At 44.8% G+C, this 144,179-nt stretch overlaps 5 protein-coding genes and 1 pseudogene across 6 annotated transcripts; 2 read left to right on the top strand and 4 right to left on the bottom strand.

Annotated features, from left to right (window-relative positions):
- Positions 1–34,031: 34,031 nt before the first annotated feature.
- Positions 34,032–35,306, bottom strand: LOC136452578 (protein trichome birefringence-like 19; annotated as a pseudogene).
- Positions 35,307–42,167: 6,861 nt separating this feature from the next.
- On the top strand, positions 42,168–44,127 carry LOC136452577 (uncharacterized). The gene has a single exon (XM_066453185.1). The coding sequence runs from the start codon at positions 42,548–42,550 to the stop codon at positions 44,048–44,050; it is 1,503 nt and encodes a 500-aa protein (XP_066309282.1). The 5' UTR covers positions 42,168–42,547; the 3' UTR covers positions 44,051–44,127.
- Positions 44,128–46,361: 2,234 nt separating this feature from the next.
- LOC136450216 (uncharacterized) lies at positions 46,362–69,042 on the bottom strand. Of its 2 annotated transcripts, XM_066450581.1 has the most exons (21): positions 68,690–69,042; positions 68,489–68,570; positions 67,786–67,825; positions 67,445–67,693; positions 66,982–67,081; positions 66,827–66,901; positions 66,522–66,620; positions 66,262–66,378; positions 66,059–66,174; positions 65,853–65,952; positions 64,696–65,054; positions 63,422–63,752; positions 57,615–57,811; positions 57,200–57,418; positions 56,629–56,815; positions 49,319–49,566; positions 49,040–49,132; positions 48,863–48,964; positions 48,280–48,658; positions 47,479–47,616; positions 46,362–47,261 (listed from the first exon to the last, which is right to left on the bottom strand). In XM_066450581.1, the coding sequence occupies exons 1-21, from the start codon at positions 68,819–68,821 to the stop codon at positions 46,515–46,517; spliced, it is 4,110 nt and encodes a 1,369-aa protein (XP_066306678.1). In that variant the 5' UTR covers positions 68,822–69,042; the 3' UTR covers positions 46,362–46,514. The 2 variants fall into 2 exon arrangements, with proteins under 2 accessions (XP_066306678.1, XP_066306679.1); XM_066450582.1 differs by lacking the exon at positions 68,690–69,042 and having other exon boundaries at positions 67,445–67,683; positions 68,489–68,572.
- A 12,867-nt stretch (positions 69,043–81,909) lies between these two features.
- LOC136454912 (uncharacterized) lies at positions 81,910–83,900 on the bottom strand. Its single transcript, XM_066455154.1, has 5 exons — positions 83,729–83,900; positions 83,468–83,653; positions 83,236–83,371; positions 82,459–82,969; positions 81,910–82,383 (listed from the first exon to the last, which is right to left on the bottom strand). Exons 1-5 carry the CDS (start codon positions 83,898–83,900, stop codon positions 81,910–81,912), a joined length of 1,479 nt encoding a protein of 492 aa, XP_066311251.1.
- A 24,698-nt stretch (positions 83,901–108,598) lies between these two features.
- Positions 108,599–111,244, top strand: LOC136454911 (protein FAR1-RELATED SEQUENCE 5-like). Its single transcript, XM_066455153.1, has 3 exons — positions 108,599–108,844; positions 108,934–110,654; positions 110,735–111,244. The coding sequence occupies exons 1-3, from the start codon at positions 108,599–108,601 to the stop codon at positions 111,174–111,176; spliced, it is 2,409 nt and encodes an 802-aa protein (XP_066311250.1). The 3' UTR covers positions 111,177–111,244.
- Positions 111,245–121,452: 10,208 nt separating this feature from the next.
- On the bottom strand, positions 121,453–122,166 carry LOC136455634 (uncharacterized; the record flags this gene model as incomplete). The annotated part of the gene is made up of 1 exon (XM_066455568.1): positions 121,453–122,166. A coding segment is annotated over exon 1 (714 nt), but the record flags the coding sequence as incomplete, so codon positions are not given.
- Positions 122,167–144,179: the final 22,013 nt, after the last annotated feature.

The raw sequence follows: 144,179 nt of genomic DNA, 5'->3' as shown, positions 1-144,179 counted from the left end.
AGCGATGCGTGGGGTGCCTCGGCTCCACGCGGCACACGGGCTCTGAAGCCGATCGGCCATCGCGAACGGCGATTCAGTTCGTCAGTGAACACTATGCCGAGCCTAACGACGTGTTTTGACAGCGTAATTCCTCACGATACAAAGCAATTCACCGAATGACTCTAAAACAAAAATTGTAGCCCTAAGTACCATCTCCAATTCTTGTTTAGAACTCAAGCCCTAATTCTCAACCAATCTCAATTTATGTCTTCCCAAAGTCGGGCTTGTCCGACTATCAGTTAACTGACTTGGCAAAAATGTGCAAGTGTTGAAAATAGTTATTTGATGATTTTTGTGAGCCTAATTCAAGCATGTTAGGAGCTAAACCAGTCAATGACCCAAAAATAAAAGTTGTTCCTCTTGCCAAACACTACAACTTTGCTTTAGTGACCACCTCCATGCAAGGTCTCTAGCATATAGTTCAAACTTGGTCAAACATGCTACATTCAAAAGATGGTATACATTCAAACTAGGACTTAGTGTCCAAATTGCCCTTAACCATGAATACCAAAGTTGTTCATAATGATACTCTAAACATGTTTAAGCTATTGGCAAGGTCACACAATCATTTCATGTATTAGTCACACATAGGGCTATCTAGGTCAACACATGTAACATTACTTAAGTGCTTGATCATGAAAGGTGACATTCATGAACAATGTTCCATTTGCTAACCTAAGTGTTGCTAACATGTTTTTGTGACTCATATCAACCATCTACATGTATTCACTCATGATCATATGCATATACACATGAAAACATGAAATAATAAGAAATGTTGCATATGTTTCAATCAAATGTTTCAAGTGTAAATGCTTATATATGAATGTTTGATGATCATGCTCATGCTATGCAAGTCAAGTTGTGCAAGGCTAACACCTAGGGTGTTACAGTCCCTCCCCCTTATAAAAATCTCATCCCAAGATTTGCAAGACCTACCATTCTTGGAAAAAGGCGAGATAAACCTCTCATAAATAATCCTCTCATTCCCACGTAGCATCTTGTTCACTGTGATTGTTCCACGCCACCTTATAGAACTTAATGATCTTACTCTGTGTTACTCTTTCCATCTCTTCTAACACTCGGATTGGCTTTTCTTCATAGGTCAAATCCGATTGAAGCTGTACGTTGGTGGGTGCAATAGCTTCTTTAGGTACACGAAGACATTTCTTCAACTGAGAAACATGGAAGACATCAAATATTGCACTCATCTCAGGTGGAAGTTGTAACTTATAAGCAACATTCCCCTTTTGTTCCAGAATCTTGTATGGCCCTACATATCTAGGTGAAAGCTTCTTTTTCATTCCAAATCTCTTCACCCCTTTCATGGGTGATACCTTCAAGTATACATAGTCACCCACTTCAAAAGTCAGTGGTCTTCTTCTTTTATCAGTATAACTTTTTTGTCTTGATTGAGCTGCCTTCATATGCTGTTGGATAACACGCACTTGCTCTTCAGCTTCATTGACAAAGTCAATACCAAAGTATCTCCTTTCACCGGGCTCAATCCAATTCAACGGAGTTCTACATTTTCTGTCGTACAAAGCTTCAAATGGAGCCATCTTGATACTTTCTTGATAACTGTTGTTGTAGGAGAACTTAGCTAAAGGTAACCATTTCTCCCATGAACCTTTGGAAGATATAACACAAGCTCTTAGCAAATCTTCCAAGATTTGGTTCACTCGCTCTGTCTGTGTAGAAGTCTGTGGATGGTATGCTGAACTTCTAATTAGCTTAGTTCCCAAAGCCTAGTGTAAGTGCTCCCAGAAATGAGCTATGAACTATGGTCCTCGATCTGAGATTATAGTCCTAGGTACTCCATGTAGTCTCATGATCTGAGAAAAATATAGCTCAGTGTACTTTCCCACATGATACCTTGTGTTCACTGGTATAAAATGGGCTGACTTGGTGAGACAATCTACAATAACCCATATTGAATCGTGACCTTGCGGTGTCATCGGAAGGCCTATGATAAAGTCCATACTGATTTCTTCCCATTTCCAACCTGGAATAGGCAATGGCTGGAGTAATCTAGTAGATTTCATATGCATGGCTTTTACTCTACTGCAGTTGTCGCATCTAGCGACATAGGTTGTGATTTCTTTCTTCATCTTAGTCCACCAAAAACAGGTTTTCAAATCTTGGTACATCTTGCTACTACCTGGATGGATAGACAATTTGGACGAATAAGCTTCATCTAAAATTTGATTTTTAAGCTCACGGTCTTTTGGTACCACGAGTCGGTCCTCAAACCATAACACACCTTTTTTGTCCAATCTAAAATGCTTGGTTTCTTGCTCTTGCATTTTTCTCTTGATGTGACTTATACCTATATCTGTCTACGTCAGCTCTATGATTTTGCTCTCAAGTGAGCAACTGATCGTGATGTTGTGCAGTACAACAGGATGTAACAAATTGAAGCCATCTTCTAACAATGCTTCCACAGTATTACAATGAGATTTTCAACTGAGTGCATCGGCTACTACATTGGCTTTCCCTGGATGGTACTGCACTTCTAAATTGTAGTCCTTAATCAATTCTAACCATCTTCGCTACCTCATGTTTAGCTCTGGTTGGGTAAAGATATATTTGAGACTTTTGTGGTCAGTATATATATGACATACATTGCCCAACAAATATTGTCTCCATATCTTTAATGCGTGAACAACTGTTGCAAGTTCTAAATCATGCATAGGGTAGTTGACTTCATGCTTTCTCAATTGCTGAGAAGCATATGCAATAACTCTTCCTTCTTGCATAAGCACATACCCCAAACCTATACCTGATGCATCACAAAATACATCGAAAGGCTTCTCAATGTTGGGTTGTGCTAAGACAGGCGTTGTAGTTAACAGAGTTCTGAGGGTGTGAAAAGCTGCTTTACATTCTGGTGTCCATTTGTACTTCTCATCTTTCTGAAGTAGTCTGGTCATGGGCTTAGCTATCTTTGAGAAATCTAGAATAAAATGACGATAATATCCTGCTAACCCTAGAAAACTCCAAACTTCATGAACCAAAGTTGGGGCTTTCCAATCCATGACCTCTTGTACTTAGATGGGTCTATGGAGATTCCATCTCTTGATAAGATATGACCTAAGAAAGGTACTTTGCTCAACCAAAATTCACACTTGCTAAATTTTGCATAAAGCTTATGCTCCCTCAATCTGGATAAAACAATCCTCAGATGCTCTTCATGATTTGACTCATTTTATGAATAAATCAATATATCATTGATAAACACAACCACGAACTTATCGAGCTTGGGCATGAATACCAAATTCATTAGGTACATAAAGTAGGCAGGAGCATTTGTTAGTCTAAAAGACATAACCAAATACTCATATAAGTCATACCTAGTAGAGAAAGTAGTTTTGGGTATGTCCTCTGGCCTAATTTTTATCTAATGATAGCCTAATCTCAAGTTAATTTTGGAGAATACCTTTGCCTTTGCCAACTGATCAAATAAGATATCGATGCAAGGCAACAGGTATTTGTTCTTGATGGTTATAGCATTGAGTGGTCTGTAATCTACACATATTCTCAGTGACTTGTCCTTCTTTTTCACAAACAAGGCTGGACATCCCCACGGAGATGAGCTAGGTTGGATAAGACCCTTGTCCAACAGATCTTGTAACTGAATCTTAAGTTCTGCTAACTCATTTGGTGGCATTCTATACGGCCTTCTTGAGATAGATGTCATACCTAGCACTAACTCAATCTTAAATTCCACATCCCTATCAGGTGGTAAGCCTGGTAATTCCTCTAGGAATACATCTAGAAACTCACAAACCATGGGGATATCACAAAGGGTGGTGGTTTAGATAGCACAAGCTAAATGTTGGGGTTCAAAGTTACGGGAGAGTGATACTAGAAAAGCCTTCCCTCCCCTGGGTTCTCTCAACATAATAGTACGAGTGCTAGTATTAATGAGAACACCATGATCCTTCATCCAATTCATGCCTAAGATTACACTTATCGATAACCCGGGCAATATTATCAAATCCGTTGTATACTCCCTCCCTTGTATAGAGATGAGCATATTTTTTACTATCTTATTTGTAGAAATAGTAGCCCCTACTGAACTTATATTATAACCCCCCTTGCTTACTTCAATTATTTCCTAATCATGTCTAGATGCAAATGCTTGACTCATAAATGAATGAGAAGCTCCCGAATCAAATAAAACAACAGCGGGATGCTTGTTGACAAGAAACATACCAGCCATGACAACTTCTCCAGCGGGCACTTCCTCAACAGCTATATAATGCACATATCCCAGGCATGCCCTTGTATTCTCCTGCCTCTGATTGTTCTAATTCTGGTTGCCATTCTTCTTTGGGTGGGGGCATTCCTTGGACCAATGCCCCACTTGATTGTAGTTGAAACAGGGTTGATTACTCCTAAGTCCGGTGGAGCTCCCCTGACTGCCATTTCCTTTTGGTAAGGCAATAGTGAATGCCTTACAAAATGATTTCTGAGGCCTGCTGTTCTAAGCTTTAGGTGGTGGAGGCCTAAACTTGGGTGCAGGTGGACGGAATTATGGCCTAGCTATGATAGGCGCTCTGGACTATGAAGATCCGGAGGCACCTACCTCGAATGCCCTCTTGCAACCCTTAGTGGTCGTATGCATGTTATTATGGTTTTCTTGGGTCAGAGCATCACTGATAAACTCATTGTAAGTAGTGCACTTGGAATTGGCCAGGGTCTTCATCAGTTTGGTACCCAGACCTCGCTTGAAGCTCTCTATCTTCTTCTCTTCGGTATCCACAAAACCTAGAGCATACCTAGATAGGTTGTTGAATGCGTGCATATATTCTGTGAGGGTCTTTGTCCCTTGAGTGAGCCTCATAAATTCAGCCGCTTTCATGCGCATTAGGCCTAGGGGAATATGATGTCCCCCAAAAGCCAACTTGAACTGCTCCCATGTTACTCACGCATTAGCAGGTAGAGAGGACAAGAAATGTGTCCACCAGATCCTTGCTGGTCCTTGCAGCTGGTGAGAAGCATACTCAGCCTTTAGATGCTCGGTGACCCTTAGCAGACAAAACTTCTGCTCAATGGTGTTGAGCCACTCGTCAGCCTATAGTGGTTCCTTAGCCACCTTGAAGATAGGAGGCTTTGTATCCAGAAATTCCTTGAATGTACTATGCTGATTTGGCTCGGCCCCTTGTTGCTGTGGGTGGCCACGAGCGGTGTTCTGCGCGATGAGGCGTAGAGCTTCTTCCATTGTCCTTTGGCTCCCCAAGAATTGGGCAAAGAACTCATGAGCGGACGGCGGTGGTGGCAGTGGTAAGTCATCACCATTGCCATCCTGGCTGCTACTAGCTCCTATACGGGTGCGTGTCATCTATGAAGTTGCAACAATAAGCGATTATTGGTTGAGGCCACAGGATTGCAGATGAATTTATAATTATGCCAAACTAAAATTACTAGAGACTATCTCAAATTTATAATAAAAGCAGAGGCATAACAATTCATTCTCGCAACATGACACCACCAATTTGATCGCTTATCTGACTCATAGCACATTAATATTCAAATCATGATCTCCGATAATTCAACTAGAATTCACATTAGCATTTAACCAAATGTGCGATAGTCATGCAAATAACAATATTACATGATAGTTCAATTCATCAACACCAAATTCAAACTACAGGTCCATTACATAACCAATGATGATACATTAAGCACTTCTACTAAGTACTAAGCGATCTAATCCTCATCATGATCACTATCGAGGTCAGAGATAGGATCATCTCCTTCCTCAGGCTCCACCTCTTCTTCTTCCTCGTCCTCGTCATCATCTTCTTCCATATTTGGACCATCTTCTTCCCCATCTAGGACTGGGTTTAACTGGTTGTTCAAATAGTGCACTTCATGCTAAAGGTTCATCACTTGAAGTTGAGCATGTGCAAGCTACTGACGTAAGCCCCTTTCAGCATGGTTCTGGGTGTTACTCATGTCGCGGAGCCTATCTCGCTCTATCCTTATCGTAGCAACATGGTTTTCTACTACATCATGCTGATGTCTAGCTATGGACACCTCCGCACGGGCGGTCTCCAGCTGCTCTCGTAGTCCTGCAAGCACTGCTTGATCATTAGCTCTAGCTTCTTGAGCTACTACCCTCTACTGATCCACTTGCTCCATTTGGGCATGAAGAGTGCCCAAAGCTACATAGGCTTGGTCAGATTCCCATCGGGCTTTACTTGCAGCTTTCTTTTGCTTGCGCACACACTTCTTGAGCTTATGTTGCGTGGCTTCAGCTCTCATGAGTTTGTCTATGTAGGTGGTGTATGATTCCTGCCAGAAATCCCTGGTGTCCTGGCGTGCACAAAACATCTTCATCACCATAAACATTGCACTCATGGAGGGACTAGAGCTATTTGCTCGCTCATCCTGATCTCTAATCAATGCATTTTGATTACGTTGTTCCCAATTGGTGGTGGATGGATCCACCCAAGGAAACATACTCGCTGCACTGCTAGTGAGTGCATCTCCATGCTGTTGGCAGATTTGCCTCAAAACCTCAAAGGCCACAACTTGGGCAGCCTCCCAAGGGGTCTTCCCTTCTGATTCTGCCTTCCACTCCTGCTAGAAGGGAGGTTGTGTGCGGGCTGGTATAGTTAGTCGCACCTCGTACCATGGTTGTCCCTCCAAGCACTCTTCAATCCAATGATAAAGGGGTGGTTCATGGTACCCCGCAAAGTGCATAACTCTCCATAATAGTGTAGGCGTTCCGAAAACCATTAGGAAATTCTCACATCCAACTGGTGCTACCATCTGTACCATTAACATGTGCACTTTGTGAGACAAGGCCATAATGGATAAGAGTTACATAACCGAGTAAGAAATTTATAAGGGGAGAAACAATGTAATTATTTGAATGGTAATTATCATGATGCATGCTCGTTCCGTACGTCCTCACAAACTTAGGAAAAATTGTTTCTAACGGTAGACACAGTGGCATACATATGTCCTCTCATATATAGCGTAACTAGTCGAGCTACATGTTTCGTTGTTAGTGTACCTGCATAAAAGTTTCATTTCAGCCCAAACCCATAATGAAATATGCAGAATGTAAATTTAAATACTTCCATATATGTATACCCATACATATACTTCCATATCAAAGCTACCCGATAACAGTTTATACCCACAATTAAATACGCACCACATACACATGCAAGCATACATACATAGTCGTACCAAAACTAACTCTCCCCAACCGCACGCTCACATCTTGCGGTCATGCCACTCATCAGCTTACCTTGGCGTAGAGGCATTTGATCCATACATTACCATTCAAGTGAATGGCATCCATATAATAGCACGCCGTATGGACGACGAAGTAAAAACCCCCCATCTTAGTACTTAAATAGCCACCTAATAGTCCTTAACTTGGGCATAAGGAAATTGATCATCGGCACACTTTAGATTTCAAATACCTATTTATATAGCTATTAGTTGTTAGAAAAGGTTTTGGAAAACAAAAACTTTTTTTTTAAATACACATGTGACAATTAACGTTGAATCTTGCTCTGATGCCAGCTGTTGCAGAACCGACCAATTTATAAGAGTACAAGTACAATGGTAGCCCACAAGCGATCGCACTGTCATACTTGAACCCATATAAACCCGGTAGTCCATCGAGTACCACGACGGGTCTCGATAAACGATTTACAACAACCAAGATCGAACATGATTCAACATACATGTCACATATTACATAAAGTTCATAGATACATTTCCATCATCAGAGTATGAAACAAAGTTATTATAAACCGAGTTTGATAGATAAAAGAAGCAAATTAAGTTTGAAAGTAAAGTTTCCAACATAGTTTAGTACAGTGCCGAAATAGGATCACGATCCACAAAAGCATGTAGAGGGATTAATAAAGAAGCCTGCCCAAGCCTTACTCCTCATCCACAGCAGGATAGAAGCAACTCTTGCAATAACCATGATACACAGTGCCATCTGCAATAATGGGAAATAAAACCCTGAGTACGAGAAGGTACTCAGCTAGACTTACCCATCATAAACCAGAAATAAAATGACTCCAAGGATCATGCAAGGCTGTCTAAGTGGAGATAGCTTGACAACATTTTGCAGAAAAGCGATTAACTCAGTTATACAATTATGATTCAGTTATCAAGTTAATTATAATTATCCATCTTGAGATTAGCAACTAACCTATGCCAAACATGTGGTATATCATTTTAAAAGCATACAATAGTAACCATAGCCAGTATTGTAATTCCATATTCATTCGAACCATCATGTTCCATAACACAGTTACTACGATGTTGGGGCTAGCCAAGTTTCTCACTATCTGGGAGAGACAGTGATTCGAATTGATTTCAACCAGCTGGGAATTTATTCCTAACACAAACCCTGGCAGACTAGATTATTAGTCGCCTTAGGTCACATTTGGTACAACTCAGGTACACATTTCGTGGGTTCATACCGTACCGCATAATCGGGGACACCAAATGCCAGGACGTTCAGGACTACCCTGCCCTTGGGCTCTGTTTGGCTACCTGCAAGGAGCGCACAACAGAATGGGGCCCGACCTAAGTTGAGCTACTTGGCTTCATGGTCGGAACGAGTTATCCGGCTAGCTAAGTGATAGGCATGCATTCAATCTTGTCAGAAGTGCCAACAACGGTACGGTCCTAAACTGGCACAGGCGGAATCACATGAGTCAACCTACACATAGACTCTGTCTGGCCTCGATTTACATCACCCCATGGTTCTGTTCTAGGATAACAAATATAGCCAACCGTGCTTCGGTATCCACCTATATCTCGTAGGTGATAGGAAATCACCCGACTTCTACCGGTCTAAGCAGGGCTAAGCATATATTCGATCCTGGACCTACATAGCGTTAATGGTGTATATATCTGGACAAGGAATTTATATGCATCAAGTGGTTCCAATCAACTCTTATAACCTAATGCAGCAATCATAAGAATTTAAGTAATCATTTGTAAAATATTAGGAGACTTATAATGCTCCGGGGCTTGCCTTTTAGAAAGGACGTGGGGCGGTGATCAGGGCACTCCGGAAGCTCTTCAGGGTTCTGCTCCTCACCTTCAGGAGCCACGGCTTGAGGATTCTCCTGCTAGTCCCCTTCCTCTGCTTCATCGAACTCCAGCAACGTTATTTCTTCCTCCGGCCCTAGATGCATGAATATGGCATAAGGTATTGCGAATGCGTATACGTTGACAAGTATAGTTGCATGATCAGTGATAAATGCATTCTTGTAAGTATTCTTAACAACATGTTGTTTAAGGAATAACAAGTGTATCACATTTTACTGAGTATGTGCATATCTCTTCTTGATTATTTAATTAACTACTTCAACAATGCATCTACTATATCACTAAACAGCAGCTACTCATTCTACTCACAACTGAAGTTCTACTTATCCAAATGCTGTGATCTTGGGCTTTCTGGAAAGCTTATAAAATTGTCTACAACTCTTATTTAATCACCAAAAGCTAATTCACAACTTAACTTAACCAAAACAGACAAGCAACCCAGTGCTGTCAAGAAATTCCAGAGAGTAAGCAATTCGGAAATACTAACTTTGAACAGACATAACTCCTAAACCCTTTGGCCTATTGCTCTGAAATTTTAACACAAGATACATGAAGAAGCTTTCTACAACTTTGTTATTAACCATTTTTACAGCAAACACCATGTTTTTCATGTAACATACCAAACTACCAAATCTGTCCGAAAACTCTTCCAATTCGCATTATAAAGCAACCATACTTTTACTTCATGTAAGCATTCAAAGTTTGACAACACAAAGTCTACCAACAGTTTACACATACCAAATACACCCAAGGAAACCTAATGGTGAAGCCCAAACTATTTATTTAAATGCCCTTATTATTTTATTTTGATACTTAGGTTAAATAATAAACATCTACTAAATGTGCATCATAAATTCTCAAACATTTACAGTGCCTTACTAATGCTACCAAAAAACTACTGTAAATGTTTCATGCCATTTTACCAAGTAAAACATTCTATACAAAAATGACAAGGCAGAAAGGCTTATAATAGCAAAAATAGAAAACCCTAGTGAAAAGTATCAAGCAACAGATTTTATATTTTTCCAAACATCCATATGGTACTAGGATAGCCTCCAACAAATTTCATAAATATTGGATTCATAAATAATTTATAAAAATTCATACAAGGATTACCTAATTATAAAAGAAAAAACTATAACTACAAATCTATACATGCACTGACCCTCAAACTTTTACCAGAGCTCATACATGATAAGAATAGCTTACCACAAAAAATTCATAATTTTTGGAGCACAGAAACTCTAGATATAAAATAAACAAGTTTACATACCTTCAAAAACACATTCCAAGTTTCAATTTAAATCCTCCAAAACTTCTACTACAAGTGTCAAGATTATATTTTTCCTAAATACTACACTTCCTAAGTAACACTACCAAATTTATTTCATAATTTTTGAATCTACATAGCCCAACTTATCAAATTTCAAAAATTGTACCAAATCTGTAAACAAATGACCTATCTTCTGAAACTGTGCCGCTGACAGCAGGGTCCCACGTGCCAGTTGGACCCACATGTCAGCGACGCGAGAATAGAGGAGGCGTCCGGGACGGCTCTACCTCATCGACGGTGACCTCATCGGCGACGAAACCTAGACTACCATGACCTCCTTGACCTAGCGCACATGTGGAGCTATCTAGGTGGGTGGATGACCGACGCGAACGACGGCGGCGACGGCCATGGCTGCTCAGCAGAGCTGGACGGCGGCGTTATGCCGGCGGTGACCACGATGGCTTCAACTAAGGCTCGAACGAGCATCAATGAACTATGGTGCACCTATTGCACGCTCTATCATGGCACGCGGTGGTCAGAGTTGGCCGGACCACGGTGACGGAGGGTAGCAACGGAGCAATAGTGATGGCCGTGCGTGGCAAGGAAGCTTACCGTGCGGTTACAGCAAGCAATGCAGGTGCGGTGGGACGGTGTGAGCATGACGGGGTGGCTGTGGTGATGGAGGAGCGGCGAGGGCGAGCTGGCGTCGGCAAGGGTGACGGCGGTGAGCGCTCGGTGCTGCGGCTGCTGCTACGACAAAGAAGGAGGCTGAGAAAATGAAAATGGCAAGCGTGGGACAGTGCGGGCGGGCACAAGGAGTGTTAAGGTCGGCTTTGGCCTGGCTTGGCCACATGGGGTAGGGCGCTGGCAACGCGTGGCGTGCCTCGGCTCCATGCGGCACACGGGCTCTGAAGCCAGTCGGCCATCGCGAACGGCGATTCAGTTCGTCAGTGAACACTATGCCGAGCCTGACGACGTGTTTTGACAGCGTAATTCCTCACGATACAAAGCAATTCACCGAATGACTCTAAAACAAAAATTGTAGCCCTAAGTACCATCTCCAATTCTTGTTTAGAACTCAAGCCCTAATTCTCAACCAATCTCGATTTATGTCTTCCCAAAGTTGGGCTTGTCCGACTGTCAGTTAACTGACTTGGCAAAAATGTGCTAAGTGTTGAAAATAGTTATTTGATGATTTTTGTGAGCCTAATTCAAGCATGTTAGGAGCTAAACCAGTCAATGACTCAAAAATAAAAGTTGTTCCTCTTGCCAAACACTACAACTTTGCTTTAGTGACCACCTCCATGCAAGGCCTCTAGCACATAGTTCAAACTTGGTCAAACATGCTACATTCAAAAGATGGTATACATTCAAACTAGGACTTAGTGTCCAAATTGCCCTTAACCATGAATACCAAAGTTGTTCATAATGATACTATAAACATGTTTAAGCTATTGGCAAGGTCACCCAATCATTTCATGTATTAGTCACACATAGGGCTATCCAGGTCAACACATGTAACATTAAGTGCTTGATCATGAAAGGTGACATTCATGAACAATGTTCCATTTGCTAACCTAAGTGTTGCTAACATGTTTTTGTGACTCATATCAACCATCTACATGTATTCACTCATGATCATATGCATATACACATGGAAACATGAAATAATAAGAAATGTTGCATATGTTTCAATCAAATGTTTCAAGTGTAAATGCTTATATATGAATGCTTGATGATCATTCTCATGCTATGCAAGTCAAGTTGTGCAAGGCTAACACCTAGGGTGTTACAAGTATAAACCTCGTGTCCTCTAAGCACACCATCCGAGCCAAATGTGTAATATTAGAAATTTACTTGTTGGTGGCAACTTGAAACACCGATAGTTATCTCTAATTCTGTTTAATATAGTGGTTGACATGCTGGCTATCCTTATTTTATGAGCTAAAGAGGTTGATCAAATCCAAGGGGTTCTTCTACATTTGGTAGATGAGAGACTTTCAATCCTTTAGTATGCAGATGACACTATGAAAGGTCCTAATGACTAGAGGGGGAGTGAATAGCCTATTAAAACTTTCTACAACAATATTTAGCCAACCGGTTAGACAAATATGAGGCGAAGCGAGTGTTGCGCTAGACTATTAAAATGCAAGCCACCTACCACAATTCTAGTTTTAATAATCTCTATCTACATAATGGCTATGTCAATACTGAAAGGATCAAGATGCTCAAGATGGGGGGTGAATTGGGCTAATTCTAAAATTCTTTGCAATAATTAAACCCTACACTTAGCCCACTTCGCCCCTTGTGCCTAGAATGTGTTCCTATTGATCTACCGCACAAAAGTTTTGCACCCTAGGTTCCAATCCTACTCTAGCATGGCAATTCTAAGAATGTAAAGACAAGAAATGAATTGCTCAAATGTAAATGCTTAAAGTAAAGAGAGGAGAAGGAACATGGTGATATTTTGCCAAGGTATCAAAGAGTCGCCACTCCCCACTAGTCCTCATTGGAGCACCCGAGCAAGGGTGTAGCTCCCCCTTGATCTGCGCAAGGATCAAGTGCTCTCTATGGGTTGATTCTTTGACACTCCATCATGGTGAATCGCCCACAACTGCTCATAACTTGAGTTGGGTCATCCATAAGCTCCGCCGGAGGATCACCAAACTCTCGATCACCACCAAGCCGTCTAGGTGATGGCGATCACCAAGAGTAACAAGCATGAACTCTCACTTGACCACAACAAGCCTAATGAGAAGGGTGGATGCACACTTGCTACTCTCTTTGCGCTAATGAGGCCTTAATCTTGGATTCTCATATCTCAATCACCTCAATAGACTCTTGCTCTCCTTAGCACTCTCAAGGGTGTTTCTTAGCTGAACAAATGGGTAAGAGACCTCCCTTGGATGAATAGAGGAAGTATTTATGCCCCCTCATTCAAAATGAACCGTTAGGAGGTTGAGTCAGCACTCTGTGTGGTGACCGAACGCTCCAGTCAAGGTGACCGAATGCTTCAGTCAGTTATCCCTGCCATAGAGCCATAAGTTGTGACCAGACTCTGACCTGCATCTGGTCAGCACTGACCGGATGTGTCCGATCACAAAAACTACTCTCTGGAACCTTACTGATGTTGACCAGACACTGACATCCAGAGTCCAGTCATTTCACTATTTAGCATCCGATCAGCAACCGGATCCTGACCAGCGTCTAATCAGCACTGACTGAATGTGTCTGATCAGGAAACTTCCTCTCTAGAACCTCTTTGGAGTTGACTAGATGCATGAACCCAATGTCTGGTCACATTTCACTCAACATCCGGTTGAAACCAGGTGGCTCTAGTTGATCAAATGAACTAATCGGACTCACCCTTCAGCGTCCGGTCACAACCAGACCTGCGTCCGGTCAGTCATTTGACCCTCCATTTACTTCCAACTCGAAATCATATGTGAATGAAGCAGCCACCTTCTCATTCTCACTATCATCATTGGATGAGCAACTTAATGAATCAATATCCATGAGCCAATCACTGACGATGTATGCCTTGCCATTTTTCTTCTTCTTATGGAAATCCTTCTTCTTGCCATCCTTCTTCTTGTATGGCTTGTTTTTCTTCTTCTCATCATCATCATCTTCATTGCTTGAGTCACCATTCTTGCCCTTATACTTCTTGTATTTGTCTTTCTTTGGCTTGGGGCATTGATGTGAGAGATAATCAAGTTCTCCACAATTATAGCAATCTATCTTTGAGATTGGCTTCATTCTATTGCTAGTGAAGAACTTCTTCTTTTTGTCGTCAAACTTGACACCGTTCTTGTTGAGCTTCTTAAGCATCTTGGCGGTTCTTCTCACCATGAGAGCAAGACTTGCATCATCAATTTCATCATCACTTGAGCTCTTATATTCAATTCTTGCTTTGCCCTTCTCTTGGCTAGCCTTGAATGCCAAGTCTTTCTTCTTGGTGGAAGAAGAGCCATCTTATGGTGTGATGTGCATATACATCTCATGTGCAATGATCTTTCCCAATTTTGAGTTGGGGTAGCGGTGAAAAGATCACCTTGATAAAGCACAGTCACAATGTGCCCATATTTGTCAATGGGGAGGATACTCAAGATCTTTCTTACAACATTGGATGGTTGCACTTGTGTAAGTCCAATCCCATTGACTTCCTCTACAAGAACATCTAAGCGTGAGTACATCTCATTAGCACTTTCTTTAGAAAGCATCTCAAAAGAATTAAGCTTTTTCATGACAAGATGATAGCATTCCTCACGCTCACTCTTTGTTCCCTCATGGAGCGCACAAATGTCCGACCATAGTGCATGAACGTCCTTGTGGTTCCACAAACGATTAAACATATCTTTGCAAAGGCCTCTAAAGATGGTGTTTCTAGCCTTTGCATTCTATTTCTCATAATTGACTTCATTGCCATGAAGGTGTGTGGGATCCTTAGGTTTTGGGAAACCTTGAGAGGCAGCTCTAAGAATTCCAACATCTAGAGCTTCTAAGTAAGCCTCCATGTGATTTTCTAATAAGGAAAATCATCTCTCTCAAAGATAGGAGGAGGTCCATCCCCTAGGACATCTTTCTCTAGGCGGTAAAGCCTAAATTCATGAGCACGAGGCTTTGATACTAATTGAAAGGATCAAGATGCCCAAGAGGGGGTGAATTGGGCTAATTCTAAAATTCTTTGCAATAATTAAACCCTACACTTAGCCCACTTCACCCCTTATGCCTAGAATGGGTTCCTATTGATCTACCACAGAAAAGTTTTGCACCTAAGGTTCCAATCCTACTCTAGCATGGCAATTCTAAGAATGTAAAGACAAGAAATGAATTGCTCAAATGCAAATGCTTAAAGTAAAGAGAGGAGAAGGAACGCGGCGATGTTTTGTCAAGGTATCAGAGAGTCGCCACTCCCCACTAGTCCTCGTTGGAGCATCCGCACAAGGGTGTAGCTCCCCCTTAATCCATGCAAGGATCAAGTGCTCTCTATGGACTGATTCTTTGACACTCCGTCACGGTGAATCACCCATAACTATTCACAACTTGAGTTGGGTCATCCACAAGCTCCACCGGATGATCACCAAACTCTCGATCACCACCAAGCCATCTAGGTGATGGCGATCACTAAGAGTAACAAGCACAAACTCTCACTTGACCACAACAAGCCTAATGAGAAGGGTGGATGCACACTTGCTACTCTCCTTGCACTAATGAGGCCTTAATCTTGGATTCTCAAATCTCAATCTCCCCACTAGGCTCTTGCTCTCCTTAGCACTCTTAAGGGTGTTTTTCAGCTGAACAAATGGGCAAGAGACCTCCCTTGGATGAATAGAGGAAGTATTTATACCCCCTCATTCAAAATAAACTATTAGGAGGTTGAGTCAGCACTCTACGGGGTGTCTAGATGCTCCGATCAGTTATCCCTGCCACAGAGCCATTAAGTTGTGACTGGACTCTGACCTACATCCGGTCAGCACTGACCGGACGTGTCTGTTCATGAAAACTGCTCTCTAGAACCTTACTCATGTTGACCGGACGCTGGCACCCAGAGTCCGGTCACTTCACTATTCAGCATCCGATCAGTAACCAGATCCTAATCAGCGTCCGATCAGCACTGACCGGACACATCTGATCAGGAAACTCCCTCTCTGGAACCTCTCTAGAGTTGACCAAACGCAGGAACCCAGCGTCCGGTCACATTTCACTCAGCATCCAATTACAACTAGATGGCTCTAGTTGATCAAATGAACTAACTGGACTCACCCTTCAACGTTCGGTCACAACCAAACCAGTGTCCAGTCAGTCATTTGACCCTCCATTCACTACCAACTCGAAATCATATGTGAATGAAGTTTGCTCCAATTGATCTTAGGGCTACTCCAGAGCAACCTAGTGCTAGATTTGACAAGTGTGTACCATACCTAACCCACTAGACTCACTTAGGTCAAGCTAATAGTCTATACCCCCCTTAATAGTACAGCCAAAGGAAAAACAAAGTCCTAAACTACTCTAAGTGTCTCTTCAATACCAAACAACACTTAGAACTAGTCCATCCTTAACCTTGTCGTCCATCCTTTGAAAACCAAAACAATTTCTATTGTAGGGGCATGACAACCATGATTGCCCAATCAATTGCCATTACCATGACCTAACTTAATTTCCTCTACAAAACACACGTTAGTCATAGTAATCTCGTATTGTCATTAATCACCGAAACCCAACTAGGGGCCTAGATGCTTTCAACTACACTAAGTTAGTGTGCTTTGAAAGGCTAACTAAAGAGCCACACTAACCAAACTAATAAGCTCTCATGACTAGCTACACTAAAGAGCTTGACAACTAATTTGCGGTAATGTAAAGAGAGAGAGAGAGCAAGATGGTTATACCGCTGAGTCAAGGAATGAACCAATCAATCACAAGAAAAAATACCAATGAAGACCAATCACCTTGGAATCAAATGATGACACAATGACTTTTTACCAAGGTTCAATTGCTTGCCAGCAAGCTAGTCCTCGTTGTGGCGATTCACTCACTTGGAGGTTCACGCGCTAATTGGCATCACACGTCAAACCCTCGATAGGGTGCCGCATAACCAATACAAGATGAGGATCACACAAGCCATGAGTAATCCACTAGAGTATCTTTTGACTCTCTACTGGGGAAGATCAAGAACCCCTCACAATCACCAAGATTGGAGCCAGAGACAATCACAACCTCTGCTCAACGATCCTTGTTGCTCTACGCCTTCTAGGTGGTGACAACCACCAAGAGTAACAAGCAAATCCCACAGCGAAACACGAACATCAAGTGCCTCTAGATGCAAACACTCAAGCAATACACTTGGATTCACTCCCAATCTCATAAAGATGATGAATCAATGATGGAGATGAGTTGGAGGGCTTTGGCTAAGCTCACAAGGTTGCTATGTTAATGCAAATGGCTAAGAGAGTGAGCTAGAGCTGGCCACATGCCTTAAATAAAGCTCCCAACAAAATAGAGTCATTGGCTCCTCTGTCCAGCGAAACATAGGCTGACCGGATGCGCCGGTCAGGTTGATTGGATGCTGGACCCTTGCATCCAGTCACTCGATGCTCGCCATGTGTCATCAGCCTCAAATGCTGATCTCCCAAACTCAACGGCTAGTCTGCTCCGTGCCACATGTTAAGTTATGACCGAACATGCTACCCAAAGCGACCGGACGCTCCATCACTAGAGTATGGTCGTTTCCAGTAAGGTTCCAGAGGCGGTTTTTCATGACCAAATGAGTCCGGTGGCTCATGACCGGACCTAGGCCTGCATTCGGTCAACTCAGCCTCTCTCTATTGCTTACGTCAGCATATGTCACTAGGTGATCGGACGCACCCCCTGCGCATCTGGTCCCTCTTTCTCTTCAGTGTCTAGTCAAGGGACTGAGGGCGGCCTCCACTACACGCCACTGAGCGGACACAGGGTCAGAGTTTGGTCACTACCCAAGGCAGAGCCTAATCAATACGAAGTTTTTCCTTTTGACCCCAAACTTCACCACCCTTGATTAAATGTGCCAACCACCAAGTGTATCACTTTGTGCACATGAGTTAGCATATTTTCACAAATATTTTCAAGGGTGTTAGCTTTCCACTAGATCCTAAATGCATATGCAATGAGTTAGAGCATCTAGTGGCACTATGATAACCGCATTTCGATATGAGTTTCACCCCTCTTAATAGTACGACTATCGATCCTAAATATGATCACACTCGCTAAGTGTCTTGGTCACTAAACCAAAAAGCTCCTATCAATTTCACCTTTGTCTTGAGCTTTTTGTTTTTCTCTTTCTTCTTTTCCAAGTCCAAGCACTTGACCATCACCATGGCATCACCATCATCATATCATGATCTTCATTTGCTTCACAACTTGGAATGTGCCACCTATCTCATAATCACTTTGATAAATTAGGTTAGCACATAGGGTTTCATCAATTCACCAAATGCAAACTAGAGTTTTCAATCTTCCCCTTTTTGGTAATTGATGACAATCCTTACACAAAGATATGAATTGAAATTTAATTGAATCCATGTTGCTTGCCCAAGCATATTTACCATGTGTAAAAGGATATGAACAAGTTTCATGAATCCCATATGGTAGCAATTGCTCCCCCTACATATGTGCCAAGAGTTTGGATTGTAGCTTGCACATATGTTTAGATAGAAAATGTAGGAGACAATGTCTACCAAATGATGCTAAGGTATAAAAGATGGACCTTTGAAGTGTGATACCAATCGAAGTGCACCAATATACCATCCTTAGCACCTTTAGTAACTAGACATACACAAAAATTAGAATACCCCATGAGATCAACATTAGAAGCAAGGGTCTAGTTTCCATAAAATGAACATAAGTCTAGTTTCTTTCACTAGGCATGCTAGTTTTTCATTTCATCATTCAATCCTACAACTAGCATATACCACACAAGCATGGATATTGAAATTTAAAACTTGTCCCATGAGAGCAAACATATGAAATGCACATTCAAATGCATCCACCAAGTTTATGAGCTTGCTCCCCCTACTTGTGTGCTCAAAATTTTAATTGATCCTGTTACTTTGTCATATCTCTCCCCCTATGTTATCTTTTCACTATCTTTACTTTGTCATATCTTCCCCCTATGTTATATTTTCACTATCTTTATACACTATTTCTCTCCCTTTGTCATCAATGACCAGAAAGGTTCAAAATATAGATAGGTTGAGATTATCAATGTCAATCAATGAGGTGAGGATCCCAAATTTGGTTCAATCTAGAACATTTGCCAAAGATATTTAACTCGGTTTGATCTAAGGATAAGCTTTTTCACACCTTCAAATAAGGGTTATCTTGTACCATGTTGAGTTAAACACTTATAGCTCATTTTCTAGATCAAACACTAGGTTTACAAGCCCACAAACATGTTATATGCTACCACTAGACCAAATTAAGCATAGAAGCAATAGTGGTACCATACAAACATCAAAATCATTTGATTTTCATGAATGAGCCTATTAAATGTGAAAGATGACTAGATGCACTAAACATGTCCTTAGCAAGGATGTATGCCATGCCAATCAACTTTTACCTTGGATTGCTCGAAGGAGAGGCATGTCATATAAGTGGGGGGTGCATCAATACATATTTGAGAAATCCAATATGTTCAACTCATTTCTTAGCTTGCAAAACCTTTTCTCATCCAATAACTTGGTGAATATATCGGCAAGTTGATCTTTGGTGCCTACACTCTCAATACAAATATCCCCTTTTCGTTGGTGATCTCTTATGAAATGGTGGCTGACATCAATGTGCTTTGTTCTTGCATGTTGAACCGGATTGTCGGTTAACTTGATTGCACTCTCATTGTCACATAGCAATGGCACTTTCTTGAACTTGATTTCAAAGTCACTCAAGGTGGCCTTCATCCAAAGTATTTGTGCACAACAACTACCAGCGAATATGTATTCGGCTTCGACAGTTGATAATGCAACACTATTTTGCTTCTTTGATGACCATAAAACAAGTGATCTTCCCAACAATTGACATGTGTCTGAGGTGCTCTTCCTTTCAACCTTGCATCCCACATAATCCGAGTCAGAGTAACCAACTAGCTCAAACTTTACTCCTTTGGGATACCATAAACCAACATTTTATGTATGCTTCAAGTACCTCAATATTCCCTTTGTAGCCTTCAAATGACTTTCTCTTGGTGAGGCTTGAAATCTTGCACACATGCATACACTAAACATGATATCCGGCCTTGATGCGGTCACATAGAGTAGGCTTACAATCATAGACCGATATAATTTTTGATCCACCATATTGCCACTTACATCACTATCCAAGTTGTCATTTATTTCCATTGGTGTACTAATAGCTTTGCTATCAATCATGCCAAACTTTTTGAGCATGTCTTTGATGTACTTGCCTTGACTCACAAATGTACCATTCTTCAATTGCTTGATTTGAAGACCAAGGAAGTAGCTTAACTCTCCAATCATGGACATTTCAAACTCATTAGCCATCATCTTTCCAAACTCATCACAAAATTCTTGATTGGTTGATCCAAATATGATATCATCAATATAGATTTGTAACACAAATAAGTCTTTGCCAATCTTCTTGGTGAAAAGAGTGGTGTCAACCTTGCCCATTGTGAACCCTTTAGAGAGTAGAAAGTCTCTCAATCTCTCATATCATGCTCTAGATGCTTGCTTCAAGCCATACTATGCCTTCTTCAACTTGTACATATGGTCAGGCTTCTTGTCATCTTCAAAACCAGGAGGTTGTTCAACATATACTTCTTCATTGATGTAACCATTGAGAAATGCACTCTTAACATCCATTTGATAGAGTTTGATGTTGTGGGAACAAGCATAGGCTAGTAAGATTCTAATTGCTTCCAATCTAACAACTGGGGCATATGTTTCTCCAAAGTCAAGACCTTTAATTTGTGTATATCCTTGTGCTACCAATATTGCTTTGTTCCTTACTACTATCCCATCTTAATCTTGCTTGTTTCTAAAAACCCATTTGGTTCCAGTCACATTGTGTCCCTTTGGTCTCTCTACCAATTTCCATACTTGATTTATTGTGAAGTTGTTCAATTCTTCATGTATAGCATTCACCCAATCAACATCCTTCAATACTTCATCTATCTTCTTTGGTTCAATGGATGATATAAATGAGAAATGCTCACAAAATTAAGCCAATCTTGATCTAGTTTGCACACCTCTTGAAATATCACCAATGATAGTGTCCAATTGATGATCTCTTGCAATATTGGTTGGTTGGAGTATTGAAACTTGATTGCTTGCACTTGCTTGATCATTAGGTTGAGATGATGTACTAGCCACTTGATTTTGTTCATTGTCATGAGACCCATTTGTATTAGCTTGATTTGTATCATCTTGCACATTTGAGTTAGAGAGCACTTGCACTTGATCATCTTCATCGTCATTCACTTGCCTAGGCTCAATTCACCAATATCCATGTTCTTCAAGGCATTTGAAAGTTGAATGCCTCTAACATCTTCTAAGTTGTCATTCTCTTCTTGTGAACCATTGGTTTCATCAAATTCAACATCATGAACTTCCTCAAGATTACCACTATTCAAATTCTAAACTCTATATACTTTGCTTGTAGTGAAATAACCAAGTAGGAATCCTTCATTACATTTCTTATCAAATTTGCCCAATCTAGTGCCTTTCTTCAAGATATAGCATTTGCAACCAAAGACCCGAAAATATGCAATGTTGGGCTTTCTACCATTCAAGAGCTCATATGGTGTCTTCTCTTTTAATGGGTGACAATAGAGGCGGTTGCTACAATAGCAAGCCGTGTTGATAGCTTTGGCCCAAAAAGATTGACTCACATTGTACTCACTAAGCATAGACCTTGCCATATCAATGAGTGTTCTATTCTTTCTCTCAACAAGACCATTTGATTGTGGAGTATAATTGGTCGAGAATTGATGTCTAATTCCAAATTCATCACACAACTCATCAATTCTAGTGTTCTTGAACTCACTACCATTGTCACTTCTAACTCTATTGATGGTTGTTTCAAACTCATTGTGAATGCCCTTGACAAATGATTTGAATGTTGTAAACACATCACTTTTATCCACTAGAAAGAATACCCAAGTGTATCTAGTATAATCATCCACTACCACAAATCCATATTTGCTACCACCAATGCTAGTGTATTGTGTTGGCCCAAACAAATCCATGTGCAATAATTTAAATGCTTTACTAGTGCTCATCATGCTTTTATTAGGATGGGTGTTTCCACCTTGTTTGCTGGCTTTACAAGACCTACAAAACTTATCCTTCTCAAACACAACATCTTTCAAGCCTCTAACTAGGTCATGCTTAACCAATCTATTCAATTGTTTTATTCTAACATGACCAAGCCTTCTATGCTATAACCAACCCATACTAGACTTAGTGAACAAACATATTGCCAAATGAGCTTCACTGGCATTGAAATCAACCAAGTATATATTCTCATACCTAAAGCCATTGAAGATCAAGTTAGAGCCATCTACACTTATGATCTCTACATCATCTATCCCAAATATGCATTTGAATCCAAGATCACACAATTGAGCCATGGATAGCAAATTGAAATTTAAGCTCTCAACAAGCAACACATTGGAAATGCTTATGTCATTGGATATTGCAATCTTACCAAGCCCCTTGACCTTGACTTTGCCATTGTCACCAAATGTGATACTATCATAACCATCATTGCCATTGGTGTTGATTGAGTTGAATATTCTTGCATCACCGGTCAAGTGTTGAGTGCACCCACTATCAAGAACTCAATGCCTTCCTCTGGCTTTGTAATTGACCTACAAAGGAAGATCAATTCTTTTTAGGTACCCAAACTTACTTGGGTCCTTGAAGGTTAGTGACCAAGCTCTTTAGCATCCAAATGGTTTTCTTCTTTGAGCCCATCTATGGTGTACCAATGAACTTAGTTTTCACACCATTTGTACCCTTGGTAAGCACATAGAAAGAATTAATCTTAATTGAGGATACATTAGCATTCTTGCTCTTGTTCTTGCACTCATGCTCTTTATGACCAACTTGCTTGCAACTAGTGCAAAACCGACCATTGTTCTTTACAAAACTAGTCTTGTGATAAGCAAAGGCGGCCTTGCCTTTCTTGGGGGTATAGCCCAATCCCTCTTTGTAGAGAGAAGCTCTTTGGCTACCCAAGCACATAAGAAAGTGCTCCTCACCACCATTGGCCTTAACCAAGGTGTGAGTGAGCTCATTGACCTCCTTCTTGATGGTCTCATTCTCAACCATTAGTGAGGCATCACAAGTGAAATCATCACTACTTGATGAGGTGGAAGTAGAAGTGCTACAAGAAGGGTTAGTGGGAGCAACAATGATAGGCTTATAGAATGATTCATCAATTAAGTCACAAGTTAAGCCTACATTACATGTCTCAGTATGCTTCTTCTTATTTTGCTCATCAAGCAAAGAGGAATGAGCTTTTTCAAGCTTCTTGTGAGCCTTGCCAAGCTTCTCATGGGCTTCCTCTAGCCTCTCATGAGATGCATTGAGCTTATCAAAGGCTTGCTTAAGGGCTTTTAGTTCCTTACGCAAGCTTTTGCATTCCCTTCTCTTAACGTTGAAGTGTTCTTTAGCATCATCTAGCATGTCAAGTAGTTCATCCTTAGTTGGTTCATTATTATCACTATCACTTTCATTTTCATTTTCATTTTCATTATCATGTTCCTCATCACTTCCATCATCACAAGTTTGTACCTTAGTGGCCTTAGCCATGAAACATGATGGAGTGTCGAAGAGAGAATGCTTCTCATTGATAGCAATGCTTACAAGTGCCTTCTTTTTGGTGGTCTTGTCATCATCACTATCATCATTATCACATGAGGAAGCATCGCTATCCCAAGTGACCACATATGAACCACCCTTCTTCTTCTTCTTGAAGATCATCTTGTCCTTCTTCTCTTTCTTTTCCTTCTTGTCCTTCTTCTTGTTCTTCTTGTTGTCATCACTATTATCGCTATCGTATGGACATTGAGCAACAAGATGATCTTTTCTTCCACAATTGAAGCACCTTCTTGATTCTTCCTTGTTTTTGGATGAAGACTTCTTTCTTCTAGCATGGTAGCCCTTCTTCATCATGAACTTGCCAAATCTATTGACAAAGAGAGCCATTTTCTCATCATCCATCTCATCAATGCTCAAGTCTTCATCTTCACTTGATGATTCTTGCTTTGCCTTGCCCTTGGATGATGTGGCCTTGAACGCCACACTCTTCTTCTTGTCATCCTTCTTGTAATCTTTATTCTCCATCTTTTCTTCCTTCTCATCATCATCTCTATATGTATCATCGGTCATTATATCTCCTAATACTTGGTTTGGTGTCATGGTGTCCAAACCACTCCTCACTAGAATAGTGATCGATGTGCCAAATCTTGAGGGTAAGTATCTCAAGAACTTATGGGAGAAGTCCTTGTCCTCCACCTTCTCTCCAAGTGCTTTGAGATCAATGACAAGCACTTGTAACCTATGGAACATCTCTGGCACACTTTCATCCTCCTTTATCTTGAAACTAGCAACCTTCTCCTTGAGGATATATGCCTTGGCACCCTTCATGGCTTGAGTGCCCTCAAATTATTCCTCCAACTTATTTCATGCTTCATAAGCTATCTCAATGTTCTTGATTTGCTCAAATGTTCTCTCATCAATGGCATCATGAATGGCACTAACAGCAATGTCATTGTTTTGGAGAAGCAATTCTTCAGCGGCGATGGGATTCTCTGTATCTTCTATCTCGATCTTGATCTCCACCACTTTTCAAACCTTCCTATTGATTGACTTGATATATGTTGTCATCTTAGCCTTCCAATAGGAATAGTTTTAGCCATCAAATTGAGGTGGCTTCTTGATGTTGTTGATTTGAGCCATTTTTTACACCGAAGGTTGTTAATCCTCAAATCGCGGTGACCACGGCTTTGATACCACTTGAAAGGTCCTAATGGCTAGAGAGGGGGGTGAATAGCCTATTAAAAATTTCTACAACAACACTTAGCAAACCGGTTAGATAAATATGAGGTGAAGCGAGTGTTGTGCTAGCCTATTAAAATGCAAGCCAGCTACCACAATTCTAGTTTATATAATCTCTATCCACACAATGGCTATGTCACTACACCAAGTTAATGTGCTCTCAAAGGCTAACTAAAGAGCCACACTAACCAAACTAATAAGCTCTCACAACTAGCTACACTAAAGAGCTTGCCAACTAATTTACGGTAATGTAAAGAGAGAGAGCAAGATAGTTATACTGCCGAGTCGAGGAATGAACTAATCAATCACAAGAATGAATACCAATGAAGACCAATCACCTCAGAATCAAATGATGACACAATGACTTTTTATCGAGGTTCACTTGCTTACCGGCAAGCTAGTCCTCGTTGTGGTGATTCACTCACTTGGAGGTTCACGCGCTAATTGGCATCACACGCCAAACCCTCGATAGGGTGCCGCACAACCAACACAAGATGAGGATCACACAAGCCACAAGCAATCCACTAGAGTACCTTTTGTCTCTCTGCTAGAGAAAGGTCAAGAACCCCTCACAATCGCCACGATCGAAGCCGGAGACAATCACCAACCTCTGCTCAATGATCGTTGCTGCTCCAAGCCATCTAGGTGGCAGCAACCACTAAGAGTAACAAGTGAGTCCCATAGTGAAGCACGAACATCAAGTGCCTCTAGATGCAAACACTCAAGCAATACACTTGGATTCACTTCCAATCTCACAAAGATGATGAATCAATGATGGAGATGAGTGGGAGGGCTTTGGCTAAGCTCACAAGGTTGCTATGTCAATGCAAATGGCCAAGAGAGTGAGCTAGAGCTAGCCACATGCCTTAAATAAAGCCCCCAACAAAATAGAGCTGTTGGCTCCACTATCCAGCGAAACACAGGTTGACCAGATGCATCGGTTAGGTTGACCGGACGCTGGACCCCTATGTCCGGTCACCTGATGCTCGCCATGTGTCATCAGCCTCAAATGTTGATCGCTCGATCTCAACGGCTAGTCTGCTTCATGCCACATGTTAAGTTACGACCGAACATGCTGCCCAAAGTGACCAGATGCTCCATCACTAGAGTTCGGTCATTTCCAGTAAGGTTCCAGAGACAGTTTTTCATGACCGGACGTGTCCGGTGGCTCATGACTTGACCTAGGCCTACATTCGGTCAACTCAGACTCTCTCTGTTGCTTGCGCCAGCATACATCACTAGGTGACCAGACGCACCCCCTACACGTCTAGTCCCTCTTTCTCTTCAGCGTCCAGTCAAGGGACCAAGGGCGGCCTTCACTACGCACCACTGACCGAACACGGGGTCAGAGTCCGGCCACTGGCTTGACAAGAGCTACAAAACTTATCCTTCTTAAATACAACATCTTTCAAGCCTCTAACCAAGTCATGCTTAACCAAGCTATTCAATTGTTTCATTCTAACATGACCAAGCCTTCTATGCCTTAACCAACCCATACTAGACTTAGTGAATAAACATGTTGCCAAATGAGCTTCACTAGCATTGAAATCAACCAAGTATATATTCTCATACCTAAAGCCTTTGAAGATCAAGTTAGAGCCATCTACACTTATGATCTCTACATCATCCACCCTAAATATGCATTTGAATCTAAGATCACACAATTGAGCCATGGATAGCAAATTGAAATTCAAGCTCTCAACAAGCAACACATTGGAAATGCTCATGTCATTGGATATTGCAATCTTACCAAGCCCCTTGACCTTGCCTTTGCCATTGTCATCAAATGTGAAACTATCATAACCATCATTGCCATTGGTGTTGATTGAGTTGAACATTCTTGCATCACCGGTCATGTGTTGAGTGCACCCACTATCAAGAACCCAATGCCTTCCTCTGGCTTTGTAATTGACCTACAAAGGAAGATTAATTCTTTTAGGTACCCAAACTTTATTGGGTCCTTGAAGGTTAGTGACCAAGCTCTTTGGCATCCAAATGGCTTTCTTCTTTGAGCCCATCTATGGTGTACCAATGAACTTAGCTTTCACACCATTTGTACCCTTGGTAAACACATAGAAAGAATTAATCTTAATTGAGGATATATTAGCATTCTTGCTCTTGTTCTTGCACTCATGCTCTTTATGACCAACTTACTTGCAACTAGTGCAAAACTGACCATTGTTCTTTACAAAACTAGTCTTGTGAGAAGCAAAGGTTGCCTTGCCTTTCTTAGGGGTATAGCCCAATCTCTCTTTGTAGAGATAAGATCTTTGGCTGCCTAAGCACATAAGAAAGTGCTCCTCACCACCATAGGCCTTAGCCAAGGTGTGAGTGAGCTCATTGACCTCCTTTTTGAGGGTCTCATTCTCAACCATTAGTGAGGCATCACAAGTGAAATCATCACTACTAGATGAGGTGGAAGTAGAAGTGCTACAAGAAGGGTTAGTGGGAGCTACAATGATAGGCTTATAGAATGATTCATCAATTAAGTCACAAGTTAAGCCTACATTACATGTCTCAGCATGCTTCTTCTTATTTTGCTCATTAGGCAAAGAGGAATGAGCTTTTTTAAGCTTCTTGTGAGCCTTGCCAAGCTTCTCATGGGCTTCCTCTAGCCTATCATGAGATGCATTGAGCTCATCAAAGGCTTGCTTAAGGGCTTTTAGTTCCTTACGCAAGCTTTTGCATTCCCTTCTCTTAATGTCAAAGTGTTCTTTAGCATCATCTAGCATGTCAAGTAGTTCATCCTTAGTTGGTTCATCATTATCACTATCACTTTTATTTTCATTTTCATTATCATGTTCCTCATCACTTCCATCATCACAAGTTTCTACCTTGGTGGCCTTAGCCATGAAGCATGATGGAGTGTTGAAGAGAGAAGGCTTCTCATTGATAGCAATGCTTACAAGTGCCCTTTTTTGTGGTCTTGTCATCATCACTATCACCATCATCACTTGAGGAAGCATCGCTATCCCAAGTGACCACATATGAACCATCCTTCTTCTTCTTGAAGATCATCTTGTCCTTCTCTTTCTTTTCCTTCTTGTCCTTCTTCTTGTTCTTCTTGTTGTCATCACTATTATCGCTATTGTATGGACATTGAGCAACAAGATAATCTTTGCTTCCACAATTGAAGCACCTTCTTGATTCATCCTTGTTTTTGGATGAAGACTTCTTTCTTCTAGCACGGTAGCCCTTCTTCATCATGAACTTGCTAAATCTATTGACAAAGAGAGCCATTTTCTCATCATCCATCTCATCAATGCTCAAGTCTTCATATTCACTTGATGATTCTTGCTTTGCCTTGCCCTTAGATGATGTGGCCTTGAACGCCACACTCTTCTTCTTGTCATCCTTCTTGTAATCTTTATTCTCCCTCTTTTCTTCCTTCTCATCATCATCTCTATATGTATCATCGGTCATTATATCTCCCAATACTTGGTTTGGTATCATGGTGTCCAAACCACTCCTCACTAGAATAGTGACCAATATGCTAAATCTTGAGGGTAAGCATCTCAAAAACTTATGGGAGAAGTCCTTGTCCTCCACCTTCTCTCCAAGTGCTTTGAGATCAATGACAAGTACTTATAACCTATGGAACATCTCTAGCACACTTTCATCCTCCTTTATCTTGAAACTAGCAAACTTCTCCTTGAGGATATATGCCTTGGCACCCTTCATGGCTTGAGTGCCCTCAAATGATTCCTCCAACTTCTTTCATGCTTCATGAGCTATCTTAATGTTCTTGATTTGCTCAAATATTCTCTCATCAATGGCATCATGAATGGCACTAAGAGCAATGTCATTGTTTTGGAGAAGTAATTCTTCTTTCTCAATCTTGGTCTCCACCACTTTCCAAACCTTCCTATTGATTGACTTGATATATGTTATCATCTTAGCCTTCCAATAGGAATAGTTTGAGCCATCAAATTAAGGTGGCTTCTTGGTGTTGTTGATTTGAGCCATTTTTTACACCGAAGGTTGTTAATCCTCAAATCACGGTGACTACAGCTCTGATACCACTTAAAAGGTCCTAATGGCTAGAGAGGGTGAATAGCCTATTAAAAAATTCTACAACAACACTTAGCAAACTAGTTAGACAAATATGAGGCGAAGCGAGTGTTGTGCTAGCGTATTAAAATGCAAACCAGCTACCACAATTCTAGTTTATATAATCTCTATCCACACAATGGCTATGTCACTACACTAAGTTAGTGTGCTCTCAAAGGCTAACTAAAGAGCCACACTAACCAAATTAACAAGCTCTCATGACTAGCAACACTAAAGAGCTTGACAACTAATTTATGGTAATGTAAAGAGAGAGAGCAAGATGGTTATACCGCCGAGTGAGGAATGAACTAATCAATCACAAGAATGAATACCAATGAAGACCAATCACATCAAAATCAAATGATGACATAATGACTTTTTATCGAGGTTCACTTGCTTACCGGCAAGCTAGTCCTCATTGTGGTGATTCACTCACTTGGAGGTTCACGCGCTAATTGGCATCACACGCCAAACCCTTGATAGGGTGCCACACAACCAACACAAGATGAGGATCACACAAGCCACGAGCAATCCACTAGAGTACCTTTTGGCTCTCCGCCGAGGAAAGGTCAAGAACCCCTCACAATCACCACGATCGGAGCCAGAGACGATCACCAACCTCTGCTCAATGATCCTTGCTGCTCCAAGATGTCTAGGTGGCGGCAACCACTAAGAGTAACAAGCGAGTCCTACAGTGAAACACGAACACCAAGTGCCTCTAGATGCAAACACTCAAGCAATACACTTGGATTCACTTCCAATCTCACAAAGATGATGAATCAATGATGGAGATGAGTGGGAGGGCTTTGGCTAAGCTCATAAGGTTGCTATGTCAATGCAAATGGCTAAGAGAGTGAGCTAGAGCTAGCCACATGCCTTAAATAAATCCCCCAACAAAATAGAGTTGTTGGCTCCAATGTCTAGCGAAACACGGGTTGACCAGATGCATCGGTTAGGTTGACCGGACGCTAGACCCCTATGTCCGGTCACCTGATGCTCGCCATGTGTCATCAGCCTCAAATGTTGATCGCCTGATCTCAACGGCTAGTCTACTTCACGCCACGTGTTAAGTTGTGATCGAACATGCTTCCCAAAGTGATCGAACGCTCCATCACTGGAGTCCGATCGTTTCTAGTAAGGTTCCAAAGTTGGTTTTTCATGACCGAACACGTCCAGTGGCTCATGACCGGACCTAGGCCTACATCCGGTCAACTCAGCCTGCCTCTATTGCTTGCATCAGCGTACGTCACTAGGTGACCGGATGCACCCCCTGTGCGTCTGGTCCCTCTTTCTCTTTAGCATCCGGTCAAGGGACCGAGGGTGGCCTTCATTGCGCGCCACTGACCGAACACGGGGTCAGAGTCCGGTCACTGCCCAAGGCAGAGTCCGGTCAATACAAAATTTCTCCTTTTGACCCTGAACTTCAACACTCTTGATTAAATGTGCCAACCATAAAGTGTATCACCTTGTGCACATGAGTTAGCATATTTTCACAAACATTTTCAAGGGTGTTAGCTTTCCACTAGATCCTAAATGCATATGCAATGAGTTAGAGCATCTAGTGGCACTATGATAACCGCATTTCGATACGAGTTTCATCCCTCTTAATAGTATGGTTATCAATCCTAAATATGATCACACTCGCTAAGTGTCTCGATCACTAAACTGAAAAGCTCATATCAATTTCACCTTTGCTTTGAGCTTTTTATTTTTCTCTTTCTTCGTTTCCAAGTCCAAGCACTTGATCATCACCGTGGCATCACCATCATCATGTCATGATCTTCATTTGCTTCACAACTTGGAACGTGCCACCTATCTCATAATCACTTTGATAAATTAGGTTAGCACATAGGGTTTCATCAATTCACCAAAACCAAACTAGAGTTTTCACACTGTCATCTTTATGGGCAATGATCTAATGAAGGCCAAAAACATGAAGCTTTTACTTTGTGCTTTTGAACAGCTATCAGGACTCAAGATCAATTTTGATAAGAGCGAATTGTTTTGTTATGGAGCAGCCAAAGCCAACCAAAACAAATATGCACAAATTTTTTGGTGTGATTTAGGGTCATTTCCTTTTAGGTATGTAGGAATTCCTATACATCATAGAAAGCTAATGAATAAGGACTGGAAGCATGTTGAAGAACATTTTCAAAAGAGGTTGAATTGTTGGAGAAGTAAAATGTTGTCAGTAGGAGGGAGGCTTGTTCTGATTAACTCCGTCTTGAGTACCTCCCCATGTTCATGCTTTCCTTTTTTGAAATGCCTAGAGGGGTTTTAAAGAAGTTGAACTATTTTAGATCATGGTTTTTTGGCAGAACGATGAACACAAGAAACATATAGATTGACTAAGTGGGAGGTAGTATGTACGCCGAAATATCAAGGAGGGTTGGGAGTCCTAAACTTAGACGTTCATAACAAATGTCTCCTAAGAAATTGGTTGTTTAGGTTACTGAATGAAGATGGGGTCTGGCAATAATTGCTTAGGAATAAGTATTTAAGAAACAAAACTTTGACACATGTTCAATACTTGCCTGGAGACTCCCAGTTTTGGGCTAGTCTAATGAAGGTCAAGGAGGAGTTCCTCTCGTTGGGCAAGTTTGATCTAAGTGACGGGTCTCAAGTGCGATTTTGGGAGGACTCGTGGATAAGACAATATCCTTTAAAATCTCTCTTTCCCGCAATATATAATATTGTTAGGATAAAAGGCGCATATGTAAGAATGGTGTTGTCTATGACGTCGTTAAATGTGGCTTTCAAGAGATCCTTGGTAGATGTTAATTTACAAGCGTGGCACAATGTGGTTGCTATGGTTGTAGATGTACAGTTAACAAACCAGAGGGATCATTTTGTGTAGGGGCTACATCAGAATGGATTGTTTTCAGTCAAATCCATGTACAGAGCCTTATTAGGAGTTGAAGCTATACCATATAACACATTTATATGGAAACTGAAACTACCTCTCAAAATCAAAGTATTTTTATGGTATTTGTATAAGGGAGTAGTCTTAACAAAGGGCAATTTAGCAAGGCAGCAGTAGCAAGTGGATGGAAAGTGTTGTTTCTGTTCTTCTGACAAGTCTATACAATATCTATTCTTTGACTGTTATTTTGCTAAATTCGTGTGGCGAACTGTTCATGTTTCCTTTAATTTAATTCCTCCAACTAGCATTCATAATTTGTTTACAAGTTGGTTACACGGGATAAATAGGAAACTAAAATCTAAGATTCTTATGGGTGCAAGTGCAATTTGTTGGGCAATATGGTTAACCCGGAATGATATAATTTTTGACAAGGCCGCAGCACCATCTTATTTGCAGGTTATCTTCAGGGGGACCTATTGGACCAGGTCCTGGTCTCTAGTACAGAAGGAGGAGGATTGACAAATGATGAAGATGTGATGTAGAAATATTGAGACAACTACGATGGAGGTGTTTACAAGACACGGTTGGAGATTTAGTAATAGAATTGCTATTTAGATGTTGAGTTTGCAAACCTTTCTTTTATTCATTTTGGATCAAAACTTTGTGTTTGAGATTGCGTGGACAGCAGTGCTTGTGTTGTAATAAAGAACAACTATATGCATTGGTCGATGCAGAAGCTACGATATTAATATTTTTTTCTGAAAAATGCTTTATGCAATGATTACAAATTCCTAATAATTATATTCCCTTTGTATCCATCAAATATTTATTTTGGAATAAACTCTATGTGTATAATTTATACCCATGGTACTGTCGTTAAGCTATTTTTAGGTGTTAAAGGCTCGGTGATTACTCATGCCAAACTTGAGTGAAGTTGATGGCCTAGCAGAGCAAGGGATGGGAGTCCCCGCGAGCTGCGGTTAACTTTGATGGAGCTAAGTATAGCGCGAGTAGACATTAGGACCTGGGTTATGCTTAATAGTTGGATTTGTTAGATATGAACAAGTAAATCATTTGAATATTTCATTTTATACAAACTGTGAAGTTGCTAAATGTCGTTGAGTGCCATTGGTTTACTACAACTTAGGGTCTATTTGGCAGGGCTCTGGCTCTTCTGAAAATGGCTCCGGCTCTGGTTTCTCTGAAGGAGCAGCTCATCTGGAGGAGCTGAAGCCGTTCTGAAAAACGTTTGGCAAAACGGCTCCTTCGCACTAGACACGTGAACCTACAGCAAGGAGCCGCGCGAAGCTCGTTTTTTAGGCTTCTTCTGCGCAGGAAAAAAATGGCTCCGGCTCTTGACCATCTCCCCATGCGGAGCTCTTTCCAAAATAGACGTTTGGCACAGCTCCTACACGAGCCGGAGCTAAAGCCCCTGCAAAAGCCCTGCCAAAGAGGCTCTCAGTCCTACAGTAAGCTGCACTACTGGAGTTCGTTGATGGCGACTCCAGGAATCCTTCTGCGACCGTTGGGTTAGTGCCGTGTTAGTAGACAGGACGACATGTGGTACTTAACGGGCGGCCGGGATGGAGTCCTCGTACTATCGTAGTCATGATATACTTGTAACACTTAGAAGGAGAGCAGGAAAGGAGAAAGAAATTCCAAGAATGAGGTCCCGGAGGTGGGGACAATGGTGATCGGGTAATCAGAGAGAATTGGGCCCTCCAACGTAGAGGATGTTGTTGTTGTGTGGCAGCTGGCAGGTGGCAATGGCAACAACAAAGCCAGTGAGAGTTAGAATGGGAATAGGGAGAAGAAATTCATGCCCCTTGAAATCCTTGGTTATCTGCTAGATAAGCCTAACTGATTTACCCCATACATTAAACACCACATTCCAAGAAAACACCAACAACAAATGGCTCAAAAATTGGCTACATGAAAATTTTATGCAACATACAATCGGATATACGTAATTACGACGCTCAGTGCTCCAATTAGTGCCTTACAAATGGAACAACTTTGTTGAGTGGGCAAACCTTTGCTGAATCCACCATGATGCACGGAGTAGAGGACATTGTATGCATCGAGGCAAAAAAACCTAAACTAAACCAAAAGTCAATGACGACAAACAAAACCACCTTAATTTGTGTTAATTAGAATCTGACAGCATGTGAAGCAGCATGTCGTTCCATGCGTCGATGGGCCCTGGCAGGCACCAGTGGATGCAGTCGTTGTACATCGTCCGCTTCTCGTCCGGCCCGTGCCCGTACCGGCTGGGGTGGCCGTCGGGCCGCATCAGCATCGCGGCGGTGGCGTCCATGAGCACCACGTCCAGGCCCTTGGCCTCCCTGAACTCCTCCAGCTGCGACGTGTAGAACTCCAGCTCCACTCCTCCCATCGGCGCCGTCTCGTCGGCCCTGTACGGCCGCGTGCGCCGGCAGTCCCCGCCCTTGTCGTACGCCCCGCCCTCGAAGTGCGACATCGGCGACAGCGTCCGCAGGATAACCTTGCCCCGGAACCGGGCGTCGGTGGCGAGCGCACGGAGCGCCGTCTGGAACGCCATCCGGTGCGAGTGCCGGTTGGTGAGGCTGCTGGTTAAGTTGAGCGCGACGTACATGCCGCCGACGAGCTGCCGGCGCTCGTAGAAGTAGGACTGGCGCGTGAACCAGTTGGCCCCCGAAGGAGCACGTAGTCGAACCGGGACGCGACCAGCCACTTGTCGTCGGGCTCGTCCAGGTACAGCCTGAACACGCCGGGCTGGTCGGCGACCTCCTCCGACCTCACCAGGAACGGCGACCAGAAGAGGTACATGGTGAAGTTAGCCCTCGTAGTACAGGATCATGTTCGGGTCCGTCCTGTCCGTCACCGACACGTCCTTGGGCTTCTCCACCTGCAAAATCCACGCACTCATCGCCATGCCCATGCATGAGCAAAGCTTCCAACTCGCTAACTACTTAAAAGCTGCATGTAGTACGCTTCTAAGTTAACACACCTTGGCCAAGAGGCAGAAGAGGGACATGCATGTGGTTCCTGGCCAACGAGTCGCCGACGAACGCGACGGACTTGTTCGCGACGACCTGGAGGAACCTGTGCGGGTCGAACCGCTTGGAGGTCGCAGGCCGTCCGGCTTCCAGCGCCACTTGAGGAAGTCCAGGTCCGGGCGGCCGTACCGCATGCAGTTCTGGTGCTCCTGGATGAAGTCGCAGGTCTCGTTGGTGTACTGCGGCGAGTCCGGGTCCGGCACCCACTCGCCCCGGAAGATGTCGCACTTGGGCACCGGCGCCGGCGCGACGTAGGGGTGGCTGAGTTCGTCGATGTAGCTGATCTGCAGGTGCGGCACGTTGGTGAAGCAGGAGAGGATGACGACCGCCGAGAGGAAGATGGCGGCCGAGGGGCCGAAGAGGAGCTTGAAGCACAGAACCATGTCTGCTCTATCTCTCGCTCACCAGATGACCACACGACTGTGCAGTGTGCCCTTTGCAGTGTGCACCGGGGAGTGTGAGCGTCGGGATCAGTGGCATTTGGAGTTTGTTTAATACTGAAACAGAGCCCAATCTTTCTACTCGCGTGTTCCAATTTTCAACGTCTGATCGATCGATCAGAGCTGAGGTCGCAAAAGAATCATAATTCAGTACTGCTTGGCTTGCAAATGGAGGTGCAAGAGAGGAACTTTCTTCAGATTGATCGATCACATGGGTGGAAACAATAATATATTTGCAGCAACTGCTGAGGATCATGCTGATAGGTTTTTATTAAGAGGTTTTCTCCTCTAGGCACTCGATCGATACCACAGACTGCAGCAGCTAATCCTCTTTATTTTCTAACGCAGGCAAATACCTTTCTGGTGTCAGTGCTATTAATGTTCCAACGGTTATTGTGAATGTTCAACGATGTCCTTGCTCGTAATTTCTGACTACTACGCCTCCTGAATCATGCACTGCTTCACACGATCAGACTTACTCATGGTGTCAGAAATCAGAATTCAGAACTTCCGGAAAAGAGAACAGATCCTACACACGAAATACTGACGAGAGTGCAAGAAAAAACAATGAGGAGATCAACGTCGTTTCTGGCCAATAAGGTTCTATGCTTGTTTAATCTTACCGAGGAGTTGAACTTGGCAACGAGGAGGCTATGTGGAGTCGAGTCTCACGTTGAGGAACGCTAGTTTTATCCCCTCGAGGATTCTGCGTGAGCCCAGCTGCAATTTTTCTTTTGTTCTCTAGAGCATTATTATCGAAACAAGAGGGAACCAGTAGACATCGACTGCCTTGACTTGGTTAGTACTATATTAACAGCAGTAGCTGTTAAAAGTTCAGAGACGTGCATTTTCAATCCAGAACGGCAATGCGGCATTCCCATTGGAAGAAAGAAATTGTACGGTTAACGATGTTTAACACAGGGTTTTTTTTTACCGAATTCGATGCAATTATCTATAAGCAAACGGCACTACCCCATCCGTTCTAATTTATAGATCATTTTAGCATTTCTAAATATGAGTGCGGGTTTTCTAGAACGGGTGTAGCTGCACACCCTTTGCAACATTTAGATAAAACACTTGCAACATACATTCAGAACACCTGAAGCACTTAAACATATAGATGAAACACTTGTAACATTTGCTTGAAACACCTTGCAACATCGGCTCGAAACGCATGCAACATCTAGATAAAATATTTGCAACATCCGGTTCAAAACACCTTTGAAACACTTAAAACATGCACTTACTGCTATCGAAACATGTTCGGATTACTATTAAAACATAGTGTGTGTAGCTACATCCGTTGCATGCAAATATTTCCGTTCCAAATATACAACTTTTATTATATATTTAGACATATGATGTTGCATGCCAATATTTCCATTCCAAATATACAACTTTTATTATATATTTAGACATATTATATATTATAACAAAAGCTATGCACCTAAAAGCTAAAACAAACTAAATATTTAGGATAGATGATGGTACAAAGAAATCGGTTCTCCTGTCAGGATACCTTGTGCGTGCATCTCTACAGTTCTACGTGCATCTTGATTGCAACTGCATATCTGCAATAGGCAAATAGGACGCGGAAGGCATAAGCTGTTAAACTAGCAAGTTGACCCACACAGATAGCTTGAATATTAGGTTCTTCATTCTAACATCAAATCAGTATTTGGTAATTGAAAATAATTTTATCTATTGTAATAGCTCTCTCTTCACCCGTCTTCACGGCGTCTATCAGTATCAACACCATATAGCTGTTGTCTACTTTCTATGCGAGACCTAGTATAGATGCACGCAAGCGTTTATATACACGAGCCTACACTCCCCTAGGAAAGCACAAACACATACACACATTTTTCCTATAAATACCTCTGAAGAACTAAGTTGGACCGGCAAATCTAGAGTTTCACACACACCTTACACCTTATCCACATAGCTCACTCGTCTTCACGGCATCTATATGGCTGTTGCGAGACCCAGTATAGACGTAGACGTCTATATACACGAGCATACACTCAGCCCTAGGAACGCACACATGCACACCCTACCCCATGAGCACCTTCAAAGAACCGAGTTGGACCGGCAAGTCTCAAGTCATCTACCACTGAAAGAATAACGCCGTTAAATTCTAAAATTAATCTAGGAAAGTGCAAGTACATATATGAAGCCGGGGACTTAAACTGATCAAGTGGACATGTTTCACCAAAAAAAAAAACTAACCAGTTGATCTATTTATATACTCAAAGCTATTGCTGTATTTCCCTCATCTTCATTTTATTTCTCACTCCTATAGAGACCAAATCAAGGTGTGAGCTCCATTTCTTGATAAAACCATTGCTCCCACAGAATTTCTGTTTCTTGGCCCTATGATAAATTTAAATTTTGGACTATTCATCTTCTCTTGTAGTGTATCCATATTGCCTCTTTTGCCCTAAAACGCCATTAGACTCATCACCATCTTGCTCATGTCTGCTAGAGTCTGCTTGTTGTAAAAGAAGTCACATTTTACTTTGTCTTATGACTTTTCAAAGTCAATTTTGACTAATAACCCATTCATTTTTCCCTATGTAACTCATGTATAGTTCCATTATACATATTCCTATTTACAAGGAACACGATTTGTGACAAACGAATTACCTTTAGACTACTAAAGCAATTCTATTACTGGCTATTTTTGTAAAAAAAATTGAAACTCACATTCAACAAGCATATAGTAATGTATTACCGAATTTGTTTTGTTTCAATACTCTAGTGAGATAATAGTCCAAAATTCAAACTATGTAAAGGGACATTACCTCTACGAAAAATCCTGAAACAAAGCATTCAAATCCCCTTTTATAATATTCTAGAAAATTTTGTAGCATTCCGTGGGTTTTCCTATGTTTCACATTAATAAGTATTTGGAATTATTTAGTATTTGCGGCTCCTTGTAAATTTTTAACCTTTTTCTTTTTGGTACCATTTTAATTCTCTCTCTCTTAGAAGTTGAGCTAATCTTTCATTTAGGTGCCGTTTGAGATTAAGCTTATCTAATTGACCCCACTCTATTTTCTTATCCAACTCGTCCAACTTATCTGGTAGTTGTTTTTTTTTCTATTTATTTATTGTAAAAACCGCTGACATTTTATCCTATCCCCTTAAGTATTGGTGAAGGCGACTGATTTTAGCCTGCCATCATGCTAAGGGAGTATGGCCTTCTTACACACTTGTCCAAACATTCTTTACCATGTAAAGAAAAAGAAAAACTTCCTGAAATAACAGAGTATGATAAAAAAACAATTCTCTAGATAGAGATTGGACTGTAGTACGTGTGGTTGAATTTCAAGTCCCAATGTATTGAGATTAAAGTCTATAAGTTTTCCAAATGTGTGAATTTATAGATTGTTGGCCTAAATAAATTGTCTACCTAGAAGATTTAACTCTAAGGTTCAAGGCTTCAACGATGGCATTAAACAAGAAGGGTCATCTATCATTGTACCTTGAATCTTTTTTCATCTGGGTCTCTTATAATATTAAAGTCTCTATCTATTAAAATAGATAAAATTTCTTTAGCACATAAGTGTGGACAACCTTGGTTAAGCAAGCCCCCTTATTCTCTTCTTGTGCTGCTCCATAAACAAACAATAAAAGCCATTGAAAACCATAAACCTTGTTTCACAATTTAAATTTCACAAAGAAATCACCGGTCACTAGTGAGCTAACTAACATTTGGAAAATTACTACAGTCTTGCAAAATATTTTGGTTTTCCGAATCTTCTATTAATTTTTGAAATCATTGTTAAAACCGTAGTCCTTTTAGAGTTTTAAAACTCCATCTAAGACTCTTTTTCTCTAAACCATGATTTTGCAGGTCTTTACCTTATAAAACTATGGTTTCTTGATATTCGTCTCTACACCTAAAAACACTGAAACGTCATCATCTACCCAATGATTCCAAATCTCAATCACTGCTTACGTGTCCATGTCCGATATGAGTCATCCTCCACTCAGAGCTTACGTGTTTGTGTCCTACCCGGTTTCGATACAAAGACCGGAACCACATGTCCGCATCTTACATCTCACACCTAAATACAAATTCCCTACAACGATCGTCTGCGCCGCCCAGCCCCCACCCCCGCAAAAAAGAACACCATAAAAAGCCCCACCGTCCTGTTTCATTTCCGAAAAAAAATCTATACACATTTCTGAAAAACAAGCGAAAGAAAAAAAAACACCGTAAAAAAGCTCCACTGTCCCCGTCTCCCAAAATAAATACGGCAAAAAAACACGCTTCCGAAAAAAACATAAAATCAAATATGGCAAAAAAGAGAGAAAAAAACACCGTAAAAAAACCACACTGTTCCCATCTCAAAAAAATACAGCAAAAAAACACGCTTCCGAAAAAACATAAAATCAAATACGGCAAAAAAAACTATTTTCAAAACAAACTGTTCCACATCTGTTTTTTTTTTTTGAACGAACAGGAGTGGTGTTCCACATCTGTTACTACTTAAAAAAAACAAAAAAAGAGCTTTCGTCCAAAAGAAATTTGGTGTGCGTGCCTCGCCTAACTCCGAGTCTGATCCGCAATAGGAGGAGATCGATCTCCACCCGGCTCGGTACACGGCTTCGCTTCGCTCCCATGGGCTTACGCCCGCCCGCTGTCCGTTTTCTCCTCAGCACGTCGGCGCGGGCGGGACCGGCGACAGCGATGTGGGCAGGACCGGCAACGGCGGCGTGGCGCGTGGAGGGCTGGAATCAGCGCAGTGCTTCTGGGCGGAGAGGCGCGAGGAGATGCGGGACGGAAGAGGCCGTGACGCTGTGGGCAGAGCGGGCCGCGGCGAGGACGCCACGGACGGAGCCGGGAGCAGCGACGACGGCGTGGACCTTCTCATCTCTTCCTCCGTGCGTGAGGCGCGGGCGCTGGCCAGCTCCCGTCCGTGCGTGAGGCGAGATAACGATGGAGCCATGGAGGATGTGTGCAACTCTGCGGCGTGCGTGCGGTGGAAAAAAAAGATGAAGATGCCTGTGGTCCACACGCGGAGGCGATACAGTAAAAAAAGTAAAATAAATGATAAAAATTAAAGAAAGAAAAAATCGAAGGATACATTATAGACAATCTATCGTTTTCATTAACCATGAAAAGTCATTTTACCAGACATCTTTCTAAAACAGTTTTAACTTCACCGGTGGAGCTGCTCCACCAACCAGCAGCTTGAGAAAAAAAATTGCTCCACCAGTAAAGTAAAGTTGTACCAAAGAGGTTAGCTCGTGAATGTCAAGGTAAATAGTGAAACCATACAACAAGCTGGCAGGAAGAATCTATTTGGAAAATGAAAGTGCCGGATCAAGCTTGGTTTAATTGGCAGTCCAGAGTTCATACATTTGCATCGGATATCCCTCCTAGGCTCCTCGGTGTCATTAAGGAAAAAAAAAGCCAATCGATCGTCCACGACGTGTATGAATCATCCTCTACTCGGAGCTTATCTGTCCGCATCCGATCATATCCAATTCCGCTACGAAAACCGAATCCACGTGTCCGCATCCAATATAATCCTCTACTCGGAGCTTACGCGTCCGCGTCCGATCATATCTGATTCCGCTACGAAAACCGAATCCACGTGTCCGCGTCCAATATAATTTTTATTGTTTTCTGCAAATTCATCACCTTAAGTGTTAACACAATTGAATGGTCCCGTGCAACGCGCGGAAATTTATCTAGTACAATAGAAAGTCATCAAAGCTCACATGTCCTACCCAGTTCTGATACAAAGTCCGGATCCACATTTCTACATTCGATATGAAATACTCGAAGCTCACGCGTCCGCGTCCAACAATGATGTTCAATCCAAGATGATAAGCAGACTGCTTCCCCTGTGCAATAGTCCCTTTTGCCGTCTCTTTCCACAATCAATCTGGTATGTGAAACTACATATTTTTTAAAAAAAATCAATTATTAAAGAGAAATATTTGACTTTAATAAGCAAAGTGAAAAAAGGCCTCAATGAATTTGGAAACAATTTAGAGTTCTCAATACAAAATCGTTTATTATTTTTTATTATTATTTTCTAGAAACCCGTCGTTGTAGATATGAATAAAAAATCATAACCCCAGTGCAATAGACTGACATATATATGTCCAAACAGCTCTTAAGCTGGGCTGGTCAGACTCAATCTCAAAGCCCTAAACTGACCCCCTTCACGTTATTTTTGTTGGGCCACGCTACAGCCCACTCTGGGTCGTAGCACTCTGTTTTCAGGACTTTGAGTTTTGACCTCATCATGTGTGACCAGACGGCGGAGACAATTGATCACATTTTACTGGGATGTTCACTAACTAGGAGGTGTGGGTTTTGGTGCTGTCCAGGCTAAATCTTCACTCTACCATTGTTGTTAGAGATGAAAATGTGTTTCAGTGGTGGCTTACGGCTAGGAAGCAGCTTCCAAAATTGTTGCGAAGAGGTTTTGACTCTCTATTCTTCCTAGTGGGATGGCTTATATGGAAGGAGAGGAACGCCAGAACTTTCAACGGCGTGGGGCGCCCGGCGGCGGAATTGGCTGCGATTATTCAGGATGAGGCTTCGTCGTGGTGCCAGGAGGGCTTCACACATTTGCGGCTGCTGCGTTTTGGGGGCTTGATCCAGCCTGCTGCCCGCGCTAGTCGCAACATGTAACTTGGTGTAATCCCCCGTGTGCTCTGGTGTGGGGTGGGGTGTGTGTTTTTGGTAACCAGAGTGTTACCATGCTTGTTGTTTGTTCTAAAAACTTCTGTTCTGCTTAATGAAATACGCGTTTTGGCGTGCTCTAAAAAAATTCAAAAAGGTAAATGGAAGCAATGTTTGGTTGAAACAGCGGTCATGAGCTTGCGTCGATCGAGTAGCACTGTACACCATCGAAGTGCATGGAGTTCCGCATGCATCACAGCTGATCGATCACACCCCTCGCATGCATCGCTGCTTCTGTAAGTTACTTCAGCCATGGAAAGCAACCATGGATGACTAAGGTAGCAAGCTCCCAATGCAACTCCCAAGTGAAGTCAAATGCCTTCAAGACACTCCACCTTCACTGCTCCATCTCCAAAAGCAGTGCTGAATTCTGAACCGCGCCTAAAATCCTGCCCCTTTACCGCCATCTTGCGGTGCATCCGTGCATGCGTCCATGCACTCCTAGCTAGAGCTCGCGCGCTCGGCGTGATCGATGGCCCTGCTCACCTCCCTGCCGAGGCCCAGGAAGCAGCGGTGCCCCTCCCACCCGATGCTCTCCCTCTCGCCGTCCCTCCTCTCCCTCATCCTGATCCTCCCCTTCCTCGCCCTCCTCCTCCTCCACCGCTCCTCCTTCCCGGGCTCCTCTTGCTCCCCGGCCATGGCGGGGGCCGCTTCGCGCCGGGGAAGCGCGGCCGGATTCGAGGGTGACCTGCGCGACATCGAGTTCTCGTGGAACCACCTGCCGTTCTCGGCGTCCAGGCCGCCCCCTGCCAAGCTCAAGATCGCCGTGTTCTCCCGGAAGTGGCCCGTGGCCTCAGCGCCTGGAGGCATGGAGCGGCACGCGCACACGCTGCACACGGCGCTCGCGGCACGAGGCCACCGCGTCCACGTGTTCACCTCCCCGCCGCCGCACACCGAGGCCGCTCCCTCGCCCTCCGCCGACGGGCCTCAGCTCCACTTCCTGGACGGCGAGCCGGGGCAGTGGCGCTGCGACGAGGCGTGGAAGCTTTACGAGGCCGAGGGCGAGAACGACCCCTTCGACGTAATCCACTCCGAGAGCGTCGCCGTGTTCCACCGCTGGGCGCTGGGCGTGGACAACCTGGTCGTGTCATGGCACGGCATCTCGCTGGAGGCCCTGCACTCGGGCATCTTCCAGGACCTCGCCCGCGGCGAGGAGGAGCCCAGGTCGCCGGCGCTGAACCAGGCCCTGGGCCAGTCCGTGTACCGCGTGCTCTCCGAGGTGCGGTTCTTTCGGAGCTACGCGCACCAGGTGGCCATCAGCGACTCCACGGGGGAGATGCTCCGAGACGTGTACCAGATCCCCTCCCGCCGCGTGCACGTCATCCTCAACGGCGTGGACGAGGCGCAGTTCGAGCCGGACCCGCCGCTCGGGCGCGCGTTCCGGGAGGAGGTCGGGGTGCCCAAGGGCGCCGACCTCGTGCTGGGCGTGTCGGGGCGGCTGGTCAAGGACAAGGGCCACCCGCTGCTGTACGAGGCCTTCTCCAAGCTGGTGCTGCGCCACCCGAACGTGTACCTCCTCATCGCCGGGAAGGGGCCCTGGGAGAACCGGTACATGGACCTGGGCCGCAACGCCAAGGTGCTCGGCGCCGTGCCGCCGGGAAAGCTCAAGGCGTTCTACAACGCGCTGGACGTGTTCGTGGACCCGACGCTGCGGCCTCAGGGGCTGGACCTGACGCTGATGGAGGCGATGCAGTGCGGGAAGCCGGTGGTGGCGACGCGGTTCCCGAGCATCAAGGGCAGCATCGTGGTGGACGACGAGTTCGGCTACATGTTCGCGCCCAACGTGGAGTCGCTGCTGGAGAGTCTGGAGGCCGTGGTGGCGGAGGGCGCCCGGCGCGCCGCGCGGCGCGGACTCGCGTGCCGGGAGTACGCCAAGTCCATGTTCGCGGCCACCAAGATGGCGCTCGCGTACGAGAGGCTCTTCCTCTGCGTCAAGAACGAGACCTTCTGCGGATACCCAGCCGAGTTCGATTGACTAGTTATTTGATCACTGTGCATGCTTTTTTTTTTTTGCTAATAATTATACACAAGTGTTGTACGGTGTTTTTCTCCCGTTTTTGCGTTCAACTTCCACGTATAGATATTTAACTCGGAGCTCATTTCTCATGAATACAAATGAACAAAAATCTACGGTTTGTTCTTTTTATGCATGACTACACAAGTACGCATTCTGAGTTCACTACGAGCTGCTATTTGATGTTGATATGTCATGTAAATTGTAATGGAGGTCCGGGTTCTCAAGTATACGCAAAGTACTACTAGTGCTTTGCAAATTGCAAACACACGGATGGAGGTTAAAGTGTACGCCGTACGAAAACTAGCGTAGCCCTTTTCAGGTTGATGAATTGAATGCTTATGTGGCAAGCAACCAAACAGTACAACTGCGTTGACCTGCCGCATGCTATAATGGCTGACTTCCAGGGATGTCTCGGGATTGACCTGCAGGGATGCTAGAATGGCTTCTTGCTCTACCATACACGCCTTTACCTCATCCATTTCGGAAAGTACCATATAACTTGTTCGCTTGAACTTATCAGCTGTGGTACAATATTTTCTCTAACAAGAAATCAGCAGTATAATATTTTTCTTTCACAACAAATCAGCGAACAGTACTTTTCAGCCTGGCTTTTCAGCGAAGCAAATAGAGCCGTCGGTCAGTTGCAGACTTGCAGTAGTGTCTGTGAATTCCATGCTTAATCCTCAAAATGTTTACTTTGGAGTTTGGACTTTGCTCACAAGAAACCTTTGTGATATCAAAAGTCAAAATGTCGATTTCTTTTAGATTTTTGGATGGATGTGTCAAAGAAATTGGAAAATAGACAAATTTGCACATGTTTCATATTCGTGTAAGAAAAACATGTTATACATTAATACAGAGGCGATCGATCATTGGTTCGCCTGTAAATACAGATGACGAAGGAAGTTTGGACGCATTTCACAAACTGGGCAGGTCAGGAGATTCGGTTGTCTCAGCTCGAAGATATAACAATAGAAGACCGTGGTTTGGCTTTCACAATGCAAGACAAAAGAGAACAATTGCGGCGCTGCTTGTATATACGGCTTGGAACATCTGGAACGAGAGAAACAGAAGAATCTTCGAAGACAAACTAAACTCGTCGATGCTAGAGTTGCTTGTGGGCAGCCTTGCATCCATGGATTTAGCTAATGGAGATCTTGGTTTCTGTGATAGTGATCTTAGTATCTAATGTAATAACACGATGTACTAACCCGTTCTCTCTTCTTCCTTCTGCTTAAATGATATGCAGTGCTCCTACAAAGTTTGAAAAAAAAAATATACAGATGGCCATCAACAGCTCTCGTCTTTGCACGAGTGGCGATCAGCGAAGGGCTTGCTCGCTTGGTTGCTCACATACCCAGCAGCCCGCTGAGCCGCCTCTTCATTTGATTTTGATCTACGCTCGGGCCCTTCCGAATAGTCGCCGACCACCGCATCCCTGCCGGTGAGCCTCTGGACGATCGACTTGAAGCTATACCGGTCCGCCTCCACGTGCACCGTCTCGATGATCTTCACCGTCGCCTGCCTCGCCTCGTCCCCTCTCGTCGACATGGAAGGAAACCTCGGAACACAGGGTTTCTTTTCACGTCGTGGAGAGCAATCAACGCCAGACGCAAAAGCCCTAGCGGCGATCTGCGTCTTCTTATAGCCGGTCAGGAGTTCGGTCACAGATGATAAAAGATCAAAGCCGATATCGCCTAAAAAACTCTTGAGCCGGATGAGACGTGCAGCCACGAAATCCTCCGTGAACTGGAGCTGCTTGACGGCGGCACGAGCGGCGACCGTACGGTGGTAGATACGTGACAGCTGACCGGAGAGTGAAGAGGGTAGATGGAAGCTGCACCGCGCCGCGGCTGCTGTTGCGCCACATATCTCCCCATGTCAAAGTCAGCAATACCTACCGGTTCGTCCGGTCCAGGGGCTGCCGTCCTATTCGCTAGTCAGAATAGTTGTCACCCCTTGCTGTTGCCTACTTGGCTTTTGACACGCCTCGACCAATGAGATTGACCGGACAGGGCCGACATGGAGCCTTCGGTACGCACAGATTCTCAAGTTAGATGACCCAGCAAGACATTTTGCAAATCTCAGCACTTACGTCAAATCGGCGAGACGAATCGGTCGTGCAAGGCAAGAAGGATATCGATGATGCAGCTTGATTAACCCATCAAGCAAAAATTGAACTGTGGTCCTATCGATTGGTCACAAACAACATAAGCTATGCCCACAGAATGACACAATGGTAGCACGTCCTCGTGAGACGCAGACAGCAGATGTACAAGGCTACTCACATACTGCCTGGCGTCTACGAAATCTGAATACCATGGACAACAAATACCTATACCAGTATTGGGGGGAAAATTACAGTGGAACGAACGCACCAGCATACAAAAAATTGGCACACTGCTAAAAGAATAAAAAATATTTATACACCAGAAACAGTGGGTGGAGGTGGCAACGATACCTCTGTTGAAGATGGCTTATCCGTCAACTCGGGTGCCTCGGTTGAGAGGGCAGAGACGGTGACTTCACTGGGAGTAACAGCAGGTGCATCCGAGCTACTGGTATCAACCGCATGAGCAGGAGCAGCCGGAGCCGGAGCCGGAGCATCACGGCTGCCTGCTGCATCTGAAACTGCAGCTGCTGTGGCTTCCTCGTTGACTGGATGTGATGTGCCTCCCTTATTGCCAGGTGCTGCTTTAGCTTCCTCACTGCTGGGAGCTGCTGTACCTTCTGCAGCTGGGGGAGCTGCAGTGCCTTCTGAAGTCACGGCAGCTGCATCAGCCACTGTAGCATCTGATGGCTTTGCCTCGTCGCTGCCCTGCGATGGAGTAACTTGATTCATGGGGACTCCTTGTGCCCCAGGAGTACCTTGAACCATCGGAGAACCTATAGGCCCATTTGAGGCCTTTGCTGCATTAGGGAGGCCAGGTTTTGCTCCGGCCTTTTTAATCACGATTGGAGGTGCAGATAGGGGAGGCATCCCAGGAGGAAGTATTTCAATGGGAGGCTTTTTCTCAGTTTCCCCCAGGCTTGTGAGCTTTGGATCCTCAAGAGAAGCCAAGAATGCTGCGGCGGCATCGGTTTTTACAGTTGGTGTGTGATCCAGTTCCTTCTGTAGCATCTTGTTCCATGTTATAACCAAGTTCCTTAATGATGGACGACCATGGGCCTAGAGAGTTTATTAGGCTAGTGAGCATATCAAAATCATACAAAGTGTGGATAATTTCAGCTAAATAAATAAAAAAAAGTGGATAATACAATAACAGCAATGGAAGTATGGAAGAAAATGGAAAGACAAAAAAAATGTTGTTCCGCAAAACCATAATGGTTTGCAGCTCATTAAGTAGGATTGAGCATGAGATAATTCAATTAAACAAAGAACTTACTTGAGCATGTAAAACAGCCTCAGCCAACATTCCTGTGTCCTGCCATGCTTTCTCCATTAGGGCATTATCTCCCAGAACTGCAGCAGCAAATGCTGCTTCGCGTCCATGGCCAGCTGTGATCAAATTGCTTACCAAACCCTGGGCAAGTACACTGGTGTTAGTGGTTATTCCTATGAATTTGTGGTAATTCAGAGAACAATGTATTGCATTTCCAACAGGTGAAGTTAGACTTAGACATAGTCCCCATGAGATTCTAAGCATGTGCTTGGGTCCATGTTCCCTCATACATGGGTATGAGCATGGCAGTGTCTCCCAGCATTGCAATATCAAAAGAAAAGGCACAACCCAACACCAAAACAGAAAAGGCAACATACACAGTCCCATAAAGCTACACAAGAAAAGCTCTCAACTATATAATAACATTTTTCTACTCCCTCCGTCTGGAAAAGAATACAATTCTAGCATAGTACCGAGTCAAACCATCTTGAGTTTGACCAAATTTATACAAAAAAGATCAATATTTATGATATCAAATTCCTCATGGAATAGTTTTCATAATACACCTATCTGGTGTCACCAATATTGATAATTTTTTCTACAAACCTGGTCAAACTTCAGATAGTTGACTAAGGGCAGAACTAGAATTGCATCATTCTCGGAACAGAGGTAGTACCAGACATTGGTGCTAATGTGCTATTATGAATGAAAATTAGAACTTTTTAATCACCAATACTCATCATGGATAAGAATCTCAAGTTTTTCAATGTAAATTATTAGCCATAAATTTGTGGTCAAACATACCGACAATCTAGTAAGCTCCCCATGGTTTGCAAGACGGAGTGCCAGGCCTCGCAGCATCTGTCCATGGAGGGCACCCTTTACAGAAGCTGCAGCCGCTAATCTCTTTAAAACTTCACGAGCAATGTCAGATTGCCCAGTGGCATCTGCTGCATCAATAAGGTCAAAAAACTCCTTGACAAATTTCACTATTCCTTGCACGGCATCTGCAAGACTTTCCTGCTTAGCTTGCTTAGCTACCGCCAAATTAAGAATCTGTGTAACGTCAGTGGCATCAGCGGCAGCTGTTTCTTGTCCCACATCTCGGCTATTGCTCATTGTCAATAGACAAGCAAGTGCTCTTTTCAGGTCATTGCTCTGCATTGCAAGGTCAAACTCCAGCCTGCGGGGTATCATCACGAATTCAAATAAAGAAAAAAATCAGAATATGTCCAATAATTCTTGATATCCTAACTTTGAGAGTTCAGTTAACTCAAGACATTACTTTGAGAGTGAAGTTAACTCAAGACATGTCCAGATGTCCTAGCATGTTACGTCATATAAAACACAGCTCAAATAGGCAAAAACAAAGGTCTTACGGTCTTACCTCTTAGATATTCCAGGCAAATGAAGAGCTTCAGTGGCATAGCCCATACCCAGCATAAACTGAGCCAGGTCATCGTGATGCTCTCGGCCAAGTCTCGTTGCCCTGCATAATGGGTATATATGTGATTCTTCTTCTCAGGTCCTAAACACAGAAAGAGGCAATGCTCCACAAACATACCATTTCACAGCACTAACAGGGTCCCCATATGCTGCAAGGCAACGGCATCTTATACCAGGATGGCTGAGTGACAAGGCATGTGCACACATATACCTGCAAGGTACATGGAATATTTCATAGTTACATCCAGGTAACTAGGTAAGCATATCAAAGAGTAACAAAAGGTAACAATGTAAGTTGTTTGAACAAAATTTAATTCCACGGCATTTCATTGTGCATTAAGGAACTGCTCTTGCTCTTTTAATAAAGAAATGAGATGCTAAGGAGAGTATATGTTACCTGTCAACAAGCCAGAGAACTCCATCTCTTACACCAACCACAACAAGAGGTCCAATAGGTCTCTTCTGCTCAGGAGGGAAGCGAGTTACTGCAACAGACACCCCTCCTCCAGCAACAGCAACTTCAGCATATCTTCTGCCATCCAGTTCTTTCTGAAACACTGAATCATCTCCATCGAACTTGGATTGCTTTGGCACTATAAATGGTGGTATCGATGGAGAGTGCTGAAAGGAGGCTAAACGAACAACCTGGAATAAAAGTGAAGGATGTAAGAACAATAAAATATGTCAATATGTACGTCATTCAATATATTAACAGACTGCCATTTTTAAAAATAATAAAACATTGAAAAAAAAATACCAGGCTGTTTGCAACTGCAGCTTGTTAAAAAAGAATGCATTACCACATTAACTAAATGTACCCTGAAGAGATAGATTACTACTCAAGTTAAAAATGCCAGGTTATACCTGGTCCTGATTTTTCAAGATAGCTTTGGTTCACAGAAGATTTTACAACAAATTGTGGCCATGGAGAACTTTGATCTGTTCCATTTGTAAGGGTTAGAAATACTTGAAACAAAATATTAATTTTTCAACTCAACATAAAATAATTTTGTTTCTGAAACACACTCAGATAGATAGCCACAGAATATTGACCAATACTCCCACCGTTTCAAGATGTAGGTCATTTTAGTTTTGTCCTAACTCAAACTTCTCTTTACTTTGACCAAGTTTATAGAAAAATGCACGAATATATACAACATCAAATTAGTTTCACTAAATCCACCAATCAAATATATCTTGATATTGCATTTATTTGGTATTCTAGATGTTGATATATTTTCTAGAACCTTTGTTGAAGTTAGAGAAGTTTGACTTGTGACAAAACTAGAGGGTATAAGCATTTTTTCTCGAAAACGCAGGAGCGCTGCGCTTCATTATATTAAGAAGAAAATACGGGACAAGAACCCAAACACCCACACACACTCTACACACACCAAACTAGAGGGCATAAGCATTGCTCCATACATTTTGTCTAATGATAAGGAGTGTGAAACTCTTTTTTATATTTAACACAGAACTTCAAAAGTGTATGTTGCATTTTACAAGGCTCGATATTGATGGATAAGTCTCATGTGTGGCTGGTCTTTGTGGGGCTGTGATGCTCACATGGTCCTTGTGGCTGTTTTTCTGTTTTTAGGACAGCATCTTAGACTAGAGGACAGCATCTTAGAGGACAGCATCTTAGACTAGAGGACAGCATCTTAGCTAGGACAGCATATTAGCATCTTAGACTAGCATCTTGGCATATGCTTGGCTGGCTAGCAGCCTATAAATATGTAACCCCAACCCCTCAGGTTGGTATGGCATTTGTGAGCTTGTGTGAGAAATAGACAAGAAAATTGCCCCAACTCCTAGTGTCATCCTCTCTCGATGAGAGTAAGAATTCTCCTACTACCAAGAGTGAGAATTCAGCGACTAACAACTGGTATCAGAGCCGTATTATCCTGTAGCCTGAGCATCTCTTGCTCATCTTCTCTCCCAGCCCCACAACAGCCCCGGCTGTTGGCAGCAGCAACTCCTCCGTCCGCTCCTATTCACTCCTCTCCCAGCTCGTCTGAAGCAGCCCTCTCCCCACGCAGCAGCCCCCCGGTAGCGCGTCATGTCCGCAGGGCAGTCTCAGCGCTCGGTCGCCTCGAGCACGCGGCGTCGGCAGGAGGCCGAACTTGCCGCGGCAGAGGAACGCGAGCGAGCGGCGGCAGAGACCGCTGCGGCGGCGGCAAGGGCGTCGAGGCTGGCAGCGGCGGAGCTGGCAGCAGCCAGAGCGGAGGCGGAAGCAGCGGCGGCGGCGAATGCAGCGCGTGCGGCGGTGGCGGAGGTCGAGGCTCTGCGCGGCAGCATCGGCAGCTCCATTTCCGCTGACGACACCGCCGACGCGGACCTCGAGCTGCTAGAGAGGGAGGCAGCGCGAGCGCGGGCGGCACAGTGGGCCACGTCCACGAGCGTGGCGGCAGCCCAGACAGGCGCGGACGTGCTGGCGGCGCTCCTGGAGGAGGCGCGCACGGCGGTGGAGCTCCTGGAGCAGCCGCGCACGCCCACAAGCGCGGCGGCAGCCCAGACAGGCGCGGACGCGCCCTGGAGGAGGCGCGCACGGCGGCGGCGCTCCTGGAGGAGGCGCGCACGGCAACGGTGGCGGACGGGTCGATGGAGAGCGCGGCCTTCACAGGCAGCGTGGCTCTCTCTCCCCGAATCGGTACCGACAGGTCGATGGAGAGCGCGGCCTTCACAGGCAGCGTGGCTCTCTCTCCCCGGATCGGTACCGTGGTTACCACGGGCTCCAGGCTGTTGTCAGGGACGTCGGTCCCGGCGGTGGGTGGCCTACCCTCACCAAGACCAACTACGTCGAGTGGGCTGCGGTGATGAGGGTAAAGCTCCAGGTGCGGCACATGTGGGAGGCAGTCCGGTATGACGACGTCGACTACGACCTAGATCGACGGGCGCTGGATGCTCTCATCGCTGCAGTCCCGCCCGAGATGCAGTTCTCGCTCACCAGCAAGCGGACTGCCAAGGAGGCTTGGGACGCCATCGCTGCGGCACGCATCGGCAGCGACCGCGCCCGCAAGTCCACACTGCAGGCACTTCGCAAGGAGTGGGAGAACCTGGCCTTCAAGCCAGGTGAGGACGTTGATGACTTTGCTCTCCGTCTCAACACTCTGTTGCAGAAGATGGTGCAGTTCGGCGACGACACTTACGGCGAGGAGAGAGCTGTCGAAAAGTTCTTCCGCGCGTCCCCGAGAAGTACAAGCAGATGGCTCGCTCGATCGAGTCTCTGTTGGATCTCTCCACGATGTCGATCGAGGAGGCGATAGGTCGCCTCAAGGTCGTCGACAGCGATGAGCCACAGTCCCTCTCGGGGCCCATCACCACTGGCGGGAAGCTCCTCCTCACTCGGGAGCAGTGGCTTGCCAGCCAAGGTGACCGGAGGAAGGGGGAGCCTTCTTCCGCGACAGGCGGCCGCAAGCGTGGCAAGCCACGCAAGGCGCGCAGAGACGCCCAGGCCGGGGCGCGAGGACGTGCCGAGGGTGATGCCCGCGGAGGCGCTCAAGGCGGCGCCGCCGGCAGGCACAAGCCGGCACGAGACGACGCCTGCCGCAACTGCGGCCAGCTTGGCCATTGGGCCAACGACTGTCGACAGCCACGACGCGGCCAGGCCCACGTCGCATAGGCGGAGGAGGAGGAGTCGGCTCTGTTCATGGCACATGCCAGCATCGAGCTACCTCCAGCGGCACCGGCCGCAGCAGCTCTCCTCCACCTTGACGAGCCAAAAGCACATGCCCTCCTTGGCGACAGCTCCGGCAACGACAAGACTGACGGGTGGTGCCTCGACACCTGCGCCACCCATCACATGACCGGTCGACGGGAGTTCTTCACCGAGCTTGACTCTAGCGTCTGAGGCTCCGTCAAGTTTGGGGATGCCTCCGGCGTGGAGATCAAGGGCGTCGGCTCCATCATCTTCACCGCCGTGTCTGGTGAGCACAGGCTGCTCACCGGAGTCTACTACATCCCCGCGTTGAGGAACTCCATCATCAGCTTGGGACAGCTGGATGAGAACGGTTCGCGCGTGGTGGTTGAGGACGGAGTCATGAGGATTTGGGATCGTCGTCGTCGCCTTCTTGCCAAGGTATCCAGAAGCGCAAATCGACTCTACGTCCTTAACGTGCAGGTGGCACAACCCCTCTGTCTCGCTGCTCGTCGGGACGACGAGGCGTGGCAGTGGCACGAGCGTTTCGGGCACCTTCACTTTGAGGCCCTTAAGCGGCTCAGTGCCACGGAGATGGTGCGAGGCCTGCCGTGCCTCAACCATGTGGAGCAGCTCTGCGACGTCTGCGTGTTGACGAAGCAGAGGCGACTCCCCTTTCTCCAGCGGGCGAGCTTTCGAGCCAAGGAGAGGCTCGAGCTCGTGCACGGGGACTTGTGTGGCCCGGTGACACCGGCCACACCGGGAGGACGACGCTACTTCCTGCTGCTCGTCGACGACCTCTCCCGCTACATGTGGGTGATGGTCCTCGGCAGCAAGGGAGAGGTTGCGGACGCCATCAGACGTGCGCAGGCTGCTGCGGAGGCGGAGTGCGGCCGCAAGCTGCGCGTGCTGCGCACGGACAACGGCGGCTGAATTCGCGTCGTACTGCGCTGACGAGGGCATTCAGCGCCACTACTCCGCGTCGTACAGCCCGCAGCAGAACGGCGTCGTCGAGCGGCGCAACCAGACGGTTGTGGGGATGGCTCGGGCCCTCCTCAAGCAGAGGGGGATGCCGGCTGTCTTCTGGGGAGAGGCGGTGGTGACGGCCGTCTACATCCTCAACCGCTCGCCTACCAAGGCGCTCGACGGCAGGACGCCGTACGAGGCTTGGCATGGGGGCAAGCCGGCGGTCTCCCACTTGCGGGTCTTCGGCTGCCTCGCGTTCGCCAAGGAGCTTGGCCACATCAGCAAGCTCGACGACAGGAGCACTCCGGGAGTGTTCATCGGCTACGCGGAGGGCTCGAAGGCCTACCGCATCCTCGACCCGAAGACACAGTGTGTGCGCACGGCGCGCGACGTTGTGTTCGACGAAGGGCGAGGATGGACGTGGGACAAGGCGGTGGACGATGGCTCGGCTCCGACGTACGACGACTTCACTGTCGAGTATGTCCACTTCGAGGGAGCTGGGGGAGTAGGCAGCTCTTCTTCGGCGAGCGCGTCTACCCCAGTCCCCGAGCCTCCACCGACCCCGGCGCCTGCTACTCCGACAGCTCCACGCTCTCCAGCCAGGACCTCGGCTGCGATGAGTTCTTCGCCGGCTTCACCACAGCCGGCAACGCCACGCACTCCAGCACCGACAGGCACCTCTCCGGGCATGTCTACTCCAACACCAGCTCGTGTCGAGCACAGCCCGGTTGAGCTCGCTACTCCGCTCTCTCACGACGAGGAGCGCATCGACGCGTACCACGACGGCGAGCCGTTGCGGTACCGTACGATGGAGAACCTTCTCGGCGACCAGTTGGTGCCGGGACTGGTGCCTCACGACCTGGAGGACCTGGAGGCGCAGTTGCACCTTGCATGTGACGACGGCGAGCCTTGGTCGTTCGCAGAGGCCGAGAGACACGCGGCATGGCGCGCCGCAATGCAGTTGAAGATGGATGCGGTTGAGAAGAACCGCACCTGGGAGCTTGCTGACCTTCCTCGTGGCCACCGCGCGATCACCCTTAAGTGGGTGTACAAGCTGAAGAGGGATGAAGCCGGCGCCATCGTCAAGCACAAGGCTCGCTTGGTGGCACGAGGTTTCGTGCAGCAGGAGGGGGTCGACTTCGACGACGCCTTTGCTCCCGTGGCACGGATGGAGTCCGTGCGACTCCTCCTTGCGCTAGCTGCCCAGGAGGGCTGGCGTGTTCATCACATGGACGTCAAGTCGGCGTTCCTTAACGGCGACTTGAAGGAGGAGGTCTACGTGTACCAGCCGCCGGGATTTGCGATCCCCGGCAAGGAGGGCAAGGTGCTCCGCCTGCGCAAGGCCCTCTATGGCTTGCGGCAGGCACCGAGGGCATGGAATGCCAAGTTGGATTCCACGCTAAAGGGGATGGGCTTCGAGCAAAGCCCGCACGAGGCGGCCATCTACCGACGGGGCAATGGAGGAAATGCCCTGCTGGTGGGTGTCTACGTCGACGACTTGGTGATCACCGGCACCAAGGATGCGGAGGTGGCGGCATTCAAGGAAGAGATGAAGGCCACCTTCCAGATGAGTGACCTGAGGCCTCTCTCCTTCTACCTGGGAATCGAGGTACACCAGGATGACTCTGGGATCACGCTTCGACAGACCGCCTACGCCAAGCGCGTCGTTGAGCTAGCTGGGCTCACCGACTGCAACCCAGCTCTCACTCTGATGGAGGAGAGGATGAAGCTGAGCCGCGACAGCACGACAGAGGAGGTGGACGCTACGTAGTACCGGCGTCTTATGGGGAGCCTTCGCTACCTCGCCCACACACGGCCGGACTTGGCATTCTCCGTCGGCTACGTTAGTCGGTTCATGCAGCGACCGACGACGGAGCACCAGCAGGCTGTGAAGAGGATCATCCGCTACGTTGCGGGGACTCTCGACCACGGCCTCTACTACCCGAGGTGCCCTGGGGCGGCACACTTCGTCGGGTACAGCGACAGCGACCACGCCGGCGACATCGACACCAGCAAGAGCACGAGCGGGATCCTCTTCTTCCTCGGCAAGTGCCTCGTTAGCTGGCAGTCGGTCAAGCAGCAGGTGGTGGCCCTGTCCAGCTACGAGGCCGAGTACATAGCGGCCTCCACCGCTTCGACTCAGGCGCTCTGGCTCGCTCGACTGCTTGGTGATCTCGGCAGAGACACTAGAGCGGTGGAGCTCAGGGTGGACAGCAAGTCCGCTCTGGCCCTGGCAAAGAACCCCGTGTTCCACGAACGCAGCAAGCACATCCGGGTGAGGTACCACTTCATCCGAGGCTGTTTGGAGGAAGGGAGCATCAAGGCGAGCTACATCAACACAAAGGACCAGCTTGTGGACCTGCTCACCAAGCCCCTTGGGAGGATCAAGTTCCTTGAGCTCTGCTCCAGGACCGGGATGGTTCAACTCTCCCACAAGACGACGCACAAGACTTAGGGGGAGAATGATGGATAAGTCTCATGTGTGGCTGGTCTTTGTGGGGCTGTGATGCTCACATGATCCTTGTGGTTGTTTTTCTGTTTTTAGGACAGCATCTTAGACTAGAGGACAGCATCTTAGAGGACAGCATCTTAGACTAGAGGACAGCATCTTAGCTAGGACAGCATATTAGCATCTTAGACTAGCATCTTGGCATATGCTTGGCTGGCTAGCAGCCTATAAATATGTAACCCCAACCCCTCAGGTTGGTATGGCATTTGTGAGCTTGTGTGAGAAATAGACAAGAAAATTGCCCCAACTCCTAGTGTCATCCTCTCTCGATGAGAGTAAGAATTCTCCTACTACCGAGAGTGAGAATTCAGCGACTAACAAATATCTTTGTTAACTGATCACTAAGGTGAAAGATTGGTGCTTCAGAAACAAAGTTAATGATGTGGATCATATTGAGCTTTTTTGTTGATAAGTGCGAAAGCCCAAAACACCAAAAAGAAAAGAATCATGTATAAAGAAGCTGCAAATACAGGAAAGTATATATTGATTATGTCAGCTCAGAATTTCTTACGATACACTTACGGGAACAGAAGACAGCATATGAATAAAGAAGAAAATGGGCACTAAAAGCATCCATCATACTGAAATGTCATACCTGCAACATTGGTGGCCTCAATGATACTTTTTCACTCACGGTAACCTGGGGAGCTTCAACAGTGATAAGAGCCAAATCTCCATGCTCTTCAACTGCCCGATTCTGAGCTTCTCTTGTTTTCATTTCTTCTTTTCTCCTTTTTGTTTCAATGTCAATAGCTGCCACTCCAGCATCAACAAAGACACACCTGGGAAATATGTTTACAAGATCAAGGAACAGAAGTTGAAAACATTGTTTGCTTTCCACTTATGTGCAACTATAATCCTGTAAATAAGAAAATCTCGAAGAATAAAATAAACTGCGTGCTCAATATCTTGGTACTATCATTTTCGGTACCACTGAACGCAATCTAAATTATAAAATGTCCCTAAAAAATGAAATTATTTGCTAAGCTGCATATAGGCTACTACAATTTTAATCATAGAAGCAATCATAAGTTCATGACCTTCATATGGCATTATCCATTTCTATATACAAGCTAGCATCATAAGCATAGCAATATTGAGATATCGTCTTTCAAGGCAAAAAGTGAACATTATTGAAGTAAGTATGAAGAAGATTAAAATCTTACTCAATTGTTGTCAGTGTAGCCACAAATAACTGCCTTCGATGCCAGACAGCACCAGTTGCAAAGGGAATTGAGACATCTCCAAGGTACCTAAATTGGGGCCGCAAGGAAGAAATTACTATATACTGCTGATAAGCAAATGCGCAATACTCAACAGTTTGGTCCCACACGGTCCACTCAGGTTGTGCAAGCAGGCCGCTTACAGGCTGATAGGTCTCCCAGCTGCACCAATTTAAAATGTAATGTTTAGTTTCACAAAGATGTTAGCTGTTTAGATCATTGTATAAGGAAGCAAAGTGAACTTTACAGGTACATCAGAACAATGTATCAGCCAAGAAATAACTATCCAGACACTGCAGGAATAAGGAAGCAACAAGATCTAGCATAAATGTCAAAAGAACAATACTTAAATGTATACCTGTACAGTTGGAAATTTTGTGGAGGCCCTTCCTTAGAGGAAAATGGATCATCAGATGCAAAAGATGATCCACTTCCACCAAAACCTGATAAGGGCATCGATTGAACAGTTGATATAGCTGTTGCTGTCAAAGGACTGATTCCACGAGATGTGCGGTATGTGACGCCAAGTAAAGCACCACCATGCAGTCCAATAACCTGAAATATTACAGTCATTACACTAGACAGAAGAGTTTCTGCTGCTGAATTTGTGCCAATGGACAGAAAGTTAAGGGTTTCTATTTCACTGGTCAAACGAAGATGTACTCAGAAGTGAAAGAAAGAAACTAAACCTAGCAAACACCCATGTCAGTATCACTCTGCTAATGTTCAATGCAACTACAGCATGGTATGATCGTATGAAAGCACAGCTTGTTTCCAACGACACCAGAATGATGAGACAAGGGGAGTGTAACGATAAAATAAGATCCAATATAAATAATTGTCAGTGTAACTCCGCCTATGTTGTCTCAACATAGCAGGTCCCAAGCCCTGGTAAAGGAGGAGGGTTGTGATAGGCGTGGCGAGCCAACGTTAAATCTAGCCATTCTAATGGAGATGAAACCCGAAAGAAAACCGCCGGGGCGTAACCCTCTTAGCGACGCGCCATATCAGAATCCGGGTATGGTGTTAAATGGGTAAGGGTCGGGTCGGCACCCCCTTACACGCCGTGTCGCGATCTGGGCATGGTGTCAAGTGAGCAAGGATCGGGTCGTCGCTTCCTTAGTGGCGCGCTACATCGGCGCCCGGGTGTAGTGAAAAATGAGCAAGGGTCTTCACATCTGAGTCGACGGGTTCGAAGGGTAAGGAAGCTAGTCGAACCAACTAGGATCTGTTTAGGTAGTTGGAATGTAGGGTCGCTTACAGGTAAGTTAAGAGAATTAGTTGATACCGCGACTAGGAGGCGCGTAAATATATTATGCGTTTAAGAGACTAAATTGAAGGGTCAGAAGGCGAAGAAGGTGGACAATACAGGTTTCAAGCTTTGGTAGACAGGGACAGTCGCGAATAGAAATGGAGTAGGAGTTTTGATTGATAAGAGCCTCAAGAATGGTGTGGTGGGAGTGAAAAGGCAAGGAGATAGGATTATCTTAGTCAAGCTTGTCGTTGGTGATATGGTCTTGAACGTAATTAGTGCATATGCCCCCTAAGTAGGCCTCGACGAGAGTGCTAAGAGACAGTTCTGGGAAGACTTAGATGGCCTGATTAGAGCTGTACCTAGTAGTGAGAAGCTTTTTATAGGAGGAGATCTTAATGGGCATGTAGGTACTACAAGCGCAGGTTTTGAGGCAGTTCATGGATGTTTTGGGTATGGTAGTAGGAATCAGGAGGGGGAGGAAGTTCTGGACTTCGCGGTAGCTTTTGACCTAATGATAGCCAACACTTTCTTTAGCAGCGGACAACACTCTAGCCAGATTGACTTTGTCCTCGCAAGAAGAAAGGACAAACGAACATGCTTGGGTTGCAAGGTGATACCAGGAGAGTGTGTTGTTTCTCAACATAAGCTTTTGGTGGCAGACTTTCGTTTTCAGGTGCGTGCCCGTAGGGATAAAAAAAAACTGGACCTGCGAGGGTATGACCACCCCCAGGCATTGCATTAAGAAGACCTTCTCACGCAGGCCCAGAAAACCCCCAAACCCCTGCCCCACCCTTACACAGCGGCACCGTCGCCCTGTGAGAACGGGCCAGTCCTTAGACCTATGCTTTGGCGTCAAACAGACGAGGGGATTTTTTTAACCCCAGCCTGAAATTCGCTCCCACGGGGAGTCGAACCCAGGACCTGAGGAGTGACGCCTAGACACTCTAACCAGTTGGACTAGAGGCCCTTTGGCGCCCGTAGGGATAAACAAGCTAAGATTGAAAGAACAAAGTGGTGGAAACTGAAAGAGGAGACGTCAGAGGTATTCAGAGAAAAGGGTTATCAAAGAGGGCTCTTGGAAGAAAGAAGAGGACATAAACAACATGTGGGAGAAGATGGCAACCAACATTCAGAAGGTGGCCTCAGAGGTGTGTGGAGTAACCAAAGGAAGTGGAGGCGAGGCTAAAGATACTTGGTGGTGGAACGAGGAAGTCCAAAGGGCTATTAAGGAGAAGAAAGAATGCTATAGACGCTTGTACCATGACAAGAGTGTGGACAATATAGAGAAGTACAAGGTGGCAAAGAAGACTGCAAAGCGAGCTGTAAGTGTGGCAAAGGGTAGAGCGTACGAGGATCTTTACCAATATTTGAGTACGAAGGAAGGAGAGAAGGACATTTATAGGATGGCTAGGGTTCGTGAGAGAAAGACAAGGGACTTCAACCAAGTTAAGTGCATTAAGGATGAAAGGGAGCATCTCTTGGTGAAGGAGGATGAGATCCGACATCGATGGCAAGAGTATTTTGACAAATTGTTCAATGGTGAGAATACGGACACAACCTTTCAGTTGGATGACTCTTTTGATGACACCAATATGCCCTTTGTGCGGAGAATCCAAGAATCTGAGGTCAGAGAGGCGTTGAAAATGATAAAAGGATGTAAGGCGATGGGACCGGATGGTATCCCAATCGAGGTGTGGAGATGCCTCGGGGACATATCTATAGTATGGCTAACAAGCTGTTCAACCATAGTTTTCGATCGAACAAGATGCATGACGAGTGGAGGAGAAGTATATTGGTACCGATCTACAAGAATAAAAGGAATATTCAAAGTTGTATTAATTACCGGAGAATTAAGTTGATGAGCCATATTATGAAGCTATGGGAGAGAGTTATCGAGAATCACTTGAGAGCAATAACGCGGGTCTCTATGAACCAATTTGGTTTCATACCCGGAAGGTCAACCATGGAAGTCTTTTTCTTAATAAGACAAGTTATGAAGCGGTATAGGGAGAAGAAGAACTTACACATGGTTTTTATTGACTTGGAGAAGGCTTATGATAAAATACCAAGGAATGTTATGTGGTGGGCTTTGGACAAACATAAAGTCCCAACGAAGTACGTCGGGCTCATTAAGGACATGTACAACAATGTTATGACTAGTGTTCGAACAAGTGATGGAGACACAGATGACTTCCCGATTAGGATAGAACTACATCAAGGGTCAACTTTGAGTCCTTATCTGTTTGCCTTAGTGATGGATGAGGTCACAAGGGGACATCCCTTGGTGTATGCTTTTCGCGGATGATGTAGTGCTAGTTGATGAAAGCCGGATATGAGTGAATCAGAAACGGGAGTTATGACAGGAGACTTTGGAGTCCAAATGTTTTAGACTCAGTAGAACTAAAACTGAGTATATGAGATGTGACTTCGGCACTACTACTCAGGAGAAGAAAGATATTAGTTTGGAAGGTCAAGTAGTATCTAGGAAGGATACCTTTCGATATTTAGGATCAATGCTACAGAGAGACGGAGATACTGATGAAGATGTGAGCCATAGAATCAAAGCAGGGTGGATGAAGTGGCGCCAAGCATCTGGTGTCCTATGTGACAAAAGGGTACCACAGAAGCTAAAAGGCAAGTTTTATAGGACGGCGATTAGACCTGCTATGTTGTATGGTGCAGAATGTTGGCCTACGAAAATACGACATGTTCAACAGATAAGTGTCGCGGAAATGCGTATGTTGCGTTGGATTTGCGGTCATATAAGACGGGATCGAGTTCGGAACGATGATATACGTGATAGATTAAGGGTAGCACCAATTGAAGAAAAGCTTGTCCAACACCGATTGAGATGGTTTGGACATGTCCAACGGAGACCTCCAGAGGCACCGATGCATAGTGGAATCCTAAGCCAGAACAGTAACGTGAAAAGAGGTAGAGGAAGACCGAAGTTGACTTCGGTAGAGGCAATAAAAGAAGACTTGAAAGGATGGAATATACCCAAAGACTTAGCCTTAGATAGGAGTGCTTGGAAAACAGCTATTCATGTGGCTGAACCTTGATTGCTTCTGCTGGGTTTCAACTCTAGCCCACCCCAACTTGTTTGGGACTTAAAGGCTTTGTTGTTGTTGTTGTATAAATAATTGTCAGTGTGTTATCACATTGTCCACAAACAAGAACTTTTATGCAATTGAGCAAGCATAAAAAAGTTCAGCCAATGGTTTAAATCAGTCGCACATCATATAGCTCATCAATGTTAAAAGGGAGAATTATGTATTTGGCACTGAAATAAATCAGTCTTCCGCATTTGGCACTAAAAAATTTGAACTTTCTTATTTGGCACTAAATTGAAATTTCCTTCCCTAGATAGCACTGCCGTCCATTTGGGCCAGTAACGGCGTCAAGGGGCTGGTAAAATGACATAAATACCCTTCTTTATCACAGAAATACATGATGTCAAATAGAGAAACAATAGATGAACGGGTTGCCATCCTGTCTCAAAGAAAATCAAGAGCTATAAATGATGAGCCAAAACGCTACCACCTTTTCTTGTTTGTTGTTTGTTTCTGCGAGAGGTCGCACTGCTAGGATCCATGAATCCTCCGTCCTTGTTGCCTTGTTGGGGATCATCCTAGTCCCAGAAATGGCAGTCGTGCACACGAGTGGTCACAGAAGCATGCGGCGCAGAAGATGTCGCAGCCGATGCTCCTCGATGCCTCCACGGCTCCACCACGTTCCGACGAGCCCACGAGGCTGAGCCCGCACGACGCGACACGGCCACCTCACCTCACCTGTCCCTCACCAATGCCTGCGCCAGGCGTCGTCTCGTCGCTCTCCCGGGAGGCTCCCTATATACTCGAACGCGAGCGAGGCAAACCAGATGAGCCGATTCCCTCCGCCCCCGCTGGCAGCGCTTGCCGTGCCGTGCATTCACGCCAGTACGCCATGCCGCCCACAGCACTCCGGGCCCCACAACTTCAGACAGATCCATCTTCTCTCTGGAGTAGAGCACTCGTCGTGCGGGCCGACCGGCGCCATGCTCGCCTCCTCCGCCTCCGCATCGTCCTGTCAGATGGCCGGGCACTGCGTCCCGCCCACTCCTCTCCTCCCCCACCGCAGCCGCCTGCTCCCTCGACGCCCGGCTGCGCTGCTCCCCCGCGCCGGCGCCCCGGCCCTCCGCCCCGTCGCTGCCGCCGCAACCTCGCATCAGCGCCGACGGGCGAGGCCGCCCTGCCGCGCACGTGCCCCGTGCTGCGACTTGCAATTAGCGCCGGCGGGCGAGGCCGCCGCCCCGCGTCCGCCACATGAGGAAGCCGGCACCTCCACCCCATCCTCATCTCCCCCAACGATTCCTTCCATGGATCTAGGGTTCTGTTTTTTTTTTATTGAAGAGGATAGAAGGCTCGGGGGAGAAGAGAAGCCGAGACGTGCGCCACTTCCGCGTCGGAGAGGAGACGAGCTGCCTGATAAGCAGAAGGGTATTTTGGTCCTTCTCAAAGAAAAGTGCCACAGTCAATACAGTCAACTAACGAAATTTTGCCCCAAATGGACGACAGTGCCATTTAGAGGAGAAAATTTCAACTCGATGCTAGATAAGAAAGTTCAAAATTTTTAGTGCTACATACGGAAGACTGATTTGTTTTAGTGACAAATAGATAATTCTCTCATGTTAAAAACCACGTTAATTAGGAGAAAACATGTTACTATGAAATGCAATTTAACTTCTTTAAGCTGAAAATTTTCCATCACATGCTGCCACTGCAGCATGTTTTGGACACAACATTAGGGTATCTACAAAAGATAAGTTCAGATCTCCAGCAAACTATGAATAAAGAGAAAATTAGAATTGGAGACTAATTAGTGCTACAAAAAAAAATATAAAAGGGGGGGAACAAGCGATGATTACTGACCGGTTCACTACGACCATCAATCGATCTCTGCAAAACATGTGCTGTTCCGTCATCTAATAAGATACGCACTTGCACTGTAGCGGCAGAAGCAGCACTAGCTGCTGCAGCTGCTGCTTGAGCTGCAGCAGCTGCTGCTTCTTTTGCCTTTTTAGAAGAACCACCTTTCACAACAAGTGGCATTCTCAGGGCCAATGCACTCTCTACTAAAGCATATCTGTCTCGACAGGTGTCCCAGGCAAAAAGCTTCCCTGTGCCTGAATCAACAACTGACCAATCACTTGCTTTGTATACAGCAAAAGAAGGGATATCTGGCCATACAATTGCAACATACCTGAAATGAAAGTATAACACTATCATTAGAAAATTCATTTTAAATCTGGAGAGCAGCTAAAATGTCTACAGGTATGCAAGCAATAGGATATTGGAGAACTGAACCAGACAGCAAACCATACTAACGGGAGTTTTCCAGTTTTTGGCCTGTTAGATAACAAAAGGGCTGGGGGGAGTTGACTACGTGTTGAAAAGTTTTTCATGATTTGATCACAAGACCATAACAAGCAGTAAATAAAAAAAAGTATTCAACAAAACCAGGACCACAGGTGTGTTCTAGGGCCTAAACCATTTTCTTTTGAGGAAACAGGCTTCAAATCAATTTAGGATGAAACCAGTGGAAACCAGAACTCAGAAATTTTCCAACAGCACTACAGTAAATGCAAAAGCAGATTAAAGCATTGAGCATAAGCAGCACTGACTTGGAAGGTGACAGATTGCACCCAAAATAACACAGCTTAAGCCAATGACTACCTTGTATTACTGGAAAATAATGTGGTTGGTGAATAATGCAACAATAACAAGACGAAGAGTCAAAAACTAGTTCAAATTCAGCTAGGGACAATGTGTAGTGTAGCCACCACACGCTGGTTGAAAATTTGAAGTAGGTAAACAAAGTACAAAATTGCTTCCATACTGTATTGTAGTAAAGTTCAGCTTCCTCCAACCAGAAATATAAGTCCATCTAGGTTTCTTCTAAGTCAAACTTTTCTACCTTTGACTACCAATAACTAAAATTATATAGACTGACAACACAAGATTGGCATTACTAGATTCATTATGAGAAATTTTTCTTGATGTATAACTCTACCGATTTAAAATAATATACTTTTACAGATACATTCCTAGTCAAAGTATCATATTGGAGACTGTGTCAATGTTCTAATGGACTTATATTTGTGATCGGAGGACATAGACGACAAGACAGCATACATATCACTTACTTCCCAGAACTGCTAACGGAAAGGACCGAATAGGAATCGTGGGGAGCAGGAGTGCTGATATGCTTCTTGGTCTGCTTTACTATCAACTGTTCTATTGAATCATTCCTTGATCTTCCTGCATCAGATGCAACACCAGCATTCCCAAGGGATGGATTCGCTGTGTTTGACAATTGGAAATTCAGTAACTTAAGTTCTCTTTCAACTATGTAAACAGCAGAATGTTCCTTGTTGCCTGTTGGTGTTGGTAAAGGAGCAATTGCTGGAAGTGATCTTGGATCAAACTCGCTTAATATGATACCAATATTAGTTCCAGTAGCAACAAGATGTGGCTGCAAGGGGTGTGCCACCATGCAGTAAACCTATAATATAACCACAAAATTTAATCTATAGTTAGCAACACACTTGAGGAAAATGCATCACAGTATTTGCACAATAGAGTACTGAGATTTTTTTTTTTTTTTTTTTTTGGGGGGGGGGGGGGGGGGGGGGGGGACCACCTCTCTTTCATGTACTAAATTGCATGTTTCGAATACAGTTATTCTACTCAGGAAACAAGCTTCAATTTGAAGAATATAGATCAAGCAGAGATTATAAAAAGTGTTATATCACTCTAGTCTCTTGAATGAGAGCTGACCTAAATAAACGTGGGTATAGGCAGTTCATTACTTTGTGCTAAAAGTTAACATGCTGGTATTCATGATTCTGGAGGTTTATCCACAACTTATACCATGGAAGATTCAACCATCACTAACAACTGTCGATGAAATTGTGGGTGTACGGTACTGGAATAAGAACCATTGGAACAGTACATGTCAGTTCCATTTTCTCTTTTTTATTAGGTAATGATAATGATAATGATATTTGAGATGTCCCAATGTGTGCATGTCCCATCACGACTCACAGTATCAATGGTGAGGTTTTTTCTTTGCAGGGCAGCATGCAATCTATTCCAACTATTGCAAACAAAAAAAAATCATCAAACTGTGAATGGCCTAATCCTGGACATAGTAGTTAATAAAGTTGAGATAAGTGAGTAAGAAATATTTCAGATTTTCAAAATGTGTTAAACATAAGATCATATACAGTAACTACAAATATCACCGCTGAGATGAAAAAAATTAGTACACTCCGTACAAGGAATAAGAACAGAAGAATACCCTCAGTTTCTTATGTTGTGCAAGAACCTGTGGAGGAACTAGTGATGACAGTTCGCAGAGCGGTCTTGTTAAAGCAGAATAAGTTGGGTGCTCTATGGCCCTGTAATAATAGAGCGTATAACAGTGCAATAAGCTATTATTAGCATCATTCGAGAAAAATCTCCATTCTCCAACTAATATGTCTCTGGAGCCACAGAAATACATACCAAATATGGGAGTCCTTGACACAAGTTAGAATATCAAGGTTTGGTGCACGGGGATGACACCACGATGCAACACTATGACAAGCAAGTTTAGGCACTGGTTTAATGCGCCTTATTTCCTGAGCAGCAAACAGTAAATGCGATACTTTAAGCTATATTTAAAATAATAAATAATACAACTTCATGCAAATGTTTAATATAAGTACCTTGAAAGTAACAGTATCCCATATGGCTAAAGTTTTATCAGCCCCTATTGTAATGAGCTGTGGAGCACTCCCCATCACCCTTGAAAGTTCAACAGCAACTACACCTCCATCATGGGCCTTGAGAAAATATCCCCAAAAAACAGAATTAACCAACCCGAATGCTAAGTAATGTTTTTTACAAGTTATTTACAAACGTTCTGCACCATTTTATTTTTTCTGATACATAAATAATCAGTGATCGAAAGTCAGTAACTCAGTACCTTCATACTAATTTTAGGCACAAGCTCACGTGAATCATGGATATGATCAGCACTCCATAATATCAGCAGGCCATCGCTGCCACCAGAAACTAAATGTACCTGAAGAGAATGCATTATTAATTGGAAGATATAACAGTAATATCCGCAGAAATGAAATCGGAAGAATTAACAACAATTAATTGTTAAAAAATGAAACATGCAAATAGAAAATCACAACATATGAACACAACAGAAAGAACATAATTCTAACCACCAAAATGAAGCAACCTGAGTCAACGACAAGATATATTTGTGCAAAATTTTACCTCACCAGCTGCAGACATGTACGTCATTAAGCAAGCTATTGCTCCTTTATGTCCACCCGTATACCTCCGCACAAGCTGCAAGGATCAAATGACTCAGTTTAAACTTGCAGTACGCCAGTAATGAAGAAAAGGGGGTAGGGTAGAGTATGTTTAACCTTCCATGTCAACATCGAAAGAACCCTGATGACGCCATCAGATGACCCAAAGGCAACAAGAGGAGCATCGCTAGAAGATGACCTAGAGAGGAACTCCATACTGCAGAAAAGCATAGGGTTTTAAATTATCACACAACAGATGAATGTTGAGTGAATACAACACATGTTGTTTGTGTCAGAAGAGTACACTGGTTACTCTGCATTCTATAATACATAAAACAAAGGCATGGTGTGAAGTAGCCAAAGTGCAGGAAGTAGCCTATAGGCCTTAAGCGATGTGCAATGTAGGTTAAACTCTCAACATCCGAAAATATGTAATAGTTTTGCTCCTAAATCAACTAGCCAAAATGAACATTGTTAGAGAAAATCAACCTGGTATGCATAATCCAATTAGGCCCATCTAAATGCCATGAACAAATATTTGTACCCATAAACTTAAGTAATTAGAGAAAAGTAACCATACCAAAGAAGTGACCTATTGTCAAGCTCCTGTTTAGGAACATCGCGGCCCCGCATAGTCACCAAATCCAAAAATATGACTTTGTTCTCACAACAAATGACAACAAAGTGCCTTCCTCGTGTTGAGGGTGCAGGTGCACTGAACGTGGAAGATTGCTGATTGACTGCAGTTGGGGCCTCAGCAGCAGCTGAGCAATTGCGCCAATGTTGCCAAAAGCGAACATCATCATCATAAAAGGAAACCTGCTTTACACTTGGGGAAGAACAGTAGGCCCATCGGGAGTCAGGTGAAGGTACTACGCACATGATCAACGTAATTAAGGGGCAGAAAACTCAAATCGATACCTTCCCCCTCGAATTGCCTCAGCGGGCTTTCCTTTTGAATCTGCACAAAACATTGAAAATGGGTAAAGCGAGAAGCACATATTACATCCACTGATCTGGCTTGAATAAAAGATAAATAAACAAAACACGAAATACCATGGATATTAGAAGTGAAGGGGACAGCAAAAATGTGAAGTCAGGAATGACAAAAATAACAGTACAGCTACCTTCAACAAGGATCAAGATTTAGGCTACATTTAGCCATTTAGGATAGGGTGTTGGCATGTTGCAGATAAGTAAGTTTTGCAAATGACATTTGAAACACAAACTTTAGTGGTGATATCAAACCCATACTTAATACGCTAGTAATGAAGTACAAATTGAATGTAATCATATCCTATAGCAATGAAGTATTTTGCGGTGTTGTTCCTTCTAGAGATGAGTATATGAGAATAAGAATTTTCATTGATACAGTGTACTATGGGATTACATTACTACAGGAAATCAAGCAACGTACCATAGCTCTACAAGGACAGAGAAATGGCATTTCAGTACTCAGACAAATTCAAGTTGTGCCAGATAGTAAATGAACGCCCATTTTAACAAATGAACAACCATATGTCACAATTCAACAGTGTGAATAGCATTACCACTATGCACAACAACCACATCACATGCCCAAACCAGCAGTAATAAACGAAAGATGAACTACTGAGCCACATACCATCTCCCTCAGCGAGTTTCTCAAGCTTCGCTCCAACCAAGCGACGCTCATCAACACCACCTGCCTTCAGCTCATAGATCACCTAACGGATTACAAAAGCACCGTGAGATCAAATGGAGCCCAAACAAAGCTTCGAAGCCGCCTCTGTATCGCGAGATCAAATTAGCAGGTAGCCAGGGGGTCCCTAGAAACAAGCGGTACCTGGCGGTGCTCCCAGTCCCAGACGGAGACGCGGTCGTTGGCGTCGGCGGTGACGAGCCAGGGGTGAGTGGGGTGGAGCTGGATCTTCACAACTTTGTCGGTCGTCGGCCGGAACGCCCGCAGGCGGAGCATGTCGCCGCGGCCGCCGCGTGCTGCGGCGGGGTTGTCGCGGGCGAGAGGGGGGCGGGGGCCGGAGCAGAGATCTGGAGTCTGGAGATCTGGGGATGAGCAGAGGGGAGGTAGCAGTGATGTTGTGCAGGGCTCGCGTCGCGGGTGGTGGTGGCAGGTCGGGGAGATCTGAGTCGGAACCTGCAACTGCAACGGTTAGAAAGGAGGCGAAGAGAAGAGCAAGATTTTTGTTTTTTGATGAGAAAAAGAGAAGAGCAAGATGAGCTGGACGAATGGGCTAGTAGGCCTTTTTTCGACGGCCATGATGAATATGAGTAAGTTGAAATATATGGGCCTTGTTAGTAAAAGAAAATATGGGCCTAGATGTAATAGGCCTCTTCCCGGTGAAGGCTTCACTTTTTGGACCAAAGCTTCCTATTGGGCTCTGGATCCAAATGAATCGCCTTCCATAGTTCGGTGTTGGGCCCAAAAGAAAGGCCTGCAAATAAAAACGGATGAAGGTGTGCTCTTTCTTTAGGCTGAAAATCTTATTCAATTTAGAATGTTGCCAACCATGTTTTATGTTTTGGTGAAGAAACTTGTATTGATGCTGGAACGTGCCGTCATAGGAGCAAATCCCCGTACATTCGCAAAGGATTTATTGCAGCGCCTCTCCAGTCAAGTCACGATGGTTTTAGCTTTCTATATATATGCATTCTGATTGTCTCGACAATGAAAACATAATAGTGAAATATACTTCTTCTGTTTTAAATTATATAGCATTTTAGCTTTAATAGATATATTATTTTTATTATATATGTAACATAATGTATATCTAAATACATAACAAAGACTATATCTTTAAAAACAAAACGTACAATAATTTGGAGTGAATGGAGTAATTTGCAAGTTGAAGAAATACCAAAACCAACAATTTTGGAAAATAAGCTATGCCTGTTTACCAAGGAAACCTAGGATTGGCTACTTTTTGGTGCCAACAACATGCCTCACGCGCTAAAGAATTTATGCATTACTATATCTAACCTCCTCCGGTCAAAAATATAAACCCATTAGGACATCCACACTGCCAGGCCTCTAGTGTGACACTTTGACTTAGCAACATGGATAAAAAGACATTTTTAACAAATAAGCCATTTGCATTGAATGCTCTAATCGCGGTTAAATTAGATTAATCATAAGGGCACCCGCAATGAGCCATTTTTTTAATAGAAGAGAGAGAAAAACTAGCTCTGGATTAAGAGCTAGGCTCATATACATATTTTAAGATCATGTGAGAGTGTCATGTAGGTCTAATCGTATTATGAGCCATTGCTAAAAGCTAGCACTATTGAAGAGGTTGGCTTAGAGATAGAAACTGGCTTGTACCATTACGGGTGCCCTAATCAATGGTATAGGTGCGGTGTCTAGTCTTACTGCCGTCCAACCCCACCGATGCAATGGTGTAGCCTCAAGTGCTGACAACAATAACGACCAACGTATTCCAACATGCTTGCGTTGGTGCTTTGTAGGACCTTTTTTTAGCCTCCTAGCCCCCATCTCATCCCATTTCATAGTTAATTGAGTAGCATCTCAAAGTAAGGGTACGTTTGGTTGGATGGATATCTATATGGATGAGAGATGACGATAGATCGATGGTGTTTGGTTTGATGGATTGGCTAAACATAAATATCCACTGCACGGAATATTCCTACTAGATGCTGGATACAACGGTCACAAAAAAAACTAGCGATGAACTTATCCATATTTTTAATCTTTATTATCATTGGCAAATAAATTAGGGATAAAAAGTATGTTATATCATTAATCAATAATTATGATGACAAAATTAGTTTTGATAAGTGTTAATACGTTGATTAGTGCATGTTTTGTGTGCCAGTTAGGGTAGTATTAATGGTGTTAATTAACATATTTTATTTTAATTAGTGATTATGACAAATTTAGTGTTAATGTATATTTATTAGCGTATAGTTAGTTGTTATTATTTTTATATATAATTAGTCAACTATTCTCATCGCATCCACTCTCATCCATGTAATTAAAGAGAAAAATAGCTCATTCTATCCATCCAACCAAACATGCAGTATGTATAAGACAATCATGAGATCCACGGATGGGCATACGCTGTTGAAAGCTAGATCCACATGAGGTGTGTAATGCATAGCTAAAAATCGCCCGTCACTATCTGAATGACTAAACAAATACCAGATAACGAACCGAACCCCCACCAATAGCCATCTCTTCGTCTTCATCTGCAAAGAATTCTCGATGTGAAAACACAGAGACAAAAGGCCTGATTTTTTAATAGGAAAAAGAATGGATCCGAAGCTCACAAATCAATTGGCTTATTAAAAAAAATTACATCCAACTAACTTTACCTCAAACCAAAAGCACCCTAAGTAAACTTGAGTAACCCGGAAAAACTTTAGGAAACTCATCTGTACCCAAAAAAACATTTAATTTTCCTATATTTATTATTGGATGAACTTGATCTTGATTAGTATAATAAGTTTTAGGGCATTGGAGCGCATGGCTAGGGATATTTGCGAAAGGATCATCCTTATTGTTACTCATTTTGACAAATAACATGGATTAATTTCAGACTTCCAGTAGTAGCTCTTCTTTGTTTATAATTGTAGGTCAAGATGGCCGACTAGAAAAGGAATGAATAGTTATTTTTAAAAACTAATTACTACGGCTACGATCAAAGAGCCTCGACTACACCTCTCTATATATTATCACAAGCACCTCATAAAAGATCCTAAGCAAGATATATCTAAGGTGTCGAGCTAGTAGGAGTTATCCTACACAATTCTAGTTGACAAAGCCATACAAAGCTATACAAGCAAGCAAACAGAGGCTACACATACTAGTGAGCGACAAGCACAAAAGCACAAGCTACACTAGCACTACTCAACTAGTTATACTATAGAAGCTAACAAGCTAAGCTACTTATCTACACAAGCAAACTAGCATATATAAGAGCAACCACACTAGCACAACATATGAACACATGAATACAAACAAACAGTGGCAACGGTAGCGGCTGTTGCTGTGCAGCAAAGATAATCAATCCACTTCATCACATATGGATTGAGATAAAAATTTAGTTTAATTTTACTTCAATCCACTTCAATATATGTGGATTGAGATAAAAATACATGGACATCCAAGCCTAACATGAATCATCATCACCGGTACAGAGATACCATTGCCAACGTCGAGTTTACCTATACAAGCCCGCGATGGTTTCCCGAAGGAACCACCGTCCACGTCACCCAAAAAAAATTCTACCGTTGGATCTCGGGTTCGATGGACCAGATCTGCTCAATCGGATTCTACTATGCCTAGCTTCTACCTGCTCCATGCTGCTTTTGTTCACCTCCCTATGATTTGGGGTAGCTTCTTCAGAATCCGCCAGCTTTAGGTTTCTGACCGATCTGGATCCATTGAAACAGATATATATCCGGGCTTCTGCTTCCTCTTCTTCCCACGCTTTTCCCCGCACCGGCACCCTCCCCGACCCCGACGCCTCTCCTTCCCCGTCTTTCGCCACTCCTCCCGCACCACGCCGCCGCAGCTCGCGCCCCCGCCTCCCCTCCCCTGCTCCTCTATTCATCGTTCCTCCCCTTCCCCACTCCTCTATTCATCGTTCCTCTCTTGATCTCGACGCTGTCTCTCTCAAGGCCGCAGGCCGAGGGTGCCCACGGCGCTGCGCAAGCTAGGGCGGGCCCTGCGCTGGCGGCAGGTGCGGGCGGGGCGGACCCCGGCGCAGTGCGGGGTGAGCGCCCCCCTGGCGCCCGACGTGGAGGCCGCCGGCGCGGGCTGGGTCCAGGCGCGGAGGCTGCTGGCGGCGCACCGGCACGACCAAACCTCACGCGACGGCTTCAGGCGCGAGAGCTCCAGGTGAAGCCGCTCTCTCTCTTGCTCCTCCTCTCCTTGGCTTGCTAAAAACCCTATCTATTTTTTCTACAAACCCTACCTATCTTTGCTACAGGAAACCCTAGCTCCCGGTTCCGCTCAGCTCAGAAGGAATGAAGCTACGAAGTGTCGACGCAGTGATTTGAGCAACTATCAGGAGGTACGCAGTTCCCTTGGACATATTTTATTTATACAGGTTCTCTATTCATTTTGTTTCAATTCCACATTTAGTTTACTATTTAGCCAGCCAACCTGTATTTATTTTTTTTTTTACCAAATTTATACTAAAATGTTCCAGGTGCTCAGACCTTTTCCGAGACAACATTCAAAGACCACACTATTCATTAAAAAAAGTCCATGGTTAAGGGGTGTACGGTTAGTATAAAATATTTTTTACCATTATGCATTGATGTTTGTAGATGTATTTAATACAAGATAATAGGATGAAATAATTTGTTTTAAAGATACCATGAAATTCTAGAGGTTTTCTTCTCTTAACAATGGTTGCTATATTGAGTACTACCTACTTCTATTGACCAGCAACGTCCAAATACTCTACTACTATGGCTTGGTTGTAGACTGCCTCTTATTTCATAAGGCCCTTTATATAGAGTGTTCCTTTACTTGGTGGCGCTGCCTACAACCCAAAAAAACTTAGGGCAAACAGATTACATGTTGCGCCTTTCTAATTTATGTACATCAACATATATTTTGTTGCCTTCAGTTTATGATGGAAAAGTATTTTGTCCTATGTGTTTTCATTATTTTCCTTTCTTTTCTAGATAAGGCCTTCAGCTTACACTTATATGGTACCAACCATGTCCTATGTGTTTTCATTAAATACTATCTGGCTTGCCTACTCGCTAGGGATACGAGGTAGACATGCTTCTTCATGTCAATTTACTTCCAATAGTGAATCTCGGTCTTCGACAGTTTGAGCTAACTTTGTTTCTTTTGTTGTCCTTTTGATTTAGAGTTCTTGGTTAGCCTTGAAGAAATATGGAGCAGTGTTTTTGCTGCCTGCTTCGGAATAGGAACCACGCAGAAGTTCTGGCATCAGGGCTGCCTCTTCAACAACAATGTGAAGTTTTGTATGCCTTGATACAGACCTACACCAATGAGAGTAGACCAACTCAACTAAGCTTATGGATTTCTCTCTCGTATGTGTTAGCACTCTTACGACCATGATATTTTATTTAGTTGCACATGATATATCATATTGATCCCTAATTCCATTAGTCTTTCTATCCGTAATTTTACCTAGCCTAATAGTTCCTTTTGTTTTTTATGGCCAACAAATGCGACTGTGAAAAGTATAATTGGAGTGCTTTGGTTCACATTTAGCAAACAAGGTAACCTCCAATTCGTATTGCTCCTCTATTTCATGTAGTATCTCAGTTGAGTTGTTTGGGTATTAAAAAATAGAAACTCGATAAATATTTTTCCTTATAAATTTGCTGTCATTTTACCATGTCTAAACCTTGACGCTCATGTTTCTCACATCCCTCAACCAAGGCAGCAAATTGGCGAGAGGAACTACAGCTATGATTCAAGCAGTCCCATGAATGCAACCCTTCTGAATCTAGGTCTTGTTTGATGCCCCCTAGCTACTTTCCCCTCCATCTCCCTTTCCTGTGTTTCTGTGATTAGAAAAAGAGAGGATTCAAGAGTTCTCATGGAAAAATTTATGAATAGAATGGGTTACTGATTACACGAATTGATGGCTTCCATTCCAAAGCTCAATCAGTTAGCTCTTTTTTTTTCTCAAAACAACGCAGAAAAGCTCTGTATCGTTTCGTTAAGAAGAATCCATTAGCTCTTGAATTGAAACCAATTTATTTAGTCAGATTTGGGGAACACGCAACTGTTTATATGGCCATGCATTTTTCCTCACAAAATTCAGAGTTAAAGTTTCTTGATATGCAATGTTCCAAAAAGAATAATTATTCCTGTCATTTGGCTTTAACTTCCCATGGGCAAGTAATACTTATGGTAATGACCAGCCTCAACTACTACAAAGATATTGAGTTAGGGATATCCTATGAGCCACATTTGTTCCGCACATCAATATTGTATTTTATTGACCGCCTAATTTTACATATGTGCTATCATCAGTCAAGTTATTAGCAGTGCCATGCGAAATTTTATCGTATCTGATTTACTGGTACCAACCAAGAGCCAATTCGGCATTAGATTTTCTGTACTTCAAATTCGACATTTTGTTTCCCTAAATGTCATAATGAAAGGTCAGATGTATGTCATGGTCAGCTTAGTTATGGAGAGAGTATTGGCTCAGCTATGCCAATTATCCTTATATGAGCTTCTATGAATTTTTTTACTAACTTGCCCAACCATTTAAAGGACTGATCATCTACACACCTATTCGATTTGTAGTGGGAGCCAACAGACCAGGGCAATGTGCATGGATGTGGCTTCCATCTATTCTGATTGGTAATTGAATTGTCAGGTACGGTTGAATTACTTCTACATATCTGTCTTTACAGTGATTTACTATAGCTTTCAGTTTGATCCAACGAAATTGGCCAAACCTACTGTGTTGGTGGTGTCTGAATATTGGTTCATCCTGTTGGTGTGTCGAACCTAATATTTTTGAGTGATCCACAAATTCTTTGTATGATATGTAGATTACTATTGCATATGCTACGCTCTTTTGAGAATATGTGGTTGTATTTTGCCAACTTCATATTCTACTATGGGCTAGAGCAAATTTATGCATGCTTACATTCTTCTAAAGAGTAATCTGTTTTCTATTAATTAACAGTAAATGTCAGAGACACAGTCGATACCTCGGCGACCATCTAATTCCGAATTATATCCATTGCTGGAATTATTCAGCGAAAATTCCTTAAACAAATTTCAGCCTCTGGTGCTTTGCATGCTCCTGTTTTGTCATAGGAAGTCAGCAGTTACCTCACATTGCTAATTTCTAATTCCAAAACCTGTCTACCAGTTTGATTCTTAGTTCGATATCCATAGGTAACCTTACTTTGTAGTTATGCTAAAACTATACTTTCTTGGACAAAAAAGGATGGCCACAGTTAACTGATACAAATTCTTTCCCTTTTTTTTTCTTGATTGATTATGTTCCTGCAGGGAGTGGTGCCACAGAACAAGATGGCATGGCCGCTCCATTTTTTTGCCAGATGCGTAAGGTTACATTTTGCGACTCAAAGACACCTGCCTTTGCCTTGCTATCTCAGGTTCTCTTTTGCAACTCAAAGACACCTGCCATTGCCTTACCATCTCAGATTCTCTGTACATAGCAAAAAGTCAGCCTATTTAGAACCTTCGTCGTGGACTTGGTGTTTGTATATTAATATCACTGCTTCAAGTATACTTACTGCTCTATTCTGTAATGTTAGTAAATAACGTTCTCCTCTTTAGCTTCTTCGGTCACAAAAAAAAATACCATAGATATTAACAATCGACAAATCAAACATTAGGAGTAGCACATATTGGAGCCTCAAAACAAATGGTTTGTCATTGATCAATATCTGCTGGATCCCACTTCAGATTTACCTGTGTATACTTTTCCTAGGCTTCTTCTATCCTTTTGTGCGCTTATCCAAGGGAGTCCTAATGAAGGTTGCCATGAACTGATCCCAAAAAGGCTGAAGAAGAGGCGACCACCATGATCTCCATTGTCATGAACTAATCCCAAAAAGGCTGAAGTAGAGGAGACCACCATGATCTCCATAACCATAAATGTAAGCGACATATGCTTGTGTAGCTGATTGAACATATTCTGAGGACCTTGTGTATGCCAAGGATAGTCTATTATTCTAGAGATTCTTCTATGTACGTCAGCACTTTTCTTCATTGTATTGCTATGCTGTGTCAGGGATGAGTAAAGGACCCAATACTTTTTTTCCTAGGTCTTCGATTCATGATATTACTAAATCCATGAACCATTTTACTTTCATACCTGTATTGCGCAATTAAACATTTACACTTTAGTCCTATATTGATCCATCTCTCAGCCCATAGCGTGTTGTCGTTATTCTTGGACAATAGAAATAGTCAACAGGTAACATTCTGTATGCTCATTGCATAACAAAAAAACTACATAGACAGGTTATGCTTTCCTATTGCAATTATTATTGTTCTTTATTTTTTCTTGTGCTCATGTTTATAGACTTCTCAATTTCCTTTGGTTGTGCACATGTCAACTTGGTCAGCTATCTATTAATTGCAATGGACCTGCCATCATTCCTTTCAGGTTAGAACCAGCTTGATTAAAAGTGGATGCAAAACTGCTCAGAGAGTAATTGTTGAATTCATAAGAGCAATAGGCTTTGACCCCGTCGGGGGACAAATCTTGGTCCTGCATTGGACAAAACATAGGTTAAAAGAAGGATCTGCCAATTAACATTGGTACCTTCCCCTTCTGATTGTTTTTGGTGTTTGGTGTTTGAAAAGGTTCAAAAGTCAAAGAAGTGCAGTGTTTTCTGCAAGTTGTTTACTCAAATTTCGTTTTGATTACTTGAGGTTGGTGAAGAGTATCCCTAGAGAAGAGATATATGGGTTTGGATGAACTTTTTGCCTATATTGTTTCAGTATTTGTAGAAAGAAAGCTTACAAATACAACAATGTAGCACATAAAAATGGACCCAGGGCCAATAAATAGTTCCAAACATACAATTTTAGTGTTCTTCCAAATTAGCTCTGGTCAATGGTTAATTTTCATTATTGGTGGCATCTGATTGTTAAGAGACATTTGCAAGATCTCTGTTATTTTTCTTATTCTTAAATGTTGGTATTAGTGAGAATGTAATTTCAGCAATTAATCCATACGAAGACTTTGACCAACTAAAAGTTACTATACTCGATAGTGATTATTATCCTCTGCATATTTGTTTCTATTATGTACAGAAACTCAGAAGAAGCTATATGTAATGCTTGGAAAGGATCTCTGTTTAGACAATTTTGCCAACTGATAGGTAATTTCCTTTATGGTCATCGCATAAGATTGTTGCGTATAAGTTGCATTGCATCAGCAGGTTATGATAAAAAATATTATCACCTGTTGGAGTCTAATATGATTATTACCCCAATGCTTAGACCTGCGCTCTATCACAAACTAACAGATTTATGCAATCTGTGAGTGCACAATATATCACTTGAGAACGTGCTTTCATTTTCCCTGTCAAAGACTACGAAAACTCTAATTCTATTCAAATGCTAAAGAAGTGAATCATCATTGCCTGGATCGCTTGGATCACTCGGCCTCAAGGTGTAAGCCTGTGAAGGTAAAATACATGCTTCACATCTATTTTTTTAGTTAGTTCCCTTTATTTTAGATCGTCGCTCAAATCTGAAATTGGTTATTTAGAGACTTCCATGCAACCTATCACACTAAAAAAATATGCTACGTATTCTCCTTTGAATTCTTTCAGTCAACCACCAACCAGGTTTCACAAAATGATTTAGTCTGCTGATGATGCTCTTTTTTTATAAACTAACCATAGTGGAATGCTATATTAAAATGATGAGGCTTCCAATTTTGGTCTCTGCTCAAGTAGCACAATTCATGTAGACATAGCCCAAACATTTTCGTATGTATATCATACCTGTCATTGTTGGCTTTCATAGCCTTAATCTTATTATATCAACAAAGAACGTTCTGAATAAGGAAGGTTCTTTGCGCTATAAGAAAAATAGCTTTTCCTTTTTAACAAAAGAAACATCCATCCTAACATTTTTATGTACCCCATCCAAATGAGTCTTCACAATTTTGTCTTTGCGCCTAAGGCAAAGTCTAATATTTTTAGGCTAGGTTCAAAAAGATTTGTTGAAGCGGCTTCCTAGCGAAGTTGCTTCTCATCCTGCTTCTCATCTTAACTACTAAGACAGATATTTGTACACACACATGAGTGGGGACCAAAACAATAAAAAAAACATGTCATGAGGGGAGCCAAAACGATAAAAAACCAGGTGACGAGGATAACGACAGCTTAGAGTTGATTCCTACTTAGAGTTGTACACTGATTCTTTTTTTTGTAAGATTGACTCTATAGAGAAACATTTGATATCCCTTTCATGCTACAGTTAATGTTCCTATTAGTTCAGGCAAGGTAAATGCTGCTATTAGTTTCAGTTAATAAGTTTTGAGTTCATTCTTATTTTTTGCGTTGGGGTGTACCGGTTTCATGGCCATGTTAGCTGCTTCCCGTCTTTTAGGTAAGAAGAACAACAATATTAGTCAAATCCTTTGATTTGGTTGCAACTGGTTTCTTTTCCCTTTGCCGTGACTAACTGCAGCTAAGAGGTTTGAACCTCTACCTACTAGTTTTTTTTTTGTGTTTTGTACTTACAGTTTGGTTCAACTTTCAAAAACCCTGTTCAGTAACTAAATAGAAGTAAAATAGTCAGAGTACTGTGATGCAGTTGGAATGGTGCATCAGGATGCTTAAAATTGTGAAGGTCACTTTCATGCAATAGTGAATACTCTATTATGTTTTTTGAGTGTCAGTGTTTTAATATTTTTGTGTCAGCACAAATTCTGCTTTATTAATATTAGATTGCCTATACTCAGTTTCACTATTCTCTGTCTGTCAGCAGTGCATCAAACCAGTTTTCTTGATTAGCAGCTAGAACAAGTATTCAGGTGAGTAGGTTCAAAAAAAATAGAAGGAGCTATCTCGGCATGTTAGTTTTTCAGTACTTTTGATCTCTAATTCTTTGTGTACATAGGTAAATAGTTTTAGTAATTGGCATCTCGGTTTTGTCAGTATGGTAGCTTTTGCAAATTGTAACTGTATGATTTTTTTAATATCAAATTTAGATGAAGCTCATCACGTGAACTTGAACATCAGCGTGACCATAACAATGTATTTTCCATTAATGTTGATTATTCTATCTTTCATTTCATTTGTATCTCTTTTAGTCAAATGAGTATTTACTTATTTTTTGCAAGATTTTCTCTCTGCTGCACATGTAAAATTGTTGCTACACGTGAAGAGGTCGCATATTTGATTAGATCTGGTTGTCAATTGTTGTAATTTCATTCACTCTTTATTGTTTCATTTTTCGATAAAATCTGGGTGTAATTGCCTTCCTTTATCTACCAGATTTTGCTCTGCTTTCAGGAAACTAGACGTCATGTAATGATTGGATATAAATCTGATTAATGGACTGAAAAAAATCATCCGGAAGATATGTAGTGGCTCTCTGATACTGCTGCACGGGCGCGCGAAGGCGCGCGCCCTGATACTAGTACCATTAATTACTCCCTCAGTCCCTCCATAGAGATCGTTGTAGGATTAAAAATGTATCAAAATGAAAGTCGTTTTAGCTTCTTAGCATGGGTCCACTCTATATGACAGTACAGCCATCACTTCCCTGCATCCCTGTCGACTACTATCACACGAATAAAAAATAAAATAAACAGGCTGCGGAAAGGTCCGGAAGCTTCGGGCGTATTTGCGACCCTGTACCTGGCCAGCCCAACTGGCCCAGGCCTAGGCAGGCCTGCCCCAAGTGGTGCAATAGCTCTTGTTTGCGCCTGTGTACCCAGTGAGCCCGGCTCAGACGAGGCTGTGTTTGTCATCGAAGAGGCAGCCGGGCTGAGAGGCTAACCGCCACCAACTGCCACACCGAGATAGTGTTTGTCATTTGGCTGTGGTCGGCCAGGCCCATAACAACAAACAGAAATGGACATGAATGAAAGGAGAATGAGGTTGCTCTTCTATAACCGTTACAACAACAAATCAAAGTTTCAGCATGAAATAGTTGGCCTCAGACATGCTAATTTAACAATTCATGGCATTACTGGCTACATGGGATAATCAAAGTCAGTAAAGAAGAACAGAAGCATGGGTCAGTCAAGTTTTGAAGCCAACAAACGAAAAAGTTCACAGAAACAGATAAGAGGCAGCAAAATGATATGTAGCCAGCTAATGCATCGATCCATTGTGTCATCATTGGCCAAAATACAACATTTAACAGTTTGGCAAGCCGAGAAGGGCAACAAGTTAATAGAAAGCATGTAGCCAGCTAATGCAGTCATCCTATTGTGTCATCATCGGCCTAATTAAAACAACAGCTGTGGCACATGAACAGCTTGAGTGACAGACCAACTACAACCATAAACAAGATCAAGATGACAGCATTTTTGCAACAGCCTTGCAGCCCAGGTGAATGAGGATAGATTTCAGAACCTTGACCTGTCACTAGTTCATGGGATGCTGATGCATCCCCATGAGGGGCATGAATTGGTAACAGCAAGGGTTCTTGAGGTACCCTTGCATTAAAATCTCTAAGAGCATCATCATAGTTGTTGTACTTCTGATAGATAACTCCTTCTTCCCTAAGCACTTGCTTAGCACACTCATACCATGTAAAATAAATCCTAGGTTTCTTCCCTTCAAAGACCACATAGCAGGGAGGCATTCTCTGAAACCAACCAAATGTAGAACATGTAAGTGGTCTGAATGACATGCCTTAGTCGACCATTCAGTTTGAGTGATGGTGAACATCATCGGCAACTTGATAAAAAAATTAGCCTCAGCTATTTTTTTCCTTGTTTAGTCATTGGTGGCTACCAAGAATTGTAAGAACCAAATAAAGAGGCAAATAAACAACAGTTGCACTCACTGCCATCAGCCATCACAAGAGGATGTTGTTGCTGTGGAGTACAACTGAGCATAAGTGTAGAATGGAAGGATAGGCAAATAAAGAAGAAAGCACAACAACAAAACCATCAAAACAAGAATAAGGTAGCCACCTCAAGTTTGTTTTATGCATCATAGGCCTTTAAATCCCACAGTTACCACCAGAGACATAAACAACAAAAATAGGCAACTAGTTATCAAATAAAAAGTAGCCAACGGAGGCTACAAATAAGTTTCTTACAATACCAAGTTCAGCCCAACAGCCAAGGGCTCAAATGTTCCCAAATCCTTGCCTATTATTAGCCACCCTCCTAGGCAAACTACACCATCAAGGTCAGGTGTCAAAAGAACAAGCAGACTGCATAAAAAGGTCCTGTTGTCAAAAGAAGAAAGAGTGGGTGAGGGGGGGTGGAGGAACTATACATCTCTACAGTCAACCCCCTCCTGGCCTTCTAGCCCTTCATGTGTAGTGGAACTACACATAGTAGTTTTTGGCCAGGAAGGTCCTAAGCCAAAGGGCCCTGTGGGCATCACTCATGTTCACAAAGCCCCTCCTTGGGCCTTGTTGTCCAGGAGGAAGGTGTAGGCAACAATAAGTGCCTCCTCACTGAAGCTAGGCATCTCCATCATAGCAAGGTACAGATTGGCATCAACATGGACAGGTCCAGTCTCCCTAAGAGCATTGGCCACATTGTTCACAGCATCTGACATGTTAGTCAATATGAGCATCTCCTCCTCAGAGAAGTTCCCTCTCTTCCTCTTTGGGCTAGCAGCTAAGGAGGTAGGAAGCAGTTCAGTGGCCTTGCTATCCCCTCCCTGTTCACTGGGAACTGTGGTGTGGGTCAAAAGAGGACCATCAGCCTTGGCACCAACACTGTCAGCCTGGTTCTGCCCTAAGGCTTCACCAGACCTAAGTGCAAACTTGCCTGTGGCCATGGCATTAGCAAAGATAGCCTCCATCTCAGTGTAGAACCTAATAGGGCAGTTAAGAAACTCTGCATCTTTAGGATGGTCCTGCAGAGTTGGGCAAATGTAGTTTAAGAAAGGCAAATATAGGTAGTCAAGGCAAAGACGAGATCAAACTGCTACCTTGCAGTGGCCAAGGTAGTGCTCTTGCTCAAGCATGATAGCATGAGCCTGGTCATCCCAAAGAGCAGCACTAAGGTCCTTCAACTTGCTCACCCTAGCCCATTTCCGCCTCCACTTCCTCAAGTGGTTGTACACTTGAGTTGGGCTAACAACCTCCCCACAGAACTGCTTGAGGGCTTTGGCCATAGAATTCACATCTTTGTCCTTGAAAACCTTCTCAGGCCTGCTACCATCACTAACAAGGGCAGCCATCCTCCTTAGCACAAAGCCAGAGGTGGTGTTGGTCCACCTCATTGCCCTCACAGCCCCATTCCCAGCTACAGGAGCAGCAACATCAACAGGGTTTACTGCACCTGGAGCAGCACCAGCACCAGCACCAGCTGCAACAGGGGCAGCAGCACTAGCACCAGCACCAGCTACAATAGGGGCAGAACCACCATTGATGAGCTGCTCCATCACTGAAGTACCAGCAACAAACCCACCCTCAAATGCACCTGAATCCATCCTAGGACTGGCATATAATGAAATCAACAACAGAATTAGTCAAGAACAGACTGACAACAATATTAACAGTTGTATGAACTAACCATAGACTAACAGATCATGAAGAACAGAATGTTTTAAGAACAGAATGAATGAAGCATAAAATTGGTCTTAGCTTTGTCCACCAAATTATTACATCACCATGACACACACATGAGTTCCATAGCAGGGTACAGAAACTAAATTCAAGAACATATTACATCAACTAGTGTTTGTTCCCCCCCCCCTTCCCACATAGCATTGCAAATGGCATCCCTTATTTCAGCCATGTCAACAGAGTCTTGGTCCAGATGGGCTGGGGGCAGGTTGGTTGGATCAACAGAAGTAGTGAAACCTTCCTCATCAGGCACTACTTCATCAATGCCAAAACCTAGGATCCAGTTATGCAAAATGGCACAGGCAACTACAAGCTTCACTTGTGTCCTATACTTGTGGAAGGGTTTGTTGTCCAAGATCCTAAACCTACCCTTCAGTGCACCTATAGCCCTCTCCACAGTCACTCTAAGTGATGAGTGCCTAAGGTTGTAGAGCTCCCTTGCATTGGTGGGCCTGTTCCTTGGGCCATACTCAGACAAATGGTACCTAACCCCCCTGTAGGGAGGTAGGAAACCATTTTTGCATGCATACCCAGCATCTACCAAGAACATTTTACCTACACAAGACATCTACTGTGAGAGTGTGTGTTAATAGGCCATGGAATATGTAATTAGTGTTGGTGTGCAATTACCTTCTGGCAAACTCAAGCCATCTTCCCTAGCTACAGCATCTGCCAAAATAGTTGCATCATGGGCAGAGCCCTCCCAGCCAGGCAGGACATAAGTGAATTTCAGATCACAATTCACAGCTACCATCACATTTGGGGTGGGATCCTTTTTCCTACCCCTAAAAGCTTGTTGCATGCGCCTAGGAACCCTTGCTAGGAAATGAGTGCCATCTATAAAGCCAATGACATCCTAAAAAGCATGGGTCAGTCATTGTAACAGGTCTAATGTAACTAATGAATCCAGGGTATATAATTACCTTAAAATATGGATTCCATGTATGGCTTCTAAGAATCTTTGGGTGAGTGGTAGTGCTAGCTGGCTTTATCATTTCATTCCTAAGCTCACCCACAACATACAACACCTGATGGAAGTGCTTGTGGACAGTTTGGATGGACCTCCTAAAGGACTGGTGGACAACCCTAAATCTTTGGTTGTGCCCTACAACATGTAAAACATGGCAACCTGCTCTTCTACTGACACCCCCTCCCTATCAGTGACAAGACTTCTCTCTCTAAAAGTTCTCACTAACTTAAAAGAGCAACTCTCTTCATCCTAATTATAGAAATACACTCTGAATCAGTGGAATTGTATATCATTCTTAGTGTTCTCTGTTTGTGCTGTTCATTTTTATCCCTAATCAGGGCCAGTGCTATAGGATCAAGCAGTGGGGTTTCAGGTTCAGGGGTTTTCCTTTTCAGCCTAGTGGATACAAAGGTAACCATAACAACAGTCAAGGCAGCTACCTTCCTACACAGCATGTCATGGCTCAAAGACAGATCCATCTACAAGCATGTAAAAATGTAACATGATTTCAGCTTAATGTACCCTGCTAGGCATCAACATGAATGTGAAATGAATGCATGCCAACAAAAGCATGGCTGCATCTTGTATGTGATGCCTCCCAGTACTAAATGTGGACAACATCATCGACTAATGATGGAACAAAAAACTCAGAGCAATAGTAATCAGAAACAGATCAACATCCCTAACAGATCAAGAACAGCAAGGTACAAGTAACACTAACAACTGCATCAAACAGTTATGAACAGCAAGGTACAATACAAATCTAAAACAGATCAACAACCCTAACAGATCACGAGCCCAACAGGTCAAGAACAGCAAGGAACAAGTAACCCTAATAGGAGCATGAAGCAGTTATAACAAGTATGAAACCCTAACAGATCATGAACAGCAACGAACAAGAAACCCTAATAGGTTCAAGAAGCACCACAAAAAAGAAGATTGGGGGTCGATTTTACCTTGGCTCAGGGTCCAAACAACGGAGAAGAGGCAGATCTGGAAGTAGAGGATGCAGATCGGAAAAAAGATGAAGCAGATGCGGACGGAGAAGAAGAGGAACACCGCTGCCACGGAGTCCCAGCAGCAGCCGGAGCGGGGACGCGGCGAAGAAACTCGGCGTCGGTGACCTAACCCACAACCAGCCGGAGGTCGCCGTCGCCGCCACGCACCACAACTCACCACCGGTCTCTCACGAGGGAGATGGAAGAGCAAGCACCGAGTGGAAGAAGGAGAGAGTGGAGAGTGGGAACCCGTATATAAAGGCCGGCGAAATCGCCGCCATTTCGCTTCGCGCGCGGCGGCCAGAGCGGGAGCGGAGAGCGCGGACGCGCGCGAAGACGTTTCCCCTTCCCGCCAGAGCCCGCGCGAGCCACCCCGTCGCCGCCCAAAATCACCCGCGTGCGTCGCAGACGAGCTCGGCTCCGAAGAAACGAGGGTTTCGGTCGTTTCCAGAGAGCCAGGCGGAGAGGTCGAGTGTTGCTCTGCGAAGCCAGGCTCGCTTGTGGGCCATCGACCACAAACATGGCAACTTGCAGCCCATGGGCGCAGCCGGGCCTCCGGGCCAGGGTCGCAAACGCGCCCTTATCCTTTCGTTTCCTTCCGTCCCTCACGTGGAGCTCTTGGGTTCTGCCAGTCTGAGAGCGGCAGCCGGCCGGTGAGTTCCCCTTCGAGAGCGGCAGCCGGCGGCCGACGGGTTCCCCTTCCCGCGTACCGGTGCTGCGCCACCCAGTCCAAGAGTAAGGGCGACACACCACAGAGTTGGCCCAGATCTTGGCGAAGCTCCATCCTGGTGGCCAGGCGCGGAGGCAGGCCCATCTCCTCGATGACCGGCGCTGTTCCCCTTGCACCTCCTCAGCCACTAGTCGTCGCCTCCTCCACCGCACCTCCTCCGCCAATCGCCGCTGCCGCCTCCCCCGCCCGCGCCTGGATCCAGCCATGGTGGGACGCCGCGGAGGTCGCAGCGCGGTCACGAAGGCCGAGGGTGGGCGCGACCCGCACACAGGCGGGGAGGAGGCGCGCTTGCCCGAGCCTCCAGGAGGCAGGAGCGGAGGCCGTGCTCCTCGGCTGGACGACGAACTGGAGAGGAGCGCGGACGGAGAGAGGCTACGGGGTGTTTGATGGGGAGATTTGAAGGTGCGAGGGTATTGAACGGGGTATTTAATATTAATAAAAAAATAAATTATAGAATTCGTTATTACTTTACGAGACGAATTTATTAAGCCTAATTAATTCATCGTTAGCATATGTTTACGATAGTACTACATTGTCAAATCATGGACTAATTAGGATTAAAAGATTCGTCTAGTAAATTAATCGTAAGCTGTGTAATTAGTTTCGTAATTAGTCTATATTTAATACTCTATATGCATGTATCAAACATATAAAACAACGATTAAAGTTTAGGGGAAAAACCAAACATCTCTTAAATGCGTGGGAACGTAAGGTCTTTTGCCATCATCCTTGTATCGCGTCCGGTCCTAGAACGACTAGTGTTGTGGGACCGAGGGAGTATGCGACGGCGAGCAGTGATCTGAAGTTCACGTGACCATCATCTGCTTTGGAGCGTCACGGACATTAATCAATATGTATAGGCTCTGTTCAAAACCGGTTTGTTTGACTTATTTTTTTAACTAAAATAGTATTTTTTTTTCTCACAACAATTCAGCCAGAACAGTATTTTTCAACCAGTTTCAGCAAGGTGAACGGGATATATATACATACGCGCGCGCCACGGCTACGATCGATAACCGTCTTATCGATCTACCCCATGCATATATCACGTGTCTTGCGCGCTCGATTCAGACAGTGAGCGTCACATTGGTGTAAAACGCCGCGATTCCAAAGATACGGCAACATATATATACAGTATATATGTTATCTACTGTAGATATATAGCAGATGTCACGCACCTACTCCTATTTGCATCCTGGTCCTTCTTCAATCGACACACGAGCTCTGAGGGAGCCGGCCTCTCGCCGACGGCTCGCTCAGAGGGGAAGGGCGGCGCCCCAGCGGCTCGCGCGGAGGAGAGGGGCGCCGCCGTCGACGGCTCGAGCGGAAGGGAGGTGCAGCGCGCCAGGCGGCTCGAGCGGAGGGGAGGTGCGGCGCCGCCGACGGCTCGCGCGGAGGGGAGGGGCGGCGCACCGGGCATCTCGCGCGCAGGCGAGGCGCGGCTCGCGCGGATGCGAGAGCACGGGAGAAGGGAGGGGTGCGGTGGAAAATGCGAGGACGTTTTCCAAATCGCGGCCTTGAGCTCGTGATTCGGCCAACACAATGGGCGACCGTCTAACGCAGACGCGCGTTTGCGTCTAGACCTCTGTCGCGAACCATTTGGTATGATTATTGGCTTGTGTGTGTCGCCAACGCGCTTATTATAGGAGAAACCAAACAGACCCATAGTGCAACGATGGTATCGTCGGATGCCCCGGAGACGTACAGTACCTAGGCTGGCAGAGGAGATCGGTGGAGCCCACCAGTCCACCACAATCTTTTATTTTATTGGGTGGAGGCGTCGCTAAATATCTCGGGCCTTCGCCGGGCCACTTGCATGCATGGCGATCGATGCGGTGGCATCTAGTTCGGCTCTCGCCGCCGTCCGAATCAGAGCTGCGTGTTCAATGTCGGGACGGGACAGGCCGCGCGCCGCGGAGTCCATCCGTGCCCGGCCCCGGGCAGCGCCACATGCATGCACCACCGTACCTCCTCCACCCCCATCGGCACCCGTCCTTCCTTCTGTAGGCAGCGTCACGTCACATCGGCCGTTCCAGGAGGCCCAGCGCGGGAAGGGATAAGGCGACGTACGCGAACTAGTGAAGGTGGACACATGCATGCGGATTCCACCGCGGACGCGGTGTGTGTCCCCGCCAAGCAGCAGGCGCGCCTGTCGGGGGCGGAAATGGCAAACCTAACCGCCGGTCCGACGGCACAGGTCTGCTGGGCGGGCCGTCTCGACTTTCGAGGGCCCCGCGTGAAGTCAGATGGCCGGGCCCGCGCTATCCGGCTCCCCTCGCCGGTTCCATTCATCTGCTGATCTGCTCTGCTTGGCATGGATGCTGGATGCACAACGAACCGAAACTGCTGCTCGGGCGATCGCGGGAAGGATCACCTGCCGAAAGAGGCGGGTTGAGAAGATGGTTTCACAGGAAAACTTGTCCTCCACTTGATCTGCTGCACCGACCGGGGCCAGGCCGAGCGGCCGGCCAGTGCGGAAAAAGGGACGTTAGCTGCAGCCGAGGCGCAGAGGACGGTGATCTACTGTGAAAGGCAGATATGCTACTATCGAGAGCCATGATGGGCATGGATTGGGTTGGGGTGATCGGCCGGCCGGGTACGTTGCTGCAGTGCAGGGGACTGGGGACCAGAGGGAACCTTAACTGTTAAGTTGTGATCCAAATTCAGCTACGTACAAGATAAAGGTTAATTTCTGTCGGAGCGAAGCGAGGCCCGTCGCCGGGAGGATTAGGCCGAAGCGAAGCGGAGGTTAAAATTAGCCCATCATGTTTCGCTGCCGCACCCAGAGCCTAGTTATTGGGACCGGACCGGACTGGCGGTTCGACCGCTAAAAGACCGAACCAGAGCCTAGACCGATCCGGTTCACTTAAAAGACCGTCTATGCAATCGAACCGCTAAAAACCGGTTGAACCGGCCGGTTTTTTTACAGAACCGGTGAACCGTCCGGTTCCGTCTGAACCGTCCCGGTTTGGTAATCTCGTCTGGTGGTGCGCGTGCTGCTTCCTGCTGGTATCCCACGTGAGCAACTGACGCTGGCCTGGGCCTGTCTGCTACTGCCGCCTGTCGGCCTAGCGTGTTTGAGCGTGCTGTGTGCGTGCGTATAGTACTTGCCTGCCAGGCTCCGTGCTTTGTGTTTTTGTTGTTGATTGACTTTGGATGTTTTTCTTATTAATTTTAAAATTTAATATATTTTTCATTCTAGCTCTAAAATATATAAATAATATATCTATTTTAATTATCTCGACGAGCTCTTCACAATGGTACACTTTATCTCAACATTGAGATTATTTTCCAACACTGAATATTTGAATTACTATTTAAATCCTTTTTTTTAGAACCTGTCAAGTTAAGGTCTATCTTGCTACGATGCATTATGGGATGTTGTTGTTTATTATCTTTTAACAATTTGATCATTTGAGTTAAGAACCGTCAACAGACAAATGTTGATTTTGGAGTACCTGTTGTGGACTTGTGGCTAGATTATTTCAAAGGTGGTTATATAATTGTGTTTTTATTAGTTTATTTGTATATATGATCAATCATATGTTGCTAAATTGAATTAAGAACATGTCATTCTATATATACATATGTATGAACCTTATAGTTATGCAATTAAATTTGTGTTGTTTATCATCTGTTAATTATTAATTATAGCATATATATATATATACCGGTTCAGAGTTTTTGTGGCCAGTTCAATTCGTCCGGTCCAAAACAATTGAACTGGCGGTTCAACCGGTTCTAAACGGTTGGACCAGTGAACCAGTGAACTGACGGCTTCGCCGGTTCGATCTTTGGTCCGGTCCTAATAACTAGGACCCAGAGACGCCTTGGGGTTGGGGGGCGAAGCCCCCCACGGTACGGATCGTCACCTATTAGGATTTTCCATCTATATATACTTTATGTAAGCCGTCGTCTTGGGATAAGAAAAATTGTAAATTCCTGACGTTTGTAACCTCACCCGATATAGTGAAGATTTGCTGGCTGATGTCCATGGTTTTTTTCCTTCCATCTTAGGAGGGTTTTCCACGTTAAAATCTTGTGTTTCTTGTGCTTGCTGTTCTTGGTCGTTTATATTGCGTATCGTTTATAAGGCCTCGTTTAGATTGCAAGTTTTTTCACTCTCTCTCCATCACATCAAATCTTTGGACACATGCATGGAGTATTATATGTAGATAAAAAAATAACTAATTACACAGTTTGATTGTAAATTACGAGACGGATCTTTTGAGCCTAGTTAGACCATGATTGGACAATAATTATCAAATACAAATGAAAGTGCGACAGTGCCGAATACTGATTCCTAACCCCAGTCTAAACGAGGCCTAACATTAACAACGCGTGCTGGGGATTGTCGTTGGTTTCTCTGACGCGCCAGAATCAGACTGGGCCAGGCAGCCTCTGACAACGCGTGCACCGACCATCCTCGATACGCACCGCTGATGGTCCGATCCGCCTTGCAACGGTGGTCGGCGGAATCCAGTCCGTTATATTACGCCCTTTCTCGTAGAGTGGTGAAGACAAGTGCTTACGTAGAGGCCTTCTGATTCAGTTTGTGCGTTGTAGTACAAACGAGAACGTTTCTTTCTAGCGCGGCTAGGAGGAGCTACACGCATCATTTGTCAGCTAATTTCAGCTTATTTTCACCATAAGCGATTTATTATAATGATTATAATTTGAACTAAATAAGTCTTTTGTCCTGCTGTGGAAAAGCATGCATTGCAACTACCAGCGCGGCTTCTAGTTGAAGTTGTTACTCCCTCCCTCTCAAATTAAATTAGCTTCTAAAGTTGTTCTAAGTCTGTTAAATTATTTTAAGTTTGATCAACTTTATAGAAAAGATCACCAATACATATGACATCAAATTAGTATCACTAGATAAATCATGAAATATATTTGCATAATATGCTTATATGGTGTCATAGATGTTGTTATCCTTTTCTATAAAGTTGGTCAAACTTAAGATAGTTTGACTTAAGATAATTCGAAGAACTAATTTATTTTGAGGCATAGGTAGTATTCGTTAGGAACCGTTGTGTATTAGTAGTCGCGCTCCTTGTCTCTGGTAGACCGTGTGTAGCACTTGTCTCTGGTAGTATTTGTTAGAGAGAGAGAGAGAGAGAGAGTTGAGATCAATGGAATCAATTGTGTTGGCTCTACCAACTCTCTTCGTGGTATCGGATGACTTGTCTGACGTATCATCGGAATATCAGTTCTTCTCCCCTTCCACTGCTATGGATCCAAATCCGTTCGCTGCCACCACTACTACAAAACCCCGTGAAGCCATGACAGAGGCGATTAAACAATATTATCTCCATTCCAAATGATAATACTTTTTGTTTTTTTAGATATATTGATTTTTATTTTATATCTAGACATAATGTATATCTAAGTGCATGACAGACTTCACAAAGCATGCATGTATGTAGTGGAGGTAGGTGAAGCATCGTGATTTGTTTTTACATTAGACAAATGTATTATTACTACTATATAGCAAGATGACAAATAGCCGGCTATAATCCGCTATAGTTATTTTATACAGTGTGCCGCTATTGGTGCTCATACTGAATTGAGCTCTTTTAGCCCGCTATAGCCTAGTTTTAGCCTTAGGAAAACATCGCCGCTAAATGCCTATAGCCCACTAGTTTAAACAATACTATATAGTATGGGTTGAGCCGCACTGTAGATCATCCATCCCTACGGGCACTACCACCAAGGATACATGCATGGATCTCGTGTCGTTGCGTCCAGGATTTTTTTTATTTTTAACACTTTTTGTAAACTAATTTTAAATCTAACATTGTTTTTTTTTTCAAAACTAACACTTTTAGCCGCGTCTATTGTCATGACGCGGCGAAATGCTTGTGCCGCGCCATGCATGGTGACGCGGCGGGAGGATGACGTGGCGACAACCAGAGCTATTAACCGGTGGCGTGGCATGGTCTGCCGCGTCACCGATCTTGGCGCGGCAGTGACGCGCCATAGCCCACGGCGCGGCATGACCAGATAAATAACGCCCGCGAGCCGCCCTCCCTCCCGCCTGCCCGTGAGCCGCCCGCCCTCCCTCCTGCCTGCAGTGCCGCCGCCGCTGTAGCCACGCCTGCACGCCGCCCGTAGCGCTTGCCGACGCGACACGGACACCCTCGCTGTAGTTGAACCCTCGCTGAGGTGAAATTTGGTGTCTATTTCTTCATAATCAAAACACTCGTACCTTCACTACCCCTTTATATTAATAGTTAGCCATTAGATTGAGAGATTCTTTTAAAATATACTTTAGCCGTTAATTTATCTTATATTGTATTATTATTTGTATACTTTAATTATTAATTTTCTTACAATGTATTATTAATTATAGCGAAAATAAATGTCTAATTAAAAGTCACGTGAAATATAAATCTATTTATGTGTTTTTTGTGCACTAGACATACACATATATAGCGACAAATTTGGTTGGTTGAGTTTTTATGATTTAAATTGTTATATGCTTGTTTTCTTACATAAAAATATTAATCCAAATGATCATTTTACTCAAGCATATATTGAAAGCACTATAACCTCTAAAATTATGCACAACATCGTCGATATGGTACTGCTATGAGTCCATCATAGCATTGTACGAAAAAAGTAGACAACTTGTATTTTTAGACATATTAGTATAGTGTATAGGACTAAGTATGACACACATGATAGTTCTCAATCAATTTATCTTATAATGGGCTACTTATCCCTAGGTTAAAATTATAATAAGCTGCTCTAACAGATGCAGATAAGCTATTGTAATAATTTAATAAGAAACACTGGTAGACAGCAGGTCCATACATAGAAGTTGCTTATTTTTCTATTGAAGTTGTTTAATATGTCTGTTAATGTTACTTTGAATATATACATGTGCTTTCATATTGTGTTCGTATTGCATAACAAGTAGTTCAAATTTTACAATGCTACATAATGTTAATTTGAATATTGTTAATTTAAATACTCTAACCCTTTATTTATCAATTTGTAATAGGATGGCCCCTCCCACGCAGCACCCGTTGTATCTCCTTCTTAAGGTGGAGTACGATGACCAGCACCGAGCACACATCTTGAGTGACATCGACGTAGACGTGGCCTTGCCTCCTTTGAGGCCCCGCACGCACACCAGGGCGCACCAGTGGGACGAGCGTTACGCGTCATACATACGGCGTGCCGGCTTCCTCGAGCTTGTCCGTGTTGTCAACTACGGTCTTCCGCCCCTTGACCCAGCACTACTTACTGCAGCTGTAGACAGGTGCAAGTGCCTTCTTTGTACGTAAATATTCTTATACCAAATTTGAGGCAACTAACAGTCGTTTTATTCTTATAACAGGTGGAGGCCTGAGACCCACACGTTCCACCTACCTTGCGGCGAGATGACCTTTACCATGCAGGACGTGAAGGCTATCTTTGGCCTTCGGTTGGGAAGACTTCCAGTGATAGGTATAGTTGACAATGATCACTGGAGCGAGCTGGTGGCTCAGTTCACTGGCTTTCTTCCACCGGACGACGAGGTTTCCAAGAAAAACTTGTCCGTTCCAAAAATGTTTCTTTAGTATATATGCGTTTGGGAAATACAGTAACTTCAATGTCTTTTATGCAGAAGGTGAAGCGGAGCTACAGGAAGCTAGCTCAGAAGCTGAGCTGCATGGACACTCCTTGGGTGGAACCGACAGTCCCAACACGGTCGGGTGGCACGTCTTCTGGTTCTTTGAGGACACCAGCCGGCTCTTCTCAGCCGGTGACAGGTGCCACTTCCACAGTTCGTACACCACCACATCATAGCGCTAGGAAGGACCCTGCAAACGAGGACGATGATGACGACGACGACGACAATGACCCCCTAGGCTTCCGCGGACAGCACCACCAGTGAGACGATTGGCCGCGGGACGAGATCGGCATGTCTCAACTAGGTGGTGCCCCGCTTGGTACCTAAGGAGCCTCATAGGTGTTAACAAAGGTAGTTTCTTTAAATACGTAGGCTCCATGAACTAACGATCATAAATATTATAAGTAATCGTGCATATCATATACTTGTAGGGTACAAGCCGTACGCACCGATAACGCGACCACACTGACGTTGGCTACACTCCCAATGTGTTGCCAACAAATTCGAAGAGACAGAGACGTCCGAGGGATCCTTACACACCTGGATATTAGTTTGTTAGGTCGAACGAATATTATCGTCTGAAACTTGCAGGCTTAGTTGGTTATGTTATGTCAAACTTATGTCGAACCAATGAAAATGTTATGTAGCAGCTTGCCAACTTGTGCACGGACTTCATTTATTTGCTTCATATTCGTTTCAATGCGTCGCGGCAGCACTGCCGACGAGATTAAGTAGCAACTAGTTCAGGAACCGGCAGTCCCGGCATATCTTGCCGCTGGTGGCCGGCGTCTTGACCCCAATTCTCCCAAGCTTGGTCATCGCCCCCACGAAATCGCCGAAGAAGACACCCTGGTTGGACGCGCAGTAGTCGACCGTGCTACGTGACCTCATGTCGACTAGAGCACCTGCTCGGAGCCCACCGGCGAGGGGTCGAGGAAGGCGAAGGCGTTGGGCTCGAAGCTGCAGGTGCCGTTCAGCTGCGACGCGAAGCCGGGGTCGATGGTCGCGTCGCTGCCGATCCTCACCGACAGTAGCCGATCTTCTGTCTGTGTCCAGGTCCTGTCGCGCCGTGGGCTATGGCGCGTCACTGCCGCGCCAAGATCGGTGACGCAGCAGACCCTGCCACGTCACCGGTCAGCAGCCCCGGTCGTCGCCACGTCATCCTCCCGCCGCGCCACCATGCATGTCATGGCACAGGCGTTTCGCCATGCCATGGCAATAGGCGCAGTCAAAAGTGTTAGTTTTGAAAAAAAAACATGGTTAGATTTAAAATTAGTTTACAAAAAACGTTTAAAATAAAAAAAAATCACGCGCGTGGAGAGGAGTGGTGTGGATCTGTCAGGGCTGGGTTGCTTGACATGGTGGCTCCATCGGGACCTCTTCACACCAATAGGCATGGATGGTCTGCGAGATCTAGATCTAGCTAGGTGAGGATGGGAGAGAGAGAGAGATAGAGAGAGTATCATGCGGATGGGGTGGTGTTAAAGCAGTGTTCGCCTAAATGGCCTAAACGGCCGATTAAATGGTCAGTAAACGGTAAACGGTGGTAACTGTTTTGTTTAGGGGGTAAACGAAAATTAAACGGTTGACCGTTTAAAACGGTAAAAAATAGGAAAAAATGGTCCAAACGGCCTAAACGGAACGGAGATAAACAACATTAAACGAGCTAAACAGCTATTTAAACGGCTGTTTAGGAGAACACGAGGTAAATCTAGTTCAGTTTTGTATGGATAAATTTGTATACTTAAGTTTATTATATTTATAAATGTGTACACTTGATATGTTATATGCATAAATATCTATATTTGGTTCTTTTCACATGCATAAATATATATACATATCAAAATAATTGATATTTACTCGGATAAATACGTATAAATGCTAGAATACTTGTTTTTTTTACATGCACATATATAATTATATGCATTTTTTTTAAAAAGTACAAAACCGTTTAGACCGTTTAACTTCGTTTAAACACCGTATAAACAACCTAAATGCTAAACGAAGGACGACCGTGTAAAGACCGTTTACCGTTTAGGAAAACATTGTGCTAAAGTTTAATATTTTTCGTTTAAGGCTGAGATTTTGATTATGCAGCAAGAGTCTGTGACGTGCCAAAATATCAAAGACTCATCTGGGTGGAATGAGTCTCCCGTCGCAATCCTATTGTCAGAGACTCGTCTAGTTGGAAAGAGTATCTAGTGATGTGTTCTTTTACGGAGGTGTCCATGCCAAAACATTTTAGAGACTTGTCTTGGTGGAACGCGTCTCTAATCATGGTCCTGTCATCAGAGACACGTTTGGTTGGAAAGAGACTCTGATAACTTGTCATTAGTGGTGCGTTTTGTTTAGTCTATGTCGTGCCAAAATATCTCAGTCTCATCCCGGTGGAACAAGTCTCTGATTAGGTCCTATCATAAAAGACTCATCTAGTTGGAAAAAGTTTCTAATAACTTGTCATTAATGACTCATTTTGCTTACTGGCCATGGGCGACACTGAATCACAGACATATTTGGTTTACCCATGTCTCTAAGCTTATATTAGGGCAGTCTCAATGGTGTATTGATGATGATTTCTATCCTCATTAAATGACTTGCCACGTAGGTAAAACGCTGACATGGCAACGTAATTAATGAAGAAAGAGAGCAAAAATCCTAGAAATGGTTTCCTCATGAAGAAATCAGGTCTTCTCTTGCACCAATACACCAAAAAACCATGAAATCACGATTGGGGAGAAACCACCAGTTTCTAGGGGGCTCGCGCCATACTCCCATTGGAGTAAGAAGATAGAGTTGGGAGAGAGAAAGAGAAAATAATTATTACTCATAGAAACCATAGGTTGGAAAGCAGTACTTTTTTGGTGCGGTATCCTATGTTATAGAAATTACTGGTTTCTTTCGTTGGGACTGCCCTTAGAGACTCATTTCAAATCCGCATCGCTAATTAATGTGTCCCCCTCGTGCTGTTTTGGCATAGAGTGCATAAAGTAAGAAATTAAAGACATGAAAGATTGAGGCAAAGATAATTTATATTACTATAAAAGGCATTTACTATTAACAGAGGCGAATGGTTCGACTGCCTCTGCATAATGCTCTCTATTAATGGGCCATTTCCAAAGACCATCGGCGCCTCTACGAAATTATTAAATGTAAATAGCATTTATAGAGACAACACAGTTAATGTTTTCAATTTTTTTTAAATGCTAGCTCTTTCTAGTTTTATTTTCATGCTTGTTTTTATGATTGATGGAGTTTCTTCCATATTTCTCATAACTTTATTTGAATTCTCTCCTTTCCAAAGCTCCCATGGAAATACCTCTTTAGCAAAGAAAAGTAGACATGCTGTCACTTTATTTTATCGCATCGGAAAAGACTATCTATACATATTCTATATACCTAATCCTTCTAGGGTTTTCTTCCATATTTCTCAGTTACGAGGTACATGTCCCAACAATTTAATGTATATACACACAACCGATGTCATCGTGGTATATATGCATGCAACATTTAATAATCACTAATATATAGATCAGGTCTTGTCTTATTTAACGTAGCACGATCATTACAAACTAAACAAGGCATATATAAGCTAGCTAGGTCGAGGCGTCGAGCCAATATCCATGCGTCTCAATATTCATAACGACATCATTAAACTAATCTAGGATTAGAGCAGCCCTTCATATAGTTCCGGCTCTTTGCATTGTAACCCTTAAGTGCTATATTCTCCTACGCTCAAAGATACTACGATGCTTGTGATCGGCGTATGGTACTTGTGAAATTGTGATCGGTGGCCAGCTCTGCCAATATCGATGGAGACCTGCGTCGTCTGTTTCTTATCGCCGTATCTAGACAGATGGACGAGCACTTCTGATCGGATATCATTTGGTCGGCCGTCTCTGCTAGCTATTCGCCACACACGCGGCAAGCTCGAGATCGTCGCACTTGGGGAGAGTGCTAGCTACATTACTACTTTACTCGACGTCTATACACGCGCATATACGCTTAGACAGGTAGACGGACGGGCGGCAGCTTATTGACTACGGAGTATGTACGTGGAATATACTTTTACTATAGAAGGTCAAGTCAAGACATGCAGTAATGAAAAAGACCGCAGCGCACATGGACGGTGCACAAAGGAAATCGCACTTCGCAAGCAGGATCGGTTTGCTTCCAGTGAATTAGGTAAAGGAGCCTCTAGGGTGTAAAACTGTAAATGGGTCGGATATGAATACACATACCCATGGATATGAATACAGATAGATATAATGGGCCTGTTTAGAACTGCTCCACAAAGAAGCTCAATAACTTTATGTGCCAAAACCACCATCAATTAGATTTCTAGTTTTTAAGTTCCATAATACGGTCAAAACCAAACTTCAATATAGTCCGATGACAAAAACATAGACTTCTCCCAATTTAAATGGCATTCAATGCCTGTTATATATATAGCCCTAACCCACAAGTTAATTATGGTTTAAGTTAACCTGTCCTTTTTGTTGAAAGGAGCTTGTCCCTTTTTTTTTCTTAAAATGAGCACATCGTCGCAAGTTTACAAAAGATTAAAAAAATTCAATTTTTTATACTGGTTTCGGGTGGCATGTTACAGCTAGCTAGAGGGCTAGAACGAACAACCGCACGCACGCATGTTCATCGTGCAGACGTACGGATTAATGCATATGGCACCTCGTGGCCACTGTGCGAGCTGCAGAAGATTCCATGGACCAATGCAATTGAAGCACAACGCGCACCAACACACTCTCTAGAGTCTAGAACCATACGTGGACGGTAGGTTTGGCATCGATTTGGCCTCGCAAGTTTGTATAATGCCACGCCACCTCGTGACCACTGCTGCGCTGCAGTACAACTAGGTTTGGTGCAAACTGTCCGGAGTTGAAGTTGAACGACGACGGAAAAGTCCATGCACGCGCAACTGGCCGGCTGCAGGACAGTACTAGGGCGCCATGCATCCTGCTGCTATTCGCCTTCGCCGGCCGGAGATCAGCTCGTCTCTTTGTGCTATCGTTATCCAAATGCGAACCATGATGCGTAGGCATGGAATTCCACAGCGAATTAGAAAATCCCTGTTTCATACCAGATATACTACTTCCTAACAGGGAGTACACCTAACAGGTGCACTCGAGTGCACTGTTATTCTTTTCTCTACAATTTAAGCATTTGTGTGGCCAACGTTGTAAGGGCCGTTTGGATTCTCCTCTCTAAACTTTAGAGCTCTAAACTTTAAAGCTAAAGCTCTAAACAGGCGGTCAAAAATTAGCTCTAAACTTTAGCCCACCTCACGTTAGAGTCTTAGACATCAAAAGTGAGCTAAAATGCTCTAAAGTTTAGAGATAAGGATCCAAACATACCCTAAGTGTGAAGCTTTGTTTTCGATGATGACCTAATAAGCTACAACCCAACGACAGGGGTTACGATCTAATTGGGGAAGTGTGTAACACAACAAATAGCTCACAACGGGAAAACAATAACAAGGAGAGAAAAGCAACGGACTTAAAATATGCTTTAAGTACTTTTGTGATATATGTAGTAAGCTTTACTCTCAACTACGACTTATGCTATGACCCAACGCATGCGGCTACGCTCAAGTCGGCAAAGTGCATAACATAATGAATAGTTATTTATTAAGATAAAAATAAGGATGGAACGCAATGCACGCGGCTACCGACGAGACATGAGCCCCGGGTACACTCACGAAGTCCATAACTAGTTCCCTAGGGAGAACGAGCGCGTAGCTCAGTGGCTAGCTTCTCCGGTGTGAGAGCTGCCCGCCAGAGTTCGATCCCTGGGATCGCAACTCTGGTGTCTCACCGGGGTATATTCCCAATTAAATTTCGTTGCCTCCGCGTGGTGCCACAATGGGATCGTGACGTGCCCGTCGCCTACGGAATCGATGGATTTCGGTGATCTCGACAAGGACGCGACCTTCTAGTTCTGAGTGTAGTTGTATGTTTGTTTGTACACGGATGGTGTGAGTAGCGTGCGTGTGTTGAGTGGGCGTGCATGTCTACGAACAGATGCTACAGCTGTACCCAGAGGAGAGGCAACCCAAAAAAAAATTCCCTAGGTGGGGGTGGCCTAAGCCAGATGGCCAAGGGTGAATCTGATCCGGAGGTACTACATCTACTTGGCGGACATGGCATAGGTAGGTATACATGAAAACCGACTTAGATTGGGATTATATAAGACTATAATATTTAGTTGTAACCAAATAGAAAACATATCTGTAAGCCGATCAGGATATATAAGACTCTCTGTAAATTGACATCCACACTATATAATAAGGATGGGTAGGGTGCACCTAATCGACATCTGACACCTCAACCCATCTCTCTACTCAACACCGAACTTAACATTCATCGCACTAAGCAATACAAACACTCACATATACTAGATGTATATATGGTCTCCTGCAGTATAAACATATGTGTCTGTGCGCTAACCTTTAGATCTATTATGTGTGATACATCAACTTTCTCGTCGGTGGTAAAAAAAAAATATAGACACACTATCTTTTGTTTCCAAACTAAATAAGTTAAGAGTTTGTAAATATTCAAACTACAAAAGTTTGACAAAGATAAAAGTAAACAACGGCAATTATTTATTATCATAGAGCCCTTTGATTCTAAATGTATAGGTTGTTTTAGACTTACCCTAAGTAGCTTTGAACATCAATAGCTAAAAGTCTAATTAGACTCGCAACATCTACTATATTCAGCATGAAAAGTAAATTTAATAATAAAACATCATCTCTAGTTGAATAAATTGATAGTTTAAATGGCCACGAAACTCTGCAGCCCGATAGCCAGGCCCGAAGCTGGCGTTTTTGACCCCGCCCAAGCCACGACATGGCCTGGTGTTGTATCACTACTGGAAAACTGGACTTTGCCGAGTGCCTGAGACTTTGCCGAGTGCTTTTTATCGGGGCACTCGGCAAAGCAATATTTTGCCGAGTGCCGCACTCGGCAAAATAAAGCACTCGGCAAAGGTGGCTTTGCCGAGTGCCAGGCACTCGGGAAAGCCTGGCTCTCGGCAAAACTGGGCTTTGCCGAGTGCCGCGGCACTCGGCAAAGATCCCACTCGGTAAAAGGTGGCCGGCCCTTGACGGCGGCCACCTGCCGTCAGATTTTACCGAGTGCCTAACGGCTGGCACTCGACAATTTTTTTTAATTTTTAAAAACTTATTTTGCCGAGTGCCAGCCCCAGGCACTCGGCAATTTTTTTTTTAAAAAAACATATTTTGCCGAGTATAAGCCTTGGGCACTCGGTAATTTTTTTTAATTTTTAAAAATTTATTTTGCCAAGTGCCAGCGCCAGGCACTCGGCAATTTTTTTTATTTTTGAAAATCAACTTTGCCGAGTGCCCCCTGGGCCGGCACTCGGCAAAATATTTTTTTTTTATTTTGGGCCCAAAATTTTTTTCTGGGGCCTTGTGACAGTATTTCAAACTCTATTTTAAAATTTGGGGCAATTTTGACTTTTTTTGATATATTTCATTAGTTTATTTTGTTTCGTCGAATTTTTTGGGATATTTCGAATTTGAACTGCAGGTACATGAAATAATGGACTTTGGTCATCCAAAAATTGATACTCATGATATTTAGGGTATGTTTAGGCCGTATCCAGGAACTCACATGAAATATCGAGCATCTCGTTGACGTAACATGTCGAGGTACTTGCCGGAAATGTGATTTTAAATTATATAAAATGCAAACGAAGTCCGAAAATCACGAAACTTGTTGAGGCGTCGTGTTATCACATGTGGAGGCTGTGGTAAAAAATGGAGAAGGTTTCGAGCAAGTTGTGACGTCGGATGCCAAAAACCCAGACATCTCCACATGTGGATCCACCAAGGACGTGACAAGGAGGAGATGGAGGCTGCCGCAGATGCCTTCTACCTGATGTTGGACTCGGCATAGAGACCCCTTCATGATCATACTAATGTTTCTCAGCTGGATGCCATTGGTCGCGTAATGAGGTTGAAGGCCGAGTTAAACCTAAGTCGAGAAGGCTTCGACAAGATGGTGGTCGTGTGGAGCGATATGCTACCGAAGACACACATTATGCCGAAGAACTTGTACGAGTCAGAGAAGTTCCTTCTTGCACTTAAGATGCCGTATGACAAGATACATGTGTGTCCGAAGGGGTGCGTCCTATTTAGGAAAGAACACACGGATGCAAAGTACTACCTGAAGTGTAAATCCTCCAGGTACGTGGAGGTAGACTCAGGCGATGGCCAGAAGAGGCAGCTTAAGATCCCCACGAGAGTCCTATGACACCTTCCATTCCTACCGAGGCTCCAACGGCTATTCATGACCGAGGAATCCACGAAACAGATGACATGGCACAAAAACGGCACACGGTACAATCCTGAGAAGATGGTACATCCATCCGATGCTGATGCATGGAAGTACTTCAATTCGCGACATCCTCTCAAAGCAGAGGAGGCTCGTAATGTACGTGTCACGCTGGCAACAGATGGGTTCAATCCATACGACATGATGGCTGCACCATACACATGTTAGCCCATGTTCGTCATCCCCCTAAATCTCCCCCCCTGGCGTCTCCTTTCAACGGCATACCGTGTTCCTGTCGTTGATAATCCCTGGACACCCGGGGAGTAATATGGGTGTCTTCATGGAGCCTGTGATAGATGAGTTGATCGATGCTTGGGTCAAAGGGGTGTGGACATACGACCGAGCTACGAAGACTAGCTTCAAAATGCACGTCTGGTACCACTACTCCCTGCACGACTTCCTGGCATATGGGTTAATGTGCGCCTGGTGTGTTCAGGGGAAGTTCCCATGCCCAATATGCAAGGAAGCTGTGAGGTTCATATGGTTGAAGAAGGGTGGCAAGTATTCGTCGTTCGACAAACGTCGTCAATTCCTCCCTCTTGACCATCCATTTAGAGAAGACGTCAAGAGCTTTACGAAAGGTGTCAAAGTGATGGACCCTAGACCACGCTTGAGGACTGGGGCGGAGGTTTAGACTCAGATAGATGCTCTCGTGCCCAACGAAGATGGTGGTTTCGTGGGATATGGTGAGCAACATATGTGGACTCATAAGTCCGGCTTAACGAGGCTCCCCTATTTTGATGACCTCCTACTGCCCCATAACATTGATGTCATGCACACTGAAAAGAATATCGCCGAGGCACTTTGGGCAACGCTCATGGACACTGACAAGTCTAAGGACAACCCTAAGGCTAGAGTGGACCTGGCGACGTTGTGCGATAGGCCAAACCTAGAGATGTGGCCTCCTACAACAGGAAAGCAGTGGAGAAGGCCTAGGGCCCCCTATGTCTTGAAAATCGATCAAAGGAGGGAAGTACTTCGATGGATCAAGAATTTAATGTACCCTGATGGGTATGCAGCGAATCTGAGTAGGGGAGTGAACTTAGAGACTCTGTGAGTCAACGGGATGAAGAGTCATGACTACCACATATGGATTGAGCGGATACTTCTATCGATGGTTCGAGGCTATGTCCCTGAGCATGTCTGGCTAGTGCTGGCAAAGTTGAGCTACTTCTTTCGCCAGCTTTGTGCCAAGGAGCTATCTTCGACCGTCATTATAGAATTGGAAACTATGGCACCTGAGTTGGTCTGTGAGCTTGAGAAGATCTTTCCACCTGGCTTCTTCTTGCCGATGCAGCATCTGATTGTGCACCTCCCGACCGAGGCACGGTTGGGGGGGGGGGGGGCGTGTTGGCCCATTGGTGCTATCCAATCGAGCGATGTCTAAAGACTCTTCGTAAGAAATGTACAAATAAAGCTAGAATTGAGGCTTCCATTGCAGAGGCAAGCATTCGGGAGGAGGTTGCAAACTTCACGACATCCTACTACAAGCCGAACCTTCCTAGCAAGCATAATAGACCTCCTCGTTACAATGCTGGCGAAGTTGAATCGACCCTCAGCCTTTTCAAATGCCAACTAGGTAGCGCAAGTGGATCGACCCCCAAGAGATTGGATCCAGAAGAGTGGCATAGAATCACGCTATATGTGTTCACCAACCTTGTCAAGGTTGCGCCATTCATTAAGTAAGTTCTCAACGAACTTGTTTCAATACGACGTCACTATTCTGTATCGAACCCCATTGATTCTCTTTGGTATAGGGAATTTGTTCGTCAAGAGTGGCATCAATCAAGGGATCCTACCCTGCACGAACATGATACCCTTCTTTCAGAGGGTGCGGGAGCTGGGAGGCCTGATTTCATTTCTTGGTTCAAACAAAAGGTCGTACATTCATCAATATTCCTTAGTAGCTCGTACGTTCCAATAGTATAACAATGTATCATGCTTGAGCTTGCAGGCGCAAACCAATGCGTCCATGAGTGATGAGTTGAGATAGGTTGCAAACGGCTTCAAGTTAAGGGTGAAGTCATATACCAGTTATGACATGAACGGATATCGCTTCCACACGTCAAGACATGAGCAGACTCGGCCCGGTCGGAAAACCACCAACATCCAAGTTTTTACGCCGGGCACTAATGGCGTCGAATACTACGGAATAATTGAGGAGATCTATGAACTTGAATATGAGGGCCGGGTACCTCTTACTCCTGTCATATTCAAGTGCCACTGGTTTGATCCTAGACGAACGAGACGGACCCCTCATCTTGGGCTAGTTGAGATTAGGCCTGATTTCGTCTATAAAGGAAAAGATGTCTATATTGTGGCTCAACAGGCCGTGCAGGTCTATCATACGCCATACGCGTGCCAAGACAAAAACATCTTAAGGGTTGGTCTATTGTGCACCAGGTATCTTCACACGGTAAATTACCTATTCCAAACGATAAAGATTACACCTTCGACACAAACACATATGATGGAGAGTTCTATCAAGCAGATGGGCTACAAGGGAGCTTTGAGATAGTCTTACCCGGTGTGACGACCACTATGGAAGTAGACAATGAAACGGTTGATGACGAGGACCCTGGAGATATAGTGCTAAATCTGAAGGACATTCTAATGCTTGAGCGATTCCATTTAGGCAAAGACAATGAAGAAGACACAGAACCTTCGGATAGTGTTGCCCATTTGGACAATTTTGACAGTGATGATGAGACCTATGACCCCAATCATGAAGATTATTCCTAAACCATGTAATACTATGTTTTTTATTAAATTTTGTTATGTTATTCATTTTGAACTATTTGACATGTATGCACTAACGCTTGTTGTTCATTCTTTGTACATTGCAGGTGACAGCACAAAGATGGTGGGCAACCGTTCACTGAGGCAGGTGCTCTCGGTGTACCAGAGGCTACGCCCTCCTGATGGAGGCGAGGGGACATCTTTGCCCCTAGTGGCGAGAGCAGGCCCGGGTCGCCCTAGCATGGGGAGGGGGAGGGGGAGGGGGAGGGGCTGGGGTCGCCTCAGGAGGGACCCACCTCCTCCCCCGGCTCTCGACCAGCCGGAGGACCCGTCTCCTACCCTGGAGGACCACGTGGCGGCCACGGGCACGACCACAGACACTCCGTCGGGGGACGAGGGGACTCAGCAGATGGAGGGCAGTTCTGCTCAGTCAGCTCCCTACCTGCGAGGTCCCACAAGCCTTCCTTCGGTTTCGCTTCCTGACCGACGCCCACTGGTTCGTCCTGTGGGAAGAAGGTAAGTAACTATAGATGTTATCACTAGTACTTCATATGATACGTTGAAAATCAAAAGAGAAACTGATAATTTTTCTTAATCACTTATGCAGGGGCTAGCTAGTTCTATCGGGTGCTCTTGACCCCCGCTACCGTCCTGGGATGTCTGTGCAAGAAACACTTCCCCGACCTTATGGACTTGAAAGAGGGGAGGTGGGAGACGGCCTGGTCGTGGGACAGGTACAAGCTCGGCTTGGATGACGAGCAGGACAACAAGCAGGAGCGGGTTTTGGCGGACTTTTGGGTAAGTGTCTCACAACATAGCTCAATACATCTCCTCCATTGGTTAAGTCTTTTATTGAAATAATGAACGGATACATCGTGTTTGTATGCAGAGGTACTTCAAGGCCAAAGAAGGTCGAGAGAACCTGGCAGATCAGACGGCACATAGAGCCAATAAGAAGTACGTCGGCGACATGATTCACAAGGCGTGACTCCAGGCCCACGTCGACTACTACAGGTCCATCAAGAAAGAGCTCCTCAATAAAACCGGCGTAAGAAAGGTGGCGCTGACCAAGGAGCAGTACCTTTAGGTAGGTGAATAATATTGATTCGTTTTGAGATTTAGTAGGTCCAGAATTGATCTTCTTATATGTCAAACACTTGATGATGTGTAGGTGCTGGCCTCATGGTGCATGTCTCATAGATCGGCATGGTCGAGGATCGTGGATAGGTACCTTGACCCGGCGTACATCGCAAAGCACGAGCAAGGCAAGCGGAAGCGGGCACTGAGGACCGGTCCAACTCACTACCAAGGCAGCCTCAGCCTCCCCGCATTCAAGCGGGCATTTGTACGAGATGTCATTTATCTATTCTAACGCTCAATTTTGCCTGATTTCTAATCATCTCGCCGTCTTTCTCGTAGGAGGTGGCACACCCGGACGTGCCGGTGTCAGAGTTTGGGGCATGGGCTGTGTCCCACATGGGCCCGGTGAAATCCGGTGCCGTCTTTAACCCGGATGCCACTGCCTAGGCTTACTCTGACCTGTGCATCCACGCTAAGGTCAGAGACTACGCGGAGGCGGTTAGGGCGCTCCGTGGCTCAGATCACAATCTGAGCACTAAGCCCCTTGAGACAGAGGTGATCGTGAGGCTAGGGCAAGGCAGGAAGCACGGGCGTTTGTGGATTGCAGACGGCGCCGACTCCTTGAGCTCTGCACCCTCTCTCTCTGACGTGAGGGCACGGAGCACGGCCAGAAGCCTTCCCATACGTGCACGGCCTACTCCAACACTATCGCGGGGCGACAAACTTCAGGTAATTCTGGTTTCACTCATCGTACATTGAACGTTACACACATTGATTAGATTTGCAATACTGAAACATGTGATTGAAACACTACAGGCCGAGCTAGCAGATACAAGGGAGACGCAAGCGCACCTGACCGCAGAGCTGGAGGCCACGAAGAAGCAGATGGTGGACATGTATCAGATCATGCAAACCATCGGGCAAGCATCGGGTGTCCAAGTGCAGTTGCCAGCTCCAGCTCCGGTTCGACACTTCACTCCTGTGAGTATGAAAGTTTAATGCGTTCGTGCCATTGGGATTGTCGGCCTTCGTGCCGTTGGGATTTTCGGCCTTCGTGCCGTTGTTTCTTGCAGGTTGGAAACCTCCCCGTGCAGGGGAGGTGCTGCCGAAATTTTCAATTTTGAGTCTAACACATGCAATCTCTTCTCTTTTGTACAGCCTCCGTCGGCGGGTTCAAACAATCCCGCTACCGTGTCACCGGCGGCTGATCGCGTCAACCCTTCGCCGCAGTTCGGTCCTTCACCGCAGTCCGGGGGGCCACACCTGCAGTCTCCGTCGCCGCAGTAGGGATGTTGAACTTTGTGATGTTGAACTTGTAATAATAAACTTGTGATGTTGAACTTTGGTGCATTTGTGATGGATTTTCAATGGATTTATTAAATATGCGTGTGCTTGTGATATATAATGCATGTTGGTGATATAGATGTGATGATTGATGTATATATATATATATATATATATATATATATATATATATGTCTGTTACAATGGAATGTAATTTTTTTTTTGCAATTATCGGGGTCTTTGCCGAGTGCCATGGGCAAGGCACTCGGCAAAGATTTTTTTTTAAAAAAATATATAATTTCTTTGCCGAGTGCCGTATTTTTTTTAAAAAAAAATTCAGAAGTTCTTTGCCGAGTGCCTAAACAGGGGCACTCGGCAAAGAAATTATTTAAAAAAATAAAAAAACCTTTGCCGAGTGCCCCTGCCTAGGCACTCGGCAAAGTAATTTTTTTTAAAAAAATAAAAAAAATACTTTGCCGAGTGCCTGGACAGGGGCACTCGGCAAAGTACTTTTTAAAAAAAATAAAAAAACTTTGCCGAGTGCCTGGGCTGGGGCACTCGGCAAAGTAATTTAATTTTTTTTTTGCCGAATGCTGGGTCGGGCACTCGGCAAAGTAACCGTTAACGGCCGGCGTCGCAACGGCCGAAAATATTTTGCTGAGTGCCGCCCCAAGCACTCGGCAATTTTTTTTTTATTTTGCCAAGTGTCCGAATAAAAAGCACTCGGCAAAGACCCTTTGCCGAGAAAATTTTTGCCGAGCGGACTTTGCCGAGTGCAAAGGGCTCTTTGCCGAGTGTAAGAACACACGGCAAAGCCGCGGCCTCCAGTAGTGTATAGAGTGTTGATAACCGTTTTCGAAAATTCGTGCCAGTGTCCTAAACAATTTATACATTTGAATGAAAGAGAGCACGTGACATTAGCTTAGCTTATTAAGATCCGTGACGTGGGGCATCTCCATCGTTGACAAGTACCTGAACGGCGTGGCAGGTTAACTGTGTCAGATCATTTCCACAACCACAACAACATAAAACTTGTGCTTTGTCCATTGGGTATAAATTAAGGCAGCATATGCTATGGAAACCAAGGAGCTGTGCAAACTATGCAAACTCTAATCTAGACCACTAGACTCTAATCCGATGGTTAGAGGTAAAGGTGGGTTATTTTAGCACTTAAACCCCCCACTCATCCCATCTAATCCAAGATTTTGCAAATCACCCCAGCCCCAGCGCTTGTACGGTTCCCTTCCGTCTCCTCGCGATCCCCGTACGGCGCGATACAGCGCCGCGACGACGCCCGCGACGAGGCCTGGCCGCGCCGTTTCGTTTACGGCGCCGCCGTCCCTCGCGTTAGTATACAGCGTGGTTGACTCGAGGAGGCAATCGAGGAGCTCGACCCAGCAGCCGCCGGCGCCAGCGCCGGAGGCCTCTGCGGACGGCAGCGGCCCGGCCTCAGCGAAGCGCGCCGTGACGGCGACCCCCAGTAGCTGCTTGTCTTTGGCTGTATATATTGATCGATCGATCAGCTGGCCGGATCGTCCACGACAGTACGTACACGTACGTACGTGAACACCAGATCTTTGGCTTAATTTGCTGCCTGCCTTTCTGACAGTATGTACGATCTAATCTAATAAGGTGTGCTGCACTAGTATTCGTTTACATGTAATCTAATAAGGTGTGCTGCACCAGGTGTGCCCGCTGCCGCCATGGAGACCGACCAGGGCGACGCAGGAGAAGGAGCAGGGCTTCCTGGCCCCCGTGCGCGACCTGTGGCGTTGGAGACCGCCGCTGCCGCTGCCACCAAGTCTCAGGTCGCCGTTGATCCCGTCATCGCCGTTGATCCCGTTGTCGCCGATGATCATGCCGTCATCACGATCGACGCGGTCGACGCCGGAGTTGGAGCCCACCTTGAACAGCCAAGCACACCTAAGCCGAAACCTTCTCCGAGTTTAGTAGTAAGTTGCATAGAACATATGGTTTTTTTGTTTGCAAAGAACTAGTTTGCCTGGTCTGTTGCTCATACAATTTTACACTTGTATAGGACACAAATTGCAAAGAACATTTGAAGCCTGTAGTTGGAATGATCTTTGATACTCTCACAGATGTGGAAACATTTTACAAATCGTATGCACACGAAGTTGGTTTCTCTGTTCGTGTTGGTCAGCACAAGAAGGAAAATGATGAAATATTATTCAAGCGGTATTGTTGTTCAAGGGAAGGGTACAGACAGGAGAGCGTAAAAAAAGTTAGTGGTGAATCCGGAAAAAAAAGAAAGTCACCAAATGTGATGGAATCCAGATGTGGTTGTCAGGCACATATTGTTGTCAAGCTTGACAGTGACAAGAAGTATCGAATATATTCAATGGTTGAGGCGCACAACCATTGTTTTGTGTCGCCAGATAAGAGGCATTTGCTACGATCCAACCGAAATGTCAGTGAGAGAGCAAAGAGTACTTTGTTCAATTGTCATAAGGCTAGCATTGGCACATCACAAGCATATCGACTTCTCCATGTCAGAGAGGGTGGGTTTGAGAATGTTGGGTGCACAAAGAGGGATTTGCAAAACTATTTCAGTGACCTCAGAACAAAAATCAAGGATGCAGATGCACAAATGTTTGTGGCACAACTTGAGCGAAAGAAGGAAGTAAATCCTGCCTTCTTTTATGAGTTTATGGTGGATGAACAAAGACGACTTGTTCGTGTATTTTGGGCAGATGCTATATGCAGGAAAAACTATAGTGTTTTTGGTGATGTGATTTCGGTAGATGCAACATATACTACCAACCAGTATAACATGAAATTTGTGCCATTTACTGGAGTCAATCATCACTTGCAAAGTGTTTTCCTTGGGGCAGCATTCTTAGCAGATGAAAAGATCGATTCATATGTATGGTTGTTTAAGACCTTTCTTAAGGCCATGGGTGGAGTAGCACCTCATCTAATCACAACAGATGAAGATGCGAGCATGATGGCTGCTATTGCTCAGATTCTACCAGATACAGCTCATAGATTTTGCATGTGGCATATCATGGAAAAGGTACCTGAGAAGGTCGGGCCGTCTATAAGAAATGATGAACAATTTTGGGAAAGACTAAACAAGTGTGTTTGGGGAACTGAGAATTCAGATGATTTTGTGTCACAATGGAATTCTATCATAACAGATTATGAACTCATGGAAAATGATTGGTTTTCCAATAGGTTTGCCATTCGCGAATCATGGATTCCGGTATACTTTTTGGACATACCTCTAGCAGGAATGCTTAGGACTACATCACGATCGGAGAGTGCAAATTCTTTTTTTAACCGTTTCATTCATAGAAAGTTGACCTTTGTTGAGTTCTGGCTAAGGTTTGACACAGCTTTGGAGTGCCAGCGCCAAGAGGAGTTGAAAGCCGACAATGCAAGTCTTCACAGCACTCCTAAATTGATGACACCATGGGCCATGGAGAAGCAATGTAGAGGGATATATACACATGAAGTTTTTAGTAAATTTCAGGAACAACTCGTAGCTGCAAGAGACCATTGCATTATTCAAGGTATTTCAGAGTGTGAAGATATAAGATGTTTCACCATCAGCAGCCTAACTGGAAAAGATCGAGTTGTTCATATGAACAAGTCAAACATGCTTGGTAGGTGCTCCTGTAAATTATATGAGTCATATGGCATCCCGTGTCGTCATATCATACAAGTGCTTCGAGTCGAGAAACAAAATGAGATACCTTCAATTTATATTATGAAGAGATGGGAGACAAGATGTAAAAGGTGTGTACTGTACATTTTTTTTCTATGCCTGTTTTGTTTCCTTCTGTATAGGCCAACAATCCTTCTGTTTCGTTTTACAGGGAACTATTCTTTGATGAGGAAGGTAACCTACTAGATGAAAAGCCTAAGGATCCCATGGAGGTGGCAATGCGGAAAAAGATTTCAGAATCACGCAACAAGTTTGAAGATCTTATCCAAATGGCCAAGAACTCAGAACAAGGGATAGACTTTTTATATTCTAGTTTATCCAACCTAGTAGAACCTCTCCAACAAATCACGCCTGCTATGAGAGTTGATAAACATGAGGAATATGAAACTTTCCTGGGTAATAAAATTCCAAATGAAGTCGATATACATCCACCAAATGATATCAAGTCAAAAGGGAGATGCAAAAGAATTAAGAAGGGCAAGGAGAAGAAGGCTGGAAGTGGAGGTCAGGGTAAAAATAAACGGAAATGTCGAAAATGTAATCAAGTTGCGGATCATGATGCACGCAATTGCCCAAACAATGTTGTTGGCTGATATTTTTTTACACTTGGAATGTTGTTGGCTGTCCGACAACACAGAGTTTGTTACCTTTAGTTTGTTTTTTTTTTAATTCGGAAGAACCTATGTTTGATTGATCAGTACCATTGTCGAAGTAAATGTGCAATTCTGAGAATTATTTGCAATTAATTATTGTCCATGTGCTACTGCTAGTTCATTTTGCAAGCTCGTGTGTGCAATTGTTGATCGCCGTGGACGTGCATGCTACTGTGTGCATGCTCCTGTTGTTTGGTTGCGGCACCAGGTGACTTGTGTTTGGCTTGCGTATATGCATGTCAGGTTGTCAGGATGGGGAGGAAAAATGCAGTCATGTCAAGTCTGAATTGTTATCTTATTACATTGCAACTGTACGCTCTGATTAACTACGAACACATAACAACAAAACAAGAACAATAATACTACTAGTCTAGTACCGCCACATGAACACAAAAGAGAGAAGTTTCGTTCATCCAATGTCACGAATCAAAATCCTCATCCCTGTCGTCGCCCCTCCATATCAAATTCTCTCCATTCTTGATCCTCCTCATCCTGGCCATCATCTCGTCAATGGTGATGTCGAACGCGTCCCTCATCTTCCCCTCGATCCTCACCCTTGCGTCCCTGTACAGCAACCACGGCAAGGCCGTCGCGGCCGGCGCCGTGGCGCCTCTCGTGGGCCTCCTCCTATCCGGCTAGCCGGCGGGCCTCCCCAGCGATCCTCCTCCTGACCGGGACGACGACCTCCCCAGCGGGCGCGCAGGACGTGCTGGCTGCGGCCGGGCCTCGACGCGGGCGTCGTCGCGGCGCTGTATCGCGCCGTACGGGGATCGCGAGGAGACGGAAGGGAACCGTACAGGCGCTGGGGCTGGGGTGATTTGCAAAATCTTGGATTAGATGGGATGAGTGGGGGGGGGGGGGGTTTAAGTGCTAAAATAACCCACCTTTACCTCTAACCATCGGATTAGAGTCCAGTGGTCTAGATTAGAGTTTGCATAGTTTGCACAGCTCCTTGGTTTCCATAGCATACGCAGCCATAAATTAAAACCACCCACTAATGAATTCCATCACGAGGTCCTCTCCCTTTCAAAAGGAACAATACATCATTAGCCCCAGCTGAGCTAGCTTCCGATTAGCAAATTATACTATACTCCTACGCCATATCCAAACCGCGTCTATCGAGATCATATTCATTATGGCCCGGCCGCGTGACCAACTGGACCAACCCAAATCTCCCGCGCGTGCGCCGGATAGCCGTGCCCCTCTCTCTCTCTCTCTCTCTCTCTCTCTCTCTCTCTCTCTCTCTCTCTCTCTCTCTCTCTCTCTCTCTCTCTCTCTCTCTCTCTCTCTCTATATATATATATATATATATATATATATATATATATATATATATATATATATATATATATATATATATAATTACTATCCTGTAGCTGGCTACAGAATAACTTATTCTGTAGCCACTTTGAGTTACGATAATTACTATGTTAATTTACGAGATTATAGTAACCCCTTACTAAGTGGTTTAATATAATGTTATGGTAAATATCCCCATATGTTATAGTAACCCAACTATCGTAAATATGTATTGACATTATAGTAAATTAGTATATAAAATTATAGTAAATGGAGGTGGTTACAGAATAACTTATTTTGTAGCCGGCTACTGAATAGCCTCTCCCTATATATATATATATATATATATATATATATATATATATATATATATATATATATATAGCTGGCTACAAAATAACTTACAGTATGTTCGTTTGGCTGTGGCTTGTCGTAAACGATCGTAAATTTTCAGCCGGAACAGTATTTTTCTCTCACACAAACCAGCCAGCAGTACTTTTTCACGAACCAGCAACGATACGAACCAGCCAACCGAACATGCTGTTATTCTGTAGCCGCTTTGAGTTACGATATATATTATCCAATCTTATGACTTGGTTTGCGATTAATGAATTTCTTAGTCTATGCGCACTAGCAGCATTTCGTGTATTATTATTCGCCCTTGTTCGTTTCCAAGCTCTGAACACGCCCGCGGATTCGGTCGGCCAGACAGCGACCCGGGGGTGGTGACTGGTGAGGCCGCAGCAGGACTATCGCTTTCCCCCGTCGACGACTCAACGACCGATCGACTCATCGCCAGCGCGACGGTGCGTGCCGCTGCCGCCCTAGTCCCCCCGAACGTGCTACGAGCGACGTCTGACGAAACGCCGGCACGGGCGCGGACTCCCGACCCGCGGCAAGCCAACCTCGCCAAGCAACCGCCGGTGGTTGGTGCGCCGTACGCGCGCACGTACGCACGCACGACGGATGCTTCGACGACATCCCCGTGCGCGTCGCCACCTGGTTGCCGTTTCTAACGAAAACCCTGACATGTGTGCGCGCGTCGGGGATGGGCCGGGACTTTATCGGTGGAGGCTTGGTCGGGCCCCGCGCGCGCGCGCGTCGGGGATGGATGGGACTTTGGGATCGGTCCTGCTGGCGCTGGCGCGGATCGGACGCGGATTGTTACGTGTGAGCCGGCCGACACGTCGGGATGCGCTGGAGAGACCGCGAGCGGCGGGCGAATCCTGACAGAGACGACTCGGTTGCGCCCTGCTATCGATGGGATATCGGCCGTGCCAGGGACAGGTGGTTGGTAGCAGTACGTGCACCTACTGCGCGTGGGCGTGGGTTGTGACGAACATGAACACGAGCAGGTAGCTAGTCACGTCCAGATCGGTGATTTGACCGCTGGGATCTTCTGAAACTACCCCTATCCTATCCATCCACCCGGCTGGACCATGGTATAGAGAGTTGCTTGCGTATGCATGGCCTGTCGCCATGCCGTGCGGCCGGCCCGGTTTGTGTCGCGTCGCGAGATAGATGCTGTGGGTGGTGTGTTGCGGCCCCGGTGACACGCGGGCGCGTCTGGTTGGACCGGCCGGTTAGCTTCTGGACCCAGCCGAGCGACGGCGACGGCCGTGTTACATTGTGGAATCCTGGTCTGTCCATTGGCGCGCCGCACACGGTAGTGTTTTCACCTGTCGGTTCCCTTCGTTCCGCGTTACTGCTACTTACTAGAAGTGAACCATTGTCGTGCCACGCAAGATGCCTAGAGCATGTACGCTTGAACTTATCAACCGGCTTATCAGATATAATCTACAGTATTTTTTTCTCACAACAAAAACAGCTTCAGCCGGCCGAGGCCCCTGGTACAGAGCTAGGAGGTTCTTTTGTTTTATTTTGAGGTGTGCCATCTGCATGGCGTACGTGCTGCTAGCTTCGCTGTCTGGGTAGCGTAGTCCAAACACAACGGCACGCCGACCATCCAAAAGTGCGCTGCCTAGTTACCTCTCACGCATAGAAGCTAGAAACATACTCCATCCGTTCTAAATTATAAGTCGTTTTAACTTTTTTTTGTTCATCCATTTTGCTATGTATGTAGACATATTATTATATCTAGATGCATAACAAAATGGATGTATCAAAAAAAAGTCAAAGCGACTTATAATTTAAAACGAATGGAGTATTTAGAGAGAACAAGCAAACTATTGCTACTACATAAATATACTACTCGTTCTCTAACTACCATTTTGCTAAAGCGCCATTGACTTTGTGGCAGGTAGAGTAAAAAACACCAGCACTCGCACAAACATATCATACTGTACTCTACATATAGGTGGAGCATCATTGAGAATTTTTAAGAGGACACAAAGACATCCGGTGAAACATCTAAATTTCAACTTAAACTACACCACAACCCCTGGCCATGTTGCAGTAGCAGGTGCCGCTGCCACCTCCCAACACGCCATAGCGAGGAGGGGACTGGCCCCTCGGTGACCTCGTTGGGAGGAATACACTAAGGAAAGAGGACCGTGGGAGGAGACAGGGTGAGAGAAAGGTGTAAGGAGAGCGGGCATGGAGAAAGACGTTGGGGAAGAAGAAGATCTGCATGGTGGAGTTCCTCTCGGTGGTGGCATGGTGTACTAATTGGGGAGGAAATCGGGAGGGAGATGAGAGAGGAGGAGGTGGCGGCGACACTGATTTAGGGTTAGGGGAGAAACAAAACCTGTGGTTCTTCTATGTTGCTGGGCTAAAATTCACACACGAGCTGGGTTGAGAGGTGGGATCATTTTTTAGCAACAAACTGCATGACGATCATAATTATTTTTAGCGACTGATAAGCGAAAGGTAAATATGCATATCTATATCGACAGAAAGTGAATCAGTAAACAAGGAACACCACTGCAGACGCCCTCTTTGCCGAGTGCTGGGGGCACTCGGCAAAGCCAGCCAAGCACTCGGCAAAGGCTTTGCCGAGTGCCGCACTCGGCAAAGGTCTCTCGGCAAAGATTTTATCGGCAAAAATTTCTTTGCCGAGTGCCAAAAATCGACACTCGGTAAAGTCTTTGTCGAGTGCCAAGCCCGCACTCGGCAAAAAAATAACTGCCGTCAACATTTGACGCCGGCTTTGCCGAGTGCCTAGGGACCGGCACTCGGCAAAATTTGAATTTTTGCCGAGAGCCAGGGCTCAGCACTCGGCAAAGAAACCATTTTAAAAAAAAATCTTTTTAAAAATAGTCTTTGCCGAGTGGTACCACCTGGCACTCGGCAAAATTGACCTCTTTGCCGAGTGCCAGGCTGTGGCACTCGGCAAAACTAGGGAAGTGGCTGTTTTTGCAGGATTTTTTTCCAGCTTTGCCGAGTGCCACACCCCTGGCACTCGGCAAAGCTGGGAAATTTGCTATTTTTTTTGTTTGTTGCTTTCCTTCGAAAGCAAACACGCAAAACTCATATATAATACATGAGACAGCACACAGGCATTTATCATCACACAAAACGCATACATAATCCATCACATACATCCATAATACATCACAAGCACATCCAACATCCATCACAAGCACATCCTCCTGCATAATCCATCACACGCACATCCAATGCGCAAATCCATGACAACATCTAAGAAGTCTTCATCCAACACAAGTCCTAGATCAAGAAAAGTCAATGAAACATGAAGGGGCACCACCTACTGCCACTGATCCCAATGGGAGCCTGAAGGGGCACCTCCGTGTGGTGGTGGACCTGTCCAGCCGGGGTGTGTGTGCTGAGGCGAAGGAGTCGGGTTCGAACCCGACGACTGTTGCTGCACAAAGGAGAATTGAATTCATTAGTATCTACACAAGCTAAAGGACTTGATCAACCATATATATATACTCACCGGAGTGCCTAGAGCCAGAGGAGTAGGAGGCACAACTGGAGCGAGCAGCGACTGGGGCACCACCACACCCGGGAGAGTGGTGCCAAGGCTCGACATGAATGAGAACATGTCCTGCATCCTCTGCGCCTCGGCCGCCCTCTGGGCCCTCAGGACCTCCCACTCGGCCCTCTTGGCCTCCCTCTAGGCCCTCTCCCTCTCCCTCTCGACCCTCTCGGCCTCCCTCTCGGCCTCCATCCTCTCCACAGTGGCCTGCAATATTCAATCACCAACGTTTAAACAATGCAAATGCAAGGTACATGTGTAAAAGTAATGAACAGCGAATGAAATAGAACTAACCTGGAGTGCCGCCATCTGCTGCAGTGTGCTCGCCTGCCGAGGTCGAATGGGGACGGAGGAGCTCGTGCTCTGTGCTCGGATCTGGGCGAGGTTGGGCACAGAGGTCGAGTCGGCCATGTTGGAGGCCATCTAGTACCGGCCGTGCTGCTTCCCTCCTCCGAGCCTCATCATGAGGTCGGTATCAAGGGGCTGGGTGGCGGGGTCGAAGTCCTCCCCATGCCACTCGGGGGCCGCCGAGGCGTAGTCGGTGAGCTTGCTGTGGACGCTTGTGTTGCTGTACGCCTCGGGCCCGTCCTCCGGGTTGTAGACGGTGTTTGGGGCTGTCGCCTTGCCCTTGTGTGCCATGGCATACGCCATGAACTCATTGCATTCCTGGCTATCATGCGACTGGGACTGCGAGGAAAACACAAAGATGATTAGAAGTAATGAGAATTGAGCGTTAGAACAAATAAATAAATAAGTGCGTAGCGTGTACCCAGGCCTGGGTGTACGAACTGAGGGGCCGGTTGCCTTGGTGGTGTGCCGGCCCACCCATCTGCAGGCGGCACTCCCGACGGAGGGCGTGCCTCTCCCTCCACTCATTGGAGACCCACTTGTCCACGATGGCCACCCAACAGTCTTTGTGGGTGGCGCACCAAGAAGGACACATCTGTATGCCATCAAGTATTAGAAATGTTAGAATATAAAATGAAGGCTACCTATTCTTCATGGAATGAGTCAGTAACAATGTTTTATAACTTACTGCGAGGTACTGCTCCCTGGCGAGTGTCATGGTCCTAGCCTCGCTCTTCCCTGGGTACCGACCAAGGACGTCGCACGAGTGGTTGATGTGGCACTGCACCCTCGCCTCGTAGTACAGGTCCGTGACTCGGCCCCTGCATGCCCTGTCCTGCACCTTCGTCACCCAGGCGGGGTCATGCCCCTCCTCCAACGTGAAGAAGTCCTACATACAGACATCATGTGTCCTTTCATTATTTCAAGAACGTCTAATGAATTCATAGTATTGAGCAATGTAGTGTGATGTAGACTCACCCAGAACTCATGCCTGATCCGCTCCTGTACGGTGCCGTACACGGCGTCCACGGCGGAGTTGAAGTGGTCCCACGTCCAGGGAGGCGACTCAACCTAGGCGTGGGTGACCAAACCAGGGTAGTGCAGGTGGATCAGTCCGCCGAGGATCCCATTGCACTGCCGATGATCGCCCCCGGACACAAGTTCCCAGTTCCTACAGGAGTCAGTAAGAAGAATTGTTAGTCCGCAGTTTGGTTTTCAACATATGAACAAGAAGAGATGCAAAATGAATGGATACTTACTTGTCGCCCTTAGGACGAATCACCGGCCTCCTCTGAAACGGGATTGGCCGCGCCGGGAGCTGCGAGGACCCGCGCAAGTACGGTACCGATGAGGTGCTCGAAGTGGAACCCCCTGCCACCCCCCCAGAGGAAGTGTCACCCCCTGCCACCCCCCAGAGGAAGTGTCACCCCCTCCTGTCTAGGGGGCCAGCTGCTGGTCCTCATCGTCAGTGGTCGTTGTCCGGTCCTCCTCGGGCGGGGGGATGGCAGACGACTGCACCGCCCTCCTCGGACGGCCGCGGGGGCGGCGGGCTGGACGGCTCCTCGCTGACGCCTCCACCTCCGCCTCCGCCTCTGCCTCCGCCTCCTGAGTCGTCCTCGCGTAGAGCGAGTTGCAGGTCCGGTTCCGCCTTCCGCCCGGCATTTTGTCGAGTGCCTGCAAATACAAAGAGTAAACCAGTTAGCACAATATAGACAAATATAGAGATGCAAAATGAACGAAACATAACTAGAAAATAATAATAATATAGTATTACATGAATTAGAAATAATCTTTAGGATCGGCAGCGGCCGGATCTTAAGTGTCGTCATCACTATCAATATTGTCTAACATTTCCGCCTCATCTCCATCGTTGTCATCAATGGCAACGCCAAACCGTAATGGCTCAAGCAGTGCTAAGTCTTTGGCATTTTGCACCTCTTCTCCATCATCCTCATCTCCATCGTCCTCATCAATGTCATTGTCTACTTCCATGCCCATCAGCGAAAACATGTCTATGTCAAACGTGCCATCTAGCCCCTCGGGTTGATAGAACTCCCCTGTATATGTGTTTGGGTCAAAGTTGTAATCCTCATCATTTGGGACAGGCACTTTGCCATGCGGTGATACCAACTGCGCAAGGTACCAACCCTCAAGAGTGGGATCTTTTTGGCACGCCCATGGAAGATAATAAACTTGCGTGGCCTATTGAGCCACAATATAGACATCGTCTCCTTGATAGAGGGAATCTTGTCAAATTTCAACTTGTCCAATCTCAGGGGCTCTTCTCATGACATTGGGATCGAACCAATGGCATTTGAATACGACTGGCTTATGACCTCCGCGAAGCTCAAAGTTGAGCTCATATATTTCTTCGACTATGCCGTAGTAGTCGCGGTCATCGGTGCCGGGCGTACGAACTCTAGTATTCATGGTTTTTCGATTGGGCCGACTGAGCTCGTGGCTTCTTATGTGGAAGCGATAGCCATTCACATCATATACGGTGAATGACTTGACCCTATAGGGGAAGCCTTTGACAACCTGTTTCAACTCTTCATCCATTTCCGCATCCGTGCGTGCCTATAAGGTGAGGGCGGATAGATCATTACTCGCTCATAGGAGCAAAGTGGGATGTCACAGATGGAACGATGTAAATTGGATGGTACCTTCTTTTCGAACCATGAAATGAAATCGGGCACACCATCTTTGAGAAGACTATCTTGTTCTTGAGGGGAAGGATCCCTATTTCCTATCCAGTATGTATTCAGAAATTCCCTAAAAAGCAAGAGACAAGGGGGTTGGATAGATAGACGATAGTGACGGCGTATGTAACAAGCTCATTGAGAACTTACTGCACGTAAGGGTTCACTTCGTCAAGGTTCAACAACACATACAACATGATAGTGCGCCACTCATCATTCCGCAAGGTCTTGGTGCTCGAAGCGCTTGCCCTACCAAGTTGACCTTTGAAAAGGCTGAGATTTGATGACCTCTCATCGGTGTTGTAACGAGGGATTGGATTGTGCACGCAGGGAAGGCTATCCTTATAGTATGATGTTGTGAAGTTTGACACCTCCTCAAGAATGAATGCCTCTGCCATGGATACCTCAATTCTAGCTTTATTTCTACACTTTTTCCAAAGAACCTTTAGACATCTCTCGATTGGATAGCACCAACGGGCTTGCACGGGCCCCCCCATTCGTGCCTCATGAGGCAGGTGCAAAATCAGATGCTGCATTGAGAGGAAGAAGCCGGGTGGGAAGATCTTCTCCATCTTACAGAGCAACACAGGTGCCACTTTCTCTAAGTCATCAATCATGGCCCGAGATAGCTCCTTGGCACAAAGCTGGCAGAAGAAATAGCTCAACTCTGCCAGGACGCGCCACACATGCTTGGGGATGAAACCTCTGGTCATCGCTGGAAGGAGCCGCTCAATCCATATGTGGAAGTCATGACTCTTCACCCCTAACACTCGGCAAGTGGACACGTTCACTCCCCTCCTCAGATTCGCCGCATACCCATCAAGGAACATTAACGACTGAACCCACTAACATACTTCCCTCCTTTGGTCCTTCTTCAAAACGAAATCGACCAAAGTCCTTTTCCATTTCTTGCCAGGCGTGGGAGTCTTCATCACTTGCTTTGGTCTATCGCATAGTGCTGCCAAGTCCACTCTTGCCTTAACATTGTCCTTTGACTTTTCTGTGTCCATGAGTGTTCCCCAAAGCGCCTCAGTGATATTCTTCTCTATGTGCATTAAATCAATGTTGTGTGGAAGAAGAAGATCATTGAAATAGGGAAGCCTAGTCAAGCCTGATTTATGAGTCCACATGTGGTACTGACCATATCCATCAAAATGACCTTTCTCTTTATCAACTTTGAGAGCCTCTATCTCAGCATGGATCTTGGCAGCTGTCATCATCTGAGGTGCAGGATCGGTGACTTCAACACCTTTCGTGAAGTTCTTGATGTCTTGTCTGAATGGATGGTCAAGGGGGAGGAACTGACGATGTTGGTCGAATGAAGAAAACTTGCCACCACTCTTCAGCCAAGTGAACCTCACACCTGCCTTGCATATTGGGCATGGGAACTTCCCGTGAACACACCACCCGTAGAATAGGCCATACGCCAGGAAGTCATGCAGGGAGTAGTGGTACCACACATGCATTGTGAAGTTTCTCTTTGTAGCTCGGTCGTATGTCAGTACCCCCCTTTTCCCAAGCATCGATCAAATCATCGAACACAGGCTCCATGAACCCACCCATATTGTTCCCCGGATGTCCAGGAATTATCAGCGACAAAAATACGTTCTTGGGTTGAAAGATGACACCGGGGGGGGGGGGGGAGATTCTGGGGTATCACGAACATGGGCGAACAAGTGTATGGGGCCGCGGACAATCCATACGGGTTGAACCCATCTGTTGCCAATGCTACACATACATTGCGAGCCTCCTCAGCTTTAACACGATGTATGCCATCGAAATGGGTCCAGGCGTCGAAATCCGATGGGTGTACCATCTTGTCTGGATTGTACCTTTTGCCATTTTTGTGCCATGTTATCTGTTTCGCGGACTCCTCTATCATGTATACCTGTTGGATCCTCGGTATGAAAGGAAGGTACCGTAGGACCTTCGTAGGGATACTCAGCTGTTCCTTCTTGCCATCACTAGTGTCGACCTCCAGGTACCTAGAGGATTTGCACTTTGGACAGTGTGTTGCTCCCTCGTGATCTTTCCTAAAAAGGACGCATCCATTCGGACAAGCATGGATCTGCTCATACGGCATCTTAAGTGCACGAAGAAGTTTCTGTGACTCGTACAAGTTCTTCGGCAGGATGTGATCCTTCGGAAGCAGGGATCCAAAAACTGCCAACATACCATCGAAGTTGTCCCGACTCATGCTAAACTGCGACTTCGACCCCATGATGCGTCCAATTGCATCCAGCTGTGATACCATTGTCTTTTCGTGCAAGGGCTTCTGCACTGAAGACAGCATATCATAGAATGCCTTTGCGCTTTCCTCTGGCTTCTCCTCCAATCCTTCACCGAACGGTGCCTGCTGAATGTCATCCATCCAATTTGCTACCCCGCCATCTCCATCATAATCCTCGAGACGCTGTCTCACCACCTCCTCTCTAATACGATCGGCTTCACCATGGTGGATCCAGTGGGTATAGTTTGCTGTGAATCCATACTTGATAAGATCTTCCCCCACGAGCCTCTTAATTTTTCTTTTCTTGTTGCCACATCTGCTGCATGGACACGGCATCCGGGCTGACCCTTTAGCAGCCTCACCAAATGCATGCTCCAGGAAAGCATTGGTCTTGGTCATCCATTCTGGGGTCATACTTGCGTGGCCCGTGTACATCCACTCACGGTTATCCATCCTCTGGCACATGCATATGTAAGCGAGTAATAAAAACTGTAGGTAAATCCACAAGGCGTTCCTACTATACATCTAATAGGTGAAGGATAGGTCCTAATCCCACCCGAGGATGCATAGATGAGGTTGGCTTCCATGGTCCGCTCCTATCCAAGACAGAATTTCGGCAGCACCTCCCCGCTGTTCTCCCGATACACGTCCTGGCAGGGAGATTGTGTATCAGGAGAACAACGAGGAGGTGGTGCCGAAACTATATCTCGGACAGGAGCGGGCCACGGAAACCAACCCATCTATGCATCCGCGGGCTGTCCAAAAAATGTGGACAATTCGAAATAGGTACGGAATTTGGTATGCAAAGATCTGCATACCAACGACCGTATCTCTTTCGGACGGGAGACGCCTAACTAGGGTTACACGAGATACAAGTATGGAAGATGGGTTATACCTAGGGTGTCGGTGAGGTCAGGCTAGTGGGGCGGTGGCGAGTTGCTGCAGTGGCGAGGCGACGCGGTGCAGGCAGAACCGCAACGCCGACGAAGACGATCAGGGTCGCCGAGTGCCTCCCAACGGTCCTCGTCCTGCAAAGAAAAGGCAAATGGTTAGACTCCATTGAAAATTTCGGTAGCACCTCCCCTGCACGGAGAGGTTCCCAAAACCTGCAGAAAACATTGGCACGAAGACCAACAACCACATGTATACCAAACATAGGCACGAAGGCCATCAACCACATACATACAACAATAACTACTACTAACTCTAAAACTATGAACAACAACTACAACTACTACTGTCACTACGACTTACTAACTAATACTAACACTACTAATTAACTATTACTACTAACACTACTACTTACTAACTAATACTAACATTAGGGCATAGCTTGCCAGCGAGAATGCGAAGACCGAGGGCCGGCGACGACAACAGGGACGACCGCTACGGCATGAGGATCGACGAACCGAGGCGGCACCTTTCTTCTCCTCTCTTCTCCTCTTCTCCCCTTCTCCTTCTCTCCTCCCCTCCTCCTCTCTTCTCCCCTGCCTCCTTCTCCTCCCTTCTCCTTCCTCTCCTCCTCCCCTTCTTCTCCTTCCTCCTTTCCTTCCTTCTCTTCCTCCTACCTCCTCCTCCTTCCTACTGTGGGCACGCGGGCGCGGCGGGTGTGGGGCCGGAGGCGCGCGGGCCGGGGAGCCGGCGGGGTGGGCGTGTGGGGAGCCGGCGGCGGCGGCGCAGCAGCTACGGCGCGGCGACGGGGCGGGCGCGTGCGCGCGTGTGTGCGTGTGTGGTGTGTGCGTGGTGTGTGTGCGTGTGTCCGGTTTTTTTTATATTTCAAACCTCTTGCCGAGTGCCAGATTCGGGGCACTCGGCAAAGAAAGTATTTTGCCGAGTGCCCCCAATCTGGCACTCGGCGAAATAAAAAATTAAAAAAAAATCCTGTCCTGGCTTTGCTGAGTGCCTAGGGCTAGCACTCAGCAAAATATTCACTTTGCCGAGTGCCAAACCTTGGCACTCGGCAAAATATTTTTTTTTTGTTTTTTGCCACCAACTTTTTTTCTTAGATTTGTATTTGTACCATGAACAACATGTTCAAATTTGGCACAATTTCATTGCTGTTTGCTATATTTCTTCACTTTATTTCGTTTTCTTGCAATTTTTCGGAAAATTTAGGTTTGAACTGCAGGTGCATCAAATAATAGTTTTGATCCATTCCAAAAATGTTATTCTTGTTTGTTAGTGTCACTTTATGCTAAATCTAGGAACTGTCTCCAAATTTCGATCAACGTGCTCACGGGGCAACATCGCGAACTTGTGTGCAGTGGTTATTTAATTCTATAAAATTCAAACGAATCCCGAAAATCATGAAACTTGGCGAGATGTCGTGATATCACATGTGATGATGTCCTGGTTTGTGAACACCATACGTGATGACGTCCTCCAAACGTTTTCAAATTTTACCACCGCATATGCATGTGATATCACGACATCTCGCCAAGTTTTATGATTTTCGGGATTCGTTTGAATTTTATAGAATTAAATAACCACTCGCACGCAAGTTCGCGATGTTGCCCCGTGAGCACGTTGATCGAAATTTGGAGACAGTTCCTAGATTTAGCATAAAGTGACACTAACAAACAAGAATAACATTTTTGGAATGGATCAAAACTATTATTCGATGCACCTGCAGTTCAAACCTACATTTTCCGGAAAATTGCAAGAAAACGAAATAAAGTGAAGAAATATAGCAAACAGCAATGAAATTGTGCCAAATTTGAACATGTTGTTCATGGTACAAATACAAATCTAAGAAAAAAAGTTGGTGGCAAAAAACAAAACAAAAAATTTATTTTGCTGAGTGCCAAGGTTTGGCACTCGGCAAAGCCAATATTTTGTCGAGTGCTAACCTTAGGCACTCGGCAAAGCCAATATTTTGTCGAGTGCCAAATAGAAGGCACTCGGCAAAGAGGACGGCGTTGGGTACCGTTATCCCCGGGCGCCTCTTTGCCAAGTGCCCAACTTTGCCGAGTGTCTGGCACTGGACAAAGTTTGGCTTTGTCGAGTGCCTTATTTTGCCGAGTGCCAGACACTCGGCAAAGCCCTATTTGCCAAGTGCCAAGTTTCGCCGAGTGCGGCACTCGGCAAAGGTGGCCTTTGCCGAGTGCCCGATATTTGGCACTCGGCAAAGATTTGAGCACTGGGCAAAGTCCCGGTTTCCTGTAGTGGAAGTGCCGATAGATAATTTGTGGGTTATTTTTAGCGACTGATCATCCATAGATAAATATTTTTTTGGCGACTCACATCTAGACACTAATATGGTGTTGTGGTGTAGTGTTACGGTTTGAAAATATCAAAGTCGTCATGAGTAAGTGCTAGTCAACCTTATTGCATTTGGGATGCCATTATTATCATTATCATAAGAGCATAGGTGTACCTCGTGCTTTTGACACAAAATTCACAAAGAAATTTGGACTGTCAAGAATGAAAGTAGTTGTGCTTAATCCTGATCCCATCCCGGACCTAGTGGATGTAGTTATTGGGGATTTTGTTTATGAGCTAGAATTTCGTGTTGAGAAAGATATGCCCAGTGGTGAGCCAGAGGTAATTGATATGGACACCAACATGGATGAAGATAAACCTACAGAGGATAAGGAGGCTGAAAACATGGATGAAGATGGAAAAAAGTTTGAGGATCCATCGACTGATCAGGCACCTGGTCAGCTGCCAGCTGGTCCAGATGCGTCAGGTGGACAGCACGAGGTGCCCACGATGCTGTCCAGCAAGACATAGAGGGTGACGCCGGTTCTAATTCAGTAGTAGTGAAGTCCAATAAGAAACCAATGGTAGTACTTACTCTAAGTGGGGTGACATCAGATGGGTCCGCACAATGGAAGGCTGATCTGATTCCTACCCAGATTAACTCTGGCCTGCTCAGTAAGACTCGGTGGGACAGTTTCACCAGTGAGAGCTAGTAAAAGGAATGCGACAACTTCGGAGCAAGACTCGTTGGAGAAGGCAACGAAGTTGAAAGCTCGCAGAAATTTAGATTCATCTTTAGGCAAAGGTAAAGGATCTCAACCCCTCTCTTTTAATATTCTTGATGACTCTGATTTTTTAGCTAGAACTAATTCGTTAGGGGTTATTCTTGGTAATAATGAGCAAGAAGTCTCGTATTCTTTAAATACTTTTAGAGATTTAGAATTTCATAGACTGAATGAGGTTGACCAGTTAATTGCTGGTAACACAAGTAACTTGGATTTAGAAGCTTTGAATTTTATCTGTTCTGAAATCTCTGAAGGCCTAGGTGATGGGGGCTGTGACCCGTTGTGTCTACAGACCCCTGTATCACTAAAAACAAAGGCACGCTCTAAGAATAGGAAAAAAGTTAAAAAGCAGTCTAGATGAAAGGAATTTTTTGGAATTGCAACGGTTTTGCTGATACTAAGAAGTACAGATTTTTATCTGACCTAACAAAAGAAAAGAACTTATATTTTATTGCCTTATCGAAACCGGTAGAGCTAGTTTCCTGCAATCCACTTTGAATAATATTTGCACTGGTAGAGATTTTCTTTGGCATTGCATGGATCCACAGGGTCGGTCTGGTGGCATGCTTGTAGGAATAAACCTGGTAATTTTCGATATTGGTGAAATTGAGGAAGGAGACTTTTTTATTGGTTTCAAGTTGCGACACAAGGAGGATGATTTTAAGTTTAACTTGATTTCAGTTTATGGGCCAGCTCAATTGGATCAGAAATCAAATTTCTTGTCTGAACTAGTGCGAATATGTTCAAAAGAAACCTTACCTATTGTTATAGGTGGCGATTTAACATTATTCGTAGACCTGACGAGAAAAATAATGACATTTATAATGATAGATGGCCTTTTCTGTTTAATGCGGTAATTGATACACTGAACCTCAGAGAAATAAAAATGTCAGGTAGAAAGTTTACTTGGGCTAATCATCTACAAAATCAGACTTTCGAAAAATTAGATAGAATTCTGGTTTGTACAGATTTTGAGTCCAAATACCCGCATACCACTGTACATGCATTGTGTAGAGAGACATTTGATCACACTCCGCTGTTATAGAGCACAAATAATCCATCTTCGTCTTACCAGCCCCAATTTGAATTTGAATTAGGATGGTTGCTGAGGGACGGATTCTGTGACATGGTATGAGATGTGCGACACAGTGTGCTTGTTGAAGGCACTCCTTTAGAGAGGTGGCAAGCTAAGATCAGAAGGTTACGCCAATACCTCAGAGGGTGGGCTAAAAATGTAAGTGGTGCTTATAAGAAAGAAAAACAGATATTACTAAATAAACTCGACGAGTTGGATAAAAAGGCAGAAATTTCTCTGCTTGAGGAAACAGAAATAAATTTAAAACATGTTTTAAATGAAAGGCTAGCTAAATTACTTCGATAGGAGGAACTTAAATAGTACCAAAGGGCTAACGTGAAACATTTGCGGGAGGGAGATGCAAATACAAAATACTATCATCTGTTGGCAAATGGTAGACATCGAAAAACTTGCATTTTCTAGTTGGAAGATGGGAATAATATAATCAGTGGTGATGCTCAACTCAAAAAGCATATTACCAACTCTTATAAGAATATGTTTGGCCCATCTGAAATTTCTCCTATATTCCTTGATGAGTTACAAATTGAGGACATTCCTCAGGTCTCTGTACTGGAAAATGAGCACTTGATAGATGATTTTTCGGAATCTGAGGTGAGGCCCGTGCGTTGCTACGGGATAACTAACAATTTATACTAAAAACACACGGATCGCATGATAAGATAATAATATTGTAAAAATTAAATACCAACATTAAAGTGGCATTTAATCCAAATGGCAAAGTTTATGAATTTAACACAGTTACGGAGTGCGCGGCGTCGTAGGCTCACAAACTCTACTTTATAGACCTTTCTGTGATGCGGCTAAGATAATGTTTTATATTGGCAGGAAGAAATCTACGATATCCATTTCTTTCATTGTAATCCATTTATCTAGACAATGTTTGAGGTGAGGGCACGGTTATAGTTTTTAGTAGCTTTACGATATTGTCCGAAGCTATGAGATGATTGATGTCTTGCAATGATCCTTCTAGAGATTGGGTCGAATCCAACCTAGAGCCTCGGAACCCTGCATCTTTTCCTGGACGGGCTTCACTTCGGATGCGCCGGTAGCAATATCAACGATCTCCATTCGATGGACCAAGTCGTATGGATCCCCATACAATGGCTTAGACATGTAGATTTTGTTCTCCTTGTACTTGGATACACTTGTTCCACTGAAGCTTTCATTGAAATGTTTAGACACGAACAGTGTCTGATCACCGATGTCCCTCACCCTGGACCACTCTGGCGTACGGTCGTGGAGGTTGCACTTGTAGATCGCGCTGCTGTAGGTGAAGCTTTGTATCTCGTGGAACGTGCTCACCATGGCACCCACAATGTGCAGCTCACCATTTGATTCTAGGTAGCTGCGGTGGCAGAGCCCCGCAGGTGGCGACAACGATGGCTATATGTCCAGATTGTATTCCTAGGCCACCTTGAATTTTTGGTTGGCACAAAATTTCCCATTTAACTAATCTATATTTGCGTTTCTGTTGGTCATTCTGCCAATAGAATCTCGATCTGAAATAGTCCATTTTTTTAGCACTCCTCTTGGGAGTTCGAAAAACGACATCATGAACATCGGTAGACTAGAGAGTACCGAGTTTATTAAAACTAAACGGCCTCCTGTCGAAAGCATTTTTCCTTTCCACCCATTGAGCCTCTTTTCAATTATGTTCTCAATTATTTGCCAGTCTTTATTGCTTAGTTTTCTAGTGTGCATAGGTATGCCAAGATAACGAAAGGGGTATTTCCCAATATGACAAGCAAACAGCTGCGAATAAAACACCTCATGCTCTTTTGCTTTACCAAAACAAAAGATTTCACTTTTGTGAAAGTTTATTTTAAGCCCCGATAGTTGCTCGAAGGTACTAAGTACCAGTTTCATATTTACTGCCTTCTCAACATCATGGCTCCTAAAAATCACCGTGTCATCCACGTACTGGAGAATAGACAGGCAATCTTGAATAAGATGAGGAATAACCCCTTCTACCTGACCTGCTTCCTTTGCTCTAGCAATTAGTATGGCCAGCATGTCCGCCACTAAATTAAATAGTATCGGCGACATTGGGTCACCCTACCATAAGCCTTTTTTGTTTGGAAGTAGGATCCTAGTTGGTCATTAACCTTAATATTAACATTTCTGCCTTGCGTAAACTGCTCAACCCAGGTGTACCACTTTTGTGAAAACCCTTTCATCCTTAGAGTTTGTTGTAGGAAGCTCCATTTAACCTTATCATATGCCTTTTCAAAATCAATTTTAAAAATAACCCGATCCTGTTTTGTTGAATGTAGCTCATGTATCGTCCCGTGGAGGATTACCGCGCCCTCCATAATATTTCTACCTGGAAGAAAGGCTGTTTGGGTTGGTCTAATGATCTTTTGGGCGACAGTGGTTAGTCTGTTGGTTGCAACTTTTGTGAAGATCTTGAAAGAGACATTCAACAAACAGATTGGTCTGTATTGCTGAATCACTTTCATGTCCTTTTTTTGGTAATAAGGTTATGGTTCCAAAGTTTAAGATTTGCAAAGGCAAATTTTCCTCATGAAATTCCTTGAACAGAGCCATCAGATCAACTTTTATTATATTCTAGAAGACCTGATAAAACTCTGGTGAAAAGCCATCCGGGCCAGATGCCTTGTTGTGTTCCATTTAGAAAATCGCACACAGTCACGGAGAGCGCGGCGTCGCAGGCTCACAAACTCTACTGTATTGACTTTTTCGTGATATGGCTGAGATAATATTTTATATTAGCAGAAAGAATTCTCCGATATCTATTTCTTTCATGCGCCAATAAATCCATGAATAAGTTCCGCTGCATCTCCATATAATTCTGTACACACAGGTTCGAGTATATATGTAAATATTAGTACCTGTCACATGAATAATACTGCGTGTCTTAAAAAATCTCTCATAACATTTTAAAACAAAGTATGTTATACTCACCGTATAAATATATATGGCTTTAGGACTATTCCACACAGACATATATTATAGAATAAGGTATCCACTTGAGTGTCTGTTCCAAGATGTTGAATTAGGTGTTGTAATTCTTAATTTCGACACATTTTTCAGGTCAAGGCAACCAATGGTGACACCTTTCTTAGTGGTGCATAATTTTATGGTGCACCTCTTGACTATCTGAGTAAGGACAAGTTAACACTGCAAAGGCTCAGAAAAGCTGCTGAGAAGGCCAAGGTTGAGTTTTCCTCCACTATGCATACTAAAACCTATGTCCCTTTTTATCATTGCCGATGCTTTTGATGCAAAGCAATTCAATATTACCATGATTAGATATAAGTTTGAGTCTCTTGTGAGCAATCTCATAGAGGGACTCTCATTCTTTATGTGATCTGCCTCAAGAATATTGGCAGGAGGATAGACCCATGTTGGATTGTCGTACCAAAAAGTGTCCACGTTTTGTCCACGATTTATTTTCCATGAATACATGCGAGTACTATGATAACACTAACTACACCAAATGAAAGATTAGAGAGAATTTGCATTGCCTTCAGTAGGATTTATTTATTAAGTTCTTTGAACTCTATAGGTAGTTTTGAAATATCTGTTTGCATGTCTTACCTCGTATCCTAATTCAAAATTTTGTAGTTTAATTAGAATATTTATGTGATTGTATATATATAATATTTAATACAAGAATAATCTATGCATGATCTTATTGAAAGATTTCTGCAGTGTAAAGACATCTTCGTTTTTCATGCATGCCTGTGCAAACGCTACGGTAAAAACAAAAGGACAATATATCAATTAAAAATAAAAACAAAACTCATGCTCAAAGTCAAAGAGATAAATTATGGATGCTTGAATTTTGTCATCCATTATCTACTGGCGTGCCTATAAAATAGACTGAATAAATAATTAAACATAGATAGAAAACTAAATTAATGAAAGGATCATTGCAAGGCATCAATCATCTCATAGCTTCGGACAATATCGCAAAGCTACTAAAAACTATAACCGTACCCTCACCTCAAATATTGTCCAGATAAATGGATTACAATGAAAGAAATGGATATCGGAGATTTCTTCCTGCCAATATAAAACATTATCTTAGCCGCATCACGGAAAGGTCTATAAAGTAGAGTTTGTAAGCCTACGATGCCGCGCACTCCGTGACTATGTTAAATTCATAAACTTTGCTTTTTGGATTAAATGTCACTTTAACGTTGGTATTTAATTTTTATAATATTTGTTATCTTATCGTGCGATCCGTGTGTTTTTAGTGTAAATTGTTAGTTATCCCGTAGCAACGCACAGGCACGCTACCTAGTATAAATATAAAGAATGAAAAAGACGACAAGAAAGATTGGCATTAACACCTACAGCAGCGCGATCTACAAGTGCAACCTCCACGACCGTACGTTGAAGTGGTCCAGGGTGAGGGACATCGGTGATCAGACATTGTTCGTGTCTAAACATTTCAATGAAACCTTCAGTGGAACAAGTGTATCCAAGTACAAGGAGAACAAAATCTACATGTCTGAGCCATTGTTTGGGGATCCATACGACTTGGTCCATCGACTGGAGATCGTTGATATTACTACCGGCACATCCGAAGTGAAGCTCGTCCAGGAAAAGATACAGGGTTTCGAGGCTCTAGGTTGGATTTGACCCAATCTCTAAAAGGTCTAGAGTTTGTGAGCCTACGACGCTGCACATTCTGTGACTGTGTTAAATTCATAAACTTTGTTTTTTGGATTAAGCAATAAAGACTAGCAAATAATTGAGAACATAATTGAAAAGAGGCTCAGTGGGGGGGAAAGGAAAAATGCTTTCGATAGGAGGCCATTTAGTTTTAATAAACTCGGTAATCTCTAGTCTACCGATGTTCATGATGTCGTTTTTCGAACTCCCAAGAGGAGTGCTAAAAAATTGACTGTTTTAGATCGAGATTCTATTGGCAGAATGACTAACAGAAACACAAATATAGATTAGTCAAATGGGAAATTTTGTGCAAACCGAAAATTCAAGGTGGCCTAGGAATACAATCTGGACATACAAAACAAATGTTTGTTGAGTAAATATCTTTTTAAATTGTTAAATGAAGATGGCATGTGGCAGAAACTTTTGAGGAATAAATATATCAAAGATAAGACTGTAGGGAGTTGCATCAAAAAAACAACAGACTCCTATTTTTGAAAAAGCTTGATGAATGTCAAAGACACTTTTATGGGTTTTGGTTCTTTCAAGGTGAAAGACAGAACGCAAACCCGGTTCTAGGTAGACACTTGGTTGGGTAACCAGCCACTAAAGGACAAATTCCCCGCGTTGTTCAATATTGTGAGAAGAATACAAGATTCTGTGGCAAAAGTACTTAGCTCCACCCCACTGAACATTTCTTTTCATCGGAATTTAATGGGTTCGAACCTAAGGGATTGGCATAGAATCGTTGCCTCTTTACATGATGTGAACCTATCGGGGGATAGTGATGCTTTTGTTTGGGCTCTACATTCATCAAGAATTTTTTCTGTCAAATCTATGTATGCTGCGTTGGTTAACAATGGGGTTAGAGTGTCACAGGACATATGGAAAATTAAAATTCCTACAAGAATAAAAATATTTTTGTGGTACCTAAAAAAATGTGTGACTTTAACTAAAGACAACCTTGCTCGATGAAATTGGAATGGTAATATTAGGTGTAGCTTATGTCACTCACCAGAAAGTATTCAACACCTTTTTTTGATTGTTTCTATGCCAAATTCTTGTGGCGTGCTATACATTTAATGTTTGGGATGTCGCCTCCCTAGAGCATAGATGAGTTGTTTAACAGGTGGTCCAAGACGGGTGGTAACAAACATAATTCATTGTTGTTGACTGCAGCATTAGCTTTGTGTTGGGCAGTTTGGATAACGAGAAACAAGGTGGTTTTTGACAAATGTAGATCAAAATCTTTTTTGTAGGTTCTTTTCAGGGGAACCCACTAGCTCCGCCAATGGGTAAGACTGCAGCGGTGTGATGATCGATAGGACCAGCTAATCCTAGTAAGGCATCATCTAGAGACGTCGGCCTTGCATTTTTTTTGGTTCCAAAGGGTGGTTGTCAAATAGGTCTATTGGTCTCGTTTAGTTAAAATTTTTACTTTGTTCATTTGTGTGGGTGGCTATAAGATGAAGTTCTTTACAGCTCGTGTTGGTAGATGAAGCCGGGTATAAACTATCCTTTATTAAAAAAAGAGAGCATACATAGCACTTGTTTAAGGGGATGGAGGAGGATGGTTGATTCCCGGTGGTACATGTGCGCATGTATCGAGAGCATGTGCACCTCTTCAACACAAAATGATGTTCTGTATAGTGCTGCTCTTCTTTGTTTGTATATATACTAGGTAGCGTGTCCGTGCGTTGCTACGAGATAACTAACGATTTATACTAAAAACAAATGGATCGCATAATAAGATAACAATACTATTAAATTAAATACCAACATTAAAGTGACATTTAATCCAAAAAGAAAAGTTCATGAATTTAACACAGTCACGGAGTGTGCGGCGTCGTAGGCTCACAAACTCTAGAGCTTCCAGAGATTGGGTTGAATCCAACCTAGAGCCTCGGAACCCTGCATCTTTTCTTGGACGGGCTTCACTTCGGATGCGCCGGTAGCAAAATCAATGATCTCCAGTCAATGGACCAAGTCATATGGATCCCCATACAATGGCTCAGACATGTAGATTTTGTTCTCCTTGTACTTGGATACACTTGTTCCACTGAAGCTTTCATTGAAATGTTTAGACACGAACAGTGTCTGATCACCGATGTCCCTCACCCTAGACCACTCCGACGTACGGTCATAGAGGTTGCACTTGTAGATCGTACTGCTGTAGGTGAAGCTCTGTGTCTTGTGGAACATGCTCACCATGGCACCCACAATGTGCAGCTCACCGTTTGATTCTAGGTAGCTACGGTGGCAGAGCCCCGCATGTGGTGACAGCGATGGCAGTAGCGTTGTGGTTTGAGTAGCGCCGGCGGCGTTGCTGCTACAGACGAAGATTTCTCCAGTGCATTCAATCGCCAAGAACTTGTCTTGGCAGTAGATGATGGACCCCACGGAGAACTCCAGTTTGGTTTCGAGCAGCATCCATGCCCTGTCGACTCCAACCCGGCAGAACGCGACCTCCGTGGAGCACCCAAGCATGGCCATGGCCACGCACTCGCGGCCAGCGGCGTCAGGCGGCACCGAGAGCATGATCTCATGGAAGAACACGTCCCTCATGTCTTCTAGCTTGATGGTTCTGCCTACGGCATCTGCGTCCCCATAGCCGTTGGTGGGATGGAGGACCCACCAGCCGTGGACCTTAGTGAAAGGACCTAGGATGCCCCTAGAGGGGGGGTGAATAGGCGTTTCTAAAAATTAACACCTTTAAATACGAAAACAATTAGTAAAGAGAGTTTCCAAAATGGAAACTCTAAATTAAGTGTAGTACCACCCCTCACAAGTTAGCCAGAGAGTAAACAAGGTATAAAGAATATATATAGAAGTTATAACCCTTGCAATACAAAGTTAGAACAGAGAATAAATATATTCAGCACATGTAGGAAATACCAGACGTGTCCGGTAGGTATACCGGACGTGTCAGGTATGCACGGTTTCTGCAGAGCAGCCCCAAACTTGCCCCTTTCGATTTCTATCTTCAAACCAAACTACAGGCACTTACTAGAGATGACAATATACACAGAGAGCCTGCACAAAAGTTGGAACAACACAAATATCAAATGAAATGCGAATTGAGACACGATATTTGTTTTACCGAAGTTCGGACTCGTTTGAGTCCTACTCTTCATTGAGGGGGCTACGGACAACCCAATGAAGGTCAGCCCTAGAGGGTACCACAAAGGTCACCCTAGCCAGAGTCTTTTCCAACTCCTTTTCCTCCTTCCACTAGTTGATTCCGAGGCGGTGGAATCGACTGTTACAAACTTTCCGAGGCACATCACAATCTCTCAGGTGCTCTCTGGCGACGCCTAACCATCTAGGACCGAAGAGTCCAAGAGTAACAAATGCAAATCACAAGATTGACAATATGCGCAAGTGCTCAAGTGGTGGCTTGCTCTCTTTTTCAAATTCTCTCTTAACCCACAAATGGATTTTGTGATTTGGATCACACACTCACTAATAGAGGGTTTAGGAGAGTTGGCAAGGCTCAAAAACGTGTATGTGTATCAATAGAATCAACAGCCTCCAAACGTGGAGGCTTGGGGGTATTTATAGCCCCCTTGGAAAAACTAGCCATTTTATAGCCGTTGCCACACGTCCGGTATGACTTACACTATGCCAACGATAACTGAGTTACAGTAACGTTGTGAGGCGTCAGAACTCCCGATGAATGCCGGAACTTCCGACCATCGGAACTCCTGACTTACGTCGGAACTCCTGACCCTCAACACATTTGAAAACTAAGGTAACTGGGTTAAAGTATGTGAGGTGTCGGAACTCCTGACTCGTGCTGGAACTTCCGACCATCGGAACTCTCGACTCATGTCGAAACTCCCGACCCTCAAGGCATTTGAAAACTAGCCGTTGGCTTCTGGCCGTCCACGTCCAGTATGACCACCATAGTGAATTCTCTAAGCTAATTAGGCATGAGATGTCAGAACTCCCGACCATTGCTGGAACTCCGGACCATTGGAACTTTCGACTCACGTCGGAACTCCCGATGAACCAACCCGACATCAACAATATTGTCATTGCTGGGCAAATACCAGACACGTCCGGTATCAGACCAGCAAAAATCAGTTAGCTCTTTTGTCTCTCAAACACTCTAAAAACTTACATGGGTTAGCTTGAGCACTTATAAAACATTATCTATCAACATGACGCATCCCTCTTAATAGTACGGCATTCCTATTAACTCAAATTTAAAAGTATAACATATTTAAACCTTTTGAGTTGATCTCTTTCAACCGAAGCCATGTATTCCACTCTTCATCAAGTGAGGGTGCCAACATGTTGATATTGATCTTTTCACTTGAGCATAGCCATCTTGAGCACGTGACTTGATTCCATTCATCAAATTTGAATAATCCCAAATGTATCAAGTCACTTCTATCAAACACTCCAATAGTGATTTGATCCTCCACATAGACATGACCATCATAGCTTGATTAGTACCTCAACTAAATGCAAGTACTTCCTTCTTCACCCTAGCTAGGTTCTTCAGCCACCAAGCCGTCGCTTGCCCTTCACCCTTGCTTAGTACATCGAAGCCTTTACTTGCTATCTTCACCATCTCAAGCCATCAAAGTCACATCTTGTGTTGAATCATCCATTCACTTGTATTGTTATATTTTTCATTTCAATTTAGCAAGCTTCAAATATGAGACCATTCCATATGCAATCCCTCATGTCTCATTAATTAATTCTTATGAGCTTGCTTTCACATAGTACATGAAAATCCTACAATAAATAAGCCTTTATATGAATTCCATTTGCATTGTTGTCTTCTGCTTGAACTAGATTGTTTATACAACAACACATCATCTTGGCTTTTATTAAGTACCTATGAGATAACCTATTTTCTATCCACACTTTACAAACAGGTTAGACCTTTAATCACGATGTCATTCAATCATCCAAAACCCACTAAAGGGCTAGATGCACTTTCAATATCCCCCTTTTTGGTGATTGATGACAACTTGATTAAAGCTTATAAAAGAATATAAACATTTAAACTTTTGGGTTCAATGATTTATGAGAGGCTCCCCCTTAATATGTGCTTATGATTAGAATCCACAAAATGACCTCAAATGTCAATTGCACATACTAAAACATATAGGAGACTCCCCCTAAATCATTGCATCTGTGGGGTGCATGTGTGTGACAAAGTAAAATCATGATGCATATGACAAGATATATCACACAAGAATAAATATAAAGACATCACATCAAATATTTTCATTCTAGCATGCATAGTCCTTATGAAAATAAATATAGCACATGTATGTCACACATAGCACTCATTACACATTTTCTCAAGTCCACAAGCCACTAATAATATAAATAAAGATCATGTCTCAAGAGATACATAGATAAAGCATAAGTGAGTCTTATCTCTCACAGGATACAATCTAGCTCAAAAGATTACATTAATGAAGCTCAAGAAACTAAAGCCTGTAGTACATATCTTCAGGTACAAATATAAGCAAATGAAACTATCCTAAAGCTTTAATCAGTCTCTGTCCCCCTTTATCATCTATCACCACAAAGGTCCAACAATGACATACTAAGGACAAAGGGGTTGCAAGCTGTCTCTAACAGCTGTGATCACTCATCAACATCTTTATCTCTACCAGTATCCTCATCATCTGAGCATGTAGCACCGGTTGGACGAGAACCACCCGCACCAGATGGGTCATAGAAACTACCCATGAGGTCACTCCACCAGTCTGAAGCATACTCGTCTACAGCATAGGGACATGGCTGAGAGTGAGTAGGTGTCGATGAAATATGGTCGGCAGTCTACCTAGGGGTATGCCCAAGGTAGTAGATTGTCGGCAGACAGATGCGCAAGCCACAAACAAGATGGTGACGCAAGACAGACATGAGGTTTTATCTAGGTTCGGCCGCCAAGAAGGCGTAATACCTATGTCCTACATCTGATTTGTATTGCTGTATGTCAATGAGAGATGTTTTTAGAGGGGTCCCCTGCCCGCCTTATATAGTCCGAGAGGCAGGGTTACAGATCTGGAAACTAATCCTAGCCAGTTACAATTGCCATATGTGGCCGGATAAGGATTCCTATTCTAACCGACTAGGATCTTGATTGATCGCCAAATCCATCTTGACTCCTTGCGCAGGACTCCGATCAGGTTAACTGGGCCGCACGTCGTCTTTTGGTGGACCGGACCCACTGATCCGGGCCGGCCCAAGCATAGCCATAAGGGTATAGGGGTTAATACCCCCACAGCTAGTCCCCGAGCACCATGCATTATGCTGTGACACGCCATTTAACCTTCTCCGACAAACAAGGCTTGAGTCCTTGACGTTTCTGTCCACCGTTGTCGCCAGAGAAGTAGGTTGCCCAAATAATATATGGTGCTCTTAAGAAAAAAGAAAAAGATTTCCGTCCTGGGAAGTGTGCCCACTTGTATTTCTGAACAGAAATGTAAGTGCGTCTTGGAGCGTAGCGTCCTTCATCATCAGAGGCGTAGGGGTCGAAAAACAAACACATTCACCACAAGGTGAAGTGTGCCCACTTAGTCCCCGAGTCTGGTAGTAGGTGACGCAGGCATGTGGTTCCAAGGTCTAAAAAGAATTCCCAGTTAAGTTGAGAATCCAATCGTCGTATAGGCAATACGAGATGCACCGGCAGGTGCATCATACCGATGTAGTCCCCGAGCTTGCTAGAAGGCGAAGTATGTGCCTTGTAGCAAGGTCTAAATAAATGCCTCTCAACTGTATGTGAGTACAAATCACATGTAGCCAAGAAGAACGATCTCCGAGCAGTGGTCGGGACAGTCCCCGAGCACATAAGTTGTCAGAGCAGTCCTCGAGCACGGCAGTGGTCGGAGCAATCCCCGAGCATGGTAGTGGTCTGGGCAGTCCACGAGCACGGCAGTGGTCTAGGCAGTCCACGAGCACGGCAGTGGTCTGGGCAGTCCCCGAGCACGGTAGTGGTCTGGGCAGTCCCCGAGCATTGTAGTAGTCTGATCTATCCTTGAGCACAAAACATGTAGCGAAAAATACAAACGCCACTTATAATATTATTTGGTGTATTTATTTATCTCCTTTCTCTGTCAAGTCTAGTCTGATACGTCTGGTCAAAAAAGCAGACAGGTATAGTACGTCACTCTGTCTTCTTGCTCTTTTCTGGCAAACAGTCGCTTGGCACCTGTATGAAGGTGCGTCAGTGTGGGCCCCCTTACACTATCAACGAAGAGGCGCGTACACTGGTAACGATGGGAGCGTGTTTATTGGCGTAGATCTTGAGGTTGTGTGAATAGCCGTCTACGGCGCGTGCACACGTCTCCCAAGAATCTCAGGCAGACAAAATGACGGAGCTCTTTGTTATTTATAATATAGATCTAGTAAGTTACTTTTACCGATCCCCATTGTCATTCACCGCCGCAACCTTCTTCTTCCTCTTACCGAACCCTATTCCTCCGAAAATCATCACCAATCCCCTCGCCACTGCATCCACCCCCTTAGTAAGGACAGACTAATGGCGAAGAGAGACGCCCAGAAGAAAGGCGGAGTCATGGCGAAGGAGTGGTGGAAGTCGCGGAGCAATGAGCAGACCATCGAAGACCTCGTCGCCATGGGAGTGCTCCACAACAAGGCACTCGCGGGATGGCGTGCGCCGGAAGGAGAAAGCTTCCCTGATCCACAACCAAGTGAGATTGTGGTTTTCAAGGATTTCTTCAAGCGGGGTTTTGGGGTTCTAGTGCACCCTTTCCTTCAGGGTCTGTGCTTGTATTACGAGATTGGGATTTGCAATCTGCATCCCAACTCGATTCTTCTTGTCTCCACCTTCATCCATCTCTGTGAGGCCTATGGTGGCTTCCAGCCCCATTTCGACCTCTTTCGCCACCTGTTCTGTCTACGGAAGAAAGGGAGCGGTGGCTCGAAGATAGCCAGAGGCGTCTACCTCAATCTGCGCGATGGCATGAAAGCCCAATACTTGCACTGCCCCTAGAACACCTCACTGGATGAGTGGTACAAGAAGTGGTTCTACATTCATGAAGAGCCGAACACAATCACCCTGTGTGACGTGGGGCTAATTCCGGAGAAGAAGAACAGCTGGTCGGAGAAGCTCGAGAACTTGGAGCAGATCGCAGAACTGCTCGGGATGATCCCATGGGGAAGGCTAGATGGCCCAAGCATGGTCGGGAACTTCATCAGCAGAAGGATCCAGCCCTGCCAGAAGAGGGTACATCCTGGCTTTGAGTACCAGGGAAGCGCAGATCCAATAAGGACCAGGAAAGAGGTGCTCGACAAGATAGAAATCAAGGCCAGGATTGGGGAGTTATTCAACCTGGCCGATCCCAATTATGTCCAGTTAAACGACATCGAGCACGCCTTCAAGCTGGCCCGACCTCCCCCAAAGGTAAATGATACTTCTTTGTACCTGTAGAATCATGTTGTAACAAGAAATTGACTATTGTCTCCTCTATGTTTCTTAGAGTAATGGTCATGACCAGGCAGCAGTGTTTGTGTCTCCACCCCCTAGTGTGGATTGGCCACAAATTGCCGACCCAGCCACCTAGACCAGTGCCAGGACCGAAGACGTCCACTGGGCGGCACTCGAGGTTGTGGAGGACGCATCGACCAGAGCTGCTGGCAAGCGGCCGGCTGCCAACAAACGGCGCCAAGCCATCTTCCCCCTTTCAGACGATGAAGTAGAGGATGCCGACATCTTCTAGCTCGTCCCTCGAAAGAGGAGGAGACAAATGGTGTCAATGCAGTAGGGTGGCTCCTCTATGCCAGCAGTCATCGCATCGCCGACCACTACAGCACAGAGGACAAGCGAGGGAAATGTCAAGCATCAAACCCCGGCGCCTGTACCGGTGGTGGAAAAAGATCCAGTGGAACTTGCCGAGCATGCAGAGCAGGGGCGGTCGAAGAGACACTCTTTTGCCACATCATTCCACGCTTCTAAGCTATAAGTATCTGTAACTTTGATGTAAGCTTATAATTTGTATTGAATACTATTGTCTTATGAACTTTTCTCTAATATATTAGGTCGGCGTCCACCGAAAATCCCGACCAGCTAGCCGGGTGCAGCACGACATCGCCAGCAATGGTGGAAAAAACTGCCCAGCAGCCAGCCATGGAGGAACCTGTAGAAGGAACTCCACCGGAACCTCAGTAGGCGAGCGGCCCGACGACAGTCCCCGAGCAGCTGGTCGAGAAGATAGCCGAGCTAAGTACATGTGTTCCAAGCACTAACCCTGCTGAGGTGGATACCTTGGCACCAAGGGAACCGGATCAACCCAAAGAGCAGCAGCCGGAGGTGGCACAGAGCACCCTTGCCGATGCAACGGCTCATGGGAAAGCCATGGTGGTCGCAGAGACTGCCGACTCCAGACCAGCACCCCCCCCTGAACAGGAGGCTGAAGAGGACGAAGTAGAAGAGGTCCTGGGCCGTCCCCAAGATAAGCGACAACATGTATATGTGTCGCGCTAGCGGAACGACGAGTGGGTTATGCACGAAGAAATCCCAGAGGTCGAAGAGACCCTAAAAGTTGAACGAGCGGCAAAGCGTCTGGTGACAGAAGTCCAGGTATGTTTGGTTTGACCACATGACCCTGTTATGTAGTCGAACTATCTGACTTAGCCTGTCTATATGCAGGACTTGATGAAGATCGCAAAGTACCGAAAGAGGTGCTTCGACCAGATTGAGGGGATCACGGCGAACAATAAAGAACTGGCGGTTGAGGTGGAATGCTTGCGCCGCCAACTTGAAGCCACCGACCAGCAGAGGACAGAGCGAGAGGCACAGAACCAAAACCTGGTCGACCAGCTCAATAACAAAGAGCGGGAGAAAACAAGTAAGTTTTTATCTTATCATAGCAAGTGCAGGATTTGTGCTGTTGCATTGTTGGCAGTAACAGTTGTAATGCAGGTTTAGAAGCTGAAGTGTCCCGCCTCCAAGAGGAGAATAGCCGTGTGACCGTAGAGTGTGGTCGCCTGAAGGAGGACAATGAGAAACTGGCGCACGACCAGTCTGAACTTCGGGACCGCACAACCAAGATGAAGGAGGAACTGAAAAGTAAGTATTCCAGACCACCTTTCTCATTCTGTTGCCCGCCTTGTCTTGTCGTGCCATAACATTTGATGTCTTGTACGGTGTTTAGTTTTAAAAGTTAATGCCAAGAGGCATCTGGAGGCCATGGTCAAAGAGCGTGATGGCTGGAAAGCACGATGCCTCGAGGCCGCTAAGGAGCGGGACACGTGGAAGAACCGGTGCCAAGAAGTGGCAACTGGCATTGTGCCCGTCCTCGACCTTATCGACCTGACGCTCACAAAGGAAGAGCCAAGGACGCCCTAGCTCGGACTAGTCGAGAGATGCAGACAAGCGTGGGGATGGTTCCAAGAGTTTGTGAAGGAGGCGGGTGAGTACACAGGTGCCCATGTACTAAGCATGGTGCATGCCCACTACCCCCTGATCGATCTCAAGCGCCTGGAGGCTGGGTACCCGAAGGAGGTAGACCCAGACAAGGCGGAGGAGCTTTGGACGGCCCAGCTGGACTTGTCGTCAAAGATAATTGGTGACATTAACCTGTGTGGAGGTGGGATAGCACCTGTACAGGGTACGCCATCGACAAGTCAGCTGGAAATGCCATCAGTTGCAAGCCAACCAATGAAGCCTGCGGTCTCGACCAGCCAGGCATCGGCAGGGCCATCCCCTTCAGCTCGACTAGCACAAGAGTCCCTGAGACTCGAGTAGGATGTCGGAATCGGCGAGCAGTAAGTGCCACGCGCCCCGACCAGCCAATGTAATTGGCTTAGAGCTATAGAAGGAGGACATAGTTGTGTTATTGTAAACTTGAGCCTCTTCAGGCAAGCTTGTAATAACGTAACTGTATATTATTATAAGCTTGTTTGCTTTGTATAAAACGTATTTAAGCTTGAAACTTTATGTTGGTGTAACTAAGTGAGAACATGTTAACGTTCTGTTTAGTTGTACCATTTTGCTCGACACATCATCCTGAAAAGTTTGTGCGGCCCTAGTTTGCCATGTGGTCGGAGTGTGAGGTACAGTGACCTATGCACACGTAGACGCGGACAAGTCAAACCAAGGGAGACCTGCCGATCACCCATAATGTAGAGAGCGGATCCCATGCACGTGTTGGGAGGAACCAGAGACAGGGCCTGCTCCAAAAACCGTAGAAGGAGTGGTGGTCGGCTTTTACTGGCTAAGTTAGAATAACCATAAAATTCGAAGTGACACATTAGAGTGGTCGGAGAAATCATAATTGCTTTATTGAAGTAAATCAAAAGTACAAGAGGAGTACATATCTCAGTAGTTAAGCATAGAAACGTCTAAGCTTGTCGATGTGCCACGAGTTTGGTACGTCCGTACCGTCTAGGTGAGCTAACCAGTAAGACATTGGTCGTGTGACTTCCTTGATCATGAAGGGTCCCTCCCATGGGGTTGCGAGTTTGTGGACACCAGCCTGGTTTGTCTTCCACTTCAGGACTAAGTCCCCGACCATGAAGAACCACTCTTTAACATTCTCTTCTGCACTGTTCACTTCTAGCTCCCGTACTTCATTGACCTTGCCTTCGTCGAAGTTCTCTACCCGTGCTGATCGGAAAGCTATATCTGGTGGGAGGACTGCCTCAGCGCCGTAAACCATAAAGTATGGTAAGACGCTAGTGCTACGACTAGGCTACGTTCTGAGGCCCCAGACCACAGCTGGTAACTCTTTGAGCCATCTTCCAAGAGCTTTGTCGTTTTCTCTATACATCCTCTTCTTTCATGCATCCAAGATCATGCCATTTGCCTGCTCGACTTGTCCATTAGCTCTAGGGTGCGCCACCGAGACGTATTTTACTACTATGCTCCTTTCATTGCAGAAGTCCCAAAAAGCGTTCCCGATGAACTGAGTACCCAGATCAGTGATGATGCTGTTGGGTATACCAAAACGGTGGATGACCTAGTCGAGGAACGTGACAGCCTTCTCTGAGGATGCCTGTACCAAAGGCATGTATTCTATCCACTTAGAAAATTTGTCGATCAGCACAAAGACGCGTGTAAATTTCCCAGGAGCCGGCTTGAAGGGCCCGATCATATCCAGTCCCCAGCATGCGAAGGGCCAGGAGGCTGGTATTGTCTGGATCTCATGTGCTGGTACGTGGATTCTCTTGGCAAAGAACTAATAACCCTCACAGTGGCGAACTAGCTTCTCTACGTCGGCTACTACTGACGGCCAATAGAACCCTGCTCGGAAAGCCTTGCCGACCAATGTTCTTGAGGCCGCGTGGTTGCCGCAGGAGCCAGAGTGGATTTGGTCCAGGAGGTGTTCGCCTTCTTCCTGGGTTATACACTTCATCAAGATTTCCTCCTTTGCGTTCTTGCGCCATAACTTGCCATTGATGAGCAGATACTGCTTACTACGACATATCAGGCGCTCGTTTTCTGTCCGATCAGTATAACCGCTGCCATCTGTTAAGTACTTGATGAAAGGTATTCTCCAGTCGGGCTCATGAGTGGTCGGAGGCGGCTCGATGGTGCTCGACGCTGGAACCATAGCCACCTATTGCTGGTCTGGAGGCTTGCCTGCCGTGGAATCTTCCTCTTCGATGGAAGGCGTGAGCAGGTCTTGGACGAATACGCCATGTGGGATTTTGGCTTGGGATGATCCTAACTTTGATAGTGCATCCGCTGCTTGATTCTTGTCCCGGACCACGTGCATGTACTCGATGCCATAGAACCTACCTTCCAGCTT

This window comes from Miscanthus floridulus, chromosome 5 (assembly GCF_019320115.1).
Source record: "Miscanthus floridulus cultivar M001 chromosome 5, ASM1932011v1, whole genome shotgun sequence".
NCBI lineage: Eukaryota > Viridiplantae > Streptophyta > Magnoliopsida > Poales > Poaceae > Miscanthus > Miscanthus floridulus.
This window is presented reverse-complemented; position numbering and strand designations above follow the sequence as displayed.

Excerpts from the sequence above, each read along its gene's own strand:
- LOC136450216 (XM_066450581.1), bottom strand. The coding sequence starts at position 68,821 with ATGCTCCGCCTGCGGGCGTTCCGGCCGACGACCGACAAAGTTGTGAAG. Across the intron at positions 65,055-65,852 it reads CACAACATAAGAAACTGAGG|GTTTACTGCATGGTGGCACA; the intron begins GTATTCTTCTGT and ends GTTATATTATAG. Across the intron at positions 56,816-57,199 it reads GCTACACTGACAACAATTGA|GTGTGTCTTTGTTGATGCTG; the intron begins GTAAGATTTTAA and ends CATATTTCCCAG.
- LOC136452577 (XM_066453185.1), top strand. The coding sequence starts at position 42,548 with ATGGCCCTGCTCACCTCCCTGCCGAGGCCCAGGAAGCAGCGGTGCCCC.
- LOC136454912 (XM_066455154.1), bottom strand. The coding sequence starts at position 83,900 with ATGCAACAAGCTTTTAGGGGTAGGAAAAAGGATCCCACCCCAAATGTG. Across the intron at positions 83,654-83,728 it reads TGGCTTGAGTTTGCCAGAAG|GTAAAATGTTCTTGGTAGAT; the intron begins GTAATTGCACAC and ends TGTCTTGTGTAG. Across the intron at positions 82,384-82,458 it reads ACTACCTTGGCCACTGCAAG|GACCATCCTAAAGATGCAGA; the intron begins GTAGCAGTTTGA and ends CCAACTCTGCAG.
- LOC136454911 (XM_066455153.1), top strand. The coding sequence starts at position 108,599 with ATGGAGACCGACCAGGGCGACGCAGGAGAAGGAGCAGGGCTTCCTGGC. Across the intron at positions 108,845-108,933 it reads CGAAACCTTCTCCGAGTTTA|GACACAAATTGCAAAGAACA; the intron begins GTAGTAAGTTGC and ends ACACTTGTATAG. Across the intron at positions 110,655-110,734 it reads TGGGAGACAAGATGTAAAAG|GGAACTATTCTTTGATGAGG; the intron begins GTGTGTACTGTA and ends TTCGTTTTACAG.